This window comes from Lynx rufus, unplaced genomic scaffold (assembly GCF_022079265.1).
Source record: "Lynx rufus isolate CCGP_SWC_20201006 ecotype Redwood Valley unplaced genomic scaffold, mLynRuf1.p SCAF_8, whole genome shotgun sequence".
Classification (NCBI taxonomy): domain Eukaryota; kingdom Metazoa; phylum Chordata; class Mammalia; order Carnivora; family Felidae; genus Lynx; species Lynx rufus.
The window spans coordinates 84,902,903-85,047,081 of record NW_025814896.1 but is presented as its reverse complement, the minus strand read 5'-3'; positions in this window follow the sequence as shown (position 1 = coordinate 85,047,081).

Genomic DNA, 144,179 nt, shown 5'->3' with positions numbered 1-144,179 from the left:
AAGATAAATATTAACATATGTTGACAAGTATGTAGAGAAATTGGAATCTTCATGCATTGCTAGTGGGAATGTAAAATAGTGCAGCCTCTTTGGAAAACAGCTTGGTAGTTCCTTAGAAAGTAACTGTGTTTAAGCTACCATATAATCCTCAACTTCACTCCTATGTATATGCCAAAAAGAATTAAAACATATGTCCATGCAATATCTTCTTTGTGAATGTTGATCCCATTATTCCTAATATTCAAAAAATGGGAACAACCCAAATGTCCATCAACTGATGAATGGTTAAACAAAATGTGGTATTTCTATACAGTGGAGTATTATTGAGCCATAAAAGGGAATGAAGTACATTTATGCTATAACATGGATGAACCTTGAAAACATGCTAAGTGAAAGAAGCCAGATACAAAAGGTGACGTATTGTATGATTCTGTATGACGTATTGTATGTTCATATTAATTTCCCCAGTAGGCAAATCCTTACAGGCAGAAAGTAGATTGATGGTCTACAGGGGCTGGGAGGAGGGAAGATTAAGGAGTGATTGCTTATAAGTATAGAGATTCTTTTTGGAATGAAAAGAATGTCCTGGAATTAGAGAGTGGTGATGGTTGTACAACTTTTGTGATATATAGTAAAAACCAGTGAATTGTGTGGTTTGTGAGTTAAATCTCAAAAAAAGCAAAACAAGAAAATGAAAGCCTAGGAAGTGATTAATGGGGTGAGGATGGGTCTATGGAAAAAGGGAGTTTTGAGAAGAGAAAGCTCCTATGTCCTAAAGGCACTAAAAAGGTGAAAGGTAAGAGAGCCTTTTCTGCAGCAAGTTGCATGTTGGGAAAAATGGAAAATCAGTTTGGAAACAGAGTTGTAGTTAGGTTACTTGGGAGCCTTAAGAGTCAATCAGAAAAATGTTATAAAGGGTTGCACATAGAGAAATAGGGAATCATTGTAGGTCAAGAAGTTGAAAGTAGAAGAAAGAGAAGAGGGATGCCTGGGTGGCTCAGTCGGTCTGACTTCATCTCAGGTCATGATCTCGCGGTCCGTGACTTTGAGCCCTGCGTTGGGCTTTGTGCTGACAGCTCAGAGCCTGGAGTCTGCTTCAGATTCTGTGTCTCCCCCTCTCTCTGCTCCTCCCCCACTTGCACTCTGCCTCTCTGTCTCTCAAAAATAAATAAAACACTAAAAAAAAAGAGAGAGAGAACCTACAAAATGTCAGAGATGAAAATAGAATTAAAATGCAAAAGCAAAAAAAAAAACCTCTTTAAATAGAACAAGGCCAATTTAAGTAAATTAAATATATTCTACAATTACGTGTGTTTGTGTGTGTGTGTGTGTGTGTGTGTGGTGGTATATGTGATCCCATATAATAATATAGTGCACTAAATTCAGGCATGCATTAGTAATTAGCTCTTTTGTTTGAATTAGAAACATAAATTGTGTTCTTCCTATCCAAGAGATATTCAAAAAAATTTTTATTTAATTACAGATGTTGAAGCTCACTGCAAAAAAGAGATTAAAAAACCCTTCGGTTTATTGATTTTATCATATTTAATGTTTGCTGTGACAATCTGGTATATCTTTATAATGAATAAAATGACTCTTATTAATATGCCACACCATGCGTCAACTACATTACCCATTGAATATTACAAAAGGGAGATTTTATCTTGTTTATTAGCTGCCCTCTTGAGAGTCATCACAAACTTACTGGAGGTGTAGGTAAGCCTGCTGATTGAAAGTTGTGATAGGGCAAAGTGCTTCCAAATCCATCCCAATTTTATGGGATGATTAAAACCTATGGGCAAAACCAGACTTGTAACCTTGAATCTGTGACCAAGAATGCAGGACCTAATCCTCTAGTGTTTTTGACCTGAATGAAGTAGGCAAAATCTTGGATTTGAGTTCAGTGCCATGGGTCTATAGTTATTAGTGATCTTTCTCATCTTGGGGGACCTGTCTAGTTCAGTGATTAAAATGCTTAGTCAACTGAGCCACCCAGGCGCCCCTAGTTGAATGATTTTTAATGGCCATCAATAATCAAACTCAACAGAGTGTGTAGACCTGTCCACAGAGAGGGTGTGTTTGTCAGCACTGAGGTATCCTGTAAGTCACTTGGACACTGGTTTCATTAGTTGGCATGAGTAAAGTATGAATAAAAGGGTGTGGATATCATCATTCACCTTTTTATGTATTTATTTGCCAATTTTTTGGCATAATTAATTTATTTATTTTAAAACTATTTTATTTTATTTTTTTCTTTCCCATTTTTTATATGAAATTTATTGTCAAATTGGCTTCCATACAACACCCAGTGCTCATCCCAACAGGTGCCCTCCTCAATGCCCATAATTTAGACTTTGAGGAAGAAATGATAACGTGTTTGCAGTTAGGTCTAGGTTTCTCAGAGTGATTCATTGTAGAGTGGAATTGCCATGCTTTTAAGTAAGTTGTGGCATATAAAATTCCTAGAAACTTCCTACCCATTTTTTGTTCAGTGGAAGAACACTTATTAAACTTGTGTCAGATTTGGGGCATGTTGTAAAAGGCACAGTCGTTGTCCCAGCACTTTGGGAAAAAAACGCATTAGAAATGCAAGAAGAATTTTGTAAGTCATGAAATGACCAGCCTGAAGACATAATTGGTGTTGGTGGTGAGAGTTTGTATTTTCTTCTGCATTTTTAACTTTTTCAGTACTTTAAAATTTTCTGCAATGAGTTCTTATTACTTTGATATTCAGAACAACAGCAGGAATAGCAAAGCATTAAAAAGGTCTGTCCCTGAGAGTGGAGATAATAGAGTAAGGCCTTTGTGGAAGCTTGAAGGACAATTGCAGGCAAAAGAATTTTATATTTGACAGGAGGAATGAAGAAAGACTATATGGGAAGAAATCTGGGGGTGATCCTCATGACAAGTAAACAACCGGTTGCCAGCCTCTGGCCCTCCTGTTGCCTGACATATCCTCTGGTTGTCTGAAGTCAACCTTTCTCCTGCTCGTTGATGCCAGAAACTTCTATGCCTACCCTCAAACCTTCAAATGTTTTTCTTGTGTTCAATGAATAAATTTTTAATCTCTTTAATCTTCCATAGAAGACTTCTGGTTATCTGCCTCTGGTTGTACCGCCCAATTTTATTGCTCATTAGATGTCTTGATTAACCTTCCTGCCACACAGGCCTACTCTGCATTCTCTGATGAACTTTTATCATCTCCTTTTCCTGCTTTAGTTTTGGAACTTTGTTTCTCACCTTCTGACTAAAACTCTTACACATAGTTCAAATCTTGGTTCAATAGTTCAATTCACAATGCTTCCACACAGGGATTCAGTGTATTATCTTTTACTATTTAGGCACAACAGCACAGGTGTTTGACTTGAAATATCACTTAACATTTGAGTTACTGTCCCTCTCTCTCTCTCCTCTCACCACCCCGTATGTACACACACACACACACGCACACACACACACATGCACACGTGTTGTCTCTTCCGTCAGATTTCAAATTTCTTGAGGGTGAGAGCCATATATCTATTTTTTCCCCCAATAGTAATAATGTTAAAATGGCACTTTGTATATAATTAGTACTCAGTAACAGTAACTACAAATACTTATGTACCAGGTGCTGCCCTAAGTACTTTATGTATTTAATTTATTTATTCCTCACAATATTCCTACAAGGTAGGAACTACTATTATCCCTTTTTGGCAGACAAGAAAAAAACAAAGACTACAGATTAGCACTGATTAGCACTAATATAGCAGCCACTAGCCATATGTGTTGATTTTAATTTGAATTAAATAAAAGATTAAAAGTTTTATTCCTCAATAATAGTCACATTTAGAGTGACCAATAGTTTCATATGTCTGGGGATGAATGTATTGGACAGCACAGATTATAGACCATTGCAATCACTGCAGTAAGTTTTATTGGCCAGTAGTGGTCACACAGCTAGTTAGTGTCAGGATCAGAAATTTGAACCCAGTCAGCCTGGTTCCATGTTAACTTGTTGCAAAGAATCAACATGAGCAGGGGCGCACGAACAAACACACACTACACACACAGATACAAACACATTCACTGAAGGCTGAAGAACGAAACCACTTGAATAAAATGAACATGAAAGCAGATTTTTCACTGTCAGATGGAAGTGCAGTAAAGAGACAACTGTTTTACCCAGTCTCATGCCATCTACATGAGGCAGAAAAAGAGGATCTAAAGAAAGGTTCTCAGAGAGGTACCCATAGATATCCAGGTCTGGATGCAGTGTTCACTCATCACACCCACAAATGCATAACTTTTGATTTATCCAGAATAGAGGTTCTTAATCCTGGGTTGAACTTAGAGTATGAAACATACACTGAAATATCAAAGTTCAGTATATTTGTGTCTATGCACTCTCTTCTTTGGAACAAATCCATAACTTTTATCAGATTCTCAAAGAGACGTGTGACTCCAAAAAATTTAAGAACCATTGATCTAGAATAGTAAATTAATTATGCCATTAGTCTGGAATTTGAACTTGATTATTTTAAAACTTGAGTTATTAAAAAATTCTCACTCATTTTTGATGGTTATGTAAATTGGTACCAACTTTCCAGAGACCACTATGACAGAATCTCTCCAAATTTAAGAAAATATTCTTTGAATCAGCAATTTCCCTTATGAGTGTCTGTCCTCTAGAGATATTTGAGCATGTATGTACACAATAATATATGTAGAATAGTATACTGTAGCCTTGTTTATAAAAGTAAAAAACAGGAAGTAACCTGAGTGTTCATGAACAGAATGATTAATGAAATAAGGTAAGAAATAACAATATTTGGAAAACTATGCAGCAGTTGAAAGGGATAAGACAGATTTATTGTATTACATATAAACATACTGTTGAATTAAAGGAAAATTGAAAACTGTATGGTTTTAAAAAGCTTAAAGGTTATGTATACTTGTAAATGTGTAGAAACAAGCTTGGAATACCTAAATACTAGGTATTTAACATCTACAGTCTAAATACGTAACATCAGAGATAGGGGTGATCATGGGAGCTGGGAGACGGGATGAGAAGGAACTTTCACTGTTTATTCACTTCTATACTGGTTATATTTTTATAACCAAAATGCATTTATTTACTACTTTCATAGTTTTAAAAAAGCAAACAATGCAAACAAAATTTGTATTGGGCTATAATATAGCTCTCTGCAACCCAGATTTTCCATACTTCTTGTAATAAATAAGAGTCATACACAATTTTTAGGTCAAATAACTAAGTGTATGCAGCCCACCAAAGTCATTTTCATAAAGTAGTGCTTTGACCAGGATGCATCTTTAGATGACTACCTGTAGATCTCCAGTCTCCAATATGGTATATAAATATCCCCAGTGGTAATGATGATGATGACAGTGATGGCAATAATGATAGTCATGATGATCTAACAGTGACAAAACTCTATTTCAGATACTGGTCTTGATGCTTTATGGGTAGTAACTCATGTAATTGTCATAACCACCCTATGAAGTGGACACTACTCTTATTGTCATGTTATAAATGAGGAAACTGGAGTACAGAGAGCTTAAGCAATCTGCCAAGCTCATATGACTCTGAGAGGCAGAACTGGGATGCATAATGGGCTGTCATTCCAAGGTCTACATGTCTCACCATGATGCTCTTCAGGCACAAACCCAGTTTTCCAGCCTCATTTTTCACTCCCCCTCCAATCTTTCTACCTCCCCCACACACTGTGACTCAGTCCTTGTACTCTTCAGCATTTTCCAATATCCTGTGTGTTTCTGAGGAACATGGGCTTTTATGTAATCCTGGGAAACACAGCTTGCAGATGCCTGGAACACAGGAGACCTGTAGCTTGTTCTTTGACCACATCATTTCCTCTAATTTCCACATGCTTTCAGGGCTCGGATCAAACACTGTCTCTTCCACGAAGTTTTTCTTGCTTTCTCAGCCTGAATTCCTTCCTCCTGCTCTGTTCCCAAAGCCCCTCTTTGTCACTTCTCTTATACCATACACAGCACATTTGGTCTTTTATAAGCCTTGTTGCTCTTTGTGTTCCCCCTGCCCCCGCCGTTGATTTGACGGTTTCTGGAGGCAAGGGTCAGCTCTGGTTCATCTTCTACAGTGTACTGCCTTAGTACCAACTTTCTCAATTTATTTGAATTGGTGGAATTGTTAAGAAGGATGCTTAATATTTGGATCATTAGAGCCAATTAACTTAGACACTTTCTGAGCAGAGTTTTATGTCTGTACATAAGAACTTAGAGTTCCATTTTAGCAAACGAATGTGTTTAAAAATCATCAGAACTGTTTCATGTGTAACATGTTTAAATAATAATAATAAATAATAATGCTAATAATATTGGTAGTAATAGATAAGATTTATTTAGCACTTAAAATGTACCAGTACTTTAACTGTTTCACTTGACATTTGAACAAATATTTGAGGTTGGCACTATTAAATCTCTTTTTTCTTAATGGAAAAGCTCAGGCTTGCATAGGTTAAAATATGTTGCATGGGCTCAAAGAGGTAGTCAGAGTCTGAGTCAGGATGTGAAGTCTGATTGGTCTGATTCTAGAGCCAAAATTGATCTTTCTTTTTCCTAATGCTGACTTCCAGTAGTGTGCAGTGAAGCATCAGGGTGCAGCATTGTGTAGTGGGATCAGCGTGGACTGGAGCTCAGGTAACAAGTCTAACAGTCCTGGTTCTTCAATTAATTACATAAACTTTGGATTGTCCATCAACATCTTTAGGTCTCATTTTCCCAAAGTGCTGAGGTGGGTTTGGGTAGTGGATCAATAAATATCTAAGGTCCCCACCAATTCTAGTCTCTGATTCTCAGAAGGAGCCAAAGCCTCTTTGATGTTTACCAAGTGTTACATATGGCATGTGTCAACAGCTGTGAAAATTTTATTTAATCCACTGTGTTTATTTTCTTCAACATAAAGGTGAAATATTTTTACATTTTCCCAATGCATTTCTCAGTAATAACATAGCCAGTAAAAATATTTTTGTTCGTGTAGAGCAGTGCTATTATATCTTAGCCAAAGAAAAAGCACACTATTATAAACTGGTGGAGAAAAAAAGCCTCATTTGTTATCAAGAAGGAGCAGAAATATAGCAATTATTATACTGCCCATTCCCTAATTTGACTTAAATTAGTGACTTTAAGTTATCAGAGGTTATGAAATATACCGTATGTGCACATAGGAGACAAAAATATTGCTTGCTAGTACCTACGTTTATGACATTAATCTATCTCTCAATGATCTAATATAAAATAAACCATTTGAAAGCAATTTCGTTGAAATACTTTCAGAAATGTTGAAATGAAAATATTAATCTTTTGGAAGTGTCATGCTGGATGTGTGTGTTTTTTTTTTTTTTTTAAATCCCAGGAAGATGGGTAAGGGAGTGCTGAGAATAAAGAAACAGTCAAGAAGATGCAAAACCAAGAGGTAAAGATGTCAGCCCATAACCAAGAGTGCTATTTCCTTTTCGCCTTCCTCCTTTCCTCCCTCCCTCTCTCTTTTTGTCTTTCTGCTTCCTTTCTCTCTTCCTTCCATCTACAGATATTTCGGCAAACCTATGCTAAATAAAATACTATGCCAGACACAGGCATACAGATGTGAAACAAAACAAGGCCTTATCCCTTGGAGCCTAGAGACTGTCCATAGAGGTGGGTTCGTTTCTTTAGAGAGTAATAGACTGAAGGGGTCCATACTTCGTCTACTCATGGATACTCACGTTAGCCTGGTGCCTATTCAACAGGTCCTTTTAAATTTGTTTTTCTCTGCCTGTTGAGCAGTGACACTCCTTCACGTTAGCATACTTTCTTACTCTTACTCAGTGTACTTTCTCCTTAACCACAAGTAAATAAATAATAGGAAGGCTAATTTAGTCTTTTAAGAACACTGAAAAATGTTCAGTGTATGTGATTAAAGTCATTCCAGAAAAATGTAATTGGGGCTGGGAGTGAATGCGTTTTTCTACCTCTGATGCACAGGTGTATTTTATACCTATCTATATAGTTTCTTTGCAATAGGAAGAGAGGACAATTGTACCCCAATTATGATGAAAACTCTTCAATAACTTGTTACTTCACCTAAAATAAAATCCAGTCTGCTGTCTGAGGTCCAGGATGATCTAGCCGTTTCTGCTTCTGCTTCATCTTGTCTCCTTTCTGTACCTTCATTATGCCATGGTCTTTTCCAATGTCATCATCCCAAACTGCAGTGTTGATTTCATTTTTTGCCATCATATTACAGTTCCTCTCTGGTTTGTATTTGCTTACTTGTTTATTATTTGTTTCCTCTGTAAGATGCAAGCTCCGTGAGGGACTCTGTCTCTCGTTTGCTATTATGGCCATAGGGCCTAGCATAGATGTCTGGTACATATTTGCTCAATAAATGAATGAATGAATAAATGAATGGGCATACTCATTTGAAACTTAGACAAAAACACAATGGTCAGTATTCTACAAGATGGAATAAGTTGTTAAGGGTATGAATTGGAAGTGACACAGCTTGGGTTCCAATCCCAGTTTTATCATTTACAAACTATGTGACCTTGGGGGAAATCACTTCCCCTATCTGTGCCTCAGTTTCTAGAGAATGAAGATAATAATGGTATCTACCTCAAAGTTTGTTGTGATTATTAAAGTAACACCTTTAAAGTACTTGGACCAGTAAATGCTAAAGAATGGTCAGGAGGTTTCATATTCAAGAATTTCAGAAATGCTTATCAACCACTGTTTGAATGCCAATGAAGGTTTGGAGGTGGAGGGTCCAGTGGCTCTTTGCTTAGTCCAGGGTGTGAACCTGAGAGCTGGCAGTCCTTGCCAGAACTGGGAGGACCATAGAAGTCCCTCCCATATGGCTGGTCTGGGACATCCCGAATGTACATGGCCCTGTCTGGCTTTACGGATAGAAACAATTGAAGGCTATCCACACATAGGTGCAGTGTGGATCTGGCTATCAGTGACAGTATTTCACTAACAGTTCAGAGGGAAGTAGTGGTGAGATAACTCAGCTAATGCCTGCCCCCAGCTGCCAGCTTCCAGAGCGTCAGGGGTCTGCCAGGCAGAAATGACAAGACATTGACAGTTTTTAGACTCTACACTGCAATTTGATTCATAATCAAGGTTTGTAACAGGCTGAAAGTGATTCATCAGTTCATTTTTGCAGATAAACGAGCAGTCCCTTGTTTCCTTGGAAACTTGGACCTGAGCATATGTAGCTCAGAATGTGCACCCTCATGTTTTCAATTGAGCAGATACAGGGTGAGTTTCTCCCAAGAGATTCAATATGTTGCCTTAAACAGAAGAAGCTAGAATAGGAGAGAATTGCCATATTAAAATTGGATGCTACAGACAAGGCCAGATCTCTCAAAACACAGTAATGCTGAATAAAAGAGACAGACACTCTTAATCTGGCCTTCACTGGTTTAGCAATTTGCATAATTTATTTTTCTGAACTGAAAAGGTGTATGTACTTCTTGAAATATTCCTTTGTATACATTTAGAATGTCTGATGTTTACACTGCTTACTCTTTGGGGATCTTCATGAGCTAAAATCAAGCTCTAAACCCCTATTTCTGCATAGTGGCATATAGGGAACTAGATAGATAAATTCTTGTTCTGGAATATTTATGACAAACATGAGGCGATGTTAGCTTTTTAAAATGAAGTCTTAAATATAGGATTATTTTTAGTTCCCAAGATGCCCCCTGTGCTTCCCCCAGCTTAGAGTTCTCTGAAACTTGCATGTTTTCCCGTAGCATGTTTAAAATGCCTACTACTTTCTACTAGTAATAAAAGCTTCTTTTGTGTTAGGCAACATGCTGAACCTTCTGTATACCATCTTTCAAATTCTCTTGTTTTTCCATTTAGCAAATGAGGAGACTGATGTTCAGAAAAACATCATTTTTAATGGTGAGGCCAGAAGTTGAGCACAGGTGTATCTGAGTCCCAAACCTGTGCCTGTTACTCAGGACCTACTTTATCTACTCTGATAAGGCAGAGTGGAAGGATGGGGTGTTCTGTTTAATCAGCATTCTGGTTAATAAAAAGTCACAGATCTATCATTTATAATTTACTAGCAGCTACAATATTAGAATAGGGCAAGTGAGTGGCAGGAAGATAGTAACTCAATGTGAGCTGAAAAACACTTAGCATGAGTAAGAGTCAGAGGTGCTACAAAATAGTATGGGTATCATGTGAAGTTGTATTCCCCCTCTCACTGGGTCTGTAATTAGAGACTAAAATACCACATGGAAAGCATGTAGTAGAAGAGGTTTCTGCTCTTTTGTGAAAGATGATGTTGGAGTTGCTTAACGGTTATAAGACTATGAATCTAGATAACAGAGACCACAGTGAGTGAGATTTAATCTTTGCTGATTCAGAAGGTACTTCAAGGCTTTTCAGTACTTCAAGGACATCACTATGACCATCAATTATGAGTCCTGAAATGTGAGGAAATATTGGATTTCTGGCTAAAAGAAGGCCAGCTAAGACAAACTTTTTTTTTAATTTTTGATTCTTTTAAACTATTGCCAGAAACCAAAGTTACTCCTAGATCTGGAGTCTGCAAACTTTTTCTTTAAAGGGCCAGTTAGTAAATATTTAAGCTTTGTGTACCATATGGTCTCTGTCATAGCACTTGACTCTGCCATTATAGGATGAAAATGACTATAGACAATATGTAAATGAATGAGCATGGCTAAGAATGTTTTTATTTATAAAACTATTTGGTGGTGTAGATTTATAAATTTCCAATCCCTGCTCTAGATTAAACATCCTAAAATTGTCATACATATTTCCTTTTCTAGTGGTTATACAAAAAGTCAAACCTAAAAACCTAATCACAATGGTTTAAGATCATCCAAGAGGCTTTTTCTCTTCATGTATATCAGACATAATGCATCAAAGATCATACCGTGTCAATTGATTTCCTTGAAAAAGAGAACCAATAGAAGAAGTGTATTTGGAAGTGATTTCCAACATTTAAAAAACTACTTGGAAAAAAGAGATCTCAGAATAGCATCTGGGAAATTAACTAGGACCATCAATTGTGCTGAAATAATCACCAAGGATTTAGTTGACACATAGCCAATGTTCAATATGATGACTGTGGCCAAGAAGTATTTGTGAAAGTAACTACAAATGAATTTAGAGGAAATTGTAATTTTCCCCTTTAGTTATTTAAGTGATAGGAAACCCATCAAAATGATGACAAATGTTACAAGCTGACTTTGCTCCATGGAAATGATGTTCAAATAATACAGTGCCTGAGCACCTCTGCCTAATTACCTAGGCACTATAGTGACAGATAGTTTAGAAATATTGAGGTAGCTATTGATAAAGCACGTGGAAAATGTGAATATTCTTCAAATTTCTGACAGCGGAGATGGACACGGAACTCCTGGTTTAAATGGAGAGATCATGGCTTCTTTCCTGGATTTAGCTCATTTCAGGTCCATTGAGCATGCGTTAGAATCAGTCGTGGTTTTTCAATGGGACATCATTTTTACCCCTGATTTAGAATACAGTAAACCACTATTTTTTTTTCTTTTTAAAGAAAGAAAGCTTGCCATTGACTTACGATTTAAAAATATCTAGCATATGAAGAAGGCATGCTCACAACATTCAAAGCAACTTTACACAGAGGAAATTCTGGGGTAGGGTTATCTCTGGAGCTGTTACTTATGAAAGTCTGGATTAGCCATGTGACCTCTCAGCCTCATTTTCTTCAAGTTTAAGATGAGGTCAACAATATGTAGCTCAATGTCCATTGTGGGGATTAAGTGATATAACATCTGGGGAAACATTCTGTTCTATAAAATAGATAAAACTATGGCTATGATTAATGTTACCAAATGACTTAAAAATGGCTACACTAAGAATATTTAGGCAAAACAAAAATTAATTCAATGAAAATTAATTAATTCACTTAACTCTCTTCTTTCCTAAAAAAAAAAAAAATCTGCTTTAGGTAAAAATAATTAATGGAGTATCCAGGTGTCAGGATAGCCACAGTTTTCATATTAATAAGGATCACACTACATGGAATTTTTCTGACTGTGGCTCCATTTAGAAATCTTAGAAATTGGTGATTCCTGTCTTGACTGAGTGCATGGGGACTTTCCTTTTGGCATCCTGTCCAGAGGGATTTATTGGTTTAGTCTTTGACTATCCATTTCTGTGGCCACATTGAAAAATGTTTACTTCCAACTAGTTAAATTCATGATTCTGCTTGTGTAAAATTCCTTGTGTCTGTTTCCTAATGAGAAAAAAGCCAAGTCGATAGACCTGGGTTGGTGAGGCCCTGAATAATCTATTTTTTTCTATTAGTATTTCAAGTAAGGCAAATCTAGAGTTATTCAAGTCATAATGTTTTACATGAAAGCTTGCTATTTAGTTGGCTAAATATTTAGTTTTAGTTGATAAAGTAGCAAATATATATATGTATATAATTACATATAAGAATTATATAGGATAATATATACATACTATATAGAAATCAGGAGGCTTATCTTAACCTGAAAGAAAAACTGCAATAAATTATTACTTAAATGTGAATTCTTCCACAAACTTTCTTCCCTTTACAGTCTGTCTCTGAACTACCCACAGATCTTGGAATAATTTTCCTGCTTAGGTTCAACTCTTCAATAACTAAAAATCCATAGATCCTGCAGTTCATTCTGTAACAAATTTCGATTCCTCCAGTTGTTATTTTTACATTAGAAACAGAGTTAATGCTTAATGGGGACTTGGTCTGTGTGAGATGGTGTGTTAAGTATCTTTTTTTTTTTTAATGTTTATTTATTTTTGAGAGAGAGAGAGAGAGAGAGAGAGAGAGAGAGAGAGAGAGAGAGACAGAGCTTGAGCGGGGGAGGGTCAGAGAGAGAGGGAGACACATAATCTGAAGCAGGCTCCAGGCTCTGAGCTGTCAGTACAGAGCCTGATGGGAGCTTGAACTCAGAGACTGTGAGATCGTGACCTGAGTCGAAGTTGGACACTTAGCCGACTGAGCCACCCAGGTGCCCTAGTGTGTTAAGTATCTTACTTGAAAATTTTTTCACCTTTATAACAACAATATCTACCCTGGGGAGTAGATATTATTACTATTATTTTAAAGGTGAGGAAACTAGGGGCGCCTGGGTGTCTCAGTCAGTTAAGCATCCGACTTCGGTTCAGGTCATGATCTCACAGCTCATGAATTCGAGCCCCCCATCGGGCTCTGTGCTGACAGCTCAGAGCCTGGTGCCTGCTTAGGATTCTGTCTCCCCTCTCTCTCTGTCCTTCCCCCGCTTGCACTCTGTCTCTCTCTCAAAAATAAATAAACATTAAAAAAATTTTTTTTATGTTATGTTTATTTAGATGAGAGAACTAAATATTAAGGAATAAAATTGTTTAAGGACATACATTTAATGGGTGGTATAGCCAGTATTCAAACCTAAGGCAGTTTGACATGAATGTATGTATGTATCATATATATTGCATATGTTCTATATATTATATGTTGTATATGTGTGCCATATTGTATGTATGTATAGATGTATTTGTAATATATGCCTAAATATGTACTATATGCATACACACATACATATATATTTCATGAACACATAAATAAAATACCCCAGCTCATTGCAACTGCAGCATACAATTTACATGGTCACTTACATGTTTTTTGCATTTCTACAAAGGAATTTGCAATGAAAGCCATTAAATAGGATGCAATTTGTAAGCCTTTCATTAAATAATGATTCTCAGCTGGATTTCTGAGAAGGGAATACTAATGCAACCATATGTAACTAGCATTGCAAGAAATTAGCGTTGCTGATTTAGTCTTGAATCAATCATTTTAAGCTATGCATTAGACTCTTTGCTGATACGTTTCTGTCTCAGACAACTTAGCACAAATTGTGGGCTGAATACAGTCATGTTCAGAGTATAATTTTTGTGAAATACCACTAACATTTCAAGTTTCTTGGATTTGGTAGGTAATGATCAAATCCATATGCAGAAAGTAAAAATGCTGCCACTCAGGGTCCAGTGGCTAATTACTAATCTCTAACATGTATTTCTCGGGCATGAGGTTAGGCGGTAAGTCAAGTTTCCAATGCCAACCAAAGTTAGATTTCTGAACATGGGAGCTGGAATGAGTTAGGGTGTGGGTGTGGCTGCTGTGTATTAAAGTCTCTAAAGCCCTAATCTGGTTGCCAAGATTTGAAAATGTTTTGAGACATTTTGAGGTTTTCCTGGAAACTGTGTTATTGGGCCAGTTCTATCACATTTTCTCCAAGTTTGAAGCAATGAAGTATGCTATTGTCCATGCTTATTTTATTAGTCACAAGAAGCTGTTTTAATAACAATGATGATCAGAGTTTTAGCTAAGAGAGATCATGAGAGAAGAAGCAGAAGAATTCTAAAGAACTAGATAAGTTAGGTCTTCTGGGGGAGAAAATGTGCTAAGAAGCCTTAGTTGGTAAGGCATGCCAATTTGTTGCCCCTCCAGGGTCTGAACTGCTCCCTTTAGACAGAACTCTATGGAACCTACACCATAATTGTATTTGATTGTTATTTATCTTAACTTTATTTTATTCTATAATAGCTCCCTTCCCCTACTTATACTTTGACTAATTGGTTATTTTTATTCTGAGGAATGACATTGGTGTATTGCTTTCTCATGGTGTCATTTAACTGGTTTTTCTTTTTCCTGCCTACTAGTGATTGATTAGATTATGGTTCAGAGTTTTGACCAAGAATTCATAGGTAATGCTGTGTCTTTCCTATTGCATCATCTCCATAAACACATAACATCTGTTTAATCAATCAGTGAGTGGCTTCCTAGATGGCATCCCTCTGCTCCATCCATTATAAAATTTCCTATAAGTCTTTCACCTAATGATTTTGGCAGCTATAGATGAAGGCTACCTTGATCCATTATTTCATTAGGTAGTACTAAAATGTTTTAGAATAAAGTCTATTCCAGCTAAAAGGAGAATGTGAGGTTGGTGACACCTCCTGAGAAAAAGCCAAGGACACTATACAGGGACAGCACAACAGTATAGAACAACTAAACAATATGATTCAATTGGACAAGCTTATAAGATATAGTCAACATTCTCAAGTATATGTGATAAATATATTTGCCAGTGGCAGCAATAAGAAAACCTCCAGGCTGGTGGAGAAGCCAGAGCCCCAACACAAAATTGCTCACAGTAAAGGCTCAAGAACAGAATGGTCTTAATCTTTATGCTCCTTGATGTGTCTTCCAGTGGAGTCCAGGTGGTTTCAGTTTCATCCAAGCCTCAAATTCCAAGGAAGATAACAAGGTGACTGTCATATCTCATTTTATCAATGTTGTACATCTAATTCTTCCAAGGTAAATATTTCGTTAAAACCAAACAAATTGTAGAGGCCAAATTGCCTTGCTGTTTCTTAGTATATTTATCCCATAATAACAGCCATCAATATCGGTGGTTTGAATGTCTTCAAAAATAAACAACTACCAACAAAAATAAAACAAAGCAAAACAGGTTTAGGATCTGTTTTTTTTTATTATTATTATTCATGCCTTTCTGCCTTTCCCAACTGATATTCCTCATCTCTACCATAGACAACAGAAAATTATTTGAGTAACTATTTTCTCAGTTATCCCAAGGATGGTTCATAACCAGTAACACTCTGGATTCATAGGAGAGAGGGGAATTCATTACTTAAAGTAAAAGTCTAAAGGCATTAGGGCTTAATTCTCTTGTGGGACCCCAATGGAGAAAGGCTGCTAAACTGTAAATACTTAAGCATCTTGGTTAGCCTGAAAGATCCTTGAAAACATTTCTTGTTCATCTTTGTCTCCACCATGTTGCCTAGCTCAGCACCTCGTCCATAGCAAGTAATCAAATAACATTTGACATTCATTGAATAAGTGTTTGATTAAGCCTAGATACATGGCCTTGGTTGTCATAGTCCACAGAACTTGCTCTTTTGCAAGAAACATAAAAATAGTGCCAACATTTCTTATTGCTCTCCTTTCCAAACATTTCTGTCCCTTTCTTCTTTTATTTTCTTTATAGAACTTATTGTCCAACAGAACCTATATTTTTACTAATTTTGATATTTCCCTCCAGTAGAATAAATATATTTTGTTTTGTTCACTGCTTTTCTCCCACAGTGTCTAGGTTAGTACCTGGCACAAATGTATAATAATAAATATAAGAATAATAATATAATAATATTATAAAAATATAAAATATATTATATGAAATATATGAAATAATATTGAATAATTTCAATTCAATATTCAATTATTGAATAATTCAATAATATTCAATTTTCATACTGAAATAATATGAAATATATATGAAATAATAAGTATATAAAATATATTTAAAATAATAAAATAAAATAAAAAATAATAACATTTAACAACATAATAAAAATAAATATATAAGGAACAAATGGATGTTCTGAGTATTCCTTCTTATATGAAATGTATGAATGGCATGCTTTCTGTCCATTTCTTTAACTCCATATATGTGTATATTGCCCAAATATTCCCAAATTCTTTTGTCTTTATCTTCAATGTCTAAATAAAACAACTCAAACCTATTTCCTATGTAACTATAGGAAACCCTATCCCTGAATTATTTTGCTGATTACTGGTAGGTGCCTAGACGTCCCATTCATTGTCTATCACTTCTCTTCCTGGGCCTATCCCAAAACTGCTCTATTATTGCCATTCGCTCCCCAGGTAGTGCTTGGGGAGGCTATGGCTTTTTCTCCTCCTGACTTCTCCCCGAATACAAATACAACTTCTACCTCTATTTCCCCAGTTTCCGTAAAAGTCGCATTAGATTGCCATGATTAACCACCTTTGCTGAGGATTTGGGGAAATCATAAGAGCCACTCAACATAGACAACTCTGGAACAAACAGTGCAGGTCATGAGGTTTGTTGGTCACAATCTGTCATGAGAATCACCTGCTGGCCATTTCTTTCCTGGGACCTAGGTCGTCTGTTATGTTTGTGGGGCCCATGCCCTCTATGTCAGTCTCCTTCCCCCTTTTCTCTTTTCTGGTCTATACACTTAGTCCTTCTCAAAGGCCTGAACTATTTTTTTTTTCTCCTCAAATTGCTGGTTACTTTCCATTGCTAATGGCTTTCTTTCTAGGCCTGGCTTTAAGACTTGCCTTTGAAAACTAAAAGAGCCCATTTCATTTCTCCAGTGAAAACAAATCATTCCCCCATTTGATACATTCTCCTGCCACTTTCAGAGTGTGACATAATGTCCTTGTTTTACCCTGGGTTCCCTCTGGAGAGCAGAGTTCCCTCTTTTTTTGGAAGTGATCCTAGGGAACAAGAAATGGGATTTGAAGAGTAAAACAGTTCAAGGGTGCAATACTGAGCAGGCCACCAATGTAGTCAACACACTCAATCCTTCTGGCACTTTCTGAGGAACTGTGCAGACATGTTTCAGAATCCTCTCAAAGAACAGAAGGGGAAAGCCTTTAGCCGATCTTGACACTTCTGGGCACATAATGGATATCTGCATGTGTGACTGTCAGCTGGGTATCACAGAATCAGAGGATCTCCAGGGCATATGCCATATGATTGAGAGAGGCACTGCAGGGTATCCCTGTGTAAGACTGGCTGCCAGAGCTGTGGCTGGGATAAAAGGCAGGCCGAAAGCATAGAAGGTGGTGCCCCCACATTGTTAAATACAAAATTTAACACTGGGCAGGAACTCAGAATTTCTATGCCGTTACTGACCGCATGAACTGGGACAAATCCCTTTACTTCTCTGAGCTTACATTTCTTCAAAATAAATAATGCCTTATTTCAGAGGATTATTGAAGTTCAGAGATAATTCAACTAAAACATAAAACAGTGAAGTCAAGCAGGTAATATGTATCCCAAATAGATTTATTATAATATATACACTTAATGTTAAAATCTTACATGACTACCCAAATCAAAGTCAAGGAATAATAAATCATTTCTGTAGTAGTAGGCAATCGGATTTCCTTGAAGGGGATGCTGATCCTTACTGTGGCGGGAGGCGGGGGGGGGGGGGGTAGGTTCCCACATTTGCATTCTTTTCATCCAGAGAATATATGTGGAGTGTAGATGCCCAATTACCTGAAGAGGGCCTTGAACCCATGGGAGCAGATGTATGGCAAACGCGAGGGCATATTTGAGCCTCCTTGATGTGCAGAAACCTCATGCAGTGTTGGTGCCTTAACAACAGACACACTTAGGGCTGTAAATGAAGGAAGGTTGAGTAGCAATGTGGGAATGATCCTTCCCTAAAGGCGAAAATCTATCCCGTCAAGCCAACCACCACTCAAGGCTGTAGGCTCTTCCACTTCAGAGCAACATAGTTGTCACACTCTCCCATGGGTACTTGTGGAAAGGTTAGCAATTGAGGGAAGGGATCTGACTGAAGCTTCAAGCTGAATATTGGAAAAGTAATTTATTATTCTTTCCAGGAAGTAACACATGTAACAAAACCATCACTGAAGTTTGCCTAGACAGGTGTAGAAACAAAGAAAAAAAAAAGACAGGGAGGAAGCCAAACCATAAGAGATTCTAAAAAACAGAATAAACTGAGGGTTGATGGAGGGTGGGAGGGAGGGGAGGGTGGGTGATGGGCATTGAGGAGGACACCTGTTGGGATGAGCACTGGGTGTTGCTTGGAAACCAATTTGACAATAAATTTCATATTAAAAAAAAAAAGAAACAAAGTCCATCAAGATATACCCAGGAAAATCTGGATTTGTCTCTCAAAATACTATCATGAGGCATAAACTGAGCTGCCAGGCCAACGTGAGGCCCATCCCTTAAATGCTGCTAAAAGTTTTCTCTTGTCAAAAGTTCCAGGGAAGGAGCAAAATGATAAAAAGTGCCACATATTCTTTAATTGTTGTGTATTTAAAATACTAGAAGTTTTTGTTGCAGTTACTAAAAACATTAAAAGAGTAGTTCAGACTCCCACAGTCTATAATTAAAAAAAATCAGCTTTTGTAAACATAGTTAGGTTTGCCTGAAATCAAATCCTTTACAAAACAGGACAGTTGGTATTGTTGTCAATTACTGGTCACAGCAAGATATCTGTGACCGTTTCTTTCAATAAGTAAAAACACTGTGCTAAAAGTCAGTTCTTTGGGTAATTCTGGAACCAACTGAGTGATTTGGGCTTTGGCTTGGTTAGTTTATGTCATTTCTCTAATTCTTCATTTTACTGTGATTCTTTATTTAAGGAAGTCTGTATCAAATGTGTTGACACAATTAACACTATATACTTATAAAATATTTATTAGTTTTAAAAGTTCTTTAATATTTGTTAATCTCATTTTTATATGTCTTGATATTTCAGTTTGAAGTGTCTTTGTGTGTATATGTGCATGCATATGTGTCCATGTGTGTGCATTTGTGGTTGAACATATAAATAGAAAAACCTCATGAGATCATCTCATCTACAAGGTATTATTTCAGCAGAACTGAAAAACTTTTCTTCCATCAATGCGCTTCTTAAATCACTAATTCTAAGAATTCCAGTTTTAGTGGTTCATTGCTTGGGCTCAAGTGTTAGTCCTTCGTAATTCCTCTAAGCAAGGTGATACCTAAAGTCATATCATACATTGGATGTCTATGAGCTAGTTTGTCAGAAACGTTTAGTTTGAAGGAGGTGAATAGCTTGTAAGGGCATTGGGGACCCAGAGGGCAGAAGTGGAGTTACCACTGAAGAATGGAGTATGGTAAAAGACACAGAGAGGATGGACTAGAAGAATCTGTGACCTGTAGTTCTCACCACCCTCTACATAACTCCAAGGGGATGCAAATTAGAAACTATCAAACTGACAAAACTTACACTTTTTTCCTCACATAAATGACGTCCTATCCTCAACAACTACTCTGTTGTCATAGCCATCAAAAAATGGGGAAGGCAGGGCACCTGGGGGGCTCAGTTGGTTAAGCGTCCAATTTCGGCTTAGGTCATAATCTCACAGTTTGTATGTTGCAGCCCCGCGTCAGGCTTGCTGCTGTCATTGCAGAGCCTGCTTTGGATCCTCTGTCCCCCTCTCTCTGCCCCTTCCCCACTTGCTCTCTCTCAAAAATAAATTAAAACAAACAAACAAACAAATGAAAAACCAAAAAAGAAATGGGGAAGGAAAATATCACTCTTGGAAGGGTGACAAGATAGAGCAGGAAAGAATCCCCATGGCCTGACCCAAAGGGGAGAGGAAGGGAAGCCCTTCTGGTTCTCAGAGACTGTGAAGAGAAAGTCAGAGATGGGTTTGGGTTCATCTTCTGAGTTTCCTAAAGAAGGCTGAGGCAGAGTGCCAGGCAAGGCATGATCTGACCTATTAGTATGGGAGGCTGAGTGTCCTTAGAACACTGAGTATGAAACATGTGAGAATGAGCCAACATTCACCAAGTACCAAATGAGACCCTGCAGCAGACAACAGCCCAAGAATCATGTGGAGATCCACCATACCAATTGAGAAAAAAAAAAAAAGGTGTGGGGGAAGAAACAGCTCTCACCAGAGAACTGTTAAAATTAGAAGAAAGGGGGTGGGGCACTGGAGGAATTTTATGTTAACTGAAGAAAATAAATATGCTACAGTTTTCCAGCACACCTGTGTCATGTGGATAATTTTATGGCAACAGCAACAGTCTTCAAGGAAAATATGTACCTTTGGAGATCTTGTCCATGTCATTCTAGGTGTTCTAATGGGAAGAATTCTAACATATCTTTATTCCAGGAGCAAATTATAATGCTTTCCTCACTTTCTTAAAGGAAAGAAATAATAGATCAACCTTATGTGATCTGTTTCTGTCCTTAACACAACTTACAATTTTGTGAGATTTGATGAGAGGCTTCTATTCATGATGACTATTTGGTAGCTTTGATGGCTATTTTCTCTATGCAGGCCCAAACTGTGAAATTTTATCAAAAATAATTAATATCTCTCAAGAACATAATGCCAGAAACTTGGAAAACTTACAGTTTTTTGGAAATCCTAATTCTGATGACTAAGCTAGTCTTATGTGTTGGGGCCACTGCATAGATTCTAAGTGAAAGCAAGATGGTGGCAATTTTCTGAATAGGCCCATTGATGGAGGACTCAGGCTCCCTATCTTTAATGGCTGTGACTTGGGTGTCTGGTAGTGGGTGGCAATAAAAGTTATTTGAGATGTCACATTATACAAAATAATAATGACTTTTAAAAAAGGTGTGAATTGAAATGAAAAGACTGCACCTCTGAAGTTTCAAGACAAGCTATGCAATATAAATAATCAACATATCATTTGGCTTCAGTTTGAGTCCTAATTCTAAACAGCTTACACATTTTCAAGTCAGAGTTACAGGAAAAACATTGATAGCTAAATAAACAGAGTGAGTGCATGATTAATGTTTAAAATAGTAAACACTTCACATTTGTAGCATTCCTTCAACAGATTGGTCCGGGAGACCTTGTTTTCATTCCTGCTCTGCAATCTGCGTTTTATTTATTTATTCTCTATATGTTGAATTCCTCTCTTTTAATTTACCTTTCATCTTAATTTACTCTAGGGGGCAAAGTGAAAATGTCTAAAATAAGTGAAAAATCTAAAACAATTAGAAAATTTAAGACTGAGCTATAATCAACTCTAAGAACATTACTGCCTTTTCCAGCAGGATGAATTGTAGGCAATAAAAAGATACCATTAGTAGCTATTTTCTTTAGACTTTTAAAGACTCATAAAGCTTCATCTTATATTTCTAACAAAGAAATAAAATCATTCAGGAAAATGTTGAGGGTAAGAAGAGGTGAGGTCTTTTTGTTTATATGTACTTACGTTGTTAGGAGTTACGTAAAAATATAAGAAGAGTGAGGAGTTCTAAGGGGGGATTTCCCCTCACAGATCCCAGCAGCCCTAGCCAAGATGTGTTCACATTGTGTGATACTGAGTATCAACTAAAATTCAGCCATTGACCTATTAGGAAAAAAAAAATTAAGAAAGACATGTGATTTCTGTGTTTTTTAAAGATCAAAAAAAAAAAGAGATGGCCTAGAAATTATTCAGAGATAATGCTTGAATCATATTGGATTTCAGATGTGCTCTACTGATCTACTTTTTGAATGGAGAGAGCAAAAGGTCCTGTGCAAAAATCCTTAGTGTCCATGATTGGGTTGATAAATGCTGAGCATGTGGGTACATTTTACAAAATGTTAGCCACTGCCTCCCAATGGGAGGATAGGGATATGTGATCCTGACAATTGTTGGTCATATGTCCTATGTCCTGGTTACTCAAAATAATTTCCATGAGTAGAAGTTTTGATCCCTTCCAGAGTCAAGATAGGCCCAGAACACAAATGTAGAGAACTCTTATTCGTGGGAGAATTAACCAATGTAAGGATGGTCTAGGTGTGCACATTCTGTGCATCTCTCTGGTTCTTCCTTTGTTCAGTGATATGCCTTCTTGGGATACTACCGATGTACTGTTGTGTTGCCCAACATCCTCCTTGGTCAAAGGTTTACCTTTGGGAGATAGTTTTGAAAATATCTGTTCATGATCCATTTGTCATTTTCCTATGTGATGTCTTTATGTCTGTAAAAGTAAAATCAAGTGTAATTCTTAGAAATCAACAGCCCATAAAAAGAACAAGTACACTTGATCACAGACAGAACTCTCCTGAGTCTGCCACTTCCCAGCAAGTGGAGTACCCACAAAGGAACATTTGGGTTCCAGGCTATTATGCTTGGTGGGAAGTCCTTGTGACACAGCCAGAGGGTGCAGAAACCTAGATATTTGCAGACCGTTAAGCAGACCATGTAATGGAGATTAACAGATATTTTCCTTCATCATCTGAAGGATATTATGCTTGATACTGTGTTTAGACAACTTGAAAAGCCACTTATGTGCAGATTGTAAAACATAGCACTCAGACAAAATAGGTGTTTATAGAATTGGTCTGAAAGGCCAAGGCATGCCATACCCTCCCTCCTTCTCACCCTCTTCTGAGAATTTGCTGAGCACCTATTTTAGCCATGTATTCTGGGGACCAAATGCATGAATCATTCCTTGAGGAATTTACAATCTAGGGTGAGTACAGACCTGTCAAGACCAAGCTATGAAGAACAAGGCAAACTAGAATGAAACAAAGCTTGTAATCCTGAGGTGAACCATAGGTTATCGACATGCTGAAGTAAGACTAATCTTCTAGGAAAAAATTCTTCTAGAAGGTGTGTTTTGAAAGATGTGTATGTAGGATTTCAATAGATATGAAAAGGAAAATGTTTTAAGTCAAGCTGAGGGAATAATGCACAGTTGAAATGTAGAGAGGGAACTAGGCAATAGCAGAAGACCGACTTGGAATGTGATTGGAGATCAGTGTGTTGCGGAGTGGAAATATTTCTTTAACAAACACTTTTCTAGCACTGGTGATGTGTCAGGAATTCATAGCAACTTACTGATGTCTGTGCTATTACTATCCTCATTTTACAGATGAGAAACGTGAGGCTCAGGGAGGTTAACTGGTGATGCACCACAGCCAGCAAGCCTCAAACCTGGATTCATGCCCAGGCTCTCTGGCTCCAGTGTCTGTGCTCTTCTTGGTAAGATATGAGTCTCAGGACTTTGTACCATGTTCATTCAATGAAGAGTCTTTGGCTGCTTTTTAAGGGGTTAATGATCTAATATAGGTGCTGGGAAATCATTCCAGTAATGGAATGATAGTTATATTAGAAATCACTAACACCGGCGCAGAGATCTTAAGCAGAAGAGAGTTTATATTTGTTGAAGCTTATTACATTAAAGACAGTGTGCTAGCCATATCTTGTGCATGCACTGAATTTCCCCGGTTTTCACCTTGGGTGGAAAGAAGTCATGTTAAAGGGAATAACTTCTACTTCACAGCTCTTACCCCTAACTGCTGTTTTGGGACCTCATTTCCTCCCCCTCTCCCCCTGCCTCAGTCTTCAGGCATTTGGGAAGCTTCTAAGGGGTCTTTCACATGTGCTTTGGAATGAAGCAGTCATCTACTAGTCCAGTGTTGTCCAATAGAACTGTCTACGATGATGGGTCTGTTACTGAGACTGAGAAACCGAATTTTTAATTTTAATTCATTTTTTAAACGCAACATATGTGGCTAGTGGTACCATGTTGGACAGAACAGCGCAGATTGGTATTTCCTGGGCACTTCTGCTGGTTACCACACTTCTCCCACTGAGTGTTTTTGGGTGAAGGCTCTCTCTCTAAACATGGCAGCTACCTCTGTTGGGAACATCCCTTTCTCCTGTACCACTGCTTCTGATTGGGACTACTGCCAACTCTCAACAGAATCCACTGCTTCTACCAGGCATGGCCACTGCTGCTGACTTCTCCCCACAGTGCTGCCCTAGGGAGAAAGGCAAATCCCCAAAGAGTATATATTGTGCCCCCGTATATTGTAGAAATTTTAGAAAAACAGCTCTTTCAATTTTTACTTTAAGTTATTGACAAGTGTATAGAATGACAAATACCAATATGTTAGGATTAGTCCTCTCAATCAACTTTGAGGTTTGTTTTCAAAGTTTGTCTTCTTGCCAGACCCCCTCCTCTTTGGGATGAATTTTCTTTCAAAGAGCTCTACAGTATGTAAGACATCTAAATTTGAGCAAGTTCAAATCTTGGGCAAATTAAAATGCTAGTTTAGGTGCAGATGAAGTGCTGTGATAAACACAAGTTACCTCATTTAATGCTTACAGCAAAAATACCTCCCCCAATAGAAGAAAAAATGAAACTCTGAGAGTTTAAATACTTTGCCAGAAGTCACCCAGCTTTATATATGGTTGAACCAGGATTCAAATCTAGGTCTCAGGTCTTGATTCAAATCAAGTCCAGCCTCTTTTTCCTTTATAACAAACTGCCCCTCTGTTAAGAGCCCATTGCAAAAAGAAGAGAATTTATGATTATGTAAGAGGTTTATGTGTATGTTATACTGATTTGAAATTTAAGTGCACTGAAATGTTTTAAAAAAGAATGCATGTTTAAGAATAATTAGCTGAGGGTTGATGGGGGGTAGGAGGGAGGGGAGGGTGGGTGATGGGCATTGAGGAGGGCACCTGTTGGGATGAGCACTGGGTGTTGTATGGAAACCAATTTGACAATAAATTTCATATGAAAAAAATAGTAAAATAAAAATTTTTGAGGAGCCTTAAAAAAAAGAATAATTAGCGAATCTCAAACAGCAGGTTAGTGTATAAGGTGCAAATTGTTGTTTTCAAAGTAGCTGCTGTTTTGAGCAGCTTTGGGATTTCATGTTTCAAACCCGTTTGGTGTGCACATGGTAAATCAGATATCAGAAATTAATACTAGGTCAGGTGCCTGGGTGGCTCAGTCAGTTAAGTGCCTAACTTTTGATTTTGGCTCAGGTCGTGATCTCATGGTTCGTGGGATGGAGCCCCACGTTGGGGTCTGTGCTGACAGAGTGGAGCCTGCTTGGGATTCTCTCTCTCCCTCTCTCTCTCTCTCTCTCTGCCACTTCCCAGCGCTCTCTCTCAAAATAATAAATAATAAACATTAAAAAAAAAGAAAGAAATTTAGACTAGGTGATATTTGGAATGGCCACAACCAAGTCACTCCTTAGAACTAACTAGGAGTTACCAAGGAATCATTCATAGTGCCTGCATTGAACACATTGCTTTTCCATTGTTTGAAAACTTAAGATGTTAAACCCTTTGGGACTGCCACGCTGTTATTGCAGAGATTTGTGGAGGGTCAGCATTGTGGCTACAACTAAATCAGATATACAATTGTTTTGTAAAACAATGACTAAGACTAGAAGATACTGGGCAGTCAGCAAAATCAAAATGCCACTCTCCTTCCCCCCCCCCCACCTGTGTTTTGAATATTTTGAAAACAACAGCACCCCATACTTTGCAGATTTTGCTTTAAGTAGGCTTTCTCCTGGCATTAAGATCAGGGGAAATCCCACAGGATCTTATAACCAGTATTTTTTTAAAATAATGGACACAGGGTTAAAATTCCTTTGCTAGAAACAAAAGAAAACCTCTCCCCCTCCCCCACCTCTCTCTTGCTCTCAAGAATCCATTCTTTACCTTTTATTTTCTAATTAAGCAAACTTTAGTTATTTCACATAATAATGATCTTGCAAAGTTCGAAATTCAGCTGGGAAGATCTAGTTCATAGAGGGCAGATAATTTGTTGTATCCCTTCCACCAGGATATGTTAAGACTGATCATATCATCCATTATCTTGTTCTCTTTGCTTTCGTCATATATTACATAGTGTTATCTGGGCAACAAACATATTTTCCAGTATTTTTTGGTAAGCGACAACTTTCAGATGCTTTGAAAAACAATGCAATATCCCCACACACGATTTCTCACCATGCCATTTGTACTTTTGGTATACACATTTTTAATTATAAGCCATGTAACATTGCACCATTACCTATGCTGGGTATTACAGAGCTAAGTGGTACAAGTAAAATATTTCTGCTTAATCAAATCTTTTTTTTAAATTTTTTAAATGTTTTTATTTATTTTTGACACAGAGAGAGAGAGAGAGAGAGAGAGAGAGAGAGAGAGACAGAGCATGAGGGGGGGAGGGGCAGAGAGAGAGGGAGACACAGAATTTGAAGTGGGCTTCAGGCTTCTAGCTGTCAGCACAGAGCCTGACTCGGGGCTCGAACTCACAGACCGCGAGATCATGACCTGAGCGGAAGTCGGATGCTCAACCGACTGAGCCACCCAGGCTCCCCTTCAAATCTTATTTAATAAATGATATTACCTTAGGCCACCCGTTTGGTTTCACACCAAATAAAAGCCTTTTTATTTGACGTGAAGACAAAAAAACTTCCTAGTGTTACCTCTGGCATATCTATTTCTCCCTTGTAAGCCTAGCAGTGCTGGGTTTTCTGCCCTGGCAAATGAGGTCTAAAACTGAATATCCAGAAACCAAACTGTAGTTCCACCATTCCTGATGTCCTCCCAGGTGAGCTCCTGGGCTTCATGCTCATACTTCTAAAGCAAGCAAACTTTAAGCTAATTACGTGCTAGTGTATTCTCCCTTGCTGAATTTTGGCAGGTTGCTTCTGTAAATTATGAAAAATAAATGTGAAATATGCAGATGCCTTTTGTTTGAAGCAGATGTTTGGTCCATCTTGCCAGAATCCAATCAGCTGTTCCCCTGGGGGCCTTCTCTCCACAACATTATCCCACAGCAGCTTAGAAACATGAAGGGGTGATCAGAATAGCACTTCACAGGCCTTAGAGGAAGCTTCTGGACTTAAGAGGTCTTTGTTAAGGAGAATTAAAAATAGAAGTATCCCAACCCACAGGATTGAAACAATCAGATTGTTGCTGGTAAAAGATACTGGATACAGAACACTTTTCTCTGGTGATGTTTGATAGAATTGAGAAAAGGGAGGTTTCATTGTTGCCCTGATAGTCTCTGGGGCCTGCCTTTCATTCCATCTTGATGATTCATGGCAATACTTTGGACTGTTACAGTCACAAAATTGCTGCCAATGTTGTTCATACCATGGTTCAGTGTCTCCTCACACAGAAATCTCCCTTTAGACAATAGATTCTTGGATATTTGACCATTATGTGGCTAATTGATTAAGTTTAGGCAACAATACAGAGTAAGTCAATTCAGAATAATTCATCGATGAAGCAAACTAACTGCCACGCCATCAGACTGGCCATTCAACTGAAGACCTCTGATTCATGGACAACCAACTAATGTAGTGAAGCTATTGACCAGCCCTAACAATACAGAATAATCCAATACACCCTTTACTGATGTACATCTAGATGACAGAAAAATAAAAACGTTTAGGGTCACATATTCGATTTTGAAGGCGAAATCTGTTTACTCACTGATTCAGTGATTCTGTTTTACTGGGCTCTAATTTTATTGTGAAATCTGGGTAAAATATATATTCAAATATTTTACTGTTACTAAATCTGCTGACCACTGTCATGTGACTTTGGGCAAGTTACTTAACCTCTCCTAGCCTCAGTTTCCTCATCTATGATAACATCTACCACAGAGAACTTGTTTAAATGAGACAGTGTAAGTCAAGTTCTTAAACACACAGCGTCTGGGCCTGACACATAACAAAAGCTCAGTAGTGGAGAACTAATGCTGTAATTTTCCTATTCACTTTCTACCACTTCTCAATGAGGGTTTATTTTATGTATGTACACATGTATGTATTTATGTATTTATTTACTTCTATGAATGCACATCTTTTGTACCACAGTTAAATACACTTCCCCTGCTTCTATTCACAGCAGAAGCAAGGATCCCCTTGCCAACATGTTCTGCTCTACCGTAGATATTTTGTATGAAGCTATATGATGCTTGCAATCTCCTCTTACTTTTATTATTTGGGCTAATAACTTCTTTAACTTTATGAGTCCCATTTCCCACACTTTCTCTCTTCTGAATCCACTTCAGAATTCCAAGCTCTTGTTTAATGCAAAGTTCCATAGTCTTCTAAAGGTCTGATTTATGAGTATAATGAAAGACTTTATACTTAGCTAATATTTACTGAGCCCCAACTATGGGTCAGGCAGCCAAAGTATTGAGTGTGATTAAGACAGACAAGGTTCCCTCATGGATGGATTGGAATAAGTAACTAGGAAATACCTCACAGCCTCTGTACCTGAGCCACAATTCATGATTTCCAGAATCATGTACTGTGGCTAGTGTTAGCTAGAGCATTATAGAGTAGATGTACATTTTATTTCTGTATTTCTGGAATTTTTGTGCACTCTAAGAACATTTCACCGTGTGTTTTGGAACAGTACAACTGATTAAAAAGTAAACATTTTGATCAAATGGTAGATTATTAGTTTCTTTCTGACATCAAGTAAAATTAATGTCACTCTGGCGACATATAGATACATCCTGACGGTGCTTTTATTTTGCAAAGCACTTTGTTATCTGTACTAGAAAAATCTACGTTCTCAATCTGTTTATCAAGTCATCTAAAAGAAAGGGATATGAGGAAAGAATAAAATAAAAAAGAGATAAAAGATAGATATGGCCTGTGTCTTAGGGCTATTAATATTAAATTGATGATATAAAATCTACAGACTGAAAATAATAATTTATGGTGTTAAAAATAGTATTTTCACACAATTCACATAAAAATGGGTGAACAATAACACTCATCTTATTCTGTCGTTTGGGGATTAAATAGGTAAATATGCAAGAATTTTATAAACTCAGAGAAGTATGCAATTATTAGGTAACATATCCAACTCTACGAAGCACATGGGCAGTTTTTCCTATTCCCCTTTAACATTAAAGAAACTGAGTCTCAGACAAACTGAACAACCTTTCTAAGCCCATAGAGGTAACAAAGCTTGGGGCTTAAATGTTGAGTCTAGGTCTTTTGATTCTAAACTGAACCTTTTCTCTATTTCTCTAACTCTCAAATGATTTATGAATAATTAAAAGGCTACATAACAGTAAGACCGTATTAATGTAATATAGACTTGATACATTAGTATTTGAGAAATATAAAGAAAACAAGCATAATCAGGAAGGCTTCCTGAGAGAGGTGATAGGTTTTGAAGGAGACGGAGCTGGATTAATCTATATATTATATATACTGTATGTATTATAGCCTTCCAATACTCTCTTTGCTTCTGGCTTCCTATCTAATTTAGGTTTATAATTCGAAATGATTTTTCCAACTTTGAAAGCATTTGACCTATCTTCTAGCATTTATTGTTCCACAAAGACCAGTTTTCATGTCCTGAGGAGGTGTGCCCCTGGCCAAGGGGCAGTCTCGTGTGAAACAGAGGAAGAGGGCACACCAGAGAGCAGATGCCACAGTTTTCCTCATCCACCGTATGGGGGGCCATTCCAGATAGTGACCCAGGGCTAAGAGATACTATGAACCATGACCAACCTCTTGAGAAAGTCAAAGCTCAATTTCTCAGCCATTTTTTTAATTAGAATTTTCTTAGAAAAGTAGAGAGTTCTACTAAAAAAGACTGATAATATCAACAACAATAATAATATAATAATTCTTTATAGATCTACATCCAGAGTTAAAGAGAATATATTTTAAAGACATCGCTAAAGCATTTATCTAGCTTTAACTGCCTCATCAAAGAATATTATTTTTTAAAAAGAAGCCTCATAAAGATGTATGAATATATAGACCTGTGATTATTCAAAAAAAATTGTACAAATCAAAATAAATTTGCTGGAGCAATTTAAAATAATTAACCTTTGACAAACCTCCCTCTCTGGTAATGGAATAGTAACTATATGAATAAAAGATAAGTCGTGACATTCAATGAATTACAATATTCATCCCATAAATTACTTGATATAATAGCTCTATAGTCTACGTTTTTATAACACTAAAATGTCCTAAACACTAAAGAACCCATTCATTTCTAGTGTGCGGTTTGCAGATGGGTTGGGTAATTTCTTTTGCCTTCTTTGGATATCCTTTAATTAAGTCTTTTACTATTATTTTTTCCTCCCAGATACACCTTGTTTCAGCCTGTCAACCACTTCTGCAGTACAGACACCTGGAAAACTTGAGGCTTGTGCTCACCGCCCAAGTAGCTCTGAAAATGAGTGAGTGTGAACCTGATTTGCATGTTGGGTGGGATGGTTAAGGGGCTGGCATTGCTATATGGCTGATTGCCACATTTACGGATTTGGTGGTCCAGTCCATGGACCCTTTGAGTAAGGTGCTGCTCCTCTTTATGCTTCTGTCTCCACTTTCTGGGGATAAAAGGGTGGCAGTGATCTGCCCTGCTAGGTAAACTGAAGCCATCTTTGACCATATAAATATGATTAGAGACCACAGCATGAAATATCGGTGCTTACTAATGATAACTAGGAGGTGTTTGTTGGCATACACAAGCCTCAGGATGGCAGAATGGCTGCAAAATGCCCAACATTTTTGGTTCAAAATGTGTTGCTATTTTAAACAAAGAATAGAAACCTATGGTGATAGGATATCTCCTGAGAAATGGATGCTTCTCTGGCTACCCCTTTTACCTATTAAGTACAAGATTTGCTGGTCATCTAGGGGTAGCCGGTTGGTTTTCTTTAACACTTCTAAGTCATTTGCTAGAGTAAATTGAACAAAATGAACCAATGAAGGCAGCACTGGTTTCCAATTCAATGTGAATACCTCCCTGGGGTCTTTCTAATGCATTTTATATCACAGTAGAATGTGTCTACACTAACACATTGTTTAACATTTCTGTATCCTTGATCTCTTAATCATGGTCTGGATTCAGTTGTGCCATAATAAAAATAGACACCATTTATTGAACACTTATTCTGCCTCAGATATTGGGCCAAATCCTACAAATATATTTTCTTATTCAGTTCTTTCCACAACTCATAAGGTAGGTTCTAGTTTTATTCCCATTTTGCTTGAGAAAATTAAAGCTTAAACTTCTCAGTGATTTGCCTAATTTAACATTACACATTTAACTGTTACGCCGTGCTTCTCCAGACAAACCACGCTGTCTGGCTACCCAAACTCAAAACCCCTTCACAGAGAGGATTATCCTTGTTTCTTGACAGTAACATCAGCAGGCCAGAGTTGCAGCTGTAGGTGATGGCAGGTACAGCTCCAGAACTAGAGTTCACTTGGCTCCCTTTTTATCTCAAAGTCACAGAGGCAGGTGGGTGGGTCTCGCGTTAATTCCAGGCCCTTAAGTAGATGCTGATGCTGCAGAAACAGTCCTGAACAAATGGTGCAGAGTGCCCATTGCTGTGGCATTTTTGGGCAAGATATTGTTTGAGCCAAAAATACCTTCTGTTCCTCTGTCCTTTTTGTGAAAGTTCAGATGCATAAAAATAAAGGATGTATGGAAAATAACAGAGGTCACCAATTCACAGCCAAAATATTGTTCCTCAGTTTGGGGGGCTTAATAGAATCATGTCTAGGTAGTTGGACATATTTATTTTCTTCTATTAAAAAAAATCCAGGGTGATTTTTTTTTCCTGGTCTTCTTTGAATTTTTTTTTTTCCCCTTCTTCAGAGGCCACTATATCTGAGCCACGAAGTTAGGGCTCATTGAATGGTCAGGAAGAAGGATATAGAAATCTGGTGAAGGGACCACCTATCAATCTATCAGCTATAAATGATTTTGATGGGTCATCTATTAACATTCCATGGAATGAGTTCTTCAGATACCCCTGAAGGAAATACTGCTCTTGCCCCATCATTTCTTTTTACCACTGAAAAAAGTTGGAGCTCAGAGAAGTTAAGCATTTTGCCTAGCGTTGCACAGCAAGTTGATTCTTCTGTCTCTTAGTTCAGCATCCATTCACCACATATTATGAGACATTTACTATGTGCCAGGAACTGAATAAAGCAAATTGGCTGTGTACCTCAAACTTAGATTTTAGGAAAGAAAAAAATGTATCTTAAAACCACAAAGGAATGTTCCGTTTCCTTTTTCATCTGTTATACATTTGTCCTTTTCCCTAGTTTCTTATGTTTAATGTCTTTTTATTCATAATCTACAGAATGTTGTACTAGGTCTAGGGTAGAAAGAACATTTTGGGTGGCAGTGATTAAAAAAAATGACTGTTTAGCACAAAGATCCCCCAATTTTTTTCAAAAAGGTGCTATTTTACATTTCCTAGTGTTTTGTTTTTTAAAGAAAGCCAAGTGGGGCCAAAAGCAGAATTTCTACTGAACTGAATTTCCTTCTTTTTTAGTAGGATACAAAGTAAGAAATACATTGTAATCCAACATATGTGTGTGCCTGGGTATGCATATAAATATACAGTTGACACTTGAACAATGTATGTTTGAATTGTGCAGGTGCACTTAGAAGTGGACTTTTTACAGTATAGCACTATACATGCAGTTTCTTTTCGTCATGATTTTCTTAACATTTTCTTTCCTCTAGCTGTATATATACGTAGTATAGTAGTATATACTCTACATACATATATGTACGTATACATACATACATATAAATATATGTATGTATAATTAATATATAATTACATATATATTAATATATAATATACATATATAATATATTACATATATAAATATATGTATATAAATATATATACATATAAATATATGTATGTAGAGTATATATTACATACATATATGTACATATATATACATAGACATAACATACAAAATACGTGTCACCAGTGGGCTATTAGTAGTTAAGTTTTGGGAGATTTTCTTTTTTTTTTTTTTTCAACGTTTATTTTTATTTTTGGGACAGAGAGAGACAGAGCATGAACGGGGGAGGGGCAGAGAGAGAGGGAGACACAGAATCGGAAACAGGCTCCAGGCTCTGAGCCATCAGCCCAGAGCCTGACGCGGGGCTCGAACTCACGGACCGCGAGATCGTGACCTGGCTGAAGTCGGACGCTTAACCGACTGCGCCACCCAGGCGCCCCAAGTTTTGGGAGATTTTCAACTGCGTGCAGGGGTCGGCACCCCTAAGCCCTGCGTTGTTCAAGGGTCAGTTGTAATTGAAACATGAAAAGTTTCATGAAATGATACTCTCATATGATATAATAAAAACAACATATTTTACATCAAATATGACCCTACTATTATTTCAACACTACAAGATGTGTCACACTGCCTATTCAACTTCATTTTTTTTCTTTTTAAGGTAAACAAAGTTCAATAAATTAACCAAAGCAATTTGGGCAAATGTTTCAATTCTCTATTTAAGTTTTCTTGTAAAAATACCAAAAGGTCAGGTGTCCAGTGCATTTTGTCTGGGTTAGCCCTTGATCATAGATGGAGTCATTTGCCATTCAACTGCTAAGGGTACAATGGGAAGTCTGCCCCCAATTTCTCTTTAGCCTTTAGATTTCCTGGAGTCTAATCATGTGAGTTACCTAGAGCCATGTTTCAACCTCTCTGAACTTTCATCACACATGTTAAATGAGGAAGGGTAAGTCTGCGTGACTTTCATGATCTTTTCCAGCTTCAAAGGCCTGTGATTGCATGGTGTATTTTTTTGAAGCCTGGGTACCTGTGAAAATAAAGTCACCTCAAATGTATTCTGTGCATAAACTAAGAATTTCTAGAGCCACAAATATAGTCCATTTGAAGTTTCTCTAAAATGTTGACAGATGTGAATGGGAACATTATCAAATGCTTAGTTTTTACCTTTGTGTTCAGATCTGTTGTTTCATTGGGGGCATTTTTATAAAGTAAAAATGTACTACTGCTGTTCTTGGAATTCTCCTGGTTCTGCAACAAATTTGATGAGCTAAAGCGCTGTCTACTTATGTGCACTTTTGTTTTTAAGAGGTTTAGCCATTGTTGGGTTTAGGGTATCCCGGGGAGAGAGAGGTTCAGTTTTTCCTTGTCATGCTGTTACGACTGTAGTGCCTGTAGCGTGTGAGGGAATCCCAGCAGCAGCAACGCCAGCACCCGTGCACGTTATGCACAGTCCTCAGGGGCACAGGGATGGCATTTCAGCTGAGTTTGGGAAAAGTAATCTGGGTAACAGCCTGAATGCCACCTTTACTGGTAACGTAGCTCACCTGAAAAAAAGGTGAATTGTTTTATACTTTCTCCACGCACGGCTGTGTGAACATTTGAATCCTCAGATTAATAAAACAAGCAAATCATCTGAGAGATATCATTTAGAGACGTGGGGCTCGCGTGGGTCTGGGTGGAGAGAGTTTGGCAATCACTGAAGGCTTAGGAAATCTTTGTCCTTTCAGTCCTAAAGCAACTGAACTGAAGTTTTGGTCGAATTGATTTTATGTAGAACAAAGCCAACATATTCATTTACAGTGAGAAATATGACTGCCACGTGGCCTGGAATATTTACTTGAGCATGATCTGTGTGTAGTCACACTGTTGACTACCTGCACCAGAGGCCAAATAATAACCAGCAGGTTGTGGGGTGATCCCGTAATTCCAACAAGGCGCATCAGTTACATAAGTGGAATATTTAATGCCGTGTGGCCAAGACATTCCATGTGTCTGCCTTAAAAAAGAAAACAACAACAACAACAAAAAGGAATTGGAATGCTCATAGCCTGTTGGCTAAGCCTCCTTTTCCTCTAGACAGCAATTAGATGCTGGGAAGAATATCATCTACCCTTCAATGCTGCTGTGAAGGATAGAGATAACACACATCTAGCACAGTGTCTGCTGCATTATAAAAATGCTGATAAAATGATGATTATTTTAACCTTGTGACAGGGCTTTTGTGTCCAACCAAGTACTCTTCTTCACTTCTGAATGATATTTTCTTTCTTTCTTCTATTGCACAAGTATTAATGATAATTGTAGATATTTACAAAATTCAGAAATGCATCAAAAAAATAAAATAATAAGTATAATCTACACAGAAAAAAACTCTTATTAATATTTTGGTATTTAATTTCCCCTTAAATGTGGCTCCATTTGAAATGCCATTGTCTAAGATGGAAGGACAGAACTTATTTGATGCCAATAAAAGTGACTTTATATTCACCCCTTGTATGGGATCTGACCTAGTTCATCTGATCCACATAAGAGTTTTTTGAAATTCAATTCTACCTCCTCTGCCTCTGGCCAAGAAAAATAAAAATGAGAAATAAAATTTCTGGATTGAGTCTTTAAATCACACTGAGCCAAGTTAGGTAAGGAGCAGACCAGAAGTAACTTGTAGGAAAAAAATTACTGGTGTTGTTATTTGCAGTATAATTCCTGATAGCCTGAATTTCAGATCTGTAGACCCAGAGTAAAGGTAGGGAAGGAGTTGGGGGAGGGTAAAAAGAGGTGGGGAATGGAAAAGAGGACAGGGGAGGTGTTTAGCTTTCATTTGCAAGCGTGATACCCGCTGCTTTGTTTATGGATTTGATGCTATTCATACAGTCTTTGCAATATTAATTTTTAATTTATGATGCTCATTAGGAGACACTTAAAACAGAACAATTATCATTTATCTTGATATATTATTTACTAGGACTGACTGTCATGGTTAGGGGCCCATGATTAGTGCGAGGGGGATCGAGAAGAGCTTCTAAAAGTGCTGGGGTAAAAGAATAGGAGCTTAGGAAGCAGTTGTCAAAACCCAAGGCCCAAAGTTCTGATGTCAAAGTGAAAGCCACACAATCCCTAATCAAGACTCAGGAGGCCCCCTCCAAGACAAGCCTGGAACAGTACTTAATGAAACTGCAGGATTATATTAATGAGACTCTCTGTTAGGCCACCAGCTCATCAATTATTCATCCAGCTGCATTCCTGATACTTTGCTGTCTTCCTCCTCTTTTTGCGTTGGTGTGATTACTTTTTTTAACCCTCAATTTCCTTACCTGGAGTGTAAACAGAGACTTCTGTTCTATAGTTTCCTTTGCTTCTGCTCAAACAGCATCTCTTTTCAATACTCATCCGGGATATCACACATGATAATGGAGGCCTACTAGAGGGAAGTCTAACTTCTGAGTCTCAGGGAACTAGGGCACCCCTGACTTTGTGCTTCCCTAATACTCTGGGCTTATTTTTGACAGTGTGCTCATCCCACTGTGTTCTGATCATCTATTTGTGTGAGACTCTTCCCCACAAATCTGTGAATTCCTAGAGAACGGAGCCTAAGTTGTATTTGTCTTTGTATTTTCAATTCCCAACATGATGCTTAACAGATGACATTGAATGAATGAGTGAATGTATGCATGAATGAATGAGTTGTGGGTGTTTGGTTACGCCTCATATTCAGCCTGTCTCTTTATAATCAAGCAGACTGTGAGGTGGAGGCCTGAGTACTGCCTGCATGTTTCACAGGAAAATAAACAAAAGCAAACCTTGCATTTACAATCTGGGTCATGTAGATGAAGATGTGTCTATGGGCTTGAGGCAAAGCACCCAAGTCTGTGTGGTACTCAGTTCTACATAAGCTTATTAATTTCTTTTAGAAATTACTTATTAAAATTGGATATAATTTTAGGAACAAATTGTGTTTTACTAGAACTGACTGTCATGGTCTGGATGGCCATATGATTGTGAGGAGGATTTCAATGAGCTTTCACAATAAACACCCAAGAGGCTGGAGTGGGCTTTGAAGCAGGACAGAGGCCAAGGGCTAGAACTTATTCCCAGAGTCTGTTATTTGTTTCACTCACTCAAGGTCAATAGGAAAACCAAGGACGTCAGTTTCTACTCCTCAGGAGGTAGAATGCTGGAGGCTGTGATGCTGAGCAAAGTCATTCCCTCATGCAGTAAGGACTAGAAGTACTTCCCTTTTGTCCTGGACAGGTAGGGTGATGGACAAGTGGTCCATCTGGAAGTGGTACTATCTGGAAGGCAGTACAAGTGGTACAAGTGGTACTATCTGGAAGGCAGGTTGACAAAACAAGGGAAAGGCAGAGGTGGGTGTGAGTAAATGCTTTGATATTCTGCCCCCACCAGTTGTAATACTCAAATACCCAGGTCAGCTGGCAGATAGGATCATGCCTCACTGCCTCAGCCACACTGTCTGCAACGTGTCTGTGCTTTGCCACCAAATAACCTCTCCAAATGCCATTTTCATCATGTCACATCAAGAATCTACAATGGCCTTCTTATAAAAAAAATAAAATAAAAAAAAACCAGAAAAACAAATGCTAGAAAAAAGAGCAAGGTTCCACATTCTCTGAAAGAATAAAAAGAAATGAGAAGACATGGATATAAATCTTCAGCTTGTCAAGGTAAATAGATCGCAAATCTGAAGGCAAGTAGTGACTTTGGCCAAATGGATTCTAATTTGTTACATCTCAACTAGTCACTATTCTGTAGAGTCATATTTAGAGAAATACTGTCTGGAAGTTCTCTCCATGGATTTCTAAATTGGGTCTTCTTATCAATGTGCCAGGCTGAGAATGGGTTATGGGTGTGCTTTGGCTATTGTTCTTCCTCCTCCTTGAGGCATCTGGTGGGGTCCTCAGATGGGTGGCCCTGGACTAAGAGAAACCTTACGCATTTTTCCTTAGTTCATGGATTTGAAGACGTACATCTTTTTTCTCATTTAACATTTCTGAAATTCAAGTGTTTTTCCTTATCAATATATTGCAATCGCTTTTGGCCAGGTGGCAGTGAGGAGGTAGTTGTGATAATCTGCACATAAACTTAATGAGGTAGTTTTCATAGTCTGCATATAGCTTGACTAAACTCGGTTGCAGCTGTTCACATTGTCCTAACTTTAACTGAACGACGTACATCGTTGTACTGCTTACGTTGGGTCGAGTTTCCCTCAAAGTGTCTTCAAAAACATACATTATGGTTCGACATCGAAACAAAAAAGTTATTGTGTGAACAGAAAGGCATGGAAACAGAGACGTGGATGTAAATGTGATATTGTTGGAGGAAAATACGTCATAGGAAGGATGAATCATCCAGTGCTTTATGAGTTTGAGGAAAGGAAGATTCCCATCAAAGATGAAGCTAGTCAGAATCCCAGCTCTGCTATTAAAGGTGGGAGAAATTATTTTTTTCTTTCTTAGTGGTACGTAAGGTAGTGGTATATCTTTTGATGGCTAGATTTTTAGCTTCTAACCATTTCTCTGTGTGCCATGATATGAACCACATCGGGAAAAAATGGCTTTAAGCTCCTGCCTGGATCTTTGGTTTTCCTGCAGTCAAACTTTCTGGTAAAGATATAATTTCAATTCAACCTAACAACTTTAAAATTATTAGACTGGAAGTATTGATTGTATTCAGAAAGAGCAAACTTGGAATTAATTTACCCTTTGTTGTATGTTAACTTACATCTAATTTCAGTTTAGCTTTACATGATAAAGATGGAATCAGACTATGGGCCCTTAGAGCAGACTAAGCTCAGGGAATTTACATAAGCAGTGGGCACTGGGTCCAGCATTGTCATTCCCACTGGGGACAGTGGGAAGCACTCAGAGAGTTAGAGGCAATAGGTTCTTTCTGTAGATCTGTGATATCTGTGTGACACAGCCCACACTGACTGCATGTAATTAAACAGAATACAACCTTCCTTATTTTTGAAGGTATAATTAGAGGCTGGTCTCCAGCTATCATTGGCCTCTTCATCAAAACAAAGTGGATCGTTCTGAAAAGAAAACTGCAGGATATGATTTAGAAAATAAAATCACTTTGCATAGAAATTATTCGAGATAATTTAGTTCTGGTCTTTTATTTTTACAAATGAGTAATCTAGAGCTCAGAGTAAGTGGCCACCTGGAATCTCACAGTTTGCTCAGGGTAGTAATGGGCCTTCTGCCCCTGATGGGTGTCCTGCTACCATCACACATATGGGTCTCGCAAGGCAAAATTTCATATACACAAAATGTAGAACTATTTGTGTCTTTGCTTATACATAAAACTTTATTACATCTAATTCTTCTACTAAATCTCTGTCCTGTTAGAACTGATGAACATTTATTGAGGTTTTTCACTGGTTAGGGACCTAATCCTGTGTTTAACTGAAGACTCTGTTCCAGAAGATTTTCCTCCTAAGTAATCGTAACCTTGGTGTTTTTCACCCTCTAATCTCTATTCTTATATCTATTTTCCCAACAAAAATACAGAAACCTGGAAAGATGGAAACCTGGAAAAATGTTACAGTCTCTCTTGGCTTTAAAAATGCATCAACATGACTCCAACCAAGATGGTAGAGATGGGGAGAGAAAGTAGCAAAAGTCATTACCTCTGCTTCCTACTCCCCTTCCTCCAGTGGAATTGCCAACATTGTTTACAGAGGGCTATTAACCTAATAAATACATTCTGGATGGAATGACCCACCTTTCTGGCTTTAGGATATGGCTTTTAAGGTTTATGAAAAAGAATTGAGAGGGCTTGTCAATATAACCTTAGTATACAACAAAACGAGATCTACCCTGCCTTTTTTTTTAAATGTTTTACTGCAGATGGGTCTTCAAAACCAAAACTGAAAGGAAGTTACTCATTGTGTGTATTTGTACATTTATGAGTGCATATGACATAACATGTGTGTGTATGCACATTACACACCTCTGAATTTAATAGAACATAGATTTTTATTCCCTCACAAGGCATCTTGAAGTCTAAAGATAAGACCATTATCTGGTATTTCCACAAAAGTCTGAATTAAGTGTATCGTTTCTCTATATAGAACCTTACATTTCCTTAGATAGTTGTTCTAAGAAGTGGTTGTGTGGTTTATCTTGAGCAAGTGTCAAGTATTATTTTCAAATTAAAAGAACAAAAGTAACAAGGAATTTTACAATAGGCAAAGAAGATAAGAGGGAAAAAGGAAAAAGAAGAACTCTTTCCCAGAATCAAATAAATGGGATATGATATAATAATCTAAGGGCCTTTGAAAATCGCATCTGAAAGCCTGGTACCTGGACAGGTGACACATGATGAATATTGCACTGAAACCTACAGCCTGAGTCACCATAAAAAGAAACAGTGTATATATTATAAATCTATCTCTTGACAACTATAGACAGAGGTTATTAGAGTGAATAATCAATTCCGTAAAGAAATGATTATATGTAAACTTCAATTCAAAATAGAAATTCTTTTACTTGACCTTACATGTTACTATTTTATAACATGAGGAGCTTTGCTAATTTTTTTTTCCTCTAAAGTGTCTCTTTGTTGTTTTAAAAGATCTTTGGGAAAATAATTCAAAGAATATGGGAAGCAGTGCTGAGCCATGGAATGTGTGTGGGAGTAGAGGTGAGGTGTGATAGTCAGTCCCTATCAGGGACTTAAACGGTAGTCCCTGTGGTGTAGAGCACCATGGCCCATGGTGGGCGCTCCTGAGTCTGTGTGTCCCAAACTGTGAGGGGGCTGGCTAAATTCATTGCTGTCTTTACTTTCAGCTTGAACATTCTGTGCTTCATTTGCTCATCTTGCATTGTAAAACCTATCTGGAAGCTTTAACATGAATGAGGTAGGAAACAGCTGTTGTATCGTAAGAACAAATTTTAGTTAAAAAATGTGAATTTTTTTTCCTTTGGAAAATCCTTTTCTAGTCTCAATTACCAGCACATACACTTGCTGAGAAACCAAATTTGTCAATCCTTATTTCCAATCGCTAGCAGGGCATCATATTTTCAGAACGCCATTTGTGATCATTCCCCCTCAATCCGGTGAAACATCAGACTTGGATGTCAGCCTAGGCTTTCTTCTCTTAGCCCTCATGTCTTAGTCATTTAAAGAACAATGCTTTTGAGTAACAGAGTTACTTGTTCCTCCTGATTTCTTTTTCTTACAAAATTCAGTTTCCTGGGCGGCTTCTAGGGGGAAAATTCAATCATGAGATGTACTGTAGAAGAGGGCACCATGCTACTTTTAATATTAGCCCCTTTTAATCTGGGTAAGGTCATCGAACTTTTCTGATTTTTGCCTAGGGAGAACTTTCCCCTTATTTTGTAATTGACTTTGTCCCCTTTTTCATTTATTTCCCTGTCTCCTGGTTGTAGCATCTTCTCCCCGGAGTCTCAGGTTAGAAGTTTTCCCTTTTGTGAAACCATGACAGGTGCCTAATTGAATGATGAATGTCCCTTTATTACTCTGTAATTGAACTGCCAGCTTTTTGATTGGTTTGTAGAGATGCTCCCCCCCCCAATCAGGCACTGCAGGGGGCTTGGTAGTTGGCAGTCTGGTCCTACACTCCATCTGTCTAATCCCATCTAGCCCCCACTTGCTTTTTGGGGGGTGGTAATAGAGGTAGGGAGTGAGGGGGAGGGGAGTCATAATAAATTATGCTAATTTGATGTGGCTCTGACAATGAGAAGATCGTATTGTTCCATGCATCTTGGGGGTAAATGCTTCAAGACATTTTGTCGTCATGGGTGCCTAGCCTGACAGGACCACGATGAAGATTAATGGGCCTCACCTGAGTGACAGAACAGGGGATTGTGGGGAAGAGAGGGTCATTCATCATACTCTGACAGGTGTCATTCAATCCGACAGCAGCTCCACCGTCACCCGGCTAGCAGTTCCATTTTTCTGCCAGTTAAGCAAGGAGTTTAATAACATCCCCAGAATTAAAACTCATTCTTTGTAGCAGGTCTGACAGCTGAAAATAAGAAAATCAATTCTTCACATGTTATAGCACAGTTAACTGACTGGGGCTTTGACTCTAATTTAGTCTTTGGGCTGCATTTCAAGCAAAGAGCTTTTTGTAAGACATCATCTATTAAAATTTATCCACAGCGCTAACTTTGGTGGTGTTGTTATTGTGGGCACATTAAAGATTCAGGCTTTCAAAGCCAGTGTCCTTTACTCACTGCGTGCTGAAATGTATCCCTGCAGTAGCCGGGTCTCTTCTGCTTCATCCTCATTAGCAATGTTTACTGCTTCTCTCTTCATTAATATTGATCCCCTCCCCAATTACCGGCAACAACAAGACAGACACTAATTTGAAACATTTGGTATCATTAAACTGTTTGGATTTCAGGTTTCAGGGATCTTGGAAGGCAGAGAAGGTGGTTCAAAGATAAGAAAGGGAGTTACACTTTGGGGCTGTGGGGTTACCTGATGAATGATGACACTCTAGGTTGGTGAGTATGGCAGACTGCAAAACATGGCTCTGGGTTCCTTTGGTCCCTCTCCCCATCGGGAGGAGGGGTGTATTTGTCCACCTCCATGGATCTGGGCTGTTCCAGACTGTCACTGGTTTTGACCAATGGAATATAGTGATGCTTTAGAACTTCGGAGAGTGGGGCTCAAAAGATCTACATCTTCTTCCACTAGTTGTGAAAGCTAGCCACCACATAAGATGTCAGTTCACCATGCTGTGAGGAACCCCAAACTAGCTACATGGAGAAAGGGAGACTACAAGGAAATCCACTGAGGCACCAGACATGTGCATGAAGAATTTTTGGAACTTGCAGTCTTTTCTCAGCAGCCAGCTGGATGTAGCCACCTAGAAGCCATCTTGGACATTCTGGCCCCAGCTGATGCCACCTGTGTGGAACAGAAGAACTGCTCTACTGAGCACCGTCCAAATTTCCAGCCCACAGAATTGTGACCAAATAAAATGGTTGTAGTTAAAAGCCATTAAGTTTTGGGATAGTTTCTTAGATAGTAATGGAGAGCTGAAATAGAGAAGGTGAAATAGTGGGGCACGGTGCAAGGGACTTGGGTACACAGCTGTTTTCTGTAACACAGATGTAGAATTGTTCTGGCTTTGGGGGCAACATTTTTCCCCTCAAAGCCTCCTTGGTTTGAGTAGCTTTGCCTTATACTGTGCACTCCCTCTACAGCCCTCTTCTCTGTCCTAGGACAGGACAGTTTGTTTTAGTGCATTTTCCTGAGTTGAGAGAAGTTGTGTAATTGGCTGAAGAGGACTTGTCACATATATTTCTATGCTTCTTAGTTCCATCATTTTCATTTATACATCTAGGATGAAAGAAGGTATCTTTGAACAATAAATTATGAAATTGAGTACTTAATCTGTGGCATAGTACTAAGCATGATTAAAGGGTTGTGAATTATATACAGTGATTAAGTTAACCAGATTATTGATGAACTTCACAGGGTGCCATATACACAAAGTACATATAGATAAGATAATTATTTTCTTGTGAATCATCTAATTTGGTTCTCAACAGTAATCAGATTAGCTGAAGACATTGGTCAAATAATCTGTTGGGGAATCAAAACAGAAAAATAATCATATCTTTATTGCTTTCAAAGAGCCAGACACCATAACAGCAACTTTTTTGGATTTCTGAGTTGTAAAGAACTGGGACAAAAATGTGATGTGGGGGATAGCTGTCTGTTTAAAGAGAAATCCTGTAGAGACACATGCTAAAAGAACACAAAGAGGGCTTGGAATCACTGTTTTGGATTTTCCAAATTCACATACCATGTCTATTTATTATAGCAGAAGAACATCTGAAGCTTGGGAAGAAGAGTTGAATTTAGGGAGCAGTAGCATCTTGAGAAAGGTCTTAAGCCCATGGTTAATTCCAGGGAAAGAAATAAAACTGAGTATCACCATGGCAATTTTTATTATAATACTTTGCACAGTAGAACTTTTCCTTTTCTTAATACCATCCTTCAAAACAAACATCTGAAAGTCAGAATTGGGCTCATGATACAGTGTCTTTGAAACCAGTAAAGATTACTTGGCTGAGGAGTCTTAAAATGAGGCCACTATGGCTGAATAATGTTGTTATGACCTTGAGTGGACTGTCTGCATTGGCATTGCCTTCTTAAGAATGCTTGCTGTCCTTAATTTCAAACTGCCCCCAAAACTCACATGCCTGTTCAGAGTTAGTATCTCTCAATGATCATACACTTACAGTCTAACCAGGTGATTTCAAGGCATCTCCTCAAGCATCTGCCATGGGTGTTTTGTTTTGTTGTTTTGTTGTTGTTGATTGTTTTTCCTGTTTCAGGTTTTGCCTCTCCATTTCAACACTGATATCATAAAGAGGCCCCAGCCTAATACCCGACCCTTAGTATTAAATAGTGGATCCCCTAGGGTTCATTATGTCCTTCTACTGGGCCTGAAAAACAAGTATTGACTACAAAAACAAACTTTTGGTGCCTAGAATGTTAAGTTCTTTTTAGAGCATCTGGGATGATGATTGAATATAAAGTATACAATATTAATAGCTCATAAGCTAGCAGATCCTGACACATACCAAGTGCTCAAGAAATGATTGTAAATAAATATGAACAAGCCAATTCATGATTATCAGCTGCTTGCTGCATGTTGAAGGTGGGAATTTATATAATATGCAAGAGGCACATTTGCTAACCTCTAAAGATGCAGTTGAGACTGGTGAGGCAGTTTCGCATATGGACCAGCCATATCTGAGAGATAGAAAGATTAGTTTATTAAAATCCACTACCCTGAATCTATGAATGTTTTCAATCACAACAAAGTAGCAGACCTGACCATCCAGATGATATTTTGGAGGTAGAACTTTGGATTAAGAATCTGAAAACTTGGATTCTAGTCGTGTAGGCTCTGCCACTTAGGAGGTAACTTTGGACAAGTCACCTCACATGTCTAAACACCATTTTTTTTTGTATGTATAAAACTGAATCAATGTCTAGTCCTCCTGCCTAGCATTGGTTTTATGAAGATCATCTTATGTGATGTATATTACAACAGTCAACCCTGTGCCCACTACCCTCACCATCTTGCTGTCCCCAAATCAGTAAGTTGAAACCTATTTAAATATTTTTATATTGTGACTCTAACTCCAAACATTATATGTTTAAAAACCTTTAAGGTGGTCATCCACGAGCTTCTGAATTATACAAGTAGTTATATCAAAATGTTTTTTTTTTTTTGTTTTTTTTTTTTTTTTTTTTTTTGCTAGCCCAGACAAACTTTCTGCGAGAACACCTATTCAGGGGTATCTTTACATCTGGTACAGGTGCTTCTCAACAATAGCACACAAAATATACTCTTGGGTTTTGTAAATGATATAACACAACGTTTATGGAAGCAGAAGCTGTGCCAAGGAAGTCATCATTTCTTGGGAACAGAAGATGAAGAGGAAGGAAATTGAAGAAGAATGAAAAAAGGGAGGAAGAAAAGAGAGACAGGCACCTCATCATCAAGGGCGAAGATGGCATGAAATCCGACCGTTTTGAGCAAAACTCAAAGCCTGGGCATGACACACGTGCATGCGAAAACCACAAGAGCTCTGATGGCCTTCTTTTTGCTGGGTTGAGGAGGGAAAAGAAAACAAAACTACCCCACCGTAAAGATCCAAACAGGCCAGCAGTACTGGCATGACAGTTCCTACAGCGTGACATGCCGTTTCCACTCAGGGAAGCTCCAGCCAGGGAGCAGCATTCCAGTGGGTGGGTCTGATGTCAGGGAGGTGGATTCCATCCGACTTACAGCTGCACCAAAGGCTGACTTTGGCAGCAATTCCTGGGCTGTAATTTTATAAACAGTCTTTTCTTTCCAAACTTCCAATGTGAATTTAGACCTCAGCACAGATTCCGCCTCACATCTTTATTTTGTGTCATCACATTCTAATCCGATGACAAACAGTTGGTCTGAGATTTCAGTATATTACTATATTAGTGCAATTTATGTCCTGTGTGGAAGTTGATGATGTGTCAAGGCTATATTGTGGACTCGCCTGGATTCTAATCCAGTACCTAAAAGGATAGCATTGCTGTGGTGGATCACAGTGGCACTTTGTCATGAAACCAATGGTTAGCGTGTGGTGCTGGTGCCAGGAGTCCTTGGCAGCGATGTTAATTACATTTTCCCCAAAGTGGGCCAAAGATCTGCAATTTACCTTTGAACAATCGTTATTATAATTTAGCGTATCATTATACCATTTCTGCTTGACATTATTTATAGAAATATCGTTTTAAAATTTACACTCTACCTTAAATAAGTGAGATCTATAGAATGAAGTGGATCCAGCTGAGGAAGGGAGAGGGTGACTACCTAGGTTAGGGGGCCAGGGCTGCCACTGCCTAGCCAGGTTGACAGTGGCTTGATTCTCCCTGCTTAGCAAGAGATGTGGTGCGGGATGGGAAACCAGTTAGCCAAGTGTGTTCTCATTCCAGGTCTGCGTCAGTTGTTTCATTAAAAGAAATTTCCACAACTTGAAAGCAGTCTTGTAGCACATCCCAGAAGAAGTAGACCTGAAATAGATGAGCTCACGAAGAATAGAAAGTAAATCAATTTCCATTTTCACAAGCCCGAGTCTGCTCATTTTCAGAGGGGACAAATCATGCAGAAAATAGTGCCAAATTACTCATGGTTTAATGACAATTTCACAGAAAAGACAACTGATCTCCCATGTTGTTATGCTCAGGACTATGTCCGGATAGAGGTGCTTTAGACCTGGATTGGGCCATCAGAGCAAGGACGTAATGCCTCAGTGACCAAAGTCTCACTCCTTTCTTCCTGGCTTGGTGTGTGGATGTAAACAAGATGCTCTTCCCTGGGCAGCTGCGGAGTTCCTCTGCAGCACTGCATGGGTTTGTCGTGTCTCCTTTTGGCTGGCCTTTTATCCTTGCTGAGATAAAAGAGATCAAACATTGTCATGTGATATTACATAAAGTAACTTCTTGGCAAACTACTCACATGGTAGCCTCTGGTTTACAAGTTTCCTTTGCTAGATCAACAGTTACTTTTTTGAGGTGTGATTATATGGGGCCAGGAAGGGACTATTTACTAATTTTGTTGCACTATTTTAAGACTTTTAAAAGGAACAAGAGAAGATGATTAAACCTTTAATCATGAGGCTTGACCTCGGTTTTCTCATAACGTTTAATAGGCAGATGTTGACTTATCGGGCTATTTATTTCTTTGTTATTTAGGATATGAAGTCAGTGGAATGTCATCAGAAGAAGTATGGAATAATAGTACATTTTCTACAAGTATATATCAATTTTATATCTGATTGGTCTTGCCATTATAAAGATTTTCTGTTTTGTCCACCAGAAGAAAGTTGGCTTATAAAGCTCTAAACAGCAGTGTCCAAGAGAAATGTATCATGAGACATACAGATATTAGCCACATTTAAAAAAAAGTAAGAAGGGAGTGAAAATAATTCCAATAATACATTTTCTTTAACCCAGTATATCTAAGATATTATTTTAATGTATACAAAATCATACAAAACATCGCTGGTATATTGCACATTCATTTTTTTTCATACTATGTCTTGGAAATCCAGTATGTGAAAAACATCTCAATTTAGACTAGGTAAATTTCAAGTGTTCAATAGCCAGATGTGACTGGTGGCTACCATATTAGATAGCATAGATCTAGACCCAATATGATTACCTCAATAGTTTTTAATGTGTCTTTGTAATACTAATGTGCACCTCTAAGATTTTGGAGTATTCAGAAACAGTCTAGCCTATAGATGCTGTTGATTGTATCTGAACAATTTCAGTTTCTCAAGGCAAAGAATAAGTGCATATGAAGCTGTTTATCAGCAAGATTTCTTCTTAGCCACCTTTTTTTCAACAACAAAGATGCTAGTAGCCCGTAGTGAAACATAAATATTACACCATTATTCCTCCTTTCAATGACGTGACAGAAACGTGTACCAAACAAGGGAAAAAAATGTTTACCAAGCAAGGAAAAACCAAGTAGTTACAGAACATACTTTTTATCACTTTAGTCAAAATCATACTATTTTCTTAATTAGGCAAAGTCACATGATAAGTAAACTTAAGATCAAATTTCAGGATGTTAGAGACCCCTTGGCTTAGGAAAAATTCTAGAAGCAGAAAGGTAAGGAGGTGCTGATGTGGACTTGAGGTAGAACACTTCCATGGAAGTAAATGCTCATTAGGGCTGCAGCTGAAATATGAGTTGAGCCTACCCCACTCAGGGACAGTGATGCCCACATTAAGTCCACTCTGTCCTTGACTCTTCAGAAAGGCTGAGACAGATACCTCCTACAGCTGGTCTTAGGCTCATGAATTATATTCGTTATCTGCCTGCTCATTCTAGAGTTTCTGTATTCTCAGCCAAGTAATGAGCTGGCTTGTTGGAGGCCCCCTATCTTCCTTTCTGAGGTGTCTAGCCCTTGGTTGCCTTATCTTTGTCAGGTTGTAATTGTTACAGTTGTCCTTTTACACTGTTCTTCCAGTCATGACAGTACAAAGAGGTGCTCTGTGAGTCTCCCAAACTCCATATACACTTCTCACTGCCCATATTATGAAGCAGCAACACTAGCTCCTCATGGCAAATCCAGTCAATTACTCTTGTGATTCTGGTAAACCCTTTCATTGCCAGCTGGTTCACCAATATGAGGAGCCCAACATGATTAAGCAGTGATCATAGCTTTATGTTTAGAGAACTCCTTACTATGTCCTTACGTGAAAGCATTCCTCACACTCCCACCCCACCCCCTACTGGGACCTCAAACCTCTAATTCAACAAAATCTCAAATTCCATAGGTGGGTCACCGGGAGACTGTGCATCTCTGTATTCTAGCTACTGGGGTACAGCACCATGTGTCAGATGTAGGGTTTTTACATTCACTACATCCTGGAGCATAGCAGCCCTATCGGTTGGGAAGCCTGAGCTGGCGCCCTAGTGGAAATCTTAATGGGATGTTCCAATGTTCTATCAAGCCAACTGCTTTCAGCTGATGCCATATATGGCAGCTCCAATGGATCCTATGCTCCCATGTTCGTGTGCTCATTGTTACATCTTCTTTATTGAATAATGACCAGCATTGATCAAATAGTCACCCAATAAATGCAAATTAATTATTTTGGTTAGTGAATGAAGTTATATGTTACTTTGAGAGGTTATAATATGAGACTGTGATCTTGTCAGGGTGATCAAAATGGCTTCCCTGAGGAGTATACCATTTGAAAGGTGTTTATAAGTTAACTAGGTGAGGAGAAGTAGGAGCAGTGGTCCAGGAAGAGGGAAAAGTATGTATAAGCATTGCATGCCCAAGAAAATGAAAGAAGGTCTCCTGATTTTGGGTTGTATTTGAGGGTGGATGGTGTGAGAAAAGGATGGAGAGATAGGGAAAACCATGAAAGGGCCTTATAGGTCGCATGAAAGAGTTTTTATTTTATCTTAAGTGGAGTGGAAAGCCATTGAAGCACAGTGTGTATGAGGGCTTGCATGTATGAAGTAGGAGGTGGAGATAGAGCATCAATTTTGCAAATTGCCTTTACAAAGCCCACCCTGGCTGTGTACGGAGAAGGCATCAGAAAGGGCCAGAGAGAGAATACAAGTAGATCCACTAGTAGGCCCCTGAGTGTCCAGAGGGGAGCTGATGGTAGCTTGGCTGATAGAAAGCTTTTAATAAATTATGGTTGCTAGAGTTGTTGCCGTCCCATAAAGTAGAGAACAGGCTTGTGTTGGTAGGGAAGCGTAAGCTTCTTTGGGATTTATGTGGCTTCTTTGCTTTTTCAGGAGTGAATGCATCCCATGAAGGCATAGATGGGAGAGAAGCAGAGGCATGGCACACACATATCAGTGCTGCTCAGCTGGCACCTCTGCTGATTTTTAAAGTCTGTAACTTGGGCTCAAAGCACTGCTTTATTAATGTGGTGCTGCCCACAGCTGAGTCGCCTTATCCACAGTAGAGAACTGGATGAAGATGGGGTGACTTGGGTAAACACAGGAGTGGAAAGGGGAGAGTCAGTCTGAAGGTTCTCCCCTTTAATTTCTGATCTTTTACCTTTCCATGGGTCTCAGGATTTAAAATAGCTGCCTTGTTTTAGATCTGTTACTAAAACTATAGATGGTGAATCACTAGCCACACCAGGCTAGTCTGGGTCATGAAGTCCACTCTTCCCAAATACAGTCCTCCACTTACCTCCTTTCCTGCAGCAATATACTCACTTCTTAGAATCCAAATCAGCTCATGAGTCACTTCTCCAGAAAGTCTTGTCTTCCCTGCTCACCCCATCCAGGCTGGTTTGCTGCTTCTCCCGTTTGTTCCCAGAGTCCTTTCTGCTTACCTCCTTCACTGCCTGTCTGCACTAGATGCTCTGATCATATCTCACTCTCTCAAGTCTGGCTCTGGTGACAGGCATGCCATTCATTTTTGTATCCTTGGCATGGTGCCAGAAATTTAAGTATAGGCATGAATGAATGGTTGAACAAGGAATGGATAAAGGTAAATATCATCTGCATTTAGGTAAAACGCAGATGGATGGGATTTAATCATAGATGAGAGGAGAAGGCTCGTTTGGGGAAGGGCAGCAAGGTTGGTCTGGTGTGCGGGTGGTGGGATAGTTACGTAGATGTTTCGTATCTTTCCTGCCCCTTCACAGAATCATCCTCTCTTTCTGCTGGGTCCACTCCATCTCATCTTCTAACACCTCAGGCTGTGTTCATGATATTCCTCAGTCTGGGTCTGGGGTGAGGTAAGTAGGCTTAGAGTTGAGAGACAAGGGCTAGTGGGACGGTAGAGAGGTGAGGTCCTGTCCCTCCATGATGGGGTCAGCCTTGCTGATCGCAGGTAAGAATCATACCAATGGATATCAAAATTGAAATTAGTTAAACAATTAATTGTTAGCCAGTTGCTTTAAGAATAACTTTTAAAAACTCAACTTCTTTTCCTCCTCAAATTGGTGTCCCTGTATACAGTACTAGGACAAAATGTAAAGAAGCAACTGAGGTGATAACACATGGGCCTTTCAATTCTGAGCTCTGCTCCTTCCTACCTCAGGAGTCTTGAACAAGCGCCTAGACATCAGGGAACCTCAATTTCTTTGTCTGTGATTGGAGATAATGCTCATTCTTTCTAATAGAGTTGATGTGAAGATGAAATGATTACTGTTTAGCACAAAGTCTAGCACATGGTACACATGGGAGAATGTTAGCCAGAGCTATTATAATGGATTAACTTGCACTACACGCAACTGTATGTTTTAAATAGTTCCATTTGCCCAGTAGTTTTACCCATGAATCTTTCCAGTACAAGGATCATTTTCATGCATAGATTTTGCAAGTTATCCTGAATACTTATTATCAAAATTCATCAGATAAATATAAAACTGAGTATATCTTAGACTAGGATCTTCATTTTGCTCCAATTTATTTTATCTTTTTAATTCAGGGAAAATATACTACACTTCTTTATCCTTTGGGATTAATCAAAACTGCACTTGTCCAATTTATTCAACTCTGAGTCGTTCTCAGTAGCACTATCTCAACTGGGAGATGTGCAATTAGTATAACTTTACCTCTTTTCACTTTATCCAATATGCCTAAACTTAGCAACTCAGGGGAGCCATGTTCCTGTCAGGTGGGTAGGACAACCACTGTTTTAGCTCTTGGCAAATACGGACATCTTTTTCAGGAAGAATGGAAATTGGGTAAAATAAATCACATACCTGTAATGACATTTACAGATATTATTAGCTTTTCTGAATGTGGTCCATTTAGGGTCCAGACTAAAGGCAACTTACTGTGCTAGAGGGAGCATAAGATCAGGGATCTGGATTACCCGCTAAATCCTTTCTAGCTGTGTGACCTTGCACAAGTCACCTAATCTTCTCACATTTTATTCTATTAAATGAGGCTAAAATAAACCCTCATCTGCTGTGAATATTGATGGACATTTTATTACTGTTGTTAGGATATGATGTGTTCTTTCCCCAAGGGATAGGTGTTCTAAGGTTTTCTAAGATTCAAATACATGTATATATCAGAGAGCACAGAACTGGTGATGTCAGCAACGATGAGATCTATTTATCTCATACCTGCTGTAAAATCAACTGCAGTATATCTACAGTTCCATAATCTAATCAAGAATATGTGTGAGAGAAAACAATGTAAACAGTTTATCAAAAGACAAATATCTATCCAGTATACCAGATTCTTTAACACTAAACATTTATTGAAATGGAGCAGACTTTTCTTTCAATGCAGACTATAAATAATTCCCCTTTGGGATAAGTTTGCTGAGCATTAGGAATCCCACTACTTGGTTTGGGGGAAAAAAAATCATTGCATAATACAATCCGATTTTCACCTTTTCTGGTTCTTCCAGAATAGTTCATATTTTAATTTCACTTTGTGGTTCTGAGAAGCAATTATCATTTAATTCAGGGAGCTGCTCTTCAGCAGCTTATCTCAGAGTCTCCCTCTTTCCTGGGAGACCAGCCTCTACTATTCTCAGAAGCTCCATCTCTGAGCTTTCGTCTCTTGGCCAAGGGTATAAATCAAGAAGCCAGTTCGATTTGGAATTTAGGCCTTAGTCTTAGTTGCTGTAAGAAACGGACTGGGTTATTTATAACCACGGGTGTTCAGGTTTTCATCACCACAGACGGTTGGGTGTTTGAGAGCATTCACCTTTAAGATATCCAGAATACAAGCTGTTGATCCTCTGTGGATTGTAAATTTCTAGAGTTGGGCTTCTTGGTTCTTGTCGGCGAGGCAAGTTTTATGATCGCCATTATATTAGCTCTTCTGAAATGTTGGGAAGCTGGGAGCCTCCTTCCTATTAGGAAGCCTTGTCTTGACTTTCATACCAATAAAGTTGTTCTTAGACTAGAGTTCATCCTAATAAGCATCTTGAGAATTGCACCTGAACTAAGAAATATTTCCCCCTCTGTCTGCCCTAAGCCTCAGAATCTCAAGCAGCCTACATGCTTTGAATCTAAGACAAGGCTTACAGCCTAACAGCTTTTTTATCACCTTCCATCAAGCAGAAAAGCCTCCAGGTGGATTAGACTGAGTGTGTAAGAAGCTTACAAGGTAGCAGATGTCAAGCCTCAGTAAAGGTCATTCTATTAGGGCTATTCTCTTTCAGGGCACAGATTTCCTCCTGGACTAGTGTAGACCTGGGAAGGAGAACTTGGTATTCTGCCACAGACCTTTGGAATGCTTAAGGGGAAGGGTTATGTGTGACAGATGTGCACACGGTTTAAGAATCTAAGCTTCAAAGGGGCAGCATGTAAAAGGACAATGGAATACAAATGGGAAAATGTTATTTGAGCAATCTTCCCAAGTAAGAGACACCAGTGATTACTGGAATGTGATGGTGTTGTGGTTTCTGGATAAAGAATCTTTTGCTTATGCAGAAATAACACATTTCTTTATCAGAAAAAGTAAGTGAGAAGTCTACATATGGTTCCATCTGAGGAAGAAAGATTGAGGGAAGTTCTCCACTATCTAACCAGGATTAAAGCCTAAAGCTCTTACCTAATTGAATGTGGCACAATGGGTTGCTGAAAGGGTACAAAGCAAATGTGCTAGAGTAGAGGAAAAAAATTGGCTTTAATAAACTCTTCCTAGGAGCCAAGCTCCACATTATGGTGGCAAGCTGCACAATAGCAGAATTGTCTTCAGGATATAAAAACTTCATACAGAATGTTGGCTTGATGCTCTGGTTCAGTTGAGTTGAGTGACTTTGGCCAAGTTATGGCCATTGATGCGTCACTCACTGGTGGGCTATTGGAGTAATGTGATTAATCCTGCCATTTATCAGTCAAAATGACTCTCTGTCACCAGTACAAGTGCCAGGATCACACCGATGGATGGGGGTGAAGCAGGGTACATTTCTCAAGTTGCTTTAGTCGGTCAGTATCCAGTTGCATAGCACTGTGTTCTCGTGGTCCCGACTTTTCCAAGAAGTTTGGCCTTCCTGCAGACAACCCAAATTAATGTCAAGTCCAAATGGGTTCTCCGTAAAAACATTTGACTAATTCATTGCCTGGATCTTAACATTTGCGGCCAAATTTCCAGTCTTCCTGCTGAATAATTTCTTGTTGGAAAATGTCAAAAAAGGGGAGACATCAGAGGCTTCTGAGTCAAACTGTTTCCTCCCACACACCTGAGTCACGGGTCAAGGGTTTTACCAATTTCCTTTCGAAGACTTTTCCTAGGCTCCCGTCTAAAAAGAGTGCCAGATAGATGGGAAGTAGGGATGTGATTAGGAAATCACTTGTATTTTTTAAATGTTGGATATGATCTTCTTGCCAGGGCTTTCCATTCACTGTCTTTGAATAGAAATCTGGTATTTCTGAGGAAGTGGTGGTGGTAGGAGAATGTCTTTACATGGCAATACAAAACCTGTCGCAATCTGGTGAGCCCTTGGAGTGGCGTGCTTAAAAGGGTTCTTGTCACTGGGAGTACTCACTGGAGCCACGCCAGTTCCCTGGGGAAGGCTGGTGTCTGCTACTTGCAGAGCTGGCTGTCAGGTTGGTCTTGTGTGTTTGTAATTAACTACGATGTCTGGATGTTGATAGAGTGAGTCTGGCCAATGGTTCCCCTCCAAAGAGGGGTTTCCTGGCTAGCTCTCCTGTGTCAGAAATGCCAAGTTGGGAGTTGCCTGGAGACTCCAGAGATGCAGATTTGTTTGGCTGAGCTCCGGTTGTGAAGCCAAGTGCCGAGAAAGCAGATCAGAGACCTAACCTGAATTATAATCAGTGGGCTTCTCCAACCATTTGGCTCCTCTGCTTTCCAATGTTATGTTTAATGTTTTAAAGCATATTTAGTAAACATGTCACTAGCAATTGCCAGTCCTTAGGCTCTCCCCACTCTTTCCTTAATGATTTTTCCTTTTATTTTGGGTTAGTTTGGGAAGCTGGTTTTGCAATGTGTGTGTGCGTGCGTGAGCATGCATGTGTGTTGTTGCAGGCTAGATAGATTGGCTAGCCAGATTAGTTATTTTTACTATCTCATTAGCTTGTTTGTAGCATCCACTTCTTATGCACCAGGTAAATAAACTTAATTCCCCACTTTTCTTTTCTTTTCCTATTTTTAAAATGTTTTTATTTATTTATTTTGAGAGAGAGAGAGTGAGGAGAGGAGGGGCAGAGAGAGAGGGAGAGAGAATCCCAAGCAGGCTCCACACTGTCAGCGCAAAGCCCGATGCAGGGCTCAAACTTGAGAACTGTGAGCTCATGACCTGAGCTGAAACCAAGAGTTGGACGCTTAACTGACTGAGCCACCCAGGCGCCCCTTAATTCCCCACTTTTCTTATCAAATTTGGCTAGTTCTCCTCTCTTGAGATAACTGAGTTTAGGGTACACATCAGTTACCACAACAAATTTTTAATTTTTAGGCTCATGCAAGGTGTACTTTCTTTTCCTGATTGAGTTTGAGGAACAATATTTCTGTGTTTTACCTATGTAGACTATAGCCACACTTTACCAATTGGTGAATGGCTTGCTTATTAATTCTCAAATGTCAGTATGGGATGAAGTTGGAACCTTTGGTCTTCCTAGTTTCTGCCTCCCTCTTCTTCTTTATCTCTACTCCTCCTCCCTACAGTATCTTTTTACCCTGGTCATTTTCTAGTTTTGTGTGGATGCCCGAATGTATCATGTTGCTTCATTGGCTCTTGTCTCCACACGTTGTATTAATTGCCTACAGATGCTGTAACAGACTACCACAAACATGGTGGCTTAAGCAGCAGAAATTTATTTTTTCACAGTTTTGGGGGCTGGAAACCCCAAAATCAAGGGTCAGCAGGTGCATGTTCTCTTTGTAGGCCCCAGGGAAGAATCCGTTCCATGCCTTCTCCAAGTTTTGGTGGCTGCCAGCAATCCTTGGCTTGTGCTCACAGTCTGTGTCTCTGCGGTCACATTGCCTTATCCTCTTCCATACAAATCTCCCTCTTCCTCCCTCTAATAAGGATGCATGTGATTGCATTTAGCGCACACTCAGATAATCCAGGAATAATCTCCCCATCCCAAAACCCGTAACTGAATCACATCAGCAAGAATTCCTTTTCCATTAAGGTAACATTTACAGGTTCTGGGGATTAGAACCTGGATCTCCTTTGGGAAGTCACACACATGCCTGTGATTCTCTTCCACCCTTTGTCACCAAGTCAGTGCTACTCAGACTATCTCTGATAAAAGGTCATTAAAAAAATTTTAAATGCACTTCGTTGCAGACTTCTTTGTTTAAAAAATCACATGCTTGGACTTTGCAGCAATACCAGCTTTCTATAAAGGTTTCAACTCTTACTCTTGTCTCAAACCAGACCAGTAACACTGTTACCAGTCCAGACCATACTTTGAGTAGCACTTATCTACAAGACTGTTCATTCAAGGACTGCCTTTACCAGGAATCTTTTCTGGCTCACCATTTTGACTCTGCCCTATGTTTCCATGGTTCCTAGAATACTTTATTCTGCTCCTTTTTCTTCAATATTTGCCTTCTCCTCTAGCCTTAAGCTCCCTAAAAGTAAGAACCATGCTTTGGTGGGCTTTAAGCCTAGCACAGATCTTGATACATACTAGATGCTCAGTAAATATTTGTGGAATGAATATATGAGATACACATGAAATCTGGAGGTTGTATCTAAGATAAACAGAATGAAGACTTATTTTGGGAAAATTTGAGGAAAGGATGAAGCTAATGAAACTTAAAGGAGCCTAGGATGGTGTGGTAGATTGCAAAAATGGTCTTCCTCTCAAGATGGAAATCTGTTTCCTTATCCTTTAAATATGGACTGACCTAGTGACTTGCCTTAACCAATAGAATGCAGCAGAAATTATATATGGAGTCTGAACTAGCACTGGGAAACATCATAGCTTCTGTTACCCTTTGCCACCATATGAACAAGGCTGGCTTGGGCTGCTCTACCTTGTATATAGAGGTATCATTCATCCATCTGAGCCTTCCAGATATGTGGGTAAGCTCAGTGAAGCACAGGTGAGACCAGATTAGTACAGAATACACACCTCACTGAGCCCAGCCCAAGGTGATAATACACAGAATCATGTACTAAATAAAATGGTCATTATTTTAAGCCACTGAGGATGGCACTTTGTTATACAGCAAAAGCTACTTGATCCACATAAGAAATCAAAAAATGGGGCATGAGGGTTAGTGAACAATTGTCCTCCGACTGTGCCTGGGCAGAATAGACATGGGTTCACCTTGTGAGGGGAAGGATTAGGGTTAAAGGTCAGAAAGCACTTCTTTCTTTGCAGACTGTCCAACATTAGAACACTAACATAGCCAGTAAGAGGGTTTAACACAGAAGTAATTTGAGTCTCTGGTTATGGATCAGATGGGTGCTAACGGATCCTCATAGAGCTTAAAACCAAGACCTGTCTTTAGAAACAGAGTCAATAAATAGTCAGAAGTTGATGATTGCTCAATTCATCCTAATTATATAAAAAATGACAATGAGTTTAACAGAAGTCTACAAAAAATACAAAGGAGAGAAGAAAGCAGTTGGGGAATACAGCTTTTGAGTCTGATAGCTACAGTAGAACTTGTGCTTCTTCCTCCTCATGACTCATTTGGTCATCCTCTTTATCATCCCCTCCACAAATATGTGCCAAGCACCTCCCAGGTGTTGGGCATAGGACTATATACCAGATATTCAATGGTGAGTGGAGCAGACACAGACCTCACAAATCTGATAGTTTGTCAGGAAAGACAACCCAATAGGCAACCATTAAGCTTTGAAGATTAGGCTTTTTTGCTTTTTTTCAGACACATCTGGCCATGCCTTTCTACCTCTGTGATGACTCCCATCGTGTATAGCCAGCCTCCACCAAGCCTTTAGCATCTGTACCTTTAGCATGATGCTTAGATTATTTCATGATTAGTTTAAAATCAGCCATTTGAAATCATGCATTGCTAAGTTTTTGACATGGATCATGACTGAATCAAGGAGAGTAAAGTCAGAAGGTGTGAGAAAAGAAGTAATAACGGAGCAAATGCAGGCCTTTATGGGTTTATAGGTGAGCCTATTTGTACCAGGCTATGGTGAACATTTTAAACTTCTGCTATAAAACATCTGGGGCCTGAGATAACAAATCAGATATATTGCACCCAACGTTAAAAACATCTCATAATTTACCACAATAAATCAATCAGTGTTTTCCAAGAAATACTGGAACTGAAACAAGAGTTTAGTAAAAACAGAAAAATCTCTAGAAGTTTAGTTGATTTAAAGGCATTTCTTGAAATATTGAATCCCAAGGGCCAGAGCACACTGTATTAGAGAGATCCTTGAGAGATGTTTTTACAAGTTAGGGAACGACAGAAAGTTGTTAATTGTTTGGTAAAAGGAACACAATTGCTAGATCACTGAAACAGTCAGTTCTCAACTACCTGAGGGCCAATTGTTCCAAATCTGTGCCTTTTTGATCCTTGTGTCCATTTCACTGCACAGTACCACTACCCTCCAAAGGGTTGGCTGAAGAAGGCAGAGGCCATGTAAGTCAAATCAGCTGCAAATTAACAGCACATTAGCTATGCTCGTTCTATGAATAGCTTCAGTCTCTGAGAGACTGACTTCATCTTTCCAACATGGTGGTCTTGTATACTTGTGGATTTTATTTATTCCACTGTCCTTGTCCATAATGACAGTGGTAGATAGCCAAGAGTAGGTGACAAGAATACAGTTTTCTATTTCTTCCATTAATTTTGCTTATATCTTTTAATTTTTAGTATACTACACCTCACCCAAAGTTTTCCTTCTGAAAAATGTTCTCAGCAAGGTAAAATAGAAGGACTATGGGACTGGGTACCAAGAAACAGACTTCTACTCATGGCTCAGAGATCATCTAACTTCTCAATATTCAGTTTGTGTATCTAAAACACAAACAAAATAGTGGATTCTAGTCCTTGTTATGGGCAGGAGGGTGTTCTACAGGGAGGGGGAGGTGCTATACAGAGGTTAAAAGCACCGTGTAAATGTAATATAACATTTTAAATTCAAACGCTTCATATTATGCTCTTTGGAAACTACTCCTGATGTGACTCTCAGTTCTAATCCAGTGGCGAAGTGAGGTTGTAGATAGCTGACTGTGGAAACTTCCCTTCCATGTTTGAAGTTGGTTCCTCCTCACCGCCAAGGTCTTTCTTCTTGTTTTGGTGTCAGAGCTCAGCAGCTCATTTTTCATGGGTTGGCAGTTGTCCATTGACTCTCTCCTGAAAAACTGTAATTGACCTAACTTTTTAATTCACAGGTATGACATTAAACTTGGGAATTATAAGATTATTTCTTCCAAGTCACAGTATTCAGTGTGCACACAGAACATTTTAGGGTTTGAAATTTAAAGAACGTTTCATTAAATGTCTCTGCTGTATCAATTCCAAAACCTTAGAGGCATTTTTTTTTTTAATAAGAGGATACTGTTGAGAATTTGAGTCATTGAATTCCTTTAAATCATTCTCCTTTGATGAGGAAAGCCCTATAAACATCTTATCTTGCTCTGTTTAAACTGCAAGGGAAAACACACATAACACCTATACAGACTTATGCATACATACTCCAGAAATAGGAAATACTCCATGATGAAAACCTAATGATTATATCTACCTATTACATTAAATAAGTAAATAAATAAATAAACATATATATATATATATATATATATATATATATTTTACATTTATTTTTGAGAGAGAGCACAAGCTGAGAAGGGGCAGAGTGAGATGGGGATCTGAGGCGGGCTCTGTGCTGAAAGCAGAGAACCTGAAGCGGGACTCAAACTCATGGACTGTGAGATCATGACCTGAGCTAAAGTTGGATGCTTAACTGACTGAGCCACCCAGTGCCCCACCATATATTTTTTAATGGCTCTAAGTAAAGTATATTTTACTTTTTAAAAACATGGAAAGCATTGACAAAGAGACCAAAAACATTCATTATAGAGGCCACATGGTATAAGGGAATGGCTCTTGGACCAAGGACCAAGACACCTCTGCTATGAACTTGTGACCATGGTAAACAACTTAAATCCCTGAACCTGACTATATAAGGAGCTGAGCTCAGTAGCATTTATGAGATTCCTTCCAACTTCAAAATTGTATTTTAATACCAGTATCAATTCCAGTGTACTATATTTTTTGCTTTCTCAGTGGTTAGGGTGTAGGATAACTTCTTTTCTTCTCCCTCCATTCTTCCTTTCCTTTCTTGTATAAGAATAATTTCCATGCATGTCTGTGATGTTCCTAGCACAATGCTACAAGTGATAAGATAGCAGTGATAAAGACAGACAAGGTACTTGCCCTCATGCAACTTGTGTCAGTGAAGCCGGAGAATAAATAATAAGTCTGGTAAAGTCTATGAAAGATGGCTCCTGTTGTCTAGGATAGCCGAGGTGATAGACTATCTTAGGAAAAGCCAGGGTAGATCCCTGTCTGGTCATTTAGGCAGAATTTTACTAGTTTGTACTGTCTAACAGAAGAAAGTTTGCATTTAGAAGCTAGAGCCTGGAAGGCAAAGGGTAGAGCATGCATTAATGAGTACCCATCTTCCAATTGTTTGGTCCCACAGTCTCTTTTCTAATCTCTATTAGAAAAGCAGATTGAGAGATCAGGTGTCCTGACCTGGTCACTGAGCAATAGGAGCCAATTTTCTGTTTATTAGAGGAGAGCACTGACCACTCCCACCCCCTCCCTTGCAACCTACAGGGCCCTACATGGTTATAGATGATGAACCAGAGACGACTTGTATTTTAAACAGCTGAAGAGTATGAAAAATTCTTCATAAAAAGAGCTTTTGTCTCCTTTGTTGATATTCAAAAGAGGGTGAAGATAAGGTGGTTCTAGACATGGTTTGGAGAAATTTCCTGAAAAATTGATCTGAAACTTGTGATAATCTTTTGCCAAATGAAACTGGCCCAGATTCTTCAATTCAGATGCCATGCAGCACCTACAGGAATCATTACAACTCTTATCTCCCGGAAGAGGAGTTGGCATTCTACAGAGTCTTTTGTCACAGAAAAGAAGGGATCATCATAAATTTCAAGCGGAAGTTCATGTCCCTCATTTCATAATCCAGCCAGCCATGCTAGTGAAGCAAGGTCTTCTGTGAGGGTTAAATGAGTTAGCGGGTGTAAACAGCTTAGCACAGTACTCGGCACGTAATGAGAGTGCCAAGTAGGAATTGTAGGATACTTAGGTGACAGGCACATACCTGTATTATCCGATACCACAAAAAACGCTTAAGTGATTTAATACACTAGAAATAAACATAGGCTTTATTTTCTTTTCTTTGATATTTTTAGTAGAAGCTACATATTTATTTCATTTTATAATACTAGTCAGGTACTCACACTGCAAATACCATTGCTTCCTCTACTTGTTATGGGGCCAGAAATTCATCACCGGAGTTTCAATTGTAGAGAATGAGAATTTTTCTGTTTTCAAAAGTCTTTGGGGGGAGTCTTTGGGAGAGGGAAAACTTCAGCTTCTTTAGGCCAGCATCTAATGAGACAGTTGGGAAGAATAAAATAAACCAAATAATTCTTGAAAACTGCCTTCGAATACAATTGTTATCCAAGAGGGAAAATGGAAAGTGTTAACTATTGAGAGACTGCTATGTATTAGAGCAATATTAGGCATTCTTATCTGATTTTTCATTTAAATCGTTTAAGTGGTTATGTCCATTTTAATAAGCGAGGATATTTAGTGCCTCTATGGTTAGGTGCTAGAATTTAGAATCAGGTTTGCCTAATTTCAAAGTCAAATTCATTTCTCATACTGTCAAAGGTAGGAGAAAGTAGAGAATAAGAAAAGGGGTTAGGTTGGAGTGGGAAGGCATTTGCTTAGAACAAGCCTTGGGATAAAAACAGGTAAATAGGAGAATTTGCTTATCTTAGTCTGCTGGGGCTGCCATACAGAATACAGTAGACTGAGTGGCTTAAATAACGGACATTTATTTTCTCACAGTTCTGGAGGCTGGAAGTCTGAAATCAGGGGGCCAGAATGGTTCATTTCTTGTGAGCTTTCTCTTCCTGGCTCGTAGGTGGGCTCCATCTATGTGTGTGCTCATATGACCTGAACACAAGGGGAAGGGAGAAGAGAGAGAGAGAGAGAGAGAGAGAGAGAGAACGAGAGCAAGAGCCAGAGCAAGTGAGCATGAGAGCATGAACACAAATTCTCTGGTGCCTCTTCTTATAAGAAAACTAATCCTATCAGATTAAGGCCCCATTCTTATGACCTCATTTAACCTTTATTACCTCCTTATAGACCTGATCTCCGAATACAGTCACACTGCGGTTTAGGGTTTCAACATATAAATTTGGGGAGCAGGTGACACAATTCAGTCCATAGCAATACTTTCTCTGAGTTAATGCTTGTCTATGTCTACTTTATTTTTGTATTCCCAATGCTTAATATGGTTCCCATAATAAAATGCAATAACTTATTTTGCATGAAATAATAAATGAATGCATGAATAAAAGCAGTTGGAGGTTCTTGCTTTCTGAAAGACTATAAAAATTGATGCTAAGGTATAATGGGATAGTAAAAAGACCTTTCAGCAGTTTAATTTTCTTTTTTTGTCTTCTTTTATTTTTTTAAAGTAATCTCTGTACCCAGTGTGGGGCTTGAACTCACGACCCAGAGGTCAAGAATCGCGTGCTCTGCTGACTGAGCCAGCCAGGTGCCCTGCAGTTTAATTTTCTTTAAAAATTTCCCAAGAGTTTCCATTAAATAGCTTACTAGATATTTAGTGTTAATCTAGAGCAGGGCTTCTCAACAAGGACACTATAGACATTAGGGATCAGATAATTCTTTATTGTGGGGACTGCATAGTGCACTGTAGGATGTTTGGGAGTATCCCTGGCCTCTACCCACTAGGTTCCAGTAGTGCCCTCCACCCCAGTCATGGCAATATAAATTGTGTCCAGACATTACCAAATACATGGAGAGGCAGGGGTGGAGCGTGTGTGGCAAATTCATTTGAGAACTACCAATCTAGGGTCGAGACGCTAGACTGTATAGTATTATGGGTCTTAAAAAGGCTTCCCAATTTCTTTTTTTTTTAATTTTTTTTTCAACGTTTATTTATTTTTGGGACAGAGAGAGACAGAGCATGAATGGGGGAGGGGCAGAGAGAGAGGGAGACACAGAATCGGAAACAGGCTCCGATGAGCCCAGAGCCCCACGCGGGGCTCGAACTCCTGGACCGCGAGATCGTGACCTGGCTGAAGTCGGACGCTTAACCGACTGCGCCACCCAGGCGCCCCAAGGCTTCCCAATTTCAAAGCAGAGAATCTGTTTCAATTTCATTAGGAGGCATGATCCCTTGAGCCTTCCCTTGTTTCTCAAACTTTGGCACCTTTCTTGACTTCACTTACCTCATAGTTTTAACCTCATAGAGCCCACACAGAATTCCAGCCTCACTCCCACTTTTCTCGACCACTTGTCCTGCTGCCGTTCTTCTGTTGACAGTTCCTAGTCCTAGGAAGTGTCCATTCTTTGATCCTGCTTCTAGTAACGGTCAATTGAATAAGCAACAAATATGGCATCTTCAATACACTTCTTCCTGGTTCTGCTGCAAAGATATGTTCTCTAATCTCAGGTAAGCAGTGACCTGCAGCTTACCTCTCAACTTTGTAGTGAATTCCCCCCCTCAGATTCTGTCAACAGATGAAGTTCATCTACAGCATTCCATTCATGTGGAACCTCCCATTATATTCTCCCATTATTTTATTGGCTCATTTTATAGCAAAACAAAAGGGATTGTCCAAACAAAATGTTTAGAACAAGAAGAAATTTCAATGAAATACTTGATTCTATTAAAAATGCAGAGATGCTATAACATTCAAAGTGTCAGATTCCCCTTAGGAATGTGGAAAACCTAATTAATGGTGCTTCTCCCTTGGAAATGCCATAGGAAGCCCACAGCTACTAATACTCAACAATTTTGGTGCAAAAGCAAACAGTTCCAGCAAGCTGTGATTTGGCTGCTCAGATGTCTCCACTTTAGGGACCATCTCTTTATTTGCTCTGAAGGAAAGTCCATTCTCCTATCCAAGCATTCTTGGCCTTCTTCCTTGTCACCTTCTTCATATTATGTCCCCCTCTGCCAAATTTCCTTGCTGTCACTTGCGTCTTCAATTTCTCCCGTTCTAGTTGTCTTTTCTTCTGTTCCTGAACACTTGCTTCGTGTTCTCCACCCTAAATTAAAAAAACAGAAATCTCTCTTCCTAATCCAGTCGTTCTCAATCAGAAGAGATTTAACCCCTAGTGAATATTTCACAATATCCAGAGACGTTTTTGTTTGTCACAAACAAGAGGAAGGGTGTTTACTGGTATCTAGTGGGTAGAAACTAAGGGTGCTGCAAAATATCCTGAAAAAAGATCATAGGACATTCTCCCCCCAACCCCCAACAAAGACTTACCTGGCTCCAGATGTCTTCCTTTCCTGAGGTTGAGAGTGTTCAACCCTATAATTACTTGGAGATACTGCACCACTTCTGCTCTTTCTTTTACTTTTTAACTTAGAAAATTCATGCACATCTGCTGTCATGCTTACCGATCAGTCACACTCACTTATTCCTTAATCTACTACAATCTAACTTCCTTCCATTGGTCACCAAATCACTCAAATCAAGTGACCCCAGTCCAGCCCTTAGTTTCCCAAGCTTCTCTGAAGTAAGTGATGCCACCTTCCCAGCCTGTAGCTTGGGAAATGAGGAAAGGGTCAAGAGATCCTGGATCCCAGTGAAGTTAAAGCAAAGTATCTGGAGTGGGGAAGTCTAAGATTCACTGTATTCTGTGATCTAAAAACTAGACTTTAGATGAGTGCATCTGAAGTGAATTTGCTACCCTTTCCCAAAACATTCTCCCCACCTAGAAACAATTTTAAAAAATTTTAATGTTTATTTATATTTGAGAGACAGAAAGAGAGAGAGAGTGTGAGTGGGCAAGTGGCAGAAAGAAAAGGAGACACAGAATAAGCAAGCTCCAGGCTCTGAGCTACCAGGACAGAGCCTGATACAGAGCTCGAAGTCGTGAACTGTGAGATCATGACCTGAGCTGAAGTCAGATGCTTTACCAACTAAGCCACCCAAGCACCCCTAGAAACAGTTTTTATTGCCAGGATTGGGGCAAGAGGCACTGCTGGAATTCAGTGGGTAGAGGCCAGGCAGGCTGCTAAACCTTCTATAGCCTCTTCCTTCTCCCTCAGCCTTAGGCCTCCTTCCTTGACTCTGCTCTGTTTATCTCCTCTAACCAGACAAATCTGTTTCCATTAAATCTACAGTCTCCTCTTCCTCCTCTTCTTTGTGTTATCTAGTCTACTGGTGTGTAAGCTCACCAAGAGCATTTTAATCATCCTGGACATCTGTAATGCCTTACAGGGTGGCTTGCTTTGGAGGATGGCCCAATAAATATGTTTGCTTGAGTTGGTGTTAAACTACATAGATGTCTATGTTTAAACATCTCACGAAATAGCACCCACACCTCACGAAAAATGCTTGAGCAAAACTTGGAGCTTTTGTATATCATGTTACATCTTCCCTAAATTACTCTGTGATAGTAAAACAGGCCTGTGGACAGCCACAAGGAAAGGGTGACAGAACTTGAATTTTGTCGCTGACACTACTGCTAAGGAGCTGTGTGACCTTATGAAACCTGGTATTGCTCTTGGATATATTTTCTCATCTATAAACAAAGGACCCTCGAGCAGATAAGCATCAAGATGCTTTTCAACTCCGAATTTCTATGATCCTAAATAGAAAACGTGAAATTTGATTGCTAACAAAACAGTTTTATTTCACCAGGTTTTTAAGTAAAAGGACGTTCTGAAGTTGACCTAATCAATTAATATGCATCTACATTTTTATGAATCAAATACAGTGTTTAGATATATATGTGCCTGAGTATTTTTAACTTTCCATCAGGTAAAGCTTGGTAAGACCAGGCTTTATTCCTAGATCAAATGTTCCAGAGGGGTTCTAAGTGAGTAAAACAAGTTAACCATAAAAACACAGATCAGCCTTAACAATTTTGTCAGAGATAATGACAGTGTAATAGAGGGAATTTGAGAAACAATCAGAAATTGTGTGGGGTCCCCCCCCCAAACCACATGTTAAATTAACCAGTAATCCTTGAAACTGTACATACCTGATGATTATTTTATGATATCTTATATTTAAAAAAAAAAAGGTCCCCAAACGCTAGATTTACAGCACTGCAGAATCCCACACTGTTGCAATGCTGTCTTCAATTCAGCCACTTCATATTGAAATTTCACACACAATAATTGGCTGACCTTCACAGCTATGGCAGAAACTAATTAAAGCTGTAAGGCTGTGCTAGCAATGCTTTTGTGCGAAACGTGAAGTTTGGTGATAATGAAATATGGGGTGCAGATGTTATTGTCTTAGATAGACTGTGCCCTTGGTTCACACTAATGAAGAACAGCAATTATTAAACAAAAAGTATTTTTTACCCATTAATTATTTTGTGTTGTGATAGTAGAAATAAAAACACTGTGGCATCTCTCCTACCGGCTTCTCCCCAAAGTGATTTTATGGAACTTTTCCAGCTGACTTTTGTTTCATTAGACATCCAATTTCTACTTTCTTCTCCTACTGATCTTAGACCTTTGGGAGCCTCAAGCAAGGACCCGGTTAGGTTCAGAACGCAAAGGGTAAAGGGCAAGCTAAAAATGGTCACCCATAAAGATTTTCAGACAGCTGGAAGATTAAATAAATGAAGCTTTTTGGAAATAACTTCACACACCAAACAGAGATGTCAGTAGAAATATGATGCCCTCCACACTGTTGGGGTATGATAGACAAAGGTCACTGCTGCTATTGAGGTGCAAGTGGAGAAATAAAGCAGGCCCGAGCTCTGTTTCTTGGTTGTTAGGAGGCTGAGTTTCTATTAATAGGTCAGTGTGGCTTGCAAGACTTCCACTGGGTCAAATATAACAAATCACAGATTTTCAACAATTGAAGAAAAACACTAGAATAAATAAAAGGCACATTGTATAGTTAAGTCTTAACTTTTCGTGGGCTAATAATGGAGACTGCTTCTCTTTATCCCTCTCCTCACTGGCTTTAGGCCACTCAGTTCTCATTAACAGGGTGGAGATGGGAGGGACATGAGTTAAAGTCAGACTGGCCAGTTTCCCTATTGGGGGAGGAGTTTGAAATTAGATGCCAAAAATAACATTTAACAATTACTTGTGTAATTTTATCTGTTATGCATGCCCCATAGTATCTGTACTCTCCTACATTGGCATCTTAAGGCATTATCTATCAGGTGTCAGCTACTAAAACACAGCAATGATGAAGGGTAGGAAGTAGCAGAAGAAGCAGGAGGGGAAGTAGGCACCAGTGGTTTATGTCACCTTAGATTAGGCAAGGAAACAAAGGTTAGTGCTTGGGATGGAAAGGACCAACGACCATGAAAATACCATGTAGGGGAAGATGTGCCGTAGAATATATTTTAGTCTTTCAGTAACAGAATATTCAGTGGGACTATGAATTCGAGGAGTAATTAATAAAGGTAGTAATGGGTAACATGACTGTTGAGACAATGTGTCTCTTCATTTTAGGGAAATGGTAAGAACTTACTTTATAAAGGATAGCTATATATATATTGTCAGATGAAAACATAAACTTGTTTTATGGTTATAAAGAAGTTCAATTGTGTAGAGAATGGTACATATGGTAGCTGAATAGCCAAAGGAATAGACCATACCATTCATTAGACTATCGCTGCTCAGCTCCAACTCCACCCTTCGGTATGCTGCTTTTGATAATAGAATATTTCTTCCTTGCCATCATGCACAGTGTTAAACTGTTTCATAGAGAGGGTACTGCAAGGACAGTGGAGAAGGAAAGGCCATTCTTCCTGGATTCCTGTATTCTTTGTTTGCTCCTGCAGCATACGGTGGCCAGAAGCTCATGGGGTACCAGTGGTGCTCAGCACCAGCAAGTTTCATCAGAATTACCCATTTAGGTGGCTTCTCCCACACCCCAGAGGGTGGCTTTGCAGAGTTCCACTGGTGCAGCAAGCTTCTCTGCCACACAGTGGGCCATGATCACATGCTCTCCAAGGGCATCTGGATCTCAGTCCTTGAAGGAAGGAGGGCTTCCCGGGGTCCTTCGCCTCACTTCTAGAGGTAGTGGCTGCTTTCTGTATCCATTTCTGTAATCAGTTACCTACTCCTGGCAGATAATCCCCTCTTGTAGTCAATAATCTTTTTCATTCCACTTTCCTTGTTCAAATTACTGTGTCTTTTCTGTCTCCTGATTGGAATCTGACTGATTCAATGATCCTCCCATCTTTAGTTCAACAACTTCTAAAAAAGAAAGAAACGAAGCCTTTTATTATCATGACTTATTGAGTTAAATATGAAAAATGTGCTGGAAAAGGAGGTATTGGTAATAGTAGGAATAGTAGAATATAGAATGCAATTGAAGCAATTGTCAGCTTTCAGAAGAAATAGCCGTGAATTACAAAAGGTTACAATACCATGCAATTTTCAATATGAAGAACAAAGCAAGAATATACCAAAAATTTTAACTTTACCATATGCCAAATAAAATAGTAAATGAGAGACTGAAATACAGAAAATGGCAAAAAGTGATGACACAGGCACATTGCCCCATGTCAAAATTGCAGCGTGTCCACTTAGGGATTACAAAAGGCCTCTAATATTAAATTCTTTGGGCCAAAATGTAAAGCAACTACATTGGAGTAGCCCTGACTTCCAGTGCAGAGGGAAACTTAGATTGTCTCAACTTCAGGAACTGGTTTTGCTTCTGTCACTGTTCATCCGGAATACATCTCCAATTCATTTATTTGAGGCAGACTCCTTAGCATCACTAAATTGTATAGACACAAGATCCCATACACAGCCCTCTCTTTACAGCATAATCATCATTTTCCTCAGCAAATGTACCATTACACACAATATGATCAATAATGGAGTGGATGCAGTTAAATAGAGCAGTAAAGAGACCTAGCTGGGCACATTAATGAGAGACAGAGCAGAGCAATGGAAGTCCGCCCTTCCCCAAGGAGAGAAATTGCCCCTAGGATGTCAAACTATGTTTCTCCTCAGGCTGCTTGGCACGTGGACCTATCGATACCAGGAGTGGAGCTTTGTGATGGTAGAGGCTGCCCATGGGAATGGCATCTGGGGAAAGCAATTCAGGCAAAAAAGAGAGGGTCTTAACTTGCTCAGTGGGAAATAAGTGAATTGCAGTGCTCCTGACCAGGTGTCTTGTCTGATACTTCTGTGCTAGGAGTGCCCCTTTGGCTTAGAAAAAATAATGTCAAACTTTGTTTCAAGCCAGAGCCCTGGGGACAGCTAAAACTGGGTTGCTGCAAAGAACTACTTTTTCAACCAGAGGCTGAGCAAAGTGCTGCTAATAAAACATCAGATGTCCTTCTGGCGGTTTCTTTCGGACTAGGCTGACTTTTGAATGATGGGTCTTTGGCATCTGCCTGTTTTTAGCAAAGTTTTAACTGTGAGGTCCTGTTTGTGTTGGAATCTTATTTGCCCCCATGAGGGTAATACTGCTTTAAGTCGGAAATAGAGAATGACAGTGACTGTGAAGTCAGTTCTTGTGAGTGTGTCTAAGTTACCAGGGAGGGCAGTTTGCTCTCCTTCTACCAACTACTGTTAGGAGCATGAGGAAATTGCTGCCCTACTCTACTAGTGTTATAAAGTGTATTGCTGGTTGTCCCCCTAAATCAGTGGTTCCTAAACCAGGCGTGCTTTGGGGACGGGCCCTGCCTCTGGATATTCAGATTGAGTAGGTCCTGGGCGGGGGACAAGCATCTATATTTTGAACCAGTATCCCAGTTGGTTTCCACACAACTGTTCTGGGGACTATGGTTTAGTAATCACTACAGCTAATGATACAGATTCTTCAAAGGCCAGGAGGGCCTAATGTGATAAAAAGTTGAAAGTGGAAAAATTGGTGCTCTTTGGGACTCATTGCAAATTAGGAGACCTGGCAATTTGGAGAGGTCGGTGTTAAACTAGCACAACTAAAGATGGAAGAGTTTAAATGGATGTGGTACGGGCAGCACTATTGGTAGAAGATCTGGCTCAGTCTGAATCCAATATTGCCAGCACCATAATATACATCTTCAGGGGATACATTCTCGTTGTGTCCTCTGTCAGTGACACTCCTTGGAGCACAGTTGGAAACTGTGTTCAATAATCAACACATAAGAAGCATACTCATTGTGGTTCAGTTCACGAATTTCATCATTGTGGCCTCCAAATTAGGAAAGGTGACTACTGTTGACCAAAGGGGATCTAGGACTGAAGGGTTAGGTGGCAGAGATTCCAAGGCTGAGGAGGAATGGGGAGAACATTTGGTCTACGTCACTTTGTAGTTTGGAGCATAAGAGGCAATTTGTTTTTCTTTGTTCCAAATCAAGAAGAACTTGCTTTTGGAATGTTGTTGAAGAATATCTTTTATTTTTCCATGGTGGGGATTCATTTATGCTAATTTATTCACACTCTTTTACAAGGAGCTCATTAAAAAGAGTAGTGCAAAGTTGAGAGACACATGTGATTGATATCAGGGCACAGCCCATAGTCAGGTAACAGGACAAAGATTACTGGTTCCATGGAGAGATCACACACATAATTGCCCTGTCAACAACCAGCATATGTTAAAGTCAGGTTCATGCATGCAAAATGTTTGTTGGCTCATTCTAAGGATAATGTATGTTCCATGTAGATTCACATGAAAATCACATACCCACGATATACATCAAAATTCTGAATAATTATTTTGTAGTTACACATTACACACCTCCTGCCAGGTAATCTTTCACGCTTAAAATATCTTATACCAAGTTGACTGGGTTGCCTCAGTCATGTTCATTGAAACCTGGGTTAAAGGTCACCTTCTTAATCATTCATTGGATCACAGTATATTATTATTTGTTACAGCATGTATGTTTGGATACATCTCAGGCCAAATATAGTTTCCCAGTGAAAACAATAAAAAATAGTCAAAACCTGATACAGTGTATTTCCTTGATTCAGAGCAATCATTTCTAAGATTCATCCTCAAATATTTTGAAGGGAAAAAGAAGATAAAACCCCAAGCATTAAATGCACACACTGTTCATAAGTAATGTCTTGATTTCAGAAATGCTAGAATATGAAGAAGGAAAAGAAAGGAAAAACAAAACCAAAAAGCATATATCTTTTTTAAATTTTTTAAATTAAATATAATTTATTGTCAAATTGGTTTCCATACAACACCCCTGGTGCTCATCCCAACAGGTGCCCTCCTCAATGCCCATCACCCACCTTCCCCTCTCTCCCACCCCCCATCAGACCTCAGTTTGTTCTCAGTATTTGGTTTGCCTCCCTTCCTCTCTGTAACTTTTTTTTCCCCCTTCCCCTCCCCCATGGTCTTCTGTTAAATTTCTCAGGCTCCACATATGAGTGAAACATATGGTATCTGTCTTTCTCTGCCTACCTTATTTCACTTAGCATAATACTCTCCAGTTCTATCCACGTTGCTGCAAATGGCCAGATTTCATTCTTTCTCATTGCCAAGTAGTATTCCATTGTATATATAAACCACATCTTCTTTATCCATTCATCAGTTGATGGACATTTAGGCTCTTTCCATGTATCTTTAAACATGTATCTTTAAACTGAAGAAAATGAAAGCTATTGTATCACAAAAGATACAAAGTATTTTGTTTAACATAATACTCTCTATCTCCATCCATGCCACTGCAAATGATAAGATTTCATTGTTTTTTATGTAATATATATGTAAAATATGTAATGTTTTATGTAATGGTAAGTAATATTCCATTATGTGTTTGTGTGTGTGTGTGTGTGTGTGTGTGTGTGTGTGCGCGCGCGCGCACGCATGTGTGTCTTTATCCATTCATCTATTGATGGACATTTAGGCTGCTTCCGTACTTTGGCTGGCTATTATAAATAATGCTGCTTATAAACATAGAAGTGCATATATCCTTTTGAATTAATGTTTTTGTATTTTGAGTAGTGCAATTACCAGATCATAGAGTAGTTCTATTTTTAACTTAAAAATTTTTTTAAAGACTTTTAAATGTTTATTTATTTTTGAGAGAGAGAGAGACAGAGACAGAGATAGAGCGTGAACAGGGGAGGGGCAGAGAGAGAGGGAGACACAGAATCCAAAGCAGGCTCCAGGCTCTGAGCTGTCAGCACAGAGCCCACTGTGGGGCTTGAACCCACGAACCGTGAGATCATGACCTGAGCTGAAGCTGGACCCTTAACCGACTGAGCCACTCAGGTGCCCCTAAATTTTTTTTTAATGTTTATTTATTTTTGAAAGAGAGAGAGAGACACAGAGTGTGAGTGGGGGAAGGGCAGAGAGATAGGGAGACAGAATCTGAAGCGGGCTCCAGGCTCTGAAATCGTCAGCACAGAGCCTGACGCAGGGCTCAAACTCACATGAGATCGTGACCTGAGCTGAAGTTGGATGCTTAACCCACTGAGCCACCCAGGTGCCCCTCTATTTTTAACTTTTTGAAGAACCTTCATGTTTTCCACAGCGGGGGCAACAGTTTGCATTCCCACCAATAGTGCACGAGGTTTTCTTTTTTTTCACATCCTCATCAATACTTGTTGTTTTCCTGTGTTTTTTAATTTAGCCATTCTGACAGGTATGAGGTGATATCTCACTGTATTAAAAAGTTTTTTTTCTTAATGTTTGTTTATTTATTTATTTTTGAGTGAGAGAGACCGAGCACGAGCAGGGGACGGGCTGAGAGAGAGGGAGACACAGTATCCAAAACAGGCTCCAGGCTCCAAGCTGTCAGCAGAGCCCAGTGTGGGGCTTGAACCCAGGAACCATGAGATAATGACCTGAGCTGAAGTCCACTGCTTAACCTACTGAGACACTCAGGCACCCCTCATGGTATTTTTGATTTTCATTTCTTTGATGATGAGTGATCTTGAGCATCTTTTCAAGTGTCTGTTGGCCATCTGGATGTCTTCTTAAGGAGGTTTTATCTTGACTTCATACATCTTCATTAGAGGTTGAAACTTTTCTGGGCAATTTGCAGAATGTGTAGATGTGCTTAGCAGGGTCTGTGTATAAGGGATAGAAGCATCTCTTAAGAAAAAGTAAATGGTAAGAAGAGACATCCCTAAGGCATAGAAACTTTATCTAATGGCAACAAAAGATAACTTTCAGGTCAGCCCACATGAATTTGCACTTGAGTTCTAGGGATTGCAAGCCAATAAAAGCAAAACAAAAATAACAGGAGGATCTATTTGCTTTTGTTTGTTTGTGTTTTCTGTTTGTTTTGGTTTTCTTTTTCTTTTTCTTTTTTTGGGGCATAAATCTTTGGAGACGCAGTTTATGTAAGACAGTGTAACACAAGAGGGTTAGAAGTTCTGACAAGGTTAAAGCAGATTCAAATGCAAAATCCAGGGCTCAAGCCACAGTAGACTAACCTGCAGCTCAGATATAGAAACACTGAAGAGGTCTTCATGCATCCTTGGTATCACAGACAGCCACAAAGACAGGGACACACTGGAGGGCATTAGTGACATTATAGTGGCATCACTGAAGCCTTGGACGATCACTAATGGTGGAGACTGCATACCACTTGAAGGCAGCTGAAGACCTCTCCAGAGAAAGCCAAAACAGGAGAGGAGAAAATTGTTAGATGCCAGATTATCCAGGAGCTCAGGAGAGGCACACTTAGAAAGAAGCTTTCCCAAAGTTGTGTGCGTAGCAGAGGGAGGTGGATAAGGAATGTGACCTTCTTTCATTTCTGGGTGAGGATGGGGCCCGCAAAAAAATTTTGCTATGGTTTTTAACTTTATTTTATTTTATTGTTTATTTGGTTTTGAGAGAAAGAGAGAGCACGTGCAAGTCGGGTAGGGGCAGAGAGAGAAGGAGACAGAGAATCTGAAGCAGGCTCCAGTGCAGAGCCCCACGTGGGGCTTAAACTCATGAACCATGAGATTATGACCTGAGCCAAAGTCAGACACTTAACCAACTGAGCCACCTGGGCACCCCTTTTAACTTAATTTTCACAGGCTGATCTAGTAAGGTAAACCCAGTTTATATCTGTAAAAGTATGGGAAAGATATTTTGTGTGTTTTAAATGAACTTCCATTTTAATAGCTTACATTAAATAATTCCATGCAATCTGCTCTGTATTTTAAAGAAATCACACAAAATATAATAGATTACTCTGCTATTAAATATAGGTAACTTAATCCTGAATATTTTAGAAATATATTATTTTCCTATTGTCTGTTCCTATTATTAATCAAGCAAATTAGCTGAGTCAAGGTTCTGAATGGAATGTGGACATTTATTATACATAGCAGTGTTAAAAATTATAGAATTAAACTCTCTGTGGTAACTGCATTCCAAAATTTAAACATATAGATGTTTATAAGTCTTGAAGACTAAATATCTAAATAAAGAGTTCACTGATTGGTAGGATTTTTAAATAGAGATTTTTGTTATGATTCAAAATATATTGCAACAAAATGATTAAACAATTTCAAAAATTATGTACATGCCTACATGAGTTCATACACTGTGTGTGTGTGTGTTTTTTCTTTAAATGAGGTGCAACATTAACAATTTACATCTTGGTAGATTATAAAATACACTGTGTTTCAGTCTGGGTTCCCTTCTCCCTTACTTTTTGTCATTTATGGTCATTTTAAAAACAATTGGCCATAAAAATAAAAGGATATAAAGAAGTAAATGTGTTTATTGAACAGATGCATCTTTTTATTTAGAATCTTAAATGACATTTAAAAAAGAAACATGCTAAAATTTCAACAGGGACAGCTCATAATTTTACAGTATGTTTCTGAGATCTGGGTGGATCTCACTTTGCCTTTCTATTTTCAAAACCTCTGACACCTGCTTGTTACACGGAGCACAAGGCAATGCATGTTGCCGTGATACATAAGAAAAAGAAAAAAAAAGTCATGTTTACTCCATGAAAGTTTTAGCTTTTTTAGGACTAATGTGTATTAGGCCATACATTCCCATGTGATGTTCTCAGGCTCACAAATGCATCAGTAAAGATGGGAATGGTTGTGTATTGATGGGACTCTGAAAACAAAGTTCTCGTGTTCCCCACTGGCTAAGGCAGACACACAAAAAGTGTTTTCTTTTATGTGTGTTTACAGATAAATAAATGCATTGAGACAAAAACTGATTTGTATCAGCCCAAAAGGTGTAAGAAGTTATATTCGTTTAATCTACAGGGAGGTAACAAGGTAACATAACATTGCTATTCAAAGACTAGAATGCTTTTATGATGGAAGGAGGTACGTGGGGAGTTATTTTTATGAAAATTATTTGGAAGGATTTTTCTTCCTCATCCTTGGATTGTAGTAACATAGGACTCAAAAAAGCTGTTTTAATTAGAACTCTCAAATTCTATCATTTTTCTTTCTTTCTTCTTTTTTTTAAAACTGGGATGCCAATCCTTTGACCTTAAACTTCCATTGACTATAATCTATATATTTTGGTCTTGCCTAGGAGGCATCTGAAGCAAAGCTTGAGGATTTAAGAAGTGAAGCTTGACAAAGTTTCTTCTCTCCTATAAATTAGAAAATAGAAGTTATGTCTTTCAAAGCATTACAGTTTATTAAATAACTGAATACACACTTTGTTTCTACCCAGTGTCCCTCCTCTGACCAGGGACACTTTGTCTGCAAGGGATGTTTTAACTCTGAGGTCAGTAGGGATTTTCATTGGGTTGACTGCATTGAATCCAAAGGTCTGATTAAATTGAGTAAGTCCACTGAGAAATAGGCATAGTGCAATCCATGCTTAGAAATGTTCTCATTAAACAGAACTTCAGAAGCTTGCAAATGTTGCCAAATTTAATTTAATTCTGAATATTTTAGGAATGTTGCCAAAGTTGCAACTAAAAATCCCCCGGGGGGGGGGGCGTTGTGGGGGGAGGAAGATGTCAAGGCTGTTGGTTTGTGGAAGTATTTTTCAAAACATTACAGTCAATCTTTCTGTGAGTTTTGTGTGTCTCACTAAACAAACAGGAATGTTAGTAGCTGTGAATTAACTCATGAGGAGAAGGCTTTTTAGTGATGTGACCATGTTCATATAGGGAGCAGCTTGCAACCTTGCATGGGCCCTGCTTTCGGGGTTCCAGGCTTGCCGATTACCTCCATTTAGCTTAACTAGTTCAAATACTTAATAACTGAAATTCACAGACTCTTTTTCTTCAAGCTCATTGACAGTCTAAAAGTTAGCTAACAGTATCTTCAGAAAGCTCTATTGTGAAGCTGAATTTTGGTAACTGACACCAATAACATAACAGCATTAAATCATCGATATTTTTATAGTGGATAAGCTAGTCTGCTTGTAAATATGTTCAAGGATAGCATGGAGGTGGCAGAGAATTATGCTACTACTTTAACAGCTAATAAATCTTTATTTAAGCAGGGGACCTCTAAACTTTAATTAGGCATATGAAAGCAGAGATCATTCTGAGGGTAAAAATATGCCAGTTCTCACAAGAAAAGACATCTGCTTTGTGGAAAAACTTCAAGTTAAAATTTACTCTTCTGTTACTTTGTCAATAGAAAGGCTTTCTGGTAGAAGAGCAAATATCTAACTTAAAAAAAAAAAATGACAGAAGCAGACAGGAGGCATTCCTGGCACACCCTAGAGGGGGGAAAGAAAAGCTCATTTGTGAACTTTGTGTGCATCATCTGGCTAATTCACATAGACACCTCTCCCCTTTTCTCCTTTCCCCCTTCCTGGGTCATGTAGGGCTAGTCCAGGAACTATGGCGCATTTAGTAGTCCCCAAGATACAGAATTGGCGGTCACCTTGTAATTCGAGATTTTCAATGGAGTGCTTGCTCCCTCACGTCTCCCAACCTAGAAATGTCTCTTCCGCTCACATCACAAAGTACGGCTACACTAAGGTAATACCCCTCCTCCCCAAATATATAACTTATATCTAAATCACTACTGGGCCTTGAAGTCTTTGCAGATTCCAAGTGCCTCAGTACCTAAAACTGCTCCTCATAAACATGCAGAGACCACTGGGGCTGGTTGCATTCTGATTCCAGATTCTTTATCTTGAGTTTGTGTCTTCTCTTGATTTCCTTCTCGAGAGGGTTTCAGTCAGTATGGCATAAGACGATGACCTTGGGAAAGAGAGTAACACGTTAACCATCATCCTTGTTACGCTTTTAGCAAATGTTCTCCTTCTCTAGTGTAGAATTTGGTAGGCATTGTGGAGGAAGGGATGTAAGTCACAGCCTCTACTCGCATTGAATTCGATCTAGTTCGGGAGATGAGACACACGTAGTTGAAGCATGTGGTAGCATCTCAGTTGTCCAAAGTACAGCCCAAGGCAATGTGCACATATGCGCCACAAGACAGGGATAAATAACGTCGGGTTTCTCTGTGGGCCAAATCCAGTCATGGGGCCAACAAAGCTGTTTTTTTCCTGTTTGTTTGCTTCTCATTTCTCAGGAGTCCTTCATCTAAGACAAGGATAATATATTTTAACAAAATTAGCTTCAGGAATGCAACCTTTGCTTGTAACTTGTGCTGCTTAGAGATGCGCAAATGAAGCCAAATGAACATCATGAAAACAGAACTAGCTTATTCTAGGATGTTTTAATTTTTTCTGCTACCATTTGATACACCTTGTAGATGTTCTTCTGCTTGCATGGTATTTCCTCCAAGACACTTATTTTATGCTAAGAAGGTAACACTGGTGACTCACTTCAAATGTCAACAAGCATCATAAATAATGAATTCAGAATCAGGCTCATATTGCCCAATTAAACAGTTCTTTCATCTGATCAAATGCCATTCAGGCCTTTTTGTGCACTTTCCTTTATGCTACTTTAAAAGTCATCCTGGTATTGTTTTTAAAAAATAAGTAGAGTAGATACTCTCTTTTGAGAAAGACTTTAGATCTAGTCTTAAATGGCAACAGAATGCAATTTAATGCAAATAGAAGAAGTGATGATGTAAGGAGAAATGCATTTAAGTATCCTTTCCAAGATTCTGGAAGTAGGTAATCCTACACTAGGTGCCCATGGTGAGAGCTTAGAGATCTTGGGACTGCGTCTGAAAGGCAGTGTTCAGTGGACTAGTAATCAGGTACCTGGCTTGGCCCTGAGGTTAGGGGCTGACTGGGGGTGGGGGGTTGGGGGGTAGGGACTTAAGCAAGGTTCTCAACTCTCAAACCATGATATTTGAGATTTGGACCAGATGACCTCTGAACTTCCTCTCAGGTCTAAAATTCTATGAACTAGCCCAACTTCATCAAAAGGCTACTGTATAATTCTTAATACAAACTTGAGTCTTGTTTCTATTAATGTGAGAAACTGAAAATCTTGCTAGAATACAAATGTTTTTGATCTTCCCAGAACTTTCAATTGGCTGGAGTCTGCAGTAGGCTTTTAGCCTGTTGGGAAATGACAGAGACTTATTGGGAACATTTGGGGGTTTCTGAATCATTGCATGAAGCAAAAAAAAAAAAAAAAAACCACTTTACAGAAAGTACAGAAAGTTTCTCTGCAGTGGACTCCTTGATGAAGAGGGAGACTTTGTGGTTTTGCTGCCAGTGACAATTGCCTTGTCAGTTCAGGAGTTTGTGGGATAGTCTTTACATTCAACATGTGTCTGTTTCGATCCAGTTTCCTCAAATGTGAAATGGGTACAATGCCTACTTCAGAGGATTGTTCTGAAGACTGACAGTATAAAGTCATCTTGTATATCAGTTATATACTGAAAGGTAACCAACCATGCCACGCCATAGTGACTTGACACAACCACCATGTTATTCATGATTATGTGGGTTGGAAATTGGGCAGGGCTCAGAGGAGTCTGCTCATTTCTGCTCTATGTAGTGCTGGCCAGACCTAGAGTGGCTCAGTGCTTATCCATGTGGTCTCTCCCTCCATGTGGCTTATATCCTCCAGGGTCTTTCTCTCCCCATTGTGACCTGTCTGTCCAGTTGGATAGGCTACAAATTTTAGTGTGTCAGGGGTATTCCAAGTGTGAAAGCGGTTCTGGATATGGAAGTCCCAGAAAGCCATTTCTGCTGTATTGTATTTGTCAAAGCAAGTCACAAGTCCAACCTAGATTCAAGGGGTGGACTTGAATGATGGGAGGAATAGTGAAGTCTCTTTGCAATTAGCATGGACCCACAGAGCCTTGATTTATTAGGGGCCATTTTAAACTATCAACCACATCACAGATAAAGTATGGCACATGAGAGGCACTTGATGAATGGATAACATCTTCCATGTTGCAACTTTTATCAACATTTAACCTTATTAGGTAGGCAGCACATATTAAAAAATTTTTTTAATGTTTATTTATTTTTGAGAGAGCAACAGAGGGTGAGCAGGGGAGGGGGAGGGGCAGAGAGAGAGGGAGACACAGAACTCAAAGCCGGCTCCAGGCTCCACGCTGTCAGCACAGAGCCTGATGTGGGGCTTGAACTCATGAACTGTGAGATCATGACCTGAGCCAAAGTTGGACACTTAACCCGCTGAGCCATCCAGGCACCCCAGGTAGGCAGCACATATTAACTCTCTGAGTTGAGGAAACTAAGAAGAAATGTTGTGTTAGTTGCCCAAATTTATAGTCAATAAGTGGCAATATTAGGACTTAAACAGAGTTTTCCTGCCTCCAAGTTCTCTGTTCTTTCTGTGAATTACTGCTGATAAATTGGAAAGAAAATGAAATGTGGAGAATGATCAGTGAAAATGCCATGGCTGGGAAGCCTTACAGGGCTTTGCTATTTTAGAAAACTGCATTTACTGTTTATGAGCCAAATGTTGGTTGAAAACAATGAAAGAAGAATATTTTCTTGACTACATTTCTTAGATATCTTTCTCTAAAATTTAATCACATCTGGGGCAACTTTGCTACTGAGCTCCAGACTCATATTTATTAGCAAATGATTTCTTGGAGATATGTCCAGAATTTCACATAGTTTCAGCTTCGGCTAAGAAATCTACAGAGAAAACAATAAAGATACTGGAGTTGAGTCAGGCATGATCTGACAAGTATGCCTATCATGATCTTCTGAATTCAATCCTTTAAATTTGTTATGAAGACTATGACTACTTTCAGCAAATATGCAGAATAAAGAAAAGGAAAAAATATTGATGGTTTTAAAAATACAGAATACTCATTATAGTACAGGTCATTATATCATGTTTATATAATATTTAACATCAGTATATGAAATTCTTTGTATAAAAATGTCACACAAAGATTTTTATTCTTTGCATTATAATTGTTATTATTGTCATTATTTTGATGGAGTCCCCTGTTGAACTCTGAATTCTATTTGAACCTGAAACGGTAATCAAAATGTGGGCTATTTGATAATCCCCATGAATATGACTGAAAAGTTTTCATGAAAGCCCCGTAGACTGAACCCATTGAATTTAGAATAGTTCTCATTCTGGTAGAAAGAAGCAGATGTCCCAAACCAAACACACTTGGTTTAATATACTTTTACATTGGCTTTAATGGACAGATGTTTTGACTATGACATGGCAAGACAAGGATTTGAAATGGTGGATTGGAAAGATTTTGTTCATAAAAGTAATTGCTCTTACATTACAAAGTGCAGGATTTACATGTGGAAAATGTCAGCCTGTTGCAGCATCTCATGATGGATCGTGTTACCACAAGCCATGGAATTCACTAGAAATAACCAACTTACTTCTGAGGGGCCCTTTTAATAGGCGTCACATACAGAATGGCAGGAAGGGGGAGCCTCACATCTAGAGTCATTCTAGTTATGTAGTTGATCCTTGGTTATACACTTGCAGGATTATCTATGACTTTTTTTTCCCCCAACAGAATGTGGCTTCTGTCTATATTATTTTACAAGCTAAAAGCAATTTTTACATGCTCAGCAGTATTTAAAGAGCTTTACAAGTATAAAGAATATATTTTATCCTCATAAGAACTCCTAAGAATAGGTGAGAAAATAATGTATAGAGAAGCTATATGACTCACTCAAGGTCATACTGCTAGTAAGTGACAGAAACAATATCTTAGTAGTTTCAGAGTCCAATGCTCTTAACTCAGAGTCTGCTCTCTCTCTCTCTGTCTCTTTTTTAATTCTTCATCAAGTGGATGGTAGGAGCTGTATCTAATTATTTGTGTGGTTTAGGAAATTTTTAGGTAAGAATGTTTTAGAGAAGTGAAATTATTGCCCCAGAACTTATCCCGAAGTTAGTTCACAAGTAATTTTATTCCTGAATTTGGAAGTCAAAGGGTCCTCCATCCCATTAAATAGTCACAAAGACCTAACACTGATTCCATGCACTTTATGCCTTGGGCTCTGCTTCCTAAATGCTTATTTTGACATATGAGATGAGAGATAAAGGGACAGAAAATTTAGAAAATATAAACCTATTTGTCCTAGTACAGAACCCAAGAAAAAATGTCATGATAATGGCTCTGCATTATTAGCAAAAGATTAACTAATGTTCACTACCCTTTATTTAGATGGCAGGGAAATAGACAATATATGTTAAAAAGTCTGTCCTCAAAAATGCTCAAAAGTTTTAGACTTTGGTTGCTCTGCAGGCTAAACTTGTATAATGAGAGATCATATTTGTGGAAACCCTGTTCCCAGCAGTGCCACATAACTAAGTAAAAGACGCATCGTTGTGGAAAGAACACTGGGTGAGTTGGAGACACTCTCCCACTAGCTTGCTGATAAATGATCTGGGCAGGTCATTTATCCTCTCTGTGCCTCAGACTGCTTATATGCCTCCCTCAAAGAGTTATTGTAAGGATGAAATGAAATAATGTATGTGAAAGTGCCTAGTATGTAGTGTGTTCTCAATAAATATTTGTTAAAGAAAAAAGTAACATTGCATTCCAACGTCAAAGATGAATTATTTTTGAATTATGCCTTGGATATTGTTTGTGCAATAATATACATGTGGAAATATGGATAAAGGAACAGAAGTGATTGTCTTGGGATTCTTCAATAATTACACTACCTTCCTTTTGATTTATCCAACTTTTTTTTTCTTTTTTTGTCTTTTACCTACTTTGAAGAATATGACTATTCAAAGACAGAATCCTTCTCTTTGATAAAACCCAGATGCATAGGGCAAAATGCATTTCCCACAGAAATTCATTTAGGGACCATAGGGTCCAGGAACTCTTCTCTTGGAATTCTGCCACCCATCCATTGTGTTCTCACTTGGCAAGAGGGGATGGAGAGTGGATTGTGACTCAGAAAATGACTAAGAAAGAGTCGAGCAGGTCATCAGCCTCTTCCAAACACAACCCCAGGCCCCCAGCATGACAATCAACGTAAAAACCTAACTGTATTTGTTGTGTAAAACAATTAACATGATAGGGGGGTGGAGACAAAGGGTAGAGAGGATTCAGGTTATCAAATGACCTGGAATTTTTAAAAAATATTTATTTACTTTTGAGAGAGAGAGAGAGAATGAGCAAGGGAGAGGCAGAGAGAGAAGGAGAGAGAGACAGAATCCCAAGCAGGCTCCACGCTCAGCAGGGAGCCCGATGGGGGGTTCGATTTCAGATCTCACGACCCACCATGAAATCATGACCTGAGCGGAAATGGAGTCAGACGCTTAACTGCCTTAGCCACCGGGGCACCCCAAAGTGATCTGGAATTTGTTTTTCATATAAAAATGCGTATGTCTCCCCTCCTCAACCAAAATTTTAGATACTGCTCTAAAGTAGGAGGTGGGGGTATGAATATTTTCTCATACCTTTCCAGGAGATTCTGATACCCACCCCTAGTCCCCCAACTGTGAGAACTACTAGTCTAGTATATTAATTACATCTGTCTGCAGTTTGACTCACCCCATGGCCAATATCCTCAGGACCATAATGACCTAAAGCTGATTACCAACCGCCCCCTTTAGGCGGAGCTGACACCCTCAACATTCCCCTCATGAAATGGCATGTATCTTTTACACTAGGCCTACTTAGTCATTTTTTTAATCTGCTTGGCCTTTATTGACCTTCAGGCATGTGCAAGAAGGGACCCTGTCCTAGTGCTATTCTTTAGTGAGCTCCATCTAAGCTCTCTTTCAGCCATGCCTCTCCCATTGGATGAGGAGTCCTTGGGACAAATGGGCTTATCTTGTCAGACACCCACTCTTCCTTTTTGTTTGTGTTTTTCTAACTTAAATATGCTTAGGAAAAACCTGGGCATCTTGCTAACATACAGATTCTAATTCAGTAGTCCTAGAGTGGGTCTGAGACGCTGCATCCCTAATTATCTCATGTTGCTGTGAGTAGCAAGGGTCTGCCCCACATACCCAGGCTCCTGGTATTCCTTGAGCAAATGATGTCAAGCCTGTATGGCCTCTTTCCTGGGTCTTAAAGACAGGTTCTGTGGCCAGCGTGGTATCCAAGGCCTGAGAGGTGGTCAAGGGCGTGCTTAGGGTAGGGGTCTGTGAACACAGTTTAGAAGGGTGAAGACCTTGAAGTGCAGAAAAGAGCCAGAGGTCAGAAAAGAAAAGGGCAATCACAGGCTTTATGCTGAGATTGGGATTATGAACCATGAGCCAACTCTCCCCATATTACCATATTCTAACACAGAATTCCAAGCAGTCCAAGAATTCTGAATTCAATGTTAGCTTCCGAGGTTGTTAATTAATGTAGGAAAAGAGAACACATTTTACTTTAACCGTGTGTTACCTTGACTGTATATACTTTTCAGCATAAAAACGTGCAGCATGAGGACCTCCATTTGTATTCCTGCTGTAGGCCCCCAAATTGTTAGAAGTGAGCCAGTCAGTAGGCAGCCATATTTGTAACCACCTTTTTCCCCTCACCTAGGTCATTCTGAGCATAAACATTACATGACAAAAGGATCAATGGAAATTATTACTTTTGACTTGGACATTTCTTTGGCAGCTGCATGCATTTCTTTCCAATGTCACTTGAATCTCTTTCACTGGCCACACATGTCTCTTTCATAAGCAACTTTAATATGTATATTGGACTATGCAGTACTGAACTCTCTGGGGTGTGAAGGAGTCACAGTTTCTTTTGGTTAGCAGTGTTTGCAAATGTGACTCCAGTTTTAGGACAATGAAACCCACCCAGTTCAAAACAGAAGGCTGGCTTGCAATACTCTTTCTTTTTTTTCTTTTCTTTTCTTTTCTTTTCTTTTCTTTCCTTTCCTTTCCTTTCCTTTTCTTTTCCTTTTCTTTTCTTTTCTTTTCTTTTCTTTTCTTTTCTTTTCTTTTCTTTTCTTTTCTTTTCTTTTCTTTCAAACCCATTCTTGCATCCTATTACAGTAGCATAGTTTTACAAATTCTGGCTTAGGGTCAAATCTTAGCCCCACCATTTTATAAGCTCTGTGATTCTAACTTTTCTAGGCCTCAATTTCCTTCACCCCTAAAATGGAGACAATAATGTTTGCCTCTTAGGGTTATTTAGAGGATCTAAGGAGATAACACATATGAAAGTCTTTAGAATTGTATTTGTGGGGCACCAGGTGGTTCAGTTGGTTGAGCATCTAAGTCTTGATTTGGGCTCAGGTCATGATCCCAGTGTCGTGGGGTTAAGCCCTGCTTTGGGCTCTGCACTGAGCTTGGAGCCTGCTTAAGATTGTCTCTCTCCCTTTCTCTCTGCTCCTCCCCTACTTGTACAGTGCTCTCTCTCTCTCTCTCACTGTCTCTCAAAATAAACAAATAAATAAGTGAATAAACTTTATAGAATTGTGTTTGTGTCAGCCTGATAATATTTGCTATGATTATAATTTATTCCATTTTTTTAGTTTTATTAAGATATAATTGATACACAAAAAATCACACATATTTGATATACACATTTTGATGAGTTTGGACATACGCATTTACTCGTGATACCACAGCCACAATCAAAGTTTGTTCATGTTTTACCTCCTTATTGAAGCTGTATAAATGCTTTCTTTTCCCATTGGTTTTTCGCTTATTTGAAGTCCTTTATCTTTGATAGTCATTATTTTACTATTTAACTTTTACTTACATTCTACTGTGTATTATGGGTCAACATGGTTTTTCTGATTATATCATAATACGCTTTAGGTCAAGGAAAATACCTTTATTTTCTGTCCTCCACAGCACAGTGTAAAATACTGAACACAAGAGAGACCCTCAAATCTCTATTAATTGTGAAAGGGTGTTTAAGAACAGCTAGGGCTGATCTGGTTTGAATGTTTAAGAACAATAGAAAGAGGAAATGGCTCAAACAGGGAAGGGGTTGTAATCACGAAAAAGCAGGGATTGGAGAAGGGGAATCACTCAATTGGCTGAGCAAGAACAGAGATTAAACAACTGAACGTCATCTGGCAGAACTTGGTGGAAAGGCTGACATGCTTCTCCAACTGGGTGAAGGGGGCAGGGTTGCTTGAATTCATGTTGAGTAAGAGCCTCTTACCTCAGAGATAGGCTTATCTCTTTGCTTGGCCTCAGTAAACCCTCTGAACATAACTATTATAAGACTGCACCGTGAGAGCGGTAATTGACACAGGGGTCATCAAGAAAAAAATAGGATTAGAGTAAAGGATTTTGCAAAGGCGGTGATGTGTACTCTTGTATACTGCTTTCTCACTCTGGCCGGCTCTGCTGACTCACAGGAAAGCCAGTCCCCTCCTTCACAGACGACCTTATCTCCGTCTCGTTTGCCTAAGGCATCATGCGAGCTGACTGCAGCTGGATATAGGGTCGAAATAGGGTCTGGCTGGTTGTAGGCCACAACATGGGAGCAAAACAACCGAAGGATTTAGCAAAACCCTAATTTGTTTACCCCTTCTGACAGAGGAATGTTGATGTTTATTTCTGAGGCTGTGGTAGGACGCTTAGTTCAAGAGTTCTGACACATTAACGCACCACACAAGGTTAGTAGCCCACTTGTCCTTTATTAATTTGTTGGTGAATATATTTGTGTTTTCACATCACACCAAAAAATGCAGGAAGGGATGCAGTTTTGACATTGTTTCTTTACCCTTGCACTCCGTGTAAACAGAAGTTGTCTATCTGGCAGTCTAGAGCTGTATGTAAAGCCCCTGTTTACTTAATCTGAACGTCCGTTTCTTTTTTGCTTGGTCTGCAAAATAAATGAAACGAAAGAGTGTGCCGGAATCAGAATTGTGTGAGTCTGAAAAAGACATTTGGGTCACTGAGTAACTAAAAGCACCCTGTGTTTACATGTTTCTGCAGTTTCTGTCATTTCAGCTGCATTACCGCTTATAACAACTAATCTCTTTTTATTTGTATTTTACTTTATTTTATTTTGTGTTAAAGGCGCTTTTAAGCCATGTCTTCCAAATGTGTTCAAGGTTTCATAACTGTCTTAATAGTGTATACACATTATAGTGACGGCAGTGAATTTCCTCCAGTCTGGATTTTGTTAAGAGTGACTTTAAGAATGGTTTGTAGGACAATTAAAATGTGTTAATCTGTATTTGAAAACTTGATCCAGTTAAAAATCAGTTTTCCATCCACTTAGATTTTGCCAAAGTTTCCTATGTCACATAGCTGGGTTTTCCTGAGAGGCAGAAAAGGGAACTGAGGGAAAGGGAGTGCTTGGGAAAGCCTGGTAGTTATGCTAGATTTTAGGCCTCTGGGCTGATGTCCTCTTAACCTAACCCATGTTCTGCTTCAGGAGAAAATGATGCACTGAAGGGTTGGAAATGGGGCTTGAGCAAGCACACTTTTCATGCTCAACAAAGCCTAACGTCATTTCACTATACAATTTGAGTTATGTGTGTGCTTTTAATAAACCAATCCTCACAAAAAATAAATAGATTTGTTCTGCTTAAACTGGCGTACAAAGAGCTTGGGGGAAAAAATCTTTAACACCTCTGGGGGATTGGAAGGTAACTTCACACTCCAGCTTCATGTCGGGAACGTGTGATAACAATTTGACAGGAAATAAGTGGATCCTGTCTCAGGCCTTGGGAGGAGACTAGACCCTGGAGCATAAAGGTGTGAGTCTGGAGGCCAGGGAGCTTCCCGCCCAGCAGGGGGTAGCCAAGTGCCAGTAAATGGGAAGGAATTCAACTTCCTAGGATCCATTCAGCGCCAGCAACACAGCTCTCTGATTCTAGATGCGGTGTTCTTCTCCAGTGCTTAGATTCTGTGTACTCCAAAAGGAGCCACTTACCTGAGTGCTTGAGCCTATGTAACATTTTTTTTTGAAAGGGATCCCAATAAAGGGGTTGAAAGAGTGCATTTATCTGCCCAAGGCTTAGATGGAAAGCTGGTGGGTTGAGGCAAGTTTTACTTTTCCTTCTGATTCGATTTCCTTCTCTCCCAGTTGGCAGAAGCCCAGAATCCCCCGGGAAAGATGGAGAGAGACCAAGAAGTCAGGCCAGCCACCCTGGCTTGGCATAAACATGACAGTGTGTGTGAGAGTGTGTGTGTGTGTGTGTGTGTGTGTGTGTGTGTGTGTGTGGTGTAGTTTCAGGGAAGCCAGAGGACAGAATCCCCATAACCTTCCCTGAGAAAACCTGGGATCCAGCATCCAGCAGGTGAGCCCCTAGGATGTCCAGTAAAAGCCTGAGTGGAAGAGAACCTGACGAACTGCTGGGCTGCTGGGGAGAAAAAAATGCCAAGCTAAGCTCCTGGTAGGGAGAAGGGGGGAAGGTGACAAGGTCATTGAAGAAAAAATAGTTTTCAGGAAACCTGTGTTCCTTATTATCTGCTGTAGAAGGAGCTTGAGGCTGCACCACTGCCTGTGCCAAGTGAGAACATTCCAGCCCCAGGGTTTCCCTAGCCCGCTTCACCTTGTTGCTTCCCACTCAGGCCATTTTCGGTTGATGCTGCTTTTCTTTGTTCTGTTTTCTCCCAGTGCAATGAACCCTTACATTATGGGTTTCTGTTGTAGTTTTAACCTCTAATACACAACCATTACATCTTATCTCGTCTTCTAAATTACTCTAAAATCCAATTACAAACCCCCCTCTCCTTTAAGAGCACACAACTTGCCACATTACTGAAATGCTGGGCTGCTCTTTTGTTTTTCTAAATTAATAATAACTACCATTTTCCGTCTGCTCTTTGCATGGGAGTCTTTTATATCACCACACAGCTTTCCAAAATGCATATTATGATTCTTTGCTACATCTTTGCTGGGCTGCAAAAGAGCTAAGGATGATTTTCCAAATATTCATAAAGGATCTGTCAGTTTTTAATATCAAAACATTTGAAACTCTACAGTCCTTAAAAGAGAAAGCATTTTAAAATTTACCAGTTAAAATTTCACTACTGCTTTGCTTTGTTATGGTGAAATAGAAGTCCATCACTTTTAGGTTTTCAAAGGTTAGAATGGATTTTGTTTATTAAAATTTTTATGGGTTGAAAACTCTTAGTTCTACTAAGGTTTCAAAAGCACAAGTGAATTTTTAAATCCCACACCCATTGTGAGTTTCTTGAATCTACAGGAGGGAGGGCATTACCTTAAAGACAGATTCAACATCTATAAATTATAGAAATGTCTAAGTGAACATGCCGAGAACATTTTAGGTAAAACTTTAACCCTACCAAGAATATCCTCAAATACTTTTTCTGACAAAGAGGTGATTGTGATTTGTAATAGAAAATTGCTTTTAGGAAAATGTGTTAAATTCAAATATGATATTAGAAAAAAATCTGACTTGTTTAGTGTTTTATAATCACAGGTATCTAATTGAACTGCAATTGCTATTCTTATTTGCAAATTCATTTAGTCTTAGAGAGAGGATATGTGACATACTTAAGGCATCTGATTATGTAGCAACATAGTATGCTTGGTATGTAATTATTAAAAATGTGTGTATGGCCAATCGGCCACTCCACTTTTAACTTCACAAGCGTAGGCAGCGTTCAGTGGAGCTCTTCAGTGTAAAGTTTATATGTGTGAGTCCTTTCTCATGCTCAGGCTTTAGCTGCTCAGGATAAATATATTATAGCATGTTGGGAAAATTGGAAAAGTCCTAAAGAACATGTTAAATTTCATTTGAACCTTTAAATACAACACCTCTAGTTATATTTTTGTTTATTTATTGTACCCTATGGTTAAATCTTTATCCCCTTAAATATTAAATACATGAAAGTCCAGTTATTTTGCTTTAATAATTTCAGCATTTTCCTGGGGCGTCTGGGTGGCTCAGTCGGTTGGTTAGGCGTCCGACTTCGGCTCAGGTCATGATCTTGTGGTCGCGAGTTCGAGCCCCGCGTCAGGCTCTGTGCTGACCACACAGAGCCTGGAGCCTGTTTCAGATTCTGTGTCTCCCTCTCTCTGACCCTCCCCCCTTTCATGCTCTGTTTCTCTCTGTCTGAAAAATAAATAAACATTAAAAAAAAACTTAAAAAAAATAATAATTTCAGCATTTTCCGAGGCCAAAGTGAAGTCCAAGCAAACAGATAGAGTGTAACTCAAGTGGCAACACTTGAAACTTACAGGCCAGGAAGGACATGGTAATCGCTACATAACATAATAAAATTCAAAATATAGGAACATGATTGCTACCATTACTAAAACTCAAGGAAAATGGAGATCAGGAAAAAAAATCATAAACTATATAAAAAAAATTATAGTTTTTCATTCTTACAGTAATTATATACCACATGTACAATAGTTATACATATGCTAATATATACTATATATTGTATGTTCTTTTTAGTTGTCTTGAACAAATAGACTCTATAATCTTATTTTAATCATGATGAAAGCATTGTACCATTATTTAATATTTCAGTAGCACTAATGAAGCTTCTTTCCTCCCTCCTTCCCTTCCCTTCCTTCCTTCCTTCCTTCTTTTTTCTCTTTCTTGCATTTTAGAATTTTCAGTGAAAATAAAACCTAGCTAGAATTATTTTTCCCTTGCACCTCTAAATTCTGAATATTATCTTGTAGTTTCAGTGCATCCTAAACACCATCTATTAGTTTTGTTGGGCAGAGTATAGCACAACTCATACATTTCTTTAAGGTTTAAATGTTTTAAGAATTGACATTATCTACTTTGCTTAGAAGTATATATACTTAAGCATTCTACTAATGTGTTCTTAAAGACCCTCTGATTTTTTTCTTAGCTTTTAATAAGTTTTTAACCATGTGGATATAGCAGACTCAATTCACACAATCCAAATTTATAGGTAGCCTTTGTAGAATTTATTATTTTTTTTTACATAAAAGTACATTTCTCAACGAGTCTGTACTGTTGCATAGCAAATTTTAAAAGAAACATTTAAATTAAAAATTGTATTATTTTGCATACTTTATGGGTCTGCATTTTTTTTACATTTTAAGTTAAGATTTTTGGGGCTTGTTGGCAGGTTGAAACACGGACTATTTGGACTCTAAGCTCTTTAAAAAAAATCTATTACTTATATCTGCTAAACAAATCAAAAGCGACTATGTCATACATGGCATTTAAAAAATAGTATCTAGAAGATAAAACATATTCTCCTAATTTATAAGCCACCCCTAGCAAGACTTTGAGGTTTTGTGTCGATTTGGAGATAGACCAGGCCTTGGGCCGCAGGAGCACCATTTGGGGTGACGTAGCAGTAAATTACTCTGTAGGGCCCTAGAGGCCCAGCAGAGTTAATGCAGCTTCCAGGAAAACGGAACACCTGGCTAGTAACTCAGGCAGGAGGACGGCCTGATTGAATGTGTCACAAGCATGTCTCAATCGTGATTTTTAAAGAGCAAGATGTGACACTGCAGCAGGCTTTCCTCCCTCTTCTTTCCCACCCTCCGTTTCTAGGGGACTGAGCACCCGGGCACCCTCCCTGCAGCACTGGGAGATTATTATGGTCTTAAAAGTGAAAGCCTATAATTTAAAGTCATAATTCCACCTTTAAAATGGAGATTGAAATACAGTAATATAAAATACATAAGGCATCAAGATGTAGCCAATGTCTCCTCCCATTAGATTTCTCTATTTACAAGGGGGACAGTAATAACAAGTGTATTTTCCATATGATTGTACAGCTTCTCCATTTAAAACGGGGGCAAGAGCTCTACTAGACCCAAATTTCTTTTAATGCCTACTAAATGAAATTACCTGGACCTAAAATAAGATAAAATGAAATAAGAATTTAAAGCCTAGAAAAGGCGGCACCAACTTTTTAAGATATCAGATATTTCTTAGAAAACAATATCTTGGTCAGATAGATGTAAATGAACATACAGATTGTTTCCCTTAATATACCAAGAGCCTACCAAAAATTAAAAAAAAAACGCTAAGCGTAGAAAGGATTGCCATTGCCAACTCCTTGACTTTAGAAACAAAAGAGCTCAACACATTTGGCAAACTCAAAACATCCCCTCCCCTACGTTTAAAAGTCATGTTTATGTATTTATTTTTTACAGCACTTCAAAGCTTTTTCATGATGCTGTGTACTGATTTCAAAATACCAGTTTTAAATACTAAATAATGGAGAGATAAAGTTTTCTGTGAATCAATTTTTCAGCCATGTGAGGAGAAAAACTATATGGAAAATGATTCTACTTTCACAAGGAAGGAAATGTCATGGGCCTCTGAATTGGGGACTAAAAGAAAAAAATTCTTGCACTGGTGCCTACTGGAAATTACTCAGAATAAGTATCTTTTTTTTTTCCCTTGAAATAAAGTTCAAGGTAACATTTAAATGAATAATTATTTACCATTTTGTTAAATGTTGGCGTGTATGGCAGGAATCATCTATTAGTACAAATGCTTTTTCTGCTTAGAATGGCTCATTAGTTTCTTTGTAGGCTGCACTGGTTTTAAGATTCAAATTCAAAATCTCCTCTGATTTTGCTGTTCCATTTCTGGCAGCTGGCCAGCAGCAGATATGCATAATATTTCACTGTTAGACCTTGCAAACATTATATCCTGCTGTGCTAAAGAAAACATTGTGTTTCTTACCACATGAAAATAATCCATCACTTTTCAATCAGCACACAAAAAAAGCTCTACCTGTTTTTTCCATCAGACTCAAGAAAAATTAATGGCCCCAATGTGAAAGGTGGACCCTCCATGCATGATCCATTAAAGTACAAACTAATCAAAATATATCTAGCATCTGATTTGCTAAGCAAGATGGAACAAAAGAGGTGTGATGAAAAAAATAGATCCTTCAAGACCCATACAACCTTGTTCTATCAGTATTAACCTTATTTATTTTAAATGTGGGAGGACATAAATAAAAGATCATGAAGTGGATCCGTGGAATTCAATCACTTCAAATAGACACTCTGTATTTATCTGGAAGAGATGGCTGAAGGCACCTACTTGTGGACTGGAGGAAAATGTTACAAAATGAAAAAAAAATGTTTTGAAAAAGTAAAGAAAGACAGTTAAAAGTCCCCTGCTTCCCCCCAGTTGGTCACTAAACAACATACTATATTAAAGTAAAATTTTTCTTTGGGAGCAAAAGTATAGTATTTTGTCAACTTGTTCATGCCTTTAAAAATAATTTCATGTCTTCAGCAATGCTGATGTTATAGCTAATTTTAAGTGAGGCATGAAGATTTTTCTCTCCAGGGCCTTATGACTTTTGCTACAATATTCTAATCAGAAAGATAGCCATATCAAAAGAGTGCCAGTTAGAAAACAATCTATTTTATGACTGTTTAATGTTTCCATTGGACTTGCTTGGATTTCTTTGCTACCACTGGGTTTTGGAAGATTTCTCTCTCACTCTCTTTTGGTATGATGTGTGTCTTGCAGCTTACTGAATTAATAAAAGTGTATTAAGAAAAATGCAGACAGGGGAATATAATGCTAATACTAAGAAGGTATCTATGCTTATAGTTGTACACATAAAATATGTTTTTTTTGTTTTTATTTTTGTCTTCTTATGACTTTGAAATACCATGCTATGCTTTTAACTGGTATTCTAGTTTCTTTTTCTTTCTTTCTTTCTTTCTTTCTTTCTTTCTTTCTTTCTTTCTTTCTTTCTTTCTTTCTTTCTTTCTTTATCTCTAGTTGAGGTTGAAATGGTCCTTATCTGAATATCTCACTTCCCACATCTTAATTTCCATTTCATTGATCGCCATTGAATGAGAGAATAGAGTTCCAGAGTTGAAAGGCTCAAAATCCATCATTTTGTATTTAAGAAAAGTGAAGGTCACAGATTTTAAGTGATTTATCCAAGGACACTCAGTATGGGTATGATAATGCTGGGATCCTCAGGAACCCCATATTAGTGCTTTCTTCACTACACAGGTGGTTCTCCTCTCCCAGAGGAGTGCTTGTCAAAGTTTAACGTGTATGCACATGATCTTGGAATCTTGCTAAAATGTGGAATTTGATTTATGAGGTCTGGGATCGGGAGAAAATCTGCATTTCTAACAAGATTCCAGAGCATCCTGATGCTGATTTGAAGAACACACTCAAAGTAGGAAGGATCAGAGAACTCTGTCATATTCTTAGACTGGCTTTCAAGGTCCTTTGAAGTCTAGTCCTGTCTTCTACTGGTCTGTATGAATGTTCCAATGTAGTTGTATAGAGTACTTGCTCACTTATTGAATACCCTTTGAGTGTTTTGACTCCAATTTCCTTATTCATTCCTCTGCCTCTCTTTGCTTCATTGCAATTAAATGTCTGCTTCTTTTTCAAGAATAAACACAAATGTCAACTTTTCCATGAAAATTTTCTTGCAATCAAATATAAAATGATCTTTTCCTTCTCTGATCATGTCTAGCACTCCTTCCATCCTTCCTTCTTCACTGAGGTAATTTTAAACTATTGTTCTGATAGCTTTATTATGTAAGCACTCAATACAAGTGTTGAGTTCCTAACAAAGAGAGGAATACCATTAAACTAATCAGTACAGACTGATGCATCTAAATTATTATCATCTACTTTGTTCTTGATTATTAAAGAGTATTTATGGAAAATATAAATTTAGTAGTAATATATTATAAATATATGTGCATCTGATTTCATAGTTATATGAATATATATCAGTCTACATTATATTTCAGTGGACTTCTTTTCCAAAGTTAGTAAATTTCTCACAAACCATCTTTTTTCAAAAACTGTTTCATTATGGAGCAAGTTTTTAGGAGTTGGGGTATTTTGAAAGAAAATAGAACATTAAAAATTGTAAGCATGTCTTAAGTGAATATTCTTGAACTGCTCTCTAGTATCTCAGCATTTTAAAGGCTACAGAAAAATTGGAAGAAAGGTCAAATGAGGCTGAGGAGGCCAAAGGTAAACTATGTGAAGAAAGGACACATTGGTAATAAAGGATTCATTAATGGATTGACTTACTGAAATAAGCCTAGGATTGACCAACTCAACTATGCTAAGGCATTGTGCTGGGGATCAAAGGTAGAGTCTTAACATTACATTGTCCAGAAAAATCTCTCCTTATAGTCTTCTCTGAAATTGGAGAGAAAATTAGAAATATAATCTAAGTCCTTAATTTTGCATGATATTACCGGCTGGTTAATTGAAAGACTCTAAACAGTGGAGAATTTACCACAAGTATATTTTACTCAGCTATATTCATATTACTATGGTTGTTTATTAGAGACCAATGTTCTCAATATATTTAATTGCGTCTACATGTATATAAGAGAATTGTTTTCTTGAGGCCGTATCTTTACATAAGAATAGAAAGCCTTCAATAGAAAAGCACACACATATAATACTTGCCAGAGATTAATACACTATGTTGTGACTATTTCAGAGTAAAACACATCCCAACCAGTAGTCCCATTAGCATAGATACTATACTAAAAAAGTTCAGCTAAGTGATTTCATTTATTTATTTAATTTATTTCTTTATTACACCTTCACTGAAGTATAGTTGACATTCCATAAACTATATATATTTAGTCTGCAGTTTGATAACTTTCGCCTAAGTATCCACTCTGAAACCGTCATCACTATAAGATAATGAGCATATACATCACCCCAAAAGTTTCCTTATGCCTTCCTCTGTCTTTCCCTCTGACTTTACAGCAACCACTGCTCTGTTTTCTGTCACTGTAGATTATGGTTTTGTCTGGCTTGTTGCGCTGAACATAATTGTTTTGAGTTACTGCATGCATCCTTCTCTCTTGCTGAGTAGTACTCCATTGTACAACAGATGCACAATAATCTGTTGATCTATTTCTCTGTTAAGGGACATTTTGGTGTCCAGATTTTGGCTATTATGAATAAACTTGTCCCTATATGGACATATACTTTCATTTCTCAGATTAATGCTTACGAACAGAATGCTTGATGCGTGGTAGCAGCATATTTCACTTTTCAAGAAGGTATGGAAATGTTTTCCAAAAAGTACATTTTACCTGGGTAAAATGTAACATAACACCAGCGGTGTATGCGAGTTTCAGTTCATTCACATCTTCAGTAACACTTCATATGGTCAGTATTTTTAATGTTAACCATTCTAATTAGTGTGTAGTTACATTTCAGTGGAATTTAAGTAGTTTTAAAGACTTCCTTGCTAGGGAAACGGGAAGATAAGAAAATATGTTTAGTCTTCCTTTTCTTTGTGTCCTGTCCTAGATATTTCAGGTTGAGCATCTATTCTAAAATCTTTCTCTTTGCTCTGCCATGGTCAAAGGTGTTCATTCGCCTTTCCCTTTTGACTCTTGCAGACAATTGCATGTCCTTAAAGGAACTACAACAAGAATTAGGAGTTCCCTGAAGCAGGGTAAAATGTGGCCCATGTGATCAATCATAGCTGCTTCACTGAACTATAATGACCCTGTGTGCAGGAGAACATCTTCAGTGGGGCTTATTTCCATGAAGTCCTACATTTCTAAATGTAGAAAGTTATTTCCACATTTAGCTTCTACCATGTTCAGTCATATCTACTTTTCTTGGGCATGTAGTGAACTGTATTGGTGTACAGTTACACGGCTTTTCAAAATAGAAGGACAAGTAGACTAATAGATAACTAGCCTGCTTTTTTTTTTTTAATACTGTCGATAATTCAAGCTAAGGAACAGGGTCAGTTACATAATATCCAACATCACAATAGCCATTTGCGAATAGTGAATAGCAGCAGCTTCCCTGGGTTTCATCAAGAGTTACTACCCCCAAATCAAGTAAAGTAAAATACTTGGATATATATGACTTAGAGAAATAATTTCCAAGAGACGCAAAGAAAAACCATTTACCAGCATTATCAGCATTGGAGAAAGTAGCTATATGTTGTATGAACACATCAAGTTATGATAGTGGCCAGTAAAACTATTACAAATCCCACCCATGTGCAACTATTATAGAGAAAGTCGCTTTATAATTCAGTTTTCTGGTTTCTGTTTTCATTGAAGTTCAGGTACACACTCGGCTACTTAGAGCAGAGATTAAGTCTTTAAGATACATGACTTTCTTTGTGCATGTATCTCATAAGTCATTCCAAACTACTCTCATACAATATAAAGGAGAAATTGGGAAAAATATCTAGTTGACCTCCACCTTTTGGAAAATTATTCCTAAATTAGATGTGATATAGTGGACATTGTGACCTCTAAGAGTCTAATCTACATCTAATCTAAGTGTCTAATCTTGACCAAGATCATGGTCTTGATGATAGTGATGATGAAGTTGATGATGAAGATGAAGAAGTTAATGATGATGATGATAAGAATAATACTCCTAATGATAATGGCAGCTAATATTTTCAGAGTGCTTACTCTGGGCCAGCACTCAGCTAAACGCTTTGCATGAATTGTCTCATTTAATCTTTGCAAAGCCCTGTCAGGTTGGTCCTATTATTATCTCCCCTTTGCAAGGAGATTCAGTGAAATAAATTACATAAACCATATGCCACTTTGTAAGCTCTCTCCATTCTAGTCCTGTCTCTGTTGCTACAAAAAAAAATGGGACTTAACTCTAATAATTATTGTTATCAAAGAAATTGGAGGACGGACAACGTACAATTTGGTTGGAGGAAGAGCTCTATAGCTCTCAGCCTGGATAACAATCAGTTAATGGAGGTAGATATCAGGAATAGGGAGAAAGCTCTTCACGCAGGAGATCATTATGCAGCAGCTCAGCATGTTTATTAATCATTGTGCACAATTAAAATGCCATTTCATCCCTCTAATTAAAACAAGTAGTTCCCTGAGGCTAGCACCTGAACTAATGAAGCCTGGTTGCCTAAGGATCTTATTCAGGAAAGGGAATTAACCAGTGGAGGAAGCAGTATGTTTACCAAGTTGCCCAGACAACGTCAAACTATATATGACATCATGAGGGAGTGGACCAGTTGAGACCACGATTTTAAAGAGCCAGGGATGCTTCTGTTTCTGAGCAAAGGCTGGGTTTAAGCATTGAAAGTATTCTAGTTTTTTAATTGATCAGGTCTTATCTCTCATCACCCTATATACTTAAGAAATGATTCTGAATTATTTTCCTTCTTGGTATGTGGAATGGGAGTCTCGATGTTCAAAGGAGGGGTTCCAGGGATTTTATGTTGACATCTAGGTGTTTGGGGGCATGCAGGGATTTCTGAAATAGGTTGATTATATAAATGAAAGGGGATATTGACAGGTTGTGAAGCACAATTTAAAACAGAAAGATGAATGGGTTAGATGAAGGAAAACCCAAGATTCAGTCCCAGCATTGCCATCTTAACTGAACGACCCTGAATAAGGCTCTTACTTTCTTTATTGTAAGATAAGAGAATTGGACTAGGTAATCATCAAGTTTTCTGTTAGCTCTAAAATTCTGTGGCTTTGGAAGAACGTGTAATGAACAAAGCAGCTCAAGGAGTTTTCACAGTATCCTAATGCCTTTAGATTTGGCTGAATCAAGTCTTGCTTATTCTTCCCCTCTAATTCTTGCTTAGTGCACCATGATATCTGTAGTGTCTAGCATCACACCTTCCATAATGTAGCTGTTCAACTAGATATTTATAGAAAACATGAATCGGGTTAAATACTCAGAATTCAGTTAACTCAGTGGTTCTAGTGCTCTGTTCCTAAATATGTAGTACTCCAGAGAAAAGAACCATCCTACATAGAGTTCTGCATTACTCATCTGGGGAACGGCAAACCTGAGGATTTTAGAGTTGCTTTCATTTTGACCAGTGTGTCAACTCAGTTTCCTACAATTCTATGCTTGAAAGGTATGGTCCCATGTTGCCTCCACTTGCACTTGGCAAAAAGCCACAGTTAATTTTTCCTCTGTTTTACCTGTTACTCTTTTGGTTCTCAGGATTTCTTGATGTCCTAGAAAAATATCTGTGCCTAGAAGTTTGGTGAACTTAGGAGTATTCATTTTTTTTTAATGTTTATTTATTTTTGAGAGAGAGAGAGGGAGGGAGAAGGAGAGACAGAAGGATGGGCAGAGAGAGAGGGAGACACAGAATCTGAAGCAGGCTCCAGGCTCTGAGCTGTCGGCACAGACCCCACCGTGGGGCTCAAACTCACAAATTGTGAGATCATGACCTGAGCCAAAGTCAAGCGCTTAACTGACTGAGCCACCCAGGCACCCCAGGAGTAGTCATTCTTGATCTAATTTTTATAGGTCACAGATTTCTTTGAGAATCTAGATTTTGTGAAAGTTTCACCCAAAAAATTAATAGTACAAATTTTCAAATAGCTGTGGATGAGAGGTTCTCAGACTTCCTGTGGAGCTCACAATAAGTTAAGAATCCTTATTTTAAAGAATCATGGAAGAAGTTCCAATAGTCCTTCAGGGCACCTCTGTCTAGCTTTCCTCCAGCAACTGAAGAAAGATGTCCATCTAACATATGAGTAGGTATTTCTTTTGGTGGAGACAGGACCAGTAACACGTGCAGGATGATGATGAGTTGTTTTTTACAGTATGGCCAGCAGGCTCCGAATGAGATACCACAATTTCAGGTATTAAATCTTCTACCTTCTTTATATATAACCAGCCAGCTGGCTTCAGTGTCTGTTTTAAACAAAGTAAACAAACAACGATGAGATGGTAATAGCCCTACTAGTAGAAGAGAGGTCAATTATAGAAAAATATAAAGGCCTTAATTTTTTCATGCTATCTACCTTATTTTTAGGGCCAGGAGGAAATTGGTAACCAAAACTATAAGCTTAGGTCTTAGGATATAATAATCTAAGAATTTAATCTTTCTGATTTGGTGCAATTATTAATATGTTGAATTATTTTATGTTGAAACCTATTTGGTTTTCTTTTCAAACCAAAGCTCATTTTCTATTGTATATCACAGTAGGAAATATAACTTGGTCAATAAGACATCCAGAAACTAGCAGAAATCAGCCAATAACTCAGATTAAGTGGCATGATAATTGGGTTTCCTAAGCATTTTTTGGTATTAAAACAAGTTAATCAACCATAAAACACAAACTCATCAGAATCTAAGGTCTTATTCAATTAACTTCTGGCCTCAAACACTTAAGTTTTTTTTTTATTTCTTTCAAATTATTATGTCATATTTTGCCAAGAAAGAAAGGATTTCTAGGGTGGGAAATTCCAGAGATGGAATAAGAGCCAGTTCTTTCAAACTGTATCATTTTATCCATAATTATTATTTTTAGTAAAAATGAAAACAAAAGTTTTCTTTTTTGCCTAGAAGGGAGATAAAATCTTGAACTTGAAAGTTCAAGCAGAGAGACTGAAGTTGTATAGCTTTTTGTTTGAAATGACCCTTATGTTCTTATATTTACTCTAAAATATTGGATAAACTAGAAACTTGGGAGCCAAAATAACTATTAATATAATACCACCAACACATGATTTTATCCCTAGATGCCTTATTTTAAATTGATTTATAACTTCTTAATATTTTTTCTTGGTATTAAGGTCATAGATTTATAGTCAAATTAGACAAGTGCAAACTTTTACTAGTCCCCCAAATCTTAGCTATAGCATGAGCCTGTATATTGCCAAACTACTGTGGTAGAATTAAAAGATCAGAAGAGTTGTTTTGTTTTGTTTTTGGTTAGACAAAATTGGGTTAAGATTCCTAGTTGCATATTTAGCTGTGTGACTCTGAGTAAGTTATTTAATCTATGTGAGTCACAGTTTTCAGCTCTGTTTGAGAGAAAAAGATTTCATAAAATTCATGGTAGGCATACTCACAAAAAACCAGTTCCTCTCCTATTCCCTGGATCATCAACTACATTGGATAGCTTCTCTATAACTTTAAGAGTATTTGAAAAGATACAATTAACTCTCTTAAGTAGGAAGTAATAAGAGATCAGGAAAGATAGTTGGTCAAAATTTGGTAAGTAACCTGAGGTGAAGACATAAGTAATTGGTTTTCAGATGTAAGGATGGACACTAGTCAAGAACATAGATATTTCAGTCTATAGTCAGGGTTGAAAAAGGAAATCCAGGGGGTTGAGCAGATTAGTTAAGTGTCAAAGCATAATCTGGCCAACCAGAGAAGGGATAAAGGAGTGAAATATTTATTCATTTATTTGCTCAAAACCATGTACTGAGAATCTGCTCCAGTTCTGGTACTAGAGAAGCTTACAGTCTAGTTGGGGAGATAGACAATATACACACATAAATTTTAATATGCTAGTGTAAATGCTTGTGATTTTTTTTTTAATTTTTTTTTCAATGTTTATTTATTTTTGGGACAGAGAGAGACAGAGCATGAACGGGCGAGGGGCAGAGAGAGAGGGAGACACAGAATCGGAAACAGGCTCCAGGCTCTGAGCCATCAGCCCAGAGCCTGACGCGGGGCTCGAACTCACGGACCGCGAGATCGTGACCTGGCTGAAGTCGGACGCTTAACCGACTGCGCCACCCAGGCGCCCCAATGCTTGTGATTTTAACAAAGTCCTGTGGGAATCAAAAAAGAAGAACAATTAGCATAGGAGGAAACAAGAAATATTCTTGGCCCACTAAACGTTTATAGAATGAGAAGGGAACATTTGATTTGGGTGCTAAAGTATAGTAGAAGTTTGCCGAAGTGAAGATTCAGGATGAGAACGTTCTAGTTTGAGGGAAATAGAATGGATATAGCTTGAAATAATAAAGATCTGATGTGTAAAGAAAATGATGTAAAATTTAATGGAGTCAAGAACTTTGGGTAGGCAGGGAAATGGGCCCAGTTTGTCTTCATATGCTGATTCTGCTTTTATTGTGTAGGCAATGGAAAGCTATCAGAGATTTACTAAAGTGTTGGATGGCATGACAATCTTGTTTCTTAAGGAAAATTACTCTGATAGCACATTGAGAAAGGACTAGACTTACAGCTGTCCAGTCACAGAAATATCAGGAAGCTCACTGATTTAACAAATACTCTAATAATTTGTTGAGGGGTGGGGGATAGTCATATTAAGCTTGTGCATCTACAAATACCTTGACTTTTGGAGCACTTATAGTTTACAAAGCATTCTTGTGTCATTAATTCTCTAAAGAACTCTGTGAAGTAGATGTTATTATCTCTAAAGAGCTCTGTAAAGTAGATATTAGTGGTAGTAGTATTCACATTTTATAGATGAAGAAAGTGAAACTGAGAAGTTAAAAGACATACCCATCTTGCAGTTATTAAGTGGAATGCTGGGTTAAGTCAGGTCTTTGATTTGGAAGATAAATTTTGTCTCTGCTATACAGACACTCAGAAGTCAATTGCGTTTTCAGCTGAGCATGGAGATTATATTGTTGCAAAAATAGCTGCAGTACTTCGCCTTTCTGAATCAACACGCCAGCAATTCCCTCCCACCTTTACTCTGGACTTAACCACGTGCTTTCCTTTGTCCATTGAGACAATAGCAAACATTACTGAATTGGAGACTTGACAAGTATTTGTATAATGGGCTTTCCCACTCTTACTATTCTTTGGAACCCTAAATCTGCCATGTGAAGAAGCCTTGGCTTGCCTTCTGTATATTAACAGACATGTACCTAAATCATCCCTGTTGTCCCAGTTGACTTTAAGACAACCACAGGGCATGTGGAGATGGCCATCCTAAGGTCATCTGTCCCCAGCTGAGCCAGCCCAGATCAGAATTACCCAGGTGACTCACAGACTTTGCTTATTGTTTTAAGTCATTATGTTTTGGAGCTATGATGCAGCAAATGAGAACCAATAGTCCAGTACAGGGTATTTCTGCAAATACTTTTTGTATGTATTTTGGCAAAACAATAAAACAACATATTTATTTCTACCAATTAGAGCAATGATGTTCAAACTTTATCATCTAAGAGTTACTTGGCAACTTATTAAAAAAAAACAACTCAAACTTGGGGTCACCCCAGATCTACTAAATTAATATTTCTGCAGCAAAAGCCTAGAAGGTTGCATTTTTAACAAACTACACCATAATTCTTAGATTCGCTAAAATTTAAACTAAACTAGCATATTATTCTCCTTATATTCTCAAATATTCTCACATGAATGTCTTTTGTTAGTTTGATATGTTACTGGAAATTACCTTTACACTGCTTTAGAAGAACAGGAGTCACTGAAAGTTTAACATAGCAGGGCACCTGGGTGGCTCAGTCAGTTAAGCATCTGACTTCGGCTCAGGTCATGATCTCATGGTTTGTGGATTCAAGCTCTGTGCTGACAGCTCAGAGCCTGGAGCCTGCTTCAGATTCTGTGTCCCCCTTTCTCTCTGCCCTTCCCCTGCTCATACTCTGTCTCTGTCTCTGTCTCTCTTTCTCTATCTCATAAATAAATAAATATTAACATAGTATCATTCTCTGTAGTCTCTATGGATTTATAGCATAAGAAGAAATAAAACACTTAAAAGTATAGGCAGTGACTGAGTTGTGAGATGTTACCAAATTGGCAATAAGTGTATAATTTAAATATTTATTTTCTTACTGAGATTAAGTTACTAGAGGAAAAGAGAAATGAAATGGGGAAGATATGAAAGGGAAAATGGCAGATATGAATGCTCTATCAGGGAGGAAGGGGAGACTTCATTACTGGTGAGTGTGTAGAACCCCAAAGTAAAGTGCAGACAGAAATAGAGAGGAGAGGGGTCAACAAGAAAAATAGGGTAGACTTGCTAAAATATTACCCCACCATGGTTTAAGATTAGCCATCTCAAGTTTCTTCTGTGAATTTATACAGTAACATAAAGACAATAAGATTTATGAAGCATAAAAGAACACTACAATAGCTGCTAAAGTACTGGTGTCTCCTAACCAAAGGGAAGGGGAGCTGAGAGCCAATCCCCAGTGAATGAGGGGGTCCAGTTACACTACCAGCTCAATTAAGAGAAAATCAACTGGCTCATTATTATACACAAGGACGTTCATTCTTCTGAGCAAGGAGAATGATTACAACTTGAATAGGAAAGCCACAAACCACTAATCAGGGTATCTCAGGTTTGACCTATTCAAGTATATTCCAAATTACCCAATTAGCTGGATTGCCAATAAATTCCTTGTAGCAGTTATATTGGCACTGATGATGCCATAATCAGTTGTCTTAATCAAGCTTTTGAAAACAAAAATGATGGGCTGAATATACTCATAACAAGGACTGGAAAATTAGAGCCACCAGGTCACTGCTTTTGGGTCACTCAACATTCTGTTCTGGTTACTGCTCTCAGAGGACCATGTGAGTTTTATTGTGTGTGGCTTTGTATTGCCACCTACCTACTCACCCATCTTCAGCCTTTGTTCCTATTTCCTAATGTTCCAGCTTCTCTTGAGGTAACACCATTACTACGTGGGTAACCTCTATAGCCCTGTAGCCCTTTTCCTGGCCATGAATCCACTGGCCTTATTTAGCCATATCTTGGCAGCCTGGATTCTTAGCCCTATTGTTTGCTACCCACCAGCTTGGGCTGGGGCTATAATTCCTAAACTGCAGATGATGGAAAATGAAGGACCTTCTGCATCCCAGACTTTTCTGATGATGACAGAGTATTTTATATTTGTTGGGCAGCAGTGGTTAGTTGAGGGCAGGGACTATTCATCCCTAACACTTCTGAAAACATGCCTGGTGCATAGTACATATTTACAAATGCTCAATAAATGAATTAGTAAATGGGAAAAACGATATTTTAGATCAGTCATAACCATGCTCCAATGGAGATAAGACATAGTATTTATAATAAGTCTACCAGAACAAACAGAGACCTATATCAGTCTTATTCATTTTCCCCAGGGCCTAGAATGATATCTTGTGCAGTACTTACACTTAAGATATATCATTTCGAATAAATGAATGACTACCCATGGCATTTTTTTCATTTCTAGTGGAAATCATGAAAAAAGGGCTAAGTTATACATATGAGTCAAGGCTAGGGTGGAGATAAAGGAACAGTCACAAACTGCAAGGCAGGGGACAAGAGTTCAGCATTCACTGGAACCTGGAGTTAGAGATGAGAAAATTCTAACCCCACAAAGTCAAAGTACTCTTGAGGAGGTCATTGGCTTTCCTACTGCATAAGGAATGAGGGTTTGAATTAGTCCTATGAAGAGAATTAGGCACAAGACGCTAAAACTGGGCCACTGGGTTACCCAATTAGTTTAAATAACAATTAATAATGGCCATAACAAAGTGCAATACTGTTGGAACAGAATGGCTGAAGGATTGTTTAACTGTGGTTAGGCTGAGGAAAAATCTAAAGAGGTTATATTTAGGCTGGTCTTTTAAAACATTATTTGCAAATATAGATGCAAAAGTTCAAGACATGGTCTCTGTTGGTTTTTGGTTCCCCAAGGCAAGTATGAGTGGTTTCTTTGGGAGATGGTCTCTGGTAGGAAACCTGGTAGGGAAGTGAGGAACTGAGTCAGAAAAAAAGGAAGGGAGCCAGTGAAGGTTTGGTGTCCAGTCCATTACCTGATAGCAACTGAAAGTCAGGCTCTCTAGAAAACTGGTAGGACCATGTTAGAGTTATTCCAACTGAAGAGTCAAGAAGTGGGGGCATTCTCCCACCCGAAATCTGCCATTGGTTGAAGAACTGCTCCTAGAGACATTAACTCTTTCATGCTGCGTCCTGCAGGTAGGTCAAACATGACTCCTGGGCAGACCATCATACAATTCACTATAGTTCCTGACTACAGTGCAATAAAACTAGAATAAATGCATCATCGGCATAACTTGATTCTGCTTTTGCAACTGCTTCCCTTTTCCCCTCCTCTAACTAGAGCTCTGTAATAACAAAAGATAGTTAAAGAAAGCATTGTCCCTTTTGTTCTTGCCCAACTAAGACCTGAAGCAAAGTTGGATTTCTTCCACAGAGCAGAGTGATTGGATTTCCTACACCAGGCCAGCAGGCAAAGTTTCTATAAGGCAATACCCTCCTTGATGTCCCCGGCCCCTTTTTGCCTTCCAATCATCTATACAGAAGAATAAACAGAGGGCTCAGTTCTCTGGTCCCCTAGGTAATTTTTTGGTTCTCTTGGGAGTCTTCTGACATTTCTGAAACTGCTTCCATATTCTGGATTCTAATCTCTACTCAATTTTCTAGAAGCAATGCTATTAGATTGTGAACTACTTAAGGGCAAAGTCTGATTACTTTGTATCAACTTTGTAGTCTTTCCTGCCTCTAGAATTGCACCTGGAACCTAAAAGATGCGTAAAATACTGTTGGATAGATGGTTGGATAAATGAGGAATGAGTGAAGAAGTAAGTGAATGATTGATCCTTGTCCCCTGTAATATTCTGTTGACTGGCACTAAGGATCCGTTTGCTTCACCATCCTGATCTTAGTTCAGTTTTTTCAAGTTACTCACCTTTCCAAAATGAGATACCTTGTCTTCCCAAAGTTTGGATTTATTGCTCAGGACACTGGATCTTGCAGAACTGTGCCTAGAACGCCAGCTTCAACACTTTTCCTTACCATATCTCACTCTCTCATATCTTCAATTATTTATTTGCTTTCTCTGCCCCTTTGGTATATGGGTTCTTTCAGGGAGGTAGGGTACTAATTTATAAGCTCTAGTCAACAATTAGTATGCTCTTTCTCAGGAATATTTTTTATTTTAAAATAAAGTGCCCAGATTTACCTAAAAGATGCTATTACCAAGTTCTCAAAATAAGTAATCTATCTATTTTAGAACTGGAACACTGACTATGCCCTAATTTTGCCATACTGTCACCTCTCTCCCTCTCCCGCAGGCTGAGATTAGGCACAGAGATGTGGTTTTCCTGACCTGTCAGCTGAGAGTAAATTATATTTCTCCATAACTATTTATCTATCTTATTCCCTCATTTCCTAACAAGAAGACAGGACCTAATTTGGGGGTTTTAACTCTCAAGTTAAGTAGTAAAGCTTATGGACTGTGTCTTAGATTATTCTTGACATCAGATATCTCTACCTATGTGGCAATTCTTGCCACAGAACACTGTACTATCAAGAAAGCCCCACAGTCCATGGAATATATCTGGAAGGGATTGTGGATAGGGTACTGAGGAAGCACAATTCTAACCATGGATACCATATGGGTACCATAGATTAGTTTCAAAATGAGTAAAAATGGCCCCAGAGTTCTGGATACATATATGAAGAGAAAATGAGTAAAGGAAATAAGCCCTGGTCTCTAGCAGGAAAATCCAGTGTTTTGGGGGGTCAGAAAGGTTAGGTTTGCAAGCTTTAAGTTCCTTTTAAAAGTTCTTTTAAAAAGGAGCCCACATCCAAATAACTTGATGGTGACACATAACTTATGGCTAATAAGTGGACTACACAGATCATTCTCATCAAAGGGAGATCTTGGGTTGTGGCAGAGGGCGTAGGGTTCTAGGTAGAAGAATTGAAAGTTAGCAAAGAAACAGTTTCCTAGAAAGATGAGGGCGATCCAACTTGACTTTAGTGAATCATTTTTATGCAGGGCTTAACAAAATCCTACTTGCAAAATTAATTCAAATTGTTTGGATACAAACACTGTTGCATGTATTGAAATGTAATGATAAATGAGACAGGTCAACAGTACTTAACAACATGTCATGGGGAAGGGAGATTTTTAGTGCAGAGCTTGAAAGCCTGGTTTTTGTCTGGCCTTATTTAACGTTTTCATTGATGCTCTGCAGAAGGGCGTAAACAATAATGTATTAATGAAATCTGCACATTTAAACTGAAAAAGCAGACTCCAGTGGAAGCTGACAAATGATGAAAAGGAATATTAAGAAATTAGAAATTGGATCAGAAAATAAAAGTTGGATGGAAAACATCTATCTATCTAGATATCTAGATAGATAGATAGATAGATAGATCTATATATAGATAGATAGATCTTCTGAAAATCACTGTAAACCAAGAATTCTTCTAGAAGAAAATCCAGAAGGCAACATGTGTAGCAATATTGGAAAAGATTTTACAAGAGCATGGAGCAGGAAGTGCCCTTAAGAGGTGCATGGCCTGGTATGGACACATAGAGCAATAAAATATCCATTTGGTAGAAAACCTCAGAATTCTATTTTTTTTTCCCACTCCTTTCAGACTCACATCTCTCTGTCCTGCAGGGGAGACACACACACATGCAGGGGCACATGCACAGGCGCACAGACACACACACACACACACACACACACACACACACACACACACAGACACACACACACACTCGTGCATTTCCTGCAAGGAAAGAACAGTGTTTTTAAGGGTTCGGCATTTTTTTTAAATCAACTTATATTTTTACCAGTTACTGCTACTGTTGGAAAACAATGTTTTTGTTTTTACACTAGATTTAGTCTTTAGAAGTGAAGACTAGGGAATTTGATTCAAGAGAGAACAAATCAAAGCTAAATTTCTCAAAAGAACTGAATGCTACCAAATATACCACATTTTATATAGACCAGTATTTTTCACACTTTTTGATCACAAGACCCTTTGCACTTTTAAAATTAGTGAGGACCCCAAAGAGCTTACAGTTATCAATATTTCCAACATTAGACATTAAAACTGAGAAAATTTAAAAATATATATTATTTTATTTAAAATGACAAACACAGTATATAATCATGTAATGTATTTTATGAAAAATAATTATGACAAAATAATGCAAAATGGAAATAATGGAAAATGGCATTGATTTTTGCAAATCCTGTTAATATTTTATTTGGCTTAATAGATAACAGCTGAATTCTCATATTGGTTTCTGTCGCAATCTGCTGGATATGTTGAATTGTTGAAATATATGGAGAAAATTCAGCCTAGGAGAGAAGCTGGAAGAAGTTGGAAGAAAAAGGATAATGCAGACCATGTGATAGAGTATTGGACTCCAGGGCTGAGGTCCTCACTCCAAGCTGAGAATCCTACTATAATTCAAAATAAGTTATATAATTTAGGGTTTGTATATGCTGAGATGAATCCTCTTAGTTTGTAAATAAGTCATATTTCTATGCATTGAAGAAACATTTGATAGCATAGGAAGATTTGAGTGTTTGGGATATATAGTGAGGTACTAACATCGATAGTTTTGTAAAGTGACAACTTTCATGAGATCAGATCAGATAGTATTTTTAAAAATCAGATATAACTAGAAAAAGGTCTTGGGCTCCAGTTTATAGCTTGTATGAAATTGAATGTATTTTACAATTTCATTTGCATCATTACCAGTAGAAGCTCAAATCTTTTCCAATGCTGAATGTTTGATTTTGATTAACACAAATATGGAGGCTACAAAACTTGAAGGTCACCCAAGGATAATTTCTGGAGTATAAACCACCAAAATTTAAAGACTGAGTTGTGTTACTGAAGGAAGTACAACAACAAACAATAACATTATTCTGTAGAATGATAAGCTTAGAGGAATACTTTTAAACTATTAGACTTTTAGACCATTGGGTCACCTTTCAGACTGAATTGGCCAGTGAGTTTGGCAAATATTTATACTGTGCTGATCAGTAGTTTGAATGACTTGACCAAATACTTATTTTGGCATTCTCTACAATATTACCAAAGTATTTGACATGCCTTTCTGATTATGTAACTACCTTTCTTGCTCAGGTTTCTTCAAAGACTTCTTTTTGTGGTGTGGTCCAAAAATCACATAGGGGGATTTTTTTAAGAATGTAAAATCCCAGTGCCCATCTTAGGATACTAAGCTAGAATTTTGGAGGAAATAGGTTCTAATATATATATATATGTGTGTGTGTGTATTTAACTTTCTCCCCAAGTGAGTCTTTTGTTATTCAACTTATTGATAAAAAATCTAATCTTTGTAGGATTAAATACAAGATTCTTCATGATCAGTCCCTAGACACCCCAACTTAATTTGAAATAACTCATACGACCCACAGCAACTACTTACAATTCCCAAAATGTGCACCATTTTCTTATTTCTCTCTGCCTTTGACTCTGTACTTCTTCAGCGTTGCCTTCACCCTCATTCTTGGGTGCATTTGGTCAATTCACATTCTTTCAATAGATCAATATCACCTCTTCTGTGAAGCCTTCCCTGACTTCCTCAAGGAGTGTGGCTTCTTTTTATGCATTGCACCTCCACTATGGCATTACAGACTTTATCCCGTTGTAGAATAAGTGTCCATTTTCTTGACCACATCTCTGCTGAACTGTTAGCTTCTCAGTGGCATAAGCTATATATTTTTTTCCGCCTACATATTCCAAACACTTAGCCTAGGGGCTTGAAATACTATACATGCTAACTAAAATATTATGAAAATGAACATGGTAGTTCATAAAAAATAAGGGGAGAATTCTGAGAGCATACTTTCAAATTTAATTTTTTTCTTTGTGAAGGCAGAAAGTTAAAAACAAAAGGAAAGAGAAGGGGGAGAGAGAGGTCATTGTATAAAAAATCGGCTAATGTAAATCAGCTTTGTACAAATAACATATGAAGTTGGAAAAAAGGGGGGGCACTGCCACACACCTTTGAGGCAGAAAGTCTCATTAGTATGCAGCAGAATATACAATGGATTCCAAATTCAAACTCAAAACAGTAATAAATCAAAGCAATAAGGTGAAAAATGATGGGATCAGCAACAGTGGTGGCTATTAGCATGTGCACCTGCTGTGAGACAAAGCAACCCAGGGAGATGCTTGGGAGAAAATTCCAATGCTGAGACCAAGAGCAAAGATGTAATTTTGAAATGAGTGAGACCTGAAGCAGAGGTTCAGGATGCTTTGAACATTTTTTGCAAAAGGTCAGAATGGAAAATGGGGCTGCCCCAGAACCCCTGTTTAATGACAAATGAGCTCCAGACAGTATTTTTAGGGGAAAGTTGGTCAGTATCTTCTGAAGAGTTCTTTTTTTTGTTTCTTTTTTTAATTTTTAAGCTTTATTTATTGAGAGAGGGGGAGAGAGAGAGAGAGAGAGAGAGAGAGGGAGGGAGGGAATGAGCAGGGGAGGGTCAGAGAGAAGGAGAAAGAGAATCCCAAGCAGGCTGTGCACTGCCAGTATGGAGCCCAACGCGGGGCTCAAACTCACAAACTGAGATCATGACCTGAGCCGAAATCAAGAGGCAGACACTTAACTGACTGAGCCACCCAGGTGCCCCTCTTCTGGAGATTTCTAATGGAATGGACTCGCTACTTCTCTTGGTTTTATTGATGACTGGCAATCCTGAATGGTTAAGAAAATCGAATTATCCTGGAGAAGTAAAACACCGTTAGCTTATCAAAAAACTTCTAGATTTTTGGTCAAACAGGTCTGGTTTATTCATACCTGATTGCCATAACAGTATGGCATCCTGCTAACCAGGTGAGGACCTAAAACTATCATATTTTCCAATGCTAGTGCTACCTGCAGATGTTGGCTTGACTTTTCAGAGGGATTTGCCAAGTTTTAATTTTTTTTATTTTTTACTTTTTCAAGGTAAAGCAACCAACAGCCATAGAAAAATCACTTCTGGTTGCTTCTAATGAGGAAGTTAAAAAAAGTGTACATGATCCTGGTATATTAAGTTTTTATAAATCAGTCAGGCTCACTGTAGTTTTTTAAATAGATAATTCAACAATCTTATGTTAAAAGAATCTGTCTTGAATAAAATGTAGATTGTCGTTCTAATAAATATTGTGACATTATTTGAAGCCAAGCCTTATTGCTAACCAATAAGCTGACTTTGAACATGGCAAAAATATTTCTGAAATATTCTATTTTCTAATACCTCCACGCCAAAATAAAGTCAAATTCATAATCCAGCAAAAACAAAACAAAAGAAGTAGGCTATCTAATAATGGGAGCAGCTTCCTAAATAACACAAGTAAACATTTTTGCAGTTGGTGCAAGCTTTCTCTGCATTCTGGCAATAAAATATTTAGCATATACTCAGAAATAGCCATAGCTCATGTTTATTAAGAAATGACTGTGTCTTAAGCACTGTGGTTTTCCCGCCATTCCCAGGCGTGTGAGAGGGTGAGGGTGAAGGCATTGCAAAGGCAGTAGCATATCCCAACTTTGAAACTTATGAGAAAATAAAGCACATTCATTTGAGAAATGAATCTGATTTACTTTCAAATAACTTGGAAACATGATTTCCTCATAAAAGCCTTTCCTTTGGCTGCTACTTCCATCTCATACTTTTCTACAGACTAGGGCCTCTGTCTAATTTCTGTAGCATCCATTCTTGTCACCAGCTGTTTACTAGTCACTATCCATGCCTTTGTCCTAAGCAGAGAGTTTCAAAGTCTACCAAGACCGATTAATTTCTTTCAACTCTTACTTTTCCTGTCTGGCTGCTGTGAAAGGCAATTCTAATCTGATCTCAGCCTCACCTCCTTGCCCCTTGCTGCCACTGCTTTGATCCTGAAGCTCTTTCACACTGCCCTCTGCAACCACCACCACCACCACGATAGCACAACAAATTGGCTCAGAATGCATTATCCAGTTCCAGGCAATTTTCAATAACAAAACATAAACACATATGCAGTGAACTGAGTCTCGTCTTTGTGGTGATTAAACTTGGCTGTCAGGGATTTCCTACATGTTAACCACAGTGCTAGAAAATAAAGTACAGGAGTAGAACATAAATATCAAAAAATTACTTAATGAATCCTCTGAAGAAGCTGAGGCATCAGCTGAATCAGGAGAAAGCATTGTGGATTGCAAATCATTAGACTGCTACTCAGCTGAGCAAATTATTATATAACCCATAACTCACAACAGGGAGTACCTGCAGTGCCCAACTCTTGCATTTATACTCCAAAAGTGCTGAAGTTTCAGAGGTGATGTATTACCTGATGAATGTCTGCCTATAGTTAAGCAGTGCACACATATACACATGTGTGTGTGCGTCTATATGTATATCTGTCTGAATACTTATGAATATTATACATGTCTGTTTATTAAAAGAACCATGACATAGCTCATTTAGAGAAAAATTGAATGTTGTTATTTGATGTTTTAAATTGCTAACTGAAGATTTTGTTTTTCATAGTTGATGTTTAATTTTAGAAGTAAGACCTCAAAGCCTTAGGTATACACTTAAGAAATTCAGCACTCACTCAGTAAGAAAATTGCTGACCTAAATAAATCAACGTGCGAGGAGGAAAGTCTCCCTTTTAAGTATGAAAATTCTGATTCTATTTGAGGTTCATCCCATGTTATGATATTTCTCTTAGGGATTCAACTCTTTGCAGGGAAAGGGTGTGTTCTCTGTTACAACCAAGTAGTGAGTAGAAGGGAAAAGAACCCCAGGAAGTCAGGGACAGGCATCTTGTCTAGATCTGTAGCTCTCAAGTAAGTACGATGTGATGTATAGAGCCCATGTTGTCTCTGGACTTCAGCTGAACCAGATGATCCCTAATTTTAGGACTATTACTCTCCAGGCATATATGATGGTAATGTTAGTACTAAAGGGAGATGTGTATAATGCTAGAGAAGAGTTGTCAGTGGACCAAATACATCAAAGCACACACATTGGTGTTTAATTAAAATAAAAAAAAAAACAATCCTACATTCTTCTTTGGAAGGAGAATTCCACAAAAGCAACCACCATATTGGATCCTACCAGGAAAATGGGAGACATATGCTATCTAGACCTTTTGGAGTTGGACATGTCTGGTGAGGTTTAGATGGGGCCTTGGAAAAGACTGAATAGGAACATTTGGACATGTCAAATGGAGTCCCTCTCTTTGCACTTTTTTTTTTCTTTGCCAGAAAAAGGAAATTGAGCAGCTGCTTCCGATGCTTCAATTTCAGTCACATACAGGACATGTGCCTGGGAGAAAATCATGCCTGGCAGATGCTGACTCGATTTATTTGTTCACAACAGCCTATATTTATTGAGTTCTCACTATATGCCAGGCACTGTGGTTGATGCTTTACAAGGGACATCTCATTTGATCTATAACAACACTGTAAAGTATGTACTATTATTATTTCTACTTCTTAAGGTTGGAAACTAATCTAGCAAATTGGTAGAGCTGGGGTTCTCACATAAGCAGTTTGATAATACAGCCTACTCACATAAGCAATAAACTATACCGCCTCCTGGATTAATGAGTGGCTGTGATCTTTTGGGAGGCAGAGTGATTTTATCCCTTTGTTGTAGAAAGCATGACCTTTCAGGCTTCTCCTACTTTCCACTTTATGCCTGTAGTCATAGCATTATTATTTCGTGCATATGCCATATTCCCCCACACCATTTAGTTAATTATATTATTGTTTATCATGATTTCACAGGACTGGCTGCCCAAGTAGGGAATATGTGTGCACTCAGTTGTCACTGGCCAGGGGACTTAGCAGATGGAGGTAAGATGACAGAGTGCTCTGGAAAGATCATTCAGAAGAAAAGAAACTTGTGGAATAATGTAAACAGGAAGATTTGCTTCCTTGAAACAGGAGACAAGAGGATGGACCAAGAACCAGGGATATGTTCTTAAAATAAGCAGAGCAGATAAGCAGCCTCTTAAAAGGAAGGAAGTAGTATGTTCCCATTTTAATTTCTAAGAGTATAGGTCTGTCTGACAATCCACATGGCACATAGTACTGATGATGATGATGATGATGATGATGATGATGATGATGATAATTTATTATTGAAGTCCAATGTGTATTAGTCTCTCCTCTTCCCTGGAGATAGGGTAATACACTCTTTTAAAGCAATTTGAATCAATTACATATATATTACATCTCTATAGCAGGAGAGACAGTAACACAGCTTATTCAGAGTTACTGCATCTATCATTGCAACTCAAAAAAAAAAAAAAGACTTGTTAAAGTAACATTCTTTAAAGAGTGTTTGGGGATGTTATAGTGCTGGATCTGCTTCTTCCAGACTTCCCCAGGTGGGATCTGGGATCTAGCTCACTGTGGTAACTGGCTGATAACACACCCGCCACTGGATTGCTTCCCTTTTCTCACCACCTCCCGCCTCCTCTACTGGTGTTGCCTGTGATCATTTTCAACATAAACTACTCACATTCAAATTTGCATCCTGGGATATGCTTCTGGGGATGGATACCAGTTCATACTAATATCAGAAATTTGTACTTGAAATATGTCAGTTTATCAATGGGTAAAGAAGCCATGGATGTGAAGGTCACTTATGGAAAGAATATGAAATAATAAGAGAAGAAAGTAAAGAACCTTCCCTGAGGAACACCCAACACTTAAGGGTCAGGAAGACTGTGCATCAGCAGGAGTGTCAGAGAGTTGCAGAGAGAAGATGGAAAAATCAAGTTTTTTCATGGGAAGTGTTTTCAAGGGAGTGTTTTCAAGGGAGTGTTTTCAAGGGAAGATTTTCCTTTTTTTTTTTAAGATTGAAAGGAACTTTTGAACTTGCTTAAAAAGTTGTTGGAGATAATGCAATAGAAAAGAAGAGTTTGAAAATGCAGGTAAATTAAAGGATGAATAGTCAATGTTGTAAGATTTCCAAGAGAGTAAGATGAACTTGGATTCAGATCCTAAGCAATGGGATAAACTGCGCAAGGGATTTGGTGGGTTTGATTGTGGAAAATAGAGGAAGTTCCTATCTGACATTTTGATAATTGGGTATTGGGAACAATAATAATAAACTGACTTTCCCTCCTTGTTTTATCTAAACTGAAGAGCATTGGTTTGACTGAAACTCAGAACAAAATGAATTCCAATTTTTTATTACTAAACTGTTACTTTAAAAAACCAATTGGTGGTGTCTGGGTGGCCCAGTTGGTTAAGCATCTGACTTCAGCTCAGGTCATAATCTTGTAGTTCATGAGTTGGAGTCCCATGTTGGTCTCCGTGTTGACAACTCAGAGCCTGGAGCCCACTTCAGATTCTGTGTCCCCCTCTCTCTCTGCTCCTACTGTGCTCACACTCTTGGTAGAGCTGGGGTTCTCACAATAAATAAACAAACATTAAAAATTTATTTAAAAAATTGGATGGACATGGAATTTAAGGGGGTTTATTTTATTTAAGATTAAGTTAAACTCTCTTCCTCTATTCATCAAATTGAATTGGGATAGGGGTTCCTAATCAAGGCCTCCAAATGAGGAAACACTCTAGTGATTCTCATTGGTTTCATATTCTATGTGAGCATAGATAATTTTCACATGAATCTTATTGAAAATCACATTAATTTTAAAAATTCACTAGAAGCCTACAATATTTTGATTGAGACTCTCTTTCATCTAGCTAAAAATAACATCTGGTCTACATGAGTATGGTGGATGGTCTAGCAACCATAATAGAATTCCAAATCTCAGGTCAATATTGGAAGTAAAATTACAGTGAATATACAATGATTATTCATCTCTTAGTTCCAAACTTTTCTTAAATATCCAAATCTTTCTATTAGTCTCATATTCCTTTCTGTTACAGAGACTCTAATGTTGAACAAAATGATTGTAGGGCTACTTAAACTCTGGTCTATTAGCCATGGTCCATTAGCATCCACATCATTGTGCTAGAGGTTAATATGGTTAATATGATCCTGGCTGAGGGATTAGATTAAAAATTAAATTTTTAATGCAATGTAAAACACCAAAAATTGTTGGAAACAATAAAAATAAAAGTTGCCATATATGGGTTAGGAAAATCTGACCTTTACTTTGATCCCAGGGCTTAGTAGGCTGTAGCAAAATGTACACAAGAAGAAAAAAGTGTGATCCTAGTCTCTATCTCCGACTATAAGACACTTGAGATTAAGCCCAAATATTCCCTCTGTGATAAAAGGATAGGCTTCAGTTATTCTAGTACAACTACTGTGATATTTAGTAAAGATTAAAGACCTATAATCAAATATATAGAAAGAAACTATTTGAAATGGTTTGAAATCCCACATAGAAATCTATTTATTATTTTATAAACAGAGTTTAGTAAAATCAAATAACAGAACATTGTAATAGTTGAATTATAAAAGCATTTGTATTTTGGAAAGGTTTTTTTTTTTTCTCTCATGTAGGATGTGTGTGTGTGTGTGTGTGTGTGTGTGTGTGTGTGTGTGTGTGTGTCTATAGTTAGCATGGTGTTGTTCTACCAAATGGGATTGGATATTTTCTTTGCTCCTGCTAACTATCCTCTTCTCCTACTTCTCCACTCTGGAAGATTAGGGAGGCAAAAAGGAAGGGTTTGGTGAGGAAATATGAATTATTTAAACTATATAAAAATGCTGGAATAAAATGAACATTCAAAACTCCTATGGTTGAATTTAATCTTTTGTTCAACTCATTCACCGAGAAAATCTGTCTTCAAATGGTTCATATTGCAGAACATGATGACTCCAGTCACCTATCCTAGACTCTACATTTGCTATAAAGACTATTGTGGCATGATGATAGATGAGGAAATTTACTCCTACAGTCTGCAGGGGAGTTGAGTGCCAATAATTTAAGACTTTCGATGATACAGTACTAACTTTATATTCTAAGCAATCACAACCTATATTTATCCACCTGCTGTTTTTATGACTTAGAAATCACACTATTTGTTTGTGATGGTAATTTATTATATTATAGAAGAAGATTTTCAAATTACAGACTTTCATTGAGTTAGGGGAAGGAATTAAAATACTTTGCCCTACTCCTTTTCAGAAATAAAAATAGTTTATTCAATAGGTTGGGTGTTCTCAAGGAAATGAGACTCTTGGTCATTTTTAGAGTTTTCATTTACAAACAAAATATGTAGGAACATGTTCAAATTTTAGATGAGAGAAGCCTAGAAATCAATTTGTAATAAGTAGAGAAGGGTGATACCTACAGTCCTTTGAAGGACTTTATCGTGTGTAGTATCTTCTCATTGGCTATATACTAACAACCATTAAAATGATATTTCTCTTTAGGCATTTGACAACTACCCCTATAATTTTGGCCATTATCTGTGTTACATTTGTACAATTACTTGCCTAATTTTTCTTCATATAAACTCACGTTTTAATTATGTAGTGTAGAAGCCAATACCACTAGTGCTATACCTCCCACACTTTGGAAAACACTGCATTAAAACAGCAATTTTCAGCTACATTCATTGGCAATGTTTTACCCACATTTAACCGCAATTTGATGAGATCTAAAAATGTTTCCTTTTGTTAGTATCTCAGTGATGGTTGGTTTCTACTGAACACTATTTTAAATTGTATTTGAATCATTCTACCATAATATGGATTCATTCATAATTAAGCTATATGTTGCTAATAAATTGCTCTTCATCTTCTCTTAATTTAAATAGTCTTTTATCATTTTCCTCAACTCTATGCCCAATTTCCAGACATAATTAAATGTCTATGAACATGCATTTTTTTCTCTTTCAATGATATTACTTCATAAAAAGAATAGATGGCCCATTTCACAGCTTTTAAAAATACCCCTGTGTGGAGGGTATGTGGGTGTTCACTGTAAAATTACTTCAATTTTCTGTATTGTTGAAAATTTAATAATAAAACATTGGGGAAAAATTCCAACTTATACTTCATGACAACCAAAATCATGCATCTTTGAATTTGTTCCCAAATTAGTGGTTGAAAGCAAATGAAATATGCTGTAGTTAAATGAGAATATTACTAAAGTTTCTTTACATCAGTTATGAGCTCTTTGAGTATTGGTCTAAGGAAGGTCACAAATTCCTTGAGGTATTGCTTGGTATTGATAAGTGAACATATTTGTTTTTTTTCCTCTACCAATAGTCAAGAGTAAGTAACTTCAGATAGTAAGTCATCTTTTAAAAAAATTTATGATTTTTGTTATAACCAAGTTTTCCTGAATTTTGGTGCTGGAAAGGTATAAAAGGTAATATTCAGATTTAAAAAAATTATTTAAATTCTAGTTAGTTAACATACAGTGCAAAATTGGTTTCAGGAATAGAATTCAATGAATCATCACTTGCGTACAATACCCAGTGTTCCTCACAAGTGCCTTCCTTAATACCCATCACCCATCTAGCCCATCGCCCACGCACATCCCTCCATCTACTCTCAGTTTGTTCTCTATCCTTAAGAGTCTCTTATGGTTTGTTTCCCTCTCTCTGAATATTCAAATTTAAAGAGGATACTGACTTGAGCTGTTGTATAAGCACCTGCAGTTCATCCCTTTTTGTTTGTTCTATATCAATTTACTTTACATATCTTCTCAAGGAAATATATTAATATGTTTATTACTTGCTGAATTTTTACCTTAATTTCCAGTAGTGAAGTTCCAACTGTGTATATACAATTGTGTATACGGGGGACATTAAAAAAAATCTTTGTAGTGATTTTTGGGACATGCAGTGTGGTATGGCTTATTATAATATATAGCCAGCAGTTTCCTGAATACAGAATAATACATATGACAGTTCTGTAGTGTGAATAGTCCTCATTATCTTTCAACAAATAATAGTGACTCATCAAATAAAAGTTAATGATTTTAATGAAGAATCATTGGAACCTGCTGTTATTAAAGAAAGACAGATGCATTGATTGATGCACATAGTAACATGCCCTGAAATATGACTACATTAGGTCTTTACTCTTCTCGATTGATATGCAAGCTATAATAAAGCTTTTACTGTTATTCAATATCAGCAATGGCATCAGCAATATAATTTGAGCTGCTTGGTAGAGAAGAAGCCAAAACAAAGATCACTGAATATTGTTGTTTGATTTCAAGTTTTAAGATCTTAACTTCATTAAACTTGCTTGCATCCAGATTCCTAGGGCGAGAAAAGGAATTAAACAATGAGAAAAAAAAAAAACATAATATGTGAAATATACCCACATGTATTTTTATTCTTACAACAGCTTCTCAGAAAGTGAAATCTCCACTAATTATTTGTGATAGGACAAGCACAAAACAGTCTATGATAAATATTTTAAGTCTGGTGCTAAAATACCCTGTTTAGATAGGCAGGCCATGCAGCATCTTGTAAAATTCATTTCATATTTACTTCATTGCAATGATTGATTAAAACTGTATGGTTGTTTGTTTTTTTTTAAATCATGGTGCCTATTTTTTTCTAATGCCCAATAGCTTAAATCAGTGTTGCATAGTTTATGTAAGTAAAGATTGCAGATATTTTCTAGGATAACACATCCTTCCTCAGCCCTGAAATTTCTGATCATTGACCTCTGGTGTAAAATGATCCATTGTCCACCTGCCACATGGGTTGTACCATATCTTAAGCTTTAAAGTTTCATTGAATTAGCTTAACCCATAGGGTACTGGCATATTTGAACTTCAGCTGACATCCTTGAGGATGGATGATCTCAAAAAAGAATGGTCATGGTCAGTCCAGAGCACATTGAATTTGTCTGTACCTAGGCCATTTGCCTCCAGAATTTTTTTTCCTTTTAATTGAAGAAGTCCAGACCACATAAACTATAGTTCACCTACACAGACGTTTATTCTTTACCACAGTTATTTTTACTCCCTGTATAGTTTGGCATGCACAGATAACTTGGTACTCATTAAGTCAAAGGGGTTTTCAGGCAAATAAAGAGCAATATGGCTTCCCATTTGCATTGATAAATGGTGTTACAACATTTAAAACTCTCAGGCCTGTTTGAGGACAATATTGTAGTGTATTTCACAATTGTTTACAGCTTTTCAGAATGACTAGGGAAGTTGGTTGTTTATCAAATAATGTTATCATATTGTAGAAGGAAAATAGGAAGTTTGGAAAATTGAGAATAGTCATAGAATTCTAAAGTGATAGAAATGAAAGGAATATAATAGAAAGAATTATAATGCCTGGCACTTCATCTCTTTGTCCAATCAACAAACATTTATTAAACTTCTACTGTGTGCTGGGTTTTGATGATAAACAAGATAGAGAAGGCTCATTGTATGCTTGAAGGAGTGCAGGACTGAGAGGGAGAGATACATACAAAAGGACACAATTAAATAGAGACATTGACAGGAGCTTTGGGAGAACAGAGGAGAGTGCAAATCTGTTTGAGGGCAAGAAGACACTCCGTGCTCGGAGATCTATTTATTTCCTTCTCTTAATTTCCTCTGAATGGCACTTGTGTTCTACTTAATCCTTATATGACTGTAAGTGGTTGATGATGGCAATGGATGGGAGTTTGCTATTCATAATAAAGGAAGACGAAAATGTCTTATCATGAGAGAATACACATTAAAATATATGTATTCAACAATTCTGATTAGAAAATTCTTTTTTATTTATTTATTTTTCAACGTTTATTTATTTTTGGGACAGAGAGAGTCAGAGCATGAACGAGGGAGGGGCAGAGAGAGAGAGGGAGACAGAGAATCGGAAACAGGCTCCAGGCTCTGAGCCATCAGCCCAGAGCCTGACACGGGGCTCGAACTCACAGACCGCGAGATCGTGACCTGGCTGAAGTCGGACGCTTAACTGACTGCGCCACTCAGGCGCCCCTGATTAGAAAATTCTTGACCAAGAATGTGTCAAGGATAAAAGTATTTGTGGTCTAATTAACTACATCATGTTTAGAGTTAGATTAGTTGTCCTCAATCTTGGTTTCATATTAGATTCACCTGCAGAACTTTTAAAACGTACACTGGTTCCTATCCCAGCAAATCTGATTTCATTGATTTGGGATAGACAGAGGGAATCTGTATTTTTATGCAGTTCTCCAGTTGATTTTGTCCTGTCAAGAGTTGACAGGGGCGCCTGGGTGGCTCAGTCGGTTAAGCATCCGACTTCAACTCAGGTCACGATCTCGCGGTCTGTGAGTTTGAGCCCCGCGTCGGGCTCTGGGCTGACGGCTCAGAGCCTGGAGCCTGCTTCGGATTCTGTGCCTCCCTCTCTCTGACCCTCCCCCGTTCATGCTCTGTCTCTCTCTGTCTCAAAAATAAATAAACGTTAAAAAAATTTTTTTAGGGGCGCCTGGGTGGCGCAGTCGGTTAAGCGTCCGACTTCAGCCAGGTCACGATCTCACGGTCCGTGAGTTCGAGCCCCGCGTCAGGCTCTGGGCTGATGGCTCAGAGCCTAGAGCCTGTTTCCGATTCTGTGTCTCCCTCTCTCTCTGCCCCTCCCCCGTTCATGCTCTGTCTCTCTCTGTCCCAAAAATAAATAAACGTTGGAAAAAAAAATTTTTTTTTAAAGAGTTGAGAGTCTTTGGTGTAGATTAGTGGCCCTTTACAACACATTCTCACCTTGATTTGAGTAAATCCTTATACTTTCAAGTACATTAGCAGGACTCACACTTTGTTTATTAAGATAGAAAAAATATACAACAGCTTGAATTAACCATGTGTGCTTTTGAAGCATCAGAAGATTTGGCATTCTCCCGGTTTCATTCCTTTTTGCTTGAAGAGCCTGCCATAATTCTAGTATCGTTGAGTACTTCTCTTGTTCTCAGCAAGTTGCGTCATCTAGTTTTTAAGATGCCTTTTTGTTGTAAGTTGCTTTCAATAATGTTATTTTTATTATTTTTTTAATGTTTTTAACATGTTTTTTATGTTTTTAAACATATTTTTTTATGTTTTTGTAGAAAAAATTCTAAGACATAAAGCATAAAATTAGTAAAGATTACTCCTAATACTACACGAACAAGGAGCACTACTCTGTGGCACATATTTTCAGCCTTTTTTCCCCTGTGTTAAAGATATATTAAATATATTTTGTAATCAATATTTCACCTGAAAAATGTTATCTTGAAGAATTTCAATCCTTATAACTAATCTGTAGATCATAATTTTTAATGGTTGCTTGGCATTTCATTGAATGTATAACTGATATTTTTAACTAGTCTCCTATTTGGAACATTTAGGTTGGTGCCTTTTTGTTTGTTTCTTGCTTCAAAGAGTGTACAACTAGATTTTGTTTCTTCATGCCAGGCTAGAACCTTTGGGAACTTTAAATCATTCATGATAATTGTAGTATTTTACAAGTTTGATCTTCCATGTCACTTCATGCTTTCTCCCTCTTGTCAAAAGGCTGCCTTCCCTGCTTTCCTCTTATTTTCTTGCTCATCATTTGGCCATCCGTGATAAGAGTGAGTTGGGCTGAGGGTAAACCCCATGGCAAGGTCCTCACTGCTGAACCCGTCCTTTGCCCTTGGCAATCCTATTCCAGGAAATACTGGGAATATTCTACCCAAATCTCTTCCTCCCTTCTCCTAAGCCATATGCTTTCCCATATATGGATCAGAACTGGATTTACTTCAGTGTAGTCTAAATCTTACAGAAGTCCTTAACAAGTTTCTTGTATTTATATATCACTATCCCTAGTTCTGACTGCTAGTCACATCACATTTCCTTTATATCACATTTCCTTTATATCACATCCATCACGAGAAGTAGTTCTGCATAGAGATTCCAGACTCAGACACCAAGGGCCATTAATCAGGCTTCCAGCATTTACTCATTTTATGTATTCATATGATAATTTAACTCTCTAAATCTCAGTTTTCTCACCCACAATAGGGAATAGTAATTGTACTTAATTCGTAAGATTTTTATAGGGATTAAATGAAATAGTACTTGTAATGTGTATTAGCACAAAGTATGCCATGAGGAAGTACCTAATAAATGTTAGCTTGGGGAGGAGGAGGAAGATGAGGAGGAGGAGCAGGATTTCATTGGAGATCTTAGGTTGCCATTGTGCCCAGAACCATTTGGAGAGGAATGAGTAAAAAGAAACCTGATTCTTTTCTTAGAAGTGCCTTGTTTTAAATCAAAATAAACATAGGTTATGTTATAAAATTGTGTAATAAGTTATTAAAAGCAGGTTTTAAAATTGTTTTAAAGTTGACTCACCCTGTATCTACAAAGTTTTTCTTATTTCTTATATGTAGGTGTGTTTCTAACATTTATAATATCCAAATTTATGCTACAGCTTAAACCACCTATGAGCTGAATTGTGTCCCCCGTCCAAATTCACATGTTGAAGTCCTAACTTCTCATTCACAGATGGTGATTATATTTGGAGATAGAGGCTTTAAAGGTTAAAGTAATTAGGGTAATTAAGGTTAAAAGAGGTCCTTAGGGTGGGCCTAATTCAGTATGACTGGTGGCCTTATAAAAAGAGAAGATTAGGGCACAGATACATACAGATCATGTGATGACACCAGAAGATAGCCACTTACAATGGAAGCAGAGAGGTCTTAGGAGAAACCATCTGTACCAACACCTTGATCTTGGACTTCCAGCCTCCAGAACTATGAAAAAAATAAAGATCTGTTGTTTAAGCCACCCAGACTGTGGTACTGGTTATGGCAGCCCCAGCTAACTTAGTACAGAACACATTTAATTTTTGCCCTTAGTAGAGTTAAAAATGTGTTGGTTAGCCTTTATAAAACATAGCATCATCAGCATCGTGATTATCGTCATGCTGCTTTCAGCAAAATAGCCTTAGTTCTTATAAATGCTTCTCATTAATTCTGTTTTTCAAGTATTTTGGCAAAAGCTACAAAACTGAAACAATTTTTAAAGAGGATTTCTGTATTCTGGGTATTTGCTTTCTTAAAAGAAAAGATTACTTTTTTTGGTTAAGTCTTTACTTTTCACCCTAGTCTTACTGTACTATTTCTGAAGCAGTCGTATGCTAAAAAGTTGACTCCGACATTTTCATTGTTGGTTTACCTTTTCTTGTTAGACAACAGATGCTCTCCTAAAGTGCCTAAAATGTTTATATGAATGTAAAATGTACCCTTTTTGGTATAGTCTTTCCTAAGAACTCATTTTCTCTCTCAAATCTATAGAGGTAGTGTATCTGAGTACTCAATAAAAATTACCTGTTTGAGTGACTATTCAAGAGATAATCCACGAACAGGTTGAAGTTGCAGTTGTGTGAGACCAGCAGAGCCAAACAAAAATTACAGGTGATTGTTCAGAGTTCTGTAATCCACAAAGTTGAAGTTTTGTATCTTGCTTGAATTTAATACAATTAGCAGTCTATGAAAGATGTGCTAGCTTTACTTATTTACCCACATTTTTACCTAACAATGAAAAGGAGTAAAGAAAACACTCTCTTTTCTTTCAAAGAGAGCTCTTTGCGATTAAAAAGTGTATAAATATGCCACAGCAGCTGTGCAGAATTCAGAACATGGCGGTGTCCATTAGTGGTCTTTGCTGGTTGAGAGATTTGCCACATATGAAAAGCTAGTGTCATGAATGGAAAAAGTGTGGTCATTGTAAGATGATGTCTCTCTTCATCTGAGTAATTATTGACGGAGACTCTGAAAATGGGGAGGAGAGTATTTTTGGGACATTCATGCTTAGGAGTTTTCTTCTTAGAATCAGTATATAGTTGTAAACTTCAAATTAAATTAATATTTTATATTTTAAAATATCTTCCAAGAAAAGCATTTTAGAAGAATAGCATGATTAGATAACTAGATGCCATCCCAAGAATGAACTTTGTTCATTTTCCAAGGTTTTAGGGAATATAACCAGGCTACTTTGGATGAATTATTATCTATAAGTTTTAAATTTTTTTTTCAACGTTTTTATTTTTATTTTTGGGACAGAGAGAGACAGAGCATGAACGGGGGAGGGGCAGAGAGAGAGGGAGACACAGAATCGGAAACAGGCTCCAGGCTCCGAGCCATCAGCCCAGAGCCTGACGCGGGGCTCGAACTCACGGACCGCGAGATCGTGACCTGGCTGAAGTCGGACGCTTAACTGACTGCGCCACCCAGGCGCCCCAAGTTTTTAAGGAACTTTATAGACAGTGATTCTACAGTCATACGTAAATAAATTTTCATTTCATGTCTGTGCTTGAAGTATGGGAGGAATTAGGACATGTTACATTGCTAGAGTCTTAAAAATATTACAAAGAAATACATTTAGAAACTGTTGGTTCTGTTTAGGAGATCTTGTTCCCTAAGTGTGGTATATGGTATTTTGTTTTCTTCCAAGATAATTATTCTTAATTTGTTTTATGGCATAACGACAGTTCTGAGTAAAAGTTAGTGTCCCAATTTTAACTACAGCTTCTTATCAATAGCACACATCCTTCCCCGTCAATTTTATTCTTACTGCTGTAAGCTCTGCAATTGGTATGTACTTTTGCGCTATCAAAATCTAACATACTGGTCAACTTTTTAATCATATTTGAAGCTTACTGGGTTCAGGGGTGCTATCATTGCCATGTTCACTAGATGCCTTTCCTATAGTGTAAATTAAGTCACAGAATTCAGTTACAGTCATTTCCTGCCAGAGAGAGGCAATTAAACTGTGTGGGTCCAAAGCTGGTAATGACTTCACAGTTATAGAGCAACCACAGACTATGATGTTCCATATAAATGATCACAGCAGACCAATGTGGCCTTTTATCTGAGAGCCTATACTTAAAAGATGTATGGCAAAACTTTGTAGCTAACTATATCATTTTAGTTTATGTCTCTTGACATTGGGAGTCTCATTGTTACAAGCAAGGCTGCTCTTCAATGGAGCATTATGGAATATTTTTATTCTAACCACATATTGATTCATCTACTTTCATACTTGAGTAGTCATAATTTATGAAATTTATAGAGTTCTAGATGTTTGCTTTATATGGTCTACTTCTTTCATAGTTGGGTTCTTCTCATTTTTCTGAATGGGATATCCCACTAAAATCTCAGTTAATATGTTCTGACACTGCCATAGGACACTGTGAGCAGTAGCTTAGGATGGTTTCGATTTAATCTAGAGGAAGATGAGAGTGGGTATCCATTCCTTTCAACTCCTCAGCTCTTTTGCCAACCATCTTAGTCCACGTGTGGTTACTCAGGACACAGCGTTAATAGTAACTACCAAAATAATAGTCTGTGGGTTAAAGGTCAAGAAAAAAATATGTAAAAGACTAAAGGGTGAACTGATAGCAAAGTAACCCATTTAGTCATTTAAAGGCTAGATTAGCATGGCCTTGGTGGGATCAGGGGTTAGAGGGAGCAAGAAGAATAAATGGGGACATCTCCAAGTAGTTTACTGTTTTTTTTTTTTAATGTTTATTTTTGACAGAGAGACAGAGCATGAGCGGAGGAGGGGCAGAGAGAGGGAGACACAGAATCTGAAGCAGGCTCCAGGCTCCAGGCTGTGAGCTGTCAGCACAGAGCCCGACGCGGGGCTCGAACTCACAGACCGCGAGATCATGACCTGAGCCGAAGTTGGACGCCTAACCGACTGAGCCACCCAGGCCCCCCTAAGTAGTTTACTCTTGATAAAAGAAAAAGAAAAGATTATAATAGCATTATTTTTTTTAAATTTTTTTTTAACGTTTATCTATTTTTGAGACAGAGAGAGACAGAGCATGAATGGGGGAGGGTCAGAGAGAGAGAGAGACACAGAATCCGAAACAGGCTCCGGGCTCTGAGCATGCAGCACAGGGGCCCGATGCGGGGCTCAAACTCACGGACCACGAGATCGTGACCTGAGCCGAAGTCGGCGCTCAACTGACTGAGCCACCCAGGCGCCCCTATAATAGCATTATTAAACAAACACACTAGAGGCAGTTTTCTTAATTACAGTGCTGACCCAGCAGTGTACAGAGTGGTCTTACTATTGGCATGAAAGCTTTTACTTTCCAATAATATTAACCCTTCTTGGTACTGTATTTTTTAATTAAGGTAGCTCCTGGAAGTGCTGCCAACATCTACAGTTTTATGTTCCTGTTCGTGTTTTTAGAAGTCATTTGTGAAAGATGTGAGCTTAGGGTCCTGGCACAGAATCCAGTTCCTCTATCCAAGCAACTTTTTCAGTAAATCTAGAGGAAAATCTCACAACATCATGTTTTATTAAGTTAGCTGGTTAATATCACACTACACAAATTCTTGAGAGAAAGAGAGAGAGAGAGAGAGAGAGAGGGAAAGAGAAAATAGATAATTTTGGTCCCATAAAATATTCAGGGGCAGCAAAAACCATGTGACATGATCCATACAAAAAATACATTATTTGATTTTAAATATGAAATCAGAAATAGCCTTGCAGCTCAATTGTTGGGTATAATTAATTATAACACATTCTTACTTGTGGTATATAAAAGCACAAGAGCAATTGTTTGTAGTAATTATACAATGAAAGAATCATTGATATTTCACTTTAATATCTGAAAAACACTGGGTTGATGTAAATTTTAAACAGATTTCTTACATTACTTTGCTACTGTAGGGATCCAGGAAGGAACCTTTGAATTCTTCAGAGAATCACCATAGTTAATTTATGGCTCCTTAAAGAATTGTTTTTGGGGCACTGGGGTGGCTCAGTCCTTTAATCCTCCAACTCTTGATTTCAGCTCCAGCCATGATCTCCTGATTTGTGAGATTGAACATGGAGCCTGCTTGGGATTCTCTCTCTCCCTCTCTCTCTTTGCCCCTCTCCAACTCATCATCTCCTCTCTCTCTCTCTCTATCTCTCTCTGTGTCTCTTTCTGTCTCCCTCTGGCTCTAAAAATAAATAAATAAACATAAAAAAATAATTGCTTTTGAAAGGAGACCTGAGATGTATAATGTCACTCCAAAGTTTATCTTCCTAATTTCTCTAGATGGAAATGTGAAATGTGGCCTCCCTGAGAGAATTCTTGGTTCACTTAAGTAGTAGGTACATCAAGAATCAAGTGCAAGAGAAATGTGAATCTTATTCAATAAATTAGAGTTCCTGAGCATTCTAGATTGGATATCTATGCGTCAACAACTCTATGGACAATGGCCAAGTCCTTATGTTACTTGACTCTGGTTAGAATGTTAGAGGGATAAAATTTTCCCATGGGCTGATTTAGAGCAACTAGACATATTCTGTTTCATAAATTTTTACTATAGTTTCTTTAGATCTCTATTCTTTTATATGAATTACTACTTACAGTATTTTTAGTGCAAGCATATTTTCAAATATTTGTTTAGTTTATGGGTTATTTTCAAACTTCATACACCAAATTTATTAACAAACCTTTCGTTTTTTATCAGAGAATATTTTATTTTATTAAAAAATTTTTTTAATATAATTTATTATCAAGTTGGCAAACATACAGCATGTACAGTGTGCTCTTGGTTTCAGGGGTAGATTCCCATGATTCATTGCTTACATATAACACTCAGTGCTCATCCCAACAAGTGCCCTCCTCTATGCCCATCACTGATTTTCCCCTCTCCCCTGCCCCCACCCATCAACCCTCAGTTTGTTCTCTGTATTTAAGAATCTCTTATGGTTTGCCTCCCTCCCTCTCTGTTTGAAACTATTTTTTCCCCTTCCCTTCCCCCATGGTCTTCTGTTAAGTTTCTCAAATTCAAACCTTTCTTTCTAGACTACGTTATAAGATTTTGAGATAATGCAAACACATATCATTTATTCTGTTGGAAAAAAAATTCTGGGTTTTAACTGGAGCCACTTCTGCCCAAGGTGACATGTTATGTTGATGAACCAACATTTAGTTAATGCTTGTGTCTTTGCAAAGCTCCACTTGATCAGAAATGCAGTGTTCCAGTCAGCCAATCCCAAATGCCACACCAACTCTGGGCTCTGTAATACTTCCTTGTTTCTTCTCACTCCAGACAAGGTGGACTACGTAGCCCCAGCCAATCAGACGTTTTCTGTTTCTCTTCTGTATTCTTTATTCTTTATCTTATAAAATCTTCCTGCCTCCTGTCTTATTTTGCAGTTTTCTGAAAACAGTGCTTCATGAAGTATCAAATAAAATTTGTATCATCTCAATTGTCTTCTTTAATCATTTAAAATAATTCTTTTAGTTATTTTATGCACTCAAAATGTCAACTGTAAAACAATCTATTTTTTCAGTTTCATAAAAAATGTTTTTCCTTTGGTATTTGTTTCTATGGGGTGAGTAGGCTCTATAATTGTCTTATGAGTCTTCCCTTAAGAGTTATTTTTTTTTTCAAGAGTTTATTTGCTGCCTCTGACTCTCTAGAAACTTTTACAAATGGCATTAGAACCTTTGGAGAACTGCCTTGGCACTTAATTGTATAATGTGCCTAGAAACCAGCAATGGCTATAGATTTTGGTAACCAAAAGATAGTGATGAAAACCTTTCCTTTAGTATATTCTCACTTAAGAAAAAAACCCAAATAAATAAGTCATAGCTAATAAAATATAGTTTCTTTATTGTTTTTAAGACCATGATATTTTTCTGTATTCTAGAAAAATCTTAATAGTGTGGACAGTTTATATTACATAGGTGAGAAAAAAATCGATAGCAGATTTATTTCTTGAAATCCAAATAAAATGAAAATTATAGTTGTTAACCATACTCAGCCATGACATTTGAAGATCAATCAGTGTTAACATTACTTCTACCTAATTTTTTTTCATTCCTTATTGAAGTGAGGAGTATTACAGCATCTTACCAGCATCAGAATTCCAAATGGAAGAAAAAAATGCACATTTCTCGTAGTAGAGGTGGGAAGGAAGAACTCAAGCAGAAGTGATTTATCATTGCCATTTTTAAAATGAATGCTGTAATAATGTATTAAGTACAGAAACAATGCCAGATATCTCCCAAGTATATGATAAATTAATTTAGGGCCTCAGGGGACCATTTGAACAATAGCAAAAATAAAATCTTATATCCATTTCATAAGATGACAATTTAAATCATGTGGGCAGAATATTTTATTGGAATGTAATGATTTGAGGGGGGATGAAATTTTAGTGGAATGGGATATGTAAGAAAGGGTCAGTCAAGTGTGAGAGCGAAGGAGTAGGGAATGACTTAGAAATATTAAAAAGTTGTAGCTAGTAATGAAGTTGCATTTAGTAGTAAAAGGTATCTTTCTCTGCCTCAATTATTTGTTCTTCTATTCATTTGTTCAGCAAGAGGTTAAAGAAATCCTATTATATGTCTCACTTTTATGTATTTGGGGAAAATTGCTTCATGTTTCTAATGAACAGGATCTCAACTATTTCTGAAATCTTTATTATGATGAGAAGAAGAAATAAAGATTATAGCAATCAAAAATATGGAGAACAGTTCAAAGTTAACCAATTTATTAAATGTGTGTTCCTGAGCAAGTAATAACTTCTCTGAATCTGTATTTCTTCCTCTGTAAAGTGACGTTGAAACAGCTGAACTTTATTACCCATTGAAGCCACATTTGTCAACTATGAGATGAGCTGGACCTGCTGGCAGGCTGGCACCCATTCTGAATTTGCTAATTCTCCATTTTCCTGGCCAAATTATACCTCCACATATCCACTAAAGCTATCAGGAGAGCCACAATCTCAAACCTTAGAACAACATCCAGGACTCTTAGCTGGAGACTGTACCTTTAAGCTTAGTCTTCCCTTGCAGAAATGAAGTGTGCTACCCCTATGAGCTTTGACTCATCCTGACTCAGCAAAGGGACTCAAGGTCTTGTCTGTTTTCTTTTCATCCAGAGAGAAACGGGGAGACACTGTGAATTTCTATCTAAATGTGTGAGGGTAGAAGAGGAGCAGACACCTTCTTCCCTAGCTTCCTATTGAAGAAGGACACAGAATCATGACAAAATAACACTGGAGACTAGCACACACTCGATTACAGGAAACGGAAAAAGTTTACAAAATGAATAGATTCTGACTGTGTTATAAATGAACTTGTTAAAGCTGGATTAAATTTGAGAATCATTAGACCTATTGAGGGACCCTAGATTTTTCTGATCAGAATAAGACTTGCTAGAAAGTGATCTGGTTTCATGGCAGAACATTGTGTCAAACAGACAAAATTTTCTTTAAAGAATTAAATCTAGGTCTATGCATATGAAGTCGTGAAAATCTCTTCTCTGTGGTATGCCCATGTTCCTGCAATTCTTCCCTATGATTATGTTTTTGTTTATCTTTGTAGTCACTATTTTTCTGTTGGACATCAGAAAAATTCCTTCTTGTTCTTTACTTGAGATTTTTCTCCTTCTGTGGAAAACAGAGGTATCATTTCATCATGGAGAAGGTGAATGCAATATTGCTCTGAGTTGTTTATCAATGAGCATTTATTGAATGGAGACCATGTGCTCAGTGACATGGGCTGATCTGGGAGAGTAGACATCATTCATAGGTCTCAAGAGTGAGATAGAGATTAAATAAGCAGCCACATTAAACTTCCTCTCCCCTCATACTTCCAATCTGTCCACTTGACATGGAGATAAGAATGCCTTGCCCTGATTTCCCCCACTCCCAGTCTTGCCCTCCCCAAATGTGATCTATTGCAGTTACTGACTCGCAGAGCCATAAAATAAGAGGACTGAAGGGGCAATAGAAATGACATTTTCCAGAAGCTGGGGAAGGGAACTGATTGGACTAGGGTCAGAGAGCTAGTTATTGGCAAACTCATAACTGAAATTCAGTTCTCTTTTCTAGCTCAGTCACAGCAACTCATACTCAGCCTCTCTGATACCAGGCAACTTCCAGAAAATTGTGTAACTCCTCATAACCTGTATTCAGGTGTTTTAGGTTTTTTAAGGGCTGCTATAACAAACTACTACAAACCTTTTGGCTTAAAACAGCAGAAATATCTTTGCTCATAATTCTGGAGGCTAGAAGTCCAAAATCACGGTTTAGCAAATCCATGTTCCCTCCGAAGCCCACAGGTAGACTCCTTCCTTATCTTTTCCTAGGTTTTTGTGGTGGCCAGCAATTCTTGACATTTTTTGTCTTGCAGATACATCATTCCAATCTCTGCCTCTGCTTTCACATGACCTTCTTCTCTGTGACTGTCTTTACATCATCTTCCTCCTTCTTACTAGGACACCAATCATATTAGATTAAGGGCATACCCTACTCCAGTATGACTTTAACTTAACTAATTACATCTGCAATAGCCTTACTTCTAAATACAGTTGATCCTTGCACAACACAGGTTTGAACTGCATGGGTCTCCTTATAGACAGATTTTTTTCCCCAATAAATATAGTACAGTACTATAAATGTATTTTCCCTTCCTTATGACTTTCTTAATAACATTTTCTTTTCTCTAGCTTACTTTATTTTAAGAATACAGTATATGAGGCACCTGGGTGGCACAGTCAGTTAAGCGTCCGACTTCAGCTAGGTCACGATCTCGCGGTCCGTGAGTTCGAGCCCCGCGTCAGGCTCTGGGCTGATGGCTCAGAGCCTGGAGCCTGTTTCCGATTCTGTGTCTCTCTCTCTGCCCCTCCCCCGTTCATGCTCTGTCTCTCTCTGTCCCAAAAATAAATAAACGTTGAAAAAAAATTAAAAAAAAAAGAATACAGTATATAATACATATAGCATACAAAATATGTGTCAGTTGACGTTGTTTGTGAGGATTCAAGTTAATTATTAGTAGTTAAGTTTGGGGGAGGAGGGTCAAAAGTTATATGTGGATTTTTGACTGTATTATGGGGCGCCTGTGTTGCTCAAGGGTCAACTTTAAGTTTGTATTCAGAGGTACTAGGGGTTAGGAGTTCAACACCATTTTTGGGGGGAGTGGGTATGTGGGTACATAGTTCAATTTACAACTTACCCAATAATATATAGGCTGGGGCCTATAGAGATCAAGAGGGAGAGTGGAGAAGTCAGTAAAGAGAGTTCTTCCAGGTCTCCCTCCATTGTTTCCCCTGGTTCCATTTGATAGACAACTTGTGTCCCACTAACAAAAATGGGAGGAGCTTTGCAACCAGGAAGATAGGAGGGATGCTTATCTCTGTTCCTCTCTTCTCTCTTACCAACGAATTTCTTAGTCTCCATTTGGTGAAACCATGGCCCTCCCACTCCTCCTCACCCACTGCTTCCTGTCTCTCCATCATGGAATGTAAACCTTGCTGGCCTGGCCTGGTGCACAGTCATTACTCGCTGACCTGGCAGAGAGCATCACAATGGCTAATGGAAACTTTCTCCTCAGCATAAACTGTGCAGTTCTCTAATTTGTTTAGCTAAACTGCATTAGTCATACTGAAAGTTTTATTATCAGAGTCAAATACAGGAAGCTGGAGCGGACATGCTGTATTTTAAAAAATTAAAGCATTTTTAAAAATAAGCTTGGCATATTGATTAGCTAATTTTCTAAACAAGAGGCTCATTCCTTTTAATCTTCGGCATTACTGTAAATTCTATTTCCGCCTATAGGTCATACTGTTCAAAATGGGATTAAAAAACCTCCAACAACAACACACTCATATTTCATGTTGGGTTTTGCTTTAAGATCACCTTTGCTAAGATACTATTGAGTTAGATGAGAGAGGTGTGGCTCTGGACTTCTACAAGAACTTGCCTCTGTAACTTTAGAAGGATGAACAGAGATTCTTTGCCTAAGTTAGAGCTTACACTTTATACTCATAAACGTGATTTTTGTATGTTTTCCCAGTAGTCCAAGACAAGCAATTGTGGGCAATTATTCTGACATTTCTATGGAGGTCACTTTATTTGCACTGTTTTTTTATTTCTTTTAGCCTTTTGTAGGAGTGAAACCTTAGGCATGTCTTTTCTCTCTCTTACTACTTGTTGTCATTGCTGTTTGTTTGTCTCTAACAGATAGAGAACAAATGGCCTTTGTCAAGGACTCAGCTAATGCTACTGGATAAGTCTTCTTATTACTGTGTCAGACATAGTACTAGCAGAGTAGATCCTGTTAGGTGAGTGAACCTTTTCATCAGAGTGCATAATGTTTTATAGGGACTATTACTCAGATTTCAAGTGTGTTATCATATACTGAGCCCACTTGAAATCTTCCCTTCCAAGTAAGCCTGATTGATTGCAGCCTCCATTTCATCAGACATTTTCAGTGTCTAGCATGGAGCTCATATCATAGTAAGTCTCAATAATCTGTTGCATAACAGTAAAGAACAAGCAGTTGACTGTTTCTTAATCTAAACTTAAAAACATAATTTCTTATTCTTGGTCCTGAATTCAGCCACTCCTACAGTAAAGGTTTCACTAGACTCCTATGTTGATGAAAACTCCTCATATTACAAGAGCAGAGGGAAAGTGTGTGATTTGAAAATTCCCAGATAAATTGCCCTACAGGTAAATGTTTTAGGTTCAGTGGATTTAGTATGTGCTAAAGAGGAAAGAATTAACTTGAAAGAAAATGGTAGAAAGGTTTATGTATTTTCTCCCAAAGTTTAGCTCAAATAATTAAATTAGAAAACCAATCATTTTATGTTTGCTCCTGGAGTTTATTTGGGATAAGCAATTTATTTTGTAGATTCTGCAATTGCCAAGTTAATTTTTTATGACATTTGCAAATGGATCAGACAGTGTAACATTACCTCCTTCTCCTTGCAAAAAGAAAAAAAAAACCAGCAGCAACAAAAATAAATGTCCTAGGCATAGCTCTCACATAATTCAAATTACCCAATTCAATGTTTGAAGCCAATCTAAATGGCTTTACCCATCCCTACCTCTGCCCTCCCACACTGGAAATATGCCCCCCTGTAAGATGTCTTCATGATGAATGAGCTAATGTTTATGAAGCACTTAGAGATCCTTGGGCAAGACACTATCTAATTACAAAGTATAGTTCTCATTATTAAATGGAAGCTATTTTCCCCTTGTGTTTTTTGTTATCCATACCATTTCCATGCCATACATTCCTGATGGTTTCCATCGCAAAGTGGAATCAGCTTCTTAAAAATAAGGGGTTGGGGGGGCATGAGAGCTCAATAATTTTAAGTCACAGTGCATTGCACATGCCCAGAAAAGCCTAGATCACTTCCAAATTCAAGGACTAATAAAAATTGGAAGCACTCCAGTAATTTTAAATTGCTTTGCACATTGAAGAGTGATTTAAAATCATTGAAGTGATTCAATTTTTTTTATATATGCACTTCAATTTAGAAGTGAGTCAGACAGACAGCATCATAGTGTAGAATAGAAGTCTAAGACATTGAATTACTGTTTTAAAAAGTTAGGAATTAGACTAAAATATAACTGGAGGAACCAAGATCAAACAATCACCAGAGCCAATTAGGCCATTAAGTTGAAGGACCACGGTGAATTTCTGGACACGTTTCCAAGACTTGTGTCCTCACTTGGTGTGTGGCCATCTCTTTTCCTTCTGAACTAACAGTATTTATAGTCTTATTGCTAATTTGTAAATACATCGTATATGCCTTTTAACCTTTTTTCAGATTTGATTTTCAACATTATTATTTATTTTGTCAGGCCATTTAATTTTCACATGAATGAAAATTTATGTAGAAATATAATATGAGTTACAAATGGAATTAACATATGTAATTTAAAATTTTCTAGAGCCACATGTAAGAAAATAAAAATATGAAATTAATTTTAATAGTATATTTGATATAATCTAATATATCTAAAATATGGCATTTTAGTGCATTATTAATAAGAAAAATTATTGAGATATTTCCATTCTTTTTCTTTCTTTTTTTTTGTGTCTTTGAAATCTGGTGTGTATTTTACACTTACAATACGTGCAAATTTACAGTGGCTGCACTTCAAATGCTCAATAGCCACGTGTTGCCAGTGGCTACCATATTACACAGTGCAGGTATAGACTATAAATACTTTGAAGTTATGAACTTCGTTTTCTATTTTGCAACCTCAGTTATACTTTGGTTTTACATTTTTAATTACTTTTACCATTTCACTTTACTTTGTGACTATAATAGTCAATGGTGCAGGTTTATAGCGTTAAAAGAAAACCAAACAAAGGAAAGCCAAACAATCCAGTGTTCATTCTTCAGGCCATGTGCAGTTTGACAATACATACCTGAGCTGTGTGTAGGATTGAAATAGAAAGCTGACATATGGAGTTTTCTGAAGGCCTAAGGCTGAATTTTAGCATCTATGCAATAACACATAAAATTCAAGGAATATTTGAATATGACAAAAAAAAGAAAAAGGAAATACATGAATAAATTTTGGCCATCAAGTTGAGCAAGAATTTGTTCACAGCTACAAAAAAAGGAGCATCAGTTTCCTAGTAAAGACTCTGGCCAGTGAATGTTTCCTATCTCAAGTCTCCACTGGAAAAGGCATTCTGTGCCCAGGGGACAGATTTTTCAGAGCCTCTCAGGGCAGCCCTGGATATGAGTAAATGTAAAAAAGATGGCACCACACAGTGGATGCATTGTCAGAAAAGCAAACGATTTTACATGACTCAGAGCAAAGAAAGGATGTGTAAGGCCAAAAATGACAGTTTGATGGATAGAGATGGATGGCCAAAAAGAAACCTCACCTAAAATTCTTTCCTTGAACATTCCTCCGCTCGAGAACTTAATACAACTACACTGCATTTTTTCTCCATTTTGGGCCCTTTAATTATTTATTTGCCTAATTCTATAAGCAATGTATGTTCTTTATAGCAATGTTGAAAGTACAAGAAAGAAAAAATAATAAAGATGACCTTTCTTCCCACCAGGCAGAGGAAATCATTGTTACCATTTTGATTTATTTCCTTTCCAGTCTTTCTTCTATGGATTTTTATATTGTGGACATATTATTGTGTTTTCTTCATTTTACATTTTAATGTGAGCATTTACTCTGTAATTAAAAGCCTCTTAGACCACAATTGACTTCGTTATTCTGATAACACTTTTTCCATTATAAATGATGCTGTGATGAACATCTTTTCACCTAAATCCTTTTCTACATTTCAAGTTGTTTACTTAAAATAGATTGCAAAGAGAAATTACTGAGTCAAAAAATATAAACTTCCATAAGGGTTTTGAAATCATATTGCTGCACTGTCTTCAAAAAAGGCTACCTTTTCCTTTTGATAGATATTTCTACCATGTTTGGCACACAATATAAAACCAGATAATCTTGAACCTTCTATATCTAGTTTTGTTCCCCAAAGCATTGCTTAAATTCTTCTTACATAGTTTGTTTCATAATATTCCATAAGTTGTTGTCAATGACTTGGTGAAATATCCCTGCCCCAGCAGCAATATACCTTTAACGTCTACTCAAGCTATTTGTGAACAGACAGAGAGGAGGGCCTTTGGAAATATTTGGCTCCATTAAAATGTGTTATTGCTTTAATTTCCTCAGATAGATTATGGAAAAAGATTTTGGGGAAAGATTCCCTTTCCATGTATTCTAAGAAAGCACCATTTGATATATCTCACTTCTGTTGCCTGGTGAACTAATTATCTTCTCAGGTTTGTAATAACCTACACTTATTGAGAATTTACTATACTCCAGATACTTTATATCTTAGATTTTGTCATATTTTCCTAACCTAACAATAACTCCATGAGAGAGTCATCATTATCAGTGCTTTTTTTACTATTAAGGGACCTCAGCCCCAGACGCTAAGAATAAGTAACTTACTCATGTTACAATGCTGTTCAATAGCAGAGTCAAGATTCAAACCTAGAATCTGGATCATCTGTTTTGAGAATAATTGTCTATTCTTAACTGTTCTTAACTGCCACCACAATGCTATAGAGCCTCGGATTTGTTTAGAACTTTCCCTCCCTCATTTATATCCCCAGTGTGTCCTTTACATTCTGTTTGCTTTGTACTTGCAAGTTGTTTTGCACATGTCTGTTTACGAGTTGACTGTAAGTTTCTGGAGAGTACATTGATGCCCTGCTCATCCATATATCTCTACTGCCTAACACAGTGCCAGGCACCTCCCAGGTGCTCAAGAAACATTGACTAAATGGTGTGAGTCAAAAATCTTGGAAAAGAGACATAAGATGATATTTTGTGATGTTGTTCTTTTAAAAGTATGGAATTTTTCCAGAGCGGATGATCTTGTTCTTGTAAGTATAATTTAAGATAATCACCCAAAGAGGAGGAGCCGAATCATTTAGTATTATGAGAATTTTGGATCCTAAGATGACAGGGCACTCTGGGTTATGTCCTATAATACAAAGCAAAAATTTAGCCAACACTCTTTCAAAGATTTGCTAACTGTTGTAAACCAAAAACCCATCTTTTTAAACAAGTCTAAGTTGATGTGTAATAACTTAGAAGTTATGTTTTCATGACTTCATGGTTTCAATTGTTTTACTTTGATTTTTTTTAAGTGCAGCTAAGTAAGTGTGAACCCACACAAAAAACAAAAAGGGGGTTTGTGCAGTCTTTGGAAACTGAGATGCATGATACCCACAGCTTTATTCAGCAACCCAAGGGGGTCAATATGTCCAACGTTGCAATCTAGCACATTAAGGGAAATGAGGACTCCTTGGACAGTTGGAATAAAATGTTTAAAAGCTGAATAGCAAGGAAACCATTTAATGAGTCTTGTATGCGTTCATAACTTCTGTGTGTTTACGACTTCTGTGTGCTTTTTAAAATAGGGATGGATGTGCTCTTTGTAGAGAAAAGAAGTTGTTTGAAACCCCAAATGCTCAGGTTAGGACCCAAGAGTGACCAAATGTCTTCCTCACAGAGAATTCCTGCATTAAAAAAATGATTTTAAGAACAATGACTGGGCAACAAGCTCCCACTTGTCTGGATCATGTAGTTTGGGAAGGAATGATGCATCTTTAGGAATATGCTTACTTTAATCCTGCTATTTATTTAATATTTAAAGATAAAGGACCACTTTGGAGGTTTTGTACACATTGTCTTTGATTTTAGGCCTGTTTTGTGGGCAGTAGAGTTTGGCATTATTATTTATAGTTAGTTTCTTTCCTTTATATCACAGCTTTGCTATACCGAAATGTAATTAATATGGGAAAAATGCAGCTGAATGTGAAAAAACTGTTTAGGAGTATGGTTAGGGTTAGGAACTGTGTGTGTGTGTGTGTGTGTGTGTGTGTGTGTGTGTGTGTATGTGTGTGTGTGTATATGTGTGTATATATATATATATATATATATGCACATTATGGGTACATATATGTACATTCTTTTTTTTGCATGTTTTAAAATATAATTTATTGTCAAATTGGTTTCCATACAACACCCAGTGCTCATCCAAACAAGTGCCCTCCTCCCTGTCCATCACCGACTTTCACCTCTCCCCCATCCCCCCATCTACCCTTAGTTTGTACATTCTTTATATTTATGTATATATGTTTATTTTATGTATATACATATATCTGTATCTATATGTATATACATATATCTATACATTCTTACACGTATACTTACGGAAATTTTCTGAATAATCTCTATGTAGAATTTTCCCCTTCTTTTCTTACATTCCCACAGTGTCCTATCAGTGTCAGAAGTACACTGATACTAATTTCAAAGTATACTTAGACAAAGAATAAAATTTTTTCTCATATCATTTTTTTTCATGGATTATCAATATGTTTGCAGTAAGAGGCACCAGTTTTTGTAGAAACCTGAAATGTTTTTCTAATCGTTAATCACGGGACTTCTCCACAGTGATGTAATTTGAATGCTTGGGGCAGCTCAGTGTGGTGGCTGTGCACATATGGGGAATGTACTGGGTCAGTCCTAGAAAAAAGGTGAGTGGTCAGCAGATACAATCTGTGACTAAGGAGCAACATTCAGAAAAAAATAGACAACTGACATCAAACGTTGATGAAGTGGCACCAACAAGATGTTCTGACAATTGTAGTTCAGTAAGGGATTGACATTAAAAGACAAAAAGCTCGGGCAGATACCATGGAACTGACCTCAGATACTCCATGAAAATTTTTCCTAGTGACTTTCTTTTGTTCTTTCACTGTTTGTATCTGGGTTTCACTCCTTGTCTTAAGTGTGTCAGTCATGTTACAGGGGAGCCTCAGGGCAAAACCTCTCCAAATCTCCCATGTATTTAAATTCTGCATTGGTGCCACCAGAACCCTAGTCCAGTTCAATTCAGGTGAATGTGGGTGAGGGAACTGGTTTTTAACAGAGACTAGACTCACACCCTGCTGCAGGGTGTATGTCCTGGGGTGAGGTGGGGACAGAATACTAGCAAAGCAAAATCTGAGATATAAAACCATGGGTGGGAGTAACAGTGGAGCAAATAGCTTTTAGGTATCAACCATTGCTCTTCTGGGATAGACAGATGAACCAGAAATGGCCCAGGCAGACTTGCTCTTCCACCTGAGGAGACATTGCTTATAAATAGTAAATATTTCACCAGCGTGAATCTGTGAAGTAAGTCAGGACAGTCAAGTGGAGTTTTGAGAATTTCTAGACCAGATACGGAGTGTCTCCCAGGTACTACTTCAGGGAATACTGTAGTAAGGGATAGGTTAGAGCAGGAAGGAAGATAATCAAAAAGACATGCTCTGGATCTGCCACCCCTCCTTCAACCAGAGTCATTTCACATAATATCTCACCTGAATAAAGAAAGGGCTTTAGCATTAAAAGTACTCGGGGTGCCTGGATGGCTCAGTTGGTTAAGTGTCCGACTTCAGCTCTAGTCATGGTCTTGCAGTTTGTGAGTTCAAGCCCCACATCGGGCTCTCTGCTATCAGTGGGGAGCCTGCTTCAGATCCTCTATCTTCCTCTCTCTTCCCCTCTCCTACCTCTAAAAATTAAATAAACATTTTAAAAAAGTACTCGAAAGACCTCTGCTTTATATAATTATTTACGTGGACACTGAAGTAGTGCCACAGACTTCACTGATAATAAAAACCATCACTGCTGATTACTGCCTTGAGGTATAACACGTCTTTTGCGGAACTCTATGCTGAATAATAAGGAAGATCAGTGCCTTATGTGGTTGTTGGGAGACACCGTCCCTGTGCAACGTGGACCTGGTTGGACTCTGATACCTTCCTTATAAACAGCTGTGACACTGTCAAGGTTAAAATTAAGTACTAGTGCGGGTTATAATGGGAAGCAGTAGTCACTGAGTGCCATAGTTGTTGAGGAAGGCAAAGGTATTGAAAAGCATGCACTTCTTGAGAAATTTAACAGAAGGCCATGAGGGAAGGGAAGGGGAAAAATAGTTACAAACAGAGAGGGAGGGAGGCAAACCACAAGAGACTTTTAAATACAGAGAACAAACTAAGGGTGGATGGGGGTGGCGGCGGTGGGAGAGAGGGAAAATGGGTGATGGGCATGAAGGAGGGCCCTGGTTGGGATAAGCACTGGATGTTGTATGAAAGCCAATTTGACGATAAATTATATTAAAAAATGAAAACATGCACGAAGATCTGGCTATAATGCAAGCATGCATGCTAGGTAGTGCTAGGTGTTCATGTTTCAGTGGCTCTAACAATCTTAGAACGCTGTACTAGTTAGAGGATATCTATCTGAATTTCTATAGCATGGTGATGTGCTCTAGGAACTTGATTCAGGACAAACTTCCATGCCTCAAACTGCTTACATTTGGTTTGTGTTGGTGCAGCTTCTCTGAATAAATTGGTGAGGCTAGGCTATAAAATAGGCCAAGATGTTACACAGGAATACCGTTATCTTTTCTACCTAGGAATAAAGAAAACTTTGTTCTAGAACTTCTAAAAGAGGATGGTATCACAAGTTACTAATATCACCGCTTCAATAACAGTGTGCACTTAGTAAGTTTGTGGGTCTTGAGTGATCCAGGAGATATCTAGTCCATGAGTTGGATCATCAACATAACATGAAACCATGCCTCTAAGAGGCTACTCAGACTGAGTCAGAGATTTTTGTTGCCATACTCCGGAGGCATGAATTTGTTTTGAGCAGGGTGATCAGTGTCTTGACGGAATGTTCAAGAAGAGCCCAAATCATTGTAGACCAAGTCTTGTTTTAGATTCCAAAAGGTTGATATATCGATAATATAATATCGTATATCGTGAAAACCATGGGAACATTTTATATTGTTGATGGGTAATTTTAGTGTTCATATTTTCATTTTCCAAAATGTCTTGCAATGACTTTGAATTACATTTATGATGAGAAAGATAAGGAAATCATAAAAGTTTTAATCTCTCCTACTGGCTCAGGTTTTAAATAGAACCTGGGTCTTATCTAGATGTTATAAGAAAGCAAGGGCCCTCCAGTGGCAGTTAATTGAATGAGAAAGCTGAATGAGAAGTTTTGGACAATTCTCGTAAAACCTCTTTAGATATTCCAGAAAACAAGCAAAGACATGGATCACTTGTCATGAAGAACTTACCTTCCTAAGGCAGGAGTTGTACCTGTTAGCTGTAATCCAGATTCTTGGCAAAAAGGAGTACTTTTTTTGTAAACTAATAAAAAATATTATAATAAGCTAGCTGGGCAGACTTTGGTAGAATTATGTCACGTTCCATGTAATGCAGAAAGTGGAAAGAAAAGAATATGATGGCATATTTAGTCAGCACTACATAACTCAGTAATGATGTTTGGGATACTATCAATAATATTTTACCGGCAATAAACAGATAGATTTTGTGAGCTGAAGACACAGAGCTAGACAGCAAGTGGGAAGTTAGTACTGAATCCATTCAAAGAATTTCTGAAATCTAATGCATCTCATTCAGGTGAATGAGAGGGCTGTATTCAAGTTATCAGAAGATGGAAACCTGGTTTCTTTCCAGGAATATCTCAGCAAATTCAGCCACATTACTTTCCGCTCCCACAGAGTTGTCATTATTTAATTTCTCTCATGTACAACAACTTTTGTCCACTGGCACTGCTTCTTCTCACACTGCTTAGCTTCAGACACATCTATTCAAACATGCTCCAGGATCATCAAATTAAAGGACTTTTGATGAGGCCACAATGAATACAACCATGTTTCAAATATGTTCTCCCATGTACATTTATTAATATCGTTGCATATTTCCTGTCACTCTCAAAGTCCCTAAGGCCTTGATGATATCTTTTCTTCATTTATATCATATTACAAAAGAATTGCCTCTCAAATACTATCATAATTATTGACTTCCATAATGGCCACTTTAATTGAAATCATTTGGGATTTCCCAAAGGTAGTCATTCAAGTGCGATATAAAACAATGACCTATTAGCAGCTTTAGAATGCTACACATTATTAACAAGGACCAGTCCCCTTGCATCCATCTTTTATGCAAGAATTATATCAACAGGAACAAATATATTTCTCTTCAGGATTCTGTCAACTAACACTTGGGTTTACTTAGTATACAACTTAATACACACTTTATGTCAGACTTATTGTTAATTCAGACACTTTGTATGTGAGTTTGGTTATCATTCATAATAAGATTAATTATTCTTAGAATTAATTAGAATATTGTTAGTGAATCCTGAAATTCTCATAGAAATCTCTATTCACAGACATCTTGAGGAATTGGCAGGCATTGTGATCCCAAGTGGGGTGTTATAAAAACATTCTCTCTTTGATAAGGAGGATTTTAGAACCAATTACCTTAAGATACCTGTAACCAGAACTTTACTAACAATAATCCTATGTAATTATTTTTTGCATTCAATTTATATGGATAAGCAATATCTAATAACTCATTCTCTCAACATATTTATTGAAGACTTTGTTATATGTATTGTTCTAAATCCTAAGATCAGCACTTTTTTATAAGGAAATAATTCCAGCCTATAGCCTAGTGTCCTAGTATTTGGTACACATTTATTTATATTCTCTCTCTAAATGAAGACATCAAGCTGATTTGTTTCCAAAAATAATTTTAGCAACAACACTGAAACAGAAAGTGATTACTCTGAATTAAACACAGCAACAAAAACAGCAACACAATTAACTGGACTTCCTAATGACCAAGGTACTCCCTCCATCTTGGGTTCATTGTGATTTTACTTTATTTGGCACCACAGGACCTGAAAGTATCTGTGAACTAAATGTAGGCCTTTTAATAGCTGAGTAAAATGAGGGCAAGGGATCTGAAGTTAGTAGGTACTGGAGTAAGCTGCTCATACCCTTCTTTTTTTCAGAGATATAGATATTATAATGACAAAACGCATCACTCCTTTGGAGTTCAGGGATCTTTTACCTTATCAAGGTCTTTAGTGCTAGCATGTCTTCATATGCAAAATTCCTATTGCTCAATATAGTGCTAAGGTAAGCCTTTCTAGAGATGAGGTGAAGTTTTAAACTTCATAACATCAATGAACAAACTGTCTTTTAAACATGTACTGATACTATGTCATATGTTATTTAGGTTTCTACTAAACAGCTCGGTAATTTATTTTAGTTTTGAATTTATGTTCAGCTAAATTGACCACTCAATCGCAAAAGGCTTGCCTATAATGTTTATTTATTGCCACCACTCTCTATGCAATAAATACTTGGCAAAATCTAACCA